The sequence below is a fragment of the Zootoca vivipara genome, chromosome 9 (assembly GCF_965207765.1).
Source record: "Zootoca vivipara chromosome 9, rZooViv2.hap1.1, whole genome shotgun sequence".
Taxonomy (NCBI): Eukaryota; Metazoa; Chordata; class Lepidosauria; order Squamata; family Lacertidae; genus Zootoca; species Zootoca vivipara.
Window position 1 is genome coordinate 14,258,188 of NC_142592.1, and position 144,179 is coordinate 14,402,366.

At 43.9% G+C, this 144,179-nt stretch overlaps 1 protein-coding gene across 1 annotated transcript; it reads left to right on the forward strand.

The window, feature by feature from the left end:
* Window positions 1-1,541: 1,541 nt before the first annotated feature.
* On the forward strand, window positions 1,542-112,167 carry LOC148684547 (metabotropic glutamate receptor 8-like). The gene is made up of 3 exons (XM_088651859.1): window positions 1,542-2,404; window positions 110,739-110,955; window positions 112,142-112,167. The coding sequence occupies exons 1-3, from the start codon at window positions 1,895-1,897 to the stop codon at window positions 112,165-112,167; spliced, it is 753 nt and encodes a 250-aa protein (XP_088507985.1). The 5' UTR covers window positions 1,542-1,894.
* Window positions 112,168-144,179: the final 32,012 nt, after the last annotated feature.

Sequence of the window (144,179 nt, forward strand, 5' to 3'; positions counted from 1 at the left end):
CTGATAATATATCACTTCTCATTAAAATAATACTAAGGGCGTGGGACACGGGTGGCGCTGTGGTCTAAACCACAGAGCCTAGGGCTTGCTGATCAGAAGGTCGGCGGTTCGAATCCCCGCGACGACGGGGTGAGCTCCCGTTGCTTGGTCCCAGCTCCTGCCCTCCTAGCAGTTCGAAAGCACATTAAAGTGCAAGTAGATAAATAGGGACCGCCCCGGCGGGAAGGTGAACAGCAGACAGAAGTACTGTTCGTGGGGGACAGGAAGCGGGCAGGTGTGGAGGATTCCCTGGTCCTGAATGGGGTAACTGTGCCCCTGAAGAACCAGGTGCGCAGCCTGGGAGTCATTTTGGATTCACAGCTGTCCATGGAGGCGCAGGTCAATTCTGTGTCCAGGGCAGCTTATCTATCAGCTCCATCTGGTATGCAGGCTGAGACCCTACCTGCCTGCAGACTGTCTAGCCAGAGTGGTGCATGCTCTAGTTATCTCCCGCTTGGACTACTGCAATGCGCTCTACATGGGGCTACCTTTGAAGGTGACTCGGAAACTACAACTTATCCAGAATGCGGCAGCTAGACTGGAGCGGCCGCCGAGACCACATAACACCGGTCTTGAAAGATCTACATTGGCTCCCAGTACGTTTCCGAGCAAAATTCAAAGTGTTCGTGCTGACCTTTAAAGCCCTAAATGGCCTTGGTCCAGTATACCTGAAGGAGTGTCTCCACCTCCATCATTCTGCCTGGACACTGAGGTCCAGCACCGAGGGCCTTCTGGCGGTTCCCTCATTGCGAGAAGCCAAGTTGCAGGGAACTAGGCAGAGGGCCTTCTCGGTAGTGGGGCCCACCCTTTGGAACGCCCTCCCAACAGATGTCAAAGAGAAAAACAGCTACCAGATTTTTAGAAGACATCTGAAGGCAGCCCTGTTTAGAGAGGCTTTTAATCTTTAATTGATTATTTTATTCTTCTGTTGTAAGCCGCCCAGAGTGGCTGGGGAAACCCAGCCAGATAGGCGGGCTATAAATAATAAATTATTATAATTATTATAATTATTATTACTGTCGCTTCAGACCCTGTTGGGTTGAGCTTCTGCTATTGCTTCAGCTCTGCTAATGTAATTGCTGCCTTGCTCTCTCAGGGTTAATCATGGAATCATAGAATTGTAGTGTCAGACATCGTAGGACAGTGCCAAAAAGAGACTTATGAATGAGTTGTGCATCTTTCCACAATAATGGGTAGCATCTGAAGTGGCAGATTTCCCTTCATTCCCCTCTGAGACACAAGAGCTAAAAGTGCATCTGCGATTGAAATTCTTCCCGCAGAGGAGATGTTTGTGTCACGCCTTCAGTTGTCTCCTGAAACTAATGTTTCCAAGTAATGGAATGTTTGTATATTGACAAAGAGCAGCGAGTGAATATCTCCGGAGGAAATGAAGGGTAAAACCTCAGCAATAAACTCTGCTCCAGAAAATGATAATAGTGTAATAGCAAAATTAAGATAGCTGAACTAAGCACTTTTCTATATTTCCCCCCCTGATATTTCAGGAGTGTCTCCATCTCAGGACGTCATCCAAGGATGTGAACTGCTGATCTGCTCCCAGCATCGGATGCATTTACCTTAATGACAGTCTGCCATCACTGAAAATACTCCACAAGCAAAAGTAACACATGGAAAAGTTAATCCCAATGGATTCTTTGTGTGAAAGGCTTCTTGAGGACTTCTGTTGAGAAGCAACCACCACCCTACTGTCCTCCTTTTCTACCTACTGCATGGTCCTATCTTCTGATTCATTGGGCACTGATGGTAGCCTTCAGAAGGGGCAGTTTCAAATCGTCCACCTTCACCTCTAGCCAGAGAAGAACCTGGGTCTTGGATTGCAACAACACCTTCCGGAAAAATGGTATACGAGGACAAGCATCTAGTCTCCGGCCACTGTTTCTTCCTACTCGCAGCCAAATTCTGTTGGATGCTCCCGATGATGCGAGGAACTCATGGCCAGGAATATGCCCACTCCATCCGACTCGATGGAGATGTCATTTTGGGGGGACTCTTCCCTGTCCACGCAAAGGGGGAAAGAGGAGTACCTTGTGGGGAGCTCAAGAAGGAAAAGGGAATCCACCGGCTCGAGGCAATGCTATATGCAATCGATCAGATCAACAAGGACCCTGACCTCCTTGCCAATGTCACTTTAGGTGTCCGGATACTCGACACTTGCTCCAGGGACACCTACGCTTTGGAGCAGTCTTTAACATTTGTGCAAGCCTTGATAGAGAAAGACGGGTCCGACGTGAAGTGTGCTAATGGGGACCCGCCTATTTTCACGAAGCCAGACAAGATAACTGGGGTTATAGGTGCTGCTGCAAGTTCAGTGTCCATTATGGTGGCTAACATTTTAAGACTTTTTAAGGTAGGTGTGCTTTTAACTCTTCATCTAACGTGCGGAATGTAATGTAATGAACACAATGAAATGTAATGAATGCAAGTAAGAAGCAATCCAGCTGTGGTTTGGGGTATCTCAGCAAGAACATTTCCCCAATATAATACAAACCATAGTTCAAATATTAGGGGAAATTAATTTGTACCCCCCTATTCATATATGTGGTATGTGTTGGAAAATATTTCATATCTTTTGTGTGTGTGTGTGTGTGTGTGTGTAAAAAGGAAAGGTCTAATGGGGAAAAATGAAGATTGTTGTAGACTGTATATTATTATCAAGAAGTGGCATATAGAAATGTACATAGTACTTCACAGGACATGCTAAGGTCCCTGCCTTGAGAATCTTACAGTCAAATATCTTCTCCCTTTGGGGAGATGATGGAGAAGAGTGATGGGAGTTGAATGACAGTGCAGGCTTGTAGACTTGGGTTGGGGATGAATAGACTTCACTACGTTTATTACTATTACCAAAGTTAAAATAAGGTAAAAAGGTAAAGGTAAAGGTAAAAAGGTAAAGGCGACTATGGGGTTGCAGCGCTCATCTTTTTCAGGCCAAGGGAGCCGGCGTTTGTCCACAGACAGCTTTCCGGGTCATGTGGCCAGCATGACTAAACCGCTTCTGGTGCAACGGGACACCATGACAGAAGCCAGAGCGCACGGAAACGGCTTTTACCTTCCCCTATTTATCTACTTGCACTGGTGTGCTTTCAAACTGCTAGGTTGGCAGGAGCTGGGACAGAGCAACGGGAGCTCACTCCATCGCAGGGAATCAAACTGCCGGCCTTCCGATCAACAAGCCCAAGAGGCTCTGTAGTTTAAGATCGCATTACAAGTCATATGTGGAGTTTTTGCTTAGACATGAGTGTGTGAATATGTTGTCATATTATTTCGAAACCTTTGAAGAAGACATCCATTCAAACAACTTTAAGAGTGGCCTAGATGAGATAATAACAAAATACAACAACATGGGGTAAGAAATAAAATCCTGTTACAGACTGATAAATCTAAATAGCTTTGGCATAAAAAAAATTGGCATTCCCTTGACTAAATAAATAAAACAGAGATGGTGCCAGGGAAAGCTTCCTGGGGAGGGAGTTCCAAACCAAAGATGGGATGTCAAAACTGAAACAGCTCTCTCTCTGGTCACCACCCACCTTGTTCCTGATGGCATGCAGATTTGCAGACAGGCCTAAGAGGATTACCTGATTATTCAGACCGATTTGTGTGGGAGGAAAAGCAATCATTTAGACCCCTAGCTATTTTTGCTTTAAAGCAGGGGTGGGGAACCTTAGGTTCGGGGGGCCAAATGTGGCCATTTGCACTTCTCTGTCTGGCCTTTAGGACTCTCCCCAGAGCACGGTGGTGCTGTGGGTTAAACCACAGAGCCTAGGGCTTGCCGATCAGAAGATCAGAAGGCGCTTCGAATCCTCGCGACAGGGTGAGCTCCCGTTGTTCGGTCCCAGCTCCTGGCACCCTAGCAGTTCAAAAGCATGTCAAAGTGCAAGTAGATAATTAGGTACCACTCTGGCGGGAAGGTAAACAGTGTTTCCGTGTGCTGTTCTGGTTCGCCAGAAGCGGCTTAGTCATGCTGGCCACATGACCTGGAAGCTGTACACTGACTCCCTCGGCCAATGAAGCAAGATGAGTGCTGCAACCCCAGAGTTGGTCACGACTGGACCTAATGGTCAGGGGTCCCTTTACCTTTACCTTTACCAGAGCACACACCTTCCTCAGCCTGGCTAGAGTGTGTCTTGAACTCTTGTTTGTCTGGATGGGGGATAGAGAGGTTCACATGAATGTGTGAATATAGAAACCAGTCTATATACAAAGATAAAAGTTACATTCATCTCTCTAGCCATTTTTACCTCTGTCTCTGCACTCCACTGTTATGTGGCCCCTGGAAGGTGGTCCAGAAGAGAATTTGGCCCTCGGTCTGGAAAAAAAGAGTTTCTTATTCCTCACTTAAAGGTTAAGGACAGTCCTCTGAATTGTGCTTGGATTGGAGGATCCAGAATGGGATCATTGCGCAGAACAGAAGCCATTGTGTGCTTAACAATTGCTAGCACAGACTTTTGTGTTGCAGAACTTTGGTTATGTACTTGTGAACTTAATGGATCATTTAATTGAGGTAGATGCAACTATCGATACTTAAGTGTATTCACTGTTGTGGCTCAGGCTATTTCTGTATTTAATTGTACATTCTTCTAGACTACCTCTGTCTGACAACACAATTACAGGACAATCAGATGCAAGTCTTACACACAAATCTGCTTGTAAGAGGACCAGGGAGGATCGTTTAAATGGGCAAATATGCCTCGAATGCTGGAAATATCGATCTGTATGTCTAACCAAATTAAATATAATGAAGTGTCATTACTTCTCTGAGAAATTTAGCCTCTTCCTTAATTTCCGCAAGGTTATAATTTTTCCCAGACGAGTCCCAGCAGATTGCTTCAGAACAACAATTGTGTTGACGTGTAATTGATTACCTTCATCATATACTTTATTATGTCCTAGAGCACAAACAGTGGAAAGGTAAACCTGCCACTTCTAGACTCATCAAGCACAGTGGACAGATGACAGAGTCCTAATCAATAAACTCAGTTGGAACTGATTAGGCAGCTAGCATTTAATTTTAAATCCTGCAGGATGGTAAATAGATAATGGTGCATTAGATGGTTTTAGTACATACCATGGATACTGTCTGTTATAGATACTTATCTGGAGTGACACTTATTATCCCGGTTCTCTTCTCATCTTCTGTTGGGAATGATCATGCTTATAACAAGTGCCACACACAAACACAGATGTGTGAACCGCTTCCATTTGCAAAGCACTGTATCTGAGCCGAGTGTTGTGAAAGTTCTATCCTTTTCATTCACACATGAAAATGTCGGACAACCAGAGTTAGCATTTGGCTAGCAGTGATCAGAGGTGCCAGCAGTTCAGCCACAAGATTCAAACAAGAGATGGGGGAGAGTGTTGGGTGCTTCCTTGAGTTGCCAAGGTTCCTTAAGCTCTCCTTTTGGAGGATGGTGCAGTTGTCTCATGGAGCCTCCACATTGGCGGTCAACATGGCTCTAAGCATTTAGGGATGGTCAAGCTATAGAGAGGGACCCAGGTGGCGCTGTGGTTAAACCACTGAGCCTAGGGCTTGCTGATCAGAAGGTCGGTGGTTCGAATCCCTGTGACGGGGTGAGCTCCCGTTGCTTGGTCCTAGCTCCTGCCAACCTAGCAGTTCGAAAGCACCTCAAAATGCAAGTAGATAAATAGGAACCGCTACAGCGGGAAGGTAAACGGCGTTTCCATGCGCTGCTCTGGTTTGCCAGAAGCGGCTTAGTCATGCTGGCCCCATGACCTGGAAGCTATACGCCGGCTTCCTCGGCCAATAATGCGAGATGAGCGCGCAACCCCAGAGTCGGTCACGACTGGACCTAATGGTCAGGGGTCCCTTTACCTTTAAGCTATAGAGGGCAAAGGAAGGACTTTGACTCTCCATTGGCAACTGTCTAGGTTGCCCAAAGGAATATTTACTACATGGAGACTAGAGATGGACAAATCTGTCAGTTTCATTTTCTCATTTTTCCACACATTTTCTCCGCATTTCCACATCATTTTTGCAATTTTTGTAAGTCATAAAAATTCACCAAATTTCTTCTAAAATACACGTCTTGTACTTTGGCCCAGTGCATGTTTTTGCAAAGCAGGTTCCCTTAATTTACTGCATTGTTCTGCGCTGTCTTCACTAACACGTGCATCTTTATGCATACATTACCCAGTACTCTATGCATATTTTGTACACATCACTTGACTGGAGAACTTCATTGAAAAATTTGAAGGTCTGCTGCGTTTTTGGTTCGCCTCCTGTTTCAGGACGTGAAAATTCGGTAAATGTGCCTTTAAATGCAGACTATATCTAACACCCCTAACTGAGACACATGGTTTTGAAAGAGATGCTTCCCACCCCCCAGCCATTCCTCATGGCATTCCTTGGAGATGCAGTAACACATCTGGTGTGAATTCACTTGCCTGCAATTTTCCAGCTGTTGCCAGACATGATGAGTGAAAAGGATCAGATCAGCGAAAGCTTATAAGAAATATTGTTCATATTTGTCTCTTGCCATTGCCCACAGAGTTCTGGAAAGTGGTTTTAGAATCATAGAATTGGGAGGGACCTGAATAACGCCACCTGCTTAATGCAGGGAATCCAGAATGAGAGCACACCTAACTCGCCTCTGCTTATAGACCTCTAGCAAGAGAGAACCCATCACACCTTTAGGGCATTGGTTGTCATTGCTGAGCTGCTCTTAAAATCAAGCCATTTTTCCAAATGCTCTCTAGCTAAATCTTATAACTTAAACCCTCTTGGGCAATAGAGAATACAGCAATCCTATGAAGTAGATTGAGATGAAGGAAGTGCGACTTTCCTGGCTCGACCAGCAAACAGCATAGCTTAGTAAGGATGTGAGACACATTTCTCTCCCCTCCCAAATCCTTATGTTATAGAGTTTTTAGAATCATGGAAATCATTTTAATATTTAAATGGCTGGGAGTGTAGCATAGAATAAAAGCATCTAAGCACGCTCAAAACACTACTTTCTTTATAGCATTGGTTGTGAGCATTGGCTCGGAGGTTTGCAGGGAATTACTATTTCATACCTTAAAAATGCTGCTATAGAAATGAATGTTTGAAAATTATCTCCCTAGGTGGTAGTTTAACACACACACCCCTTAAATCTGAGTCACTAGTCTTGATTACATTCCTGTCTTTGCAGGTAACTATCATACTGCCTTCTGTACGCATCTCTTTTTTAATTGCCTGCTCCTTTTTCCTCAAGTCTTTTCTACCCTGGTTAAATAATACATAAATCAGAAGTAGCGATAGACATCTTGATCACTTAATGCAGGATCACCTAGATTACAGCTCTCCCTCATTTTTACTATTGGAGACTGATTTTAGAGACTAATCCCTGTAGAACATGCATTAGCAGCACATTGAGAACAGCAAGAAGGAGAGAAGCCTATGAATTGTCTCCGATAGAAGCAATTTGTCTTCTGAAAGCATGACAGCTACTTCCTGATTTCCATTATGCAATGAGATTGCAAATAACATTCCACTGCAGTCTTAATCAATACAGAGTCACATGGTGCCCCCCTCTGGGGAAAGCTCCTACTTACCCATTTAATTGATGTAACACAGTTGCTGGCAAAAGGAGGCGACATCTCTTTCAGGTTTTAATTATAGATCATGCAAAATAACTTTAATGAGAGTGGGGTGGGGGAGAACCCAGAACATGATATTTGAAGGGACTTGTATTTTAGGGCTTTTATAGGTGTTTGAGAGCTAATCCCTGAGAAGTACACAGTTTTTTTTTTGAATGGAGGAAATCAACGTTCTGTTCTTCACAATATTGTCATTGGCAAATCTTATCACATGAGTTCCAGCTGAAGCCCAGACTCTCTGAAATACCTGGGAATACCTGGGACAGTTTACTATCTCAGCCTCCTCTTCCTCAAGAACCACCTCATCCCTCACACTCTCCCAAAGCCATTTCCCAACATACTGTCACACTCTGCTGTGGCCAAGAATAATTCTGGCTATTGGCATACCAATAGGAGCAAGATTGATAACCAGATTCAATTGTTGCAGAAGTGTGTGAAGAAATTAGTAAAAAGAGAGCTTAGCATCACATCCAAACCCAATATCGTGTTTATTTATCCCTTACAAGCCACAATCCCTAGCCAAACACAATGCATAGCTTGGTGTTAACTTACAGTCAGGGCCAGCCCAATGCATTTTGGCACCTGAGGCAAACCACAAAATGGCGAACCCCTACCAGGGAAGAAGGGATGAGTGATGAACTATAACAGGCTTCCTCAACCTCGGCCCTCCAGATGTTTTGAGACAACAATTCCCATCATCCTTGACCACTGGTCCTGCTAGCTAGGGATCATGGGAGTTGTAGGACAAAAACATCTGGAGGGCCGAGGTTGAGGAAGTCTCATATGAAGAACAAAAGGGGAATAAACAGACCCTCCAAGTGTCCTTATTTTCCAGGGACAGTCCTGGATTTACAGAAGCCATCGTGGTTTCCGATTTGATCCCAGAATGTCCTTATTTTCCCCAGAGAAATGTTGGAAGACACCTGAAGGCAGTCCTGTATAGGGAAGGTTTTTTTAAAAAAAATGTTTCATGCTTTATTATGTTTTTATATATGTTGGAAGCCACCCAGAGTGTGGATGCAAGCAATGGCTAGCCCAGTGTTTCCCAACCTTGTGCCTCCAGATGTTTTGGGACTACAACTCCCATCATCCCTAGCTAGCAAGATCAGTGGTCAGGAATGATGGGAATTGTAGTCCGAAAACAGCTGGAGGCACAAGGTTGGGAAACACTGGGCTAGGGTCATACAGGCCCGGCTCTAGGGATAGTCTCTGTGGCGCAGGGCGCCAGGGCGGCAGGTGGGTGCTGCGCGGCAAACTGCTAGGTTGGCAGGAGCAGGGCGGGGGCGCTGGAGCGATCTCCACGCCACGGCGCCAGGGCGCCCGACCTGCTTGAGACGGCCCTGGGGTCATAAGAAAGTAAGGAGAGCCCTGCTGGTTTAGGCTAATGGCCCATCTAGTCTAACATCTTGTTCCCCCAGTGCAACCGGTTCTTGTGAAAATCCTGTAAGCAGGACCTGAACGCAATAGCACTCTCCTCACTTGTGATTTCCAGCAACTGGGTCTGTGGGGAAATGGTGTCTTTAAGATGTTTAATGATTCTGCATGCCTGCCAATTTTCTGCTGAAAAACCACCTCTGACCACCTTTCCCAAGACTTCAGATACATATTCCCTCCTCTCTACCCAACCATGGGGAGGATGAGCAGCTGAAAGCAGGAAGGGTTTTTTTTTTGCGGGGGGTGGGGAGGAACAGAGACAAATTAAACCTGCCTACTGCTGCCGCCGTGCGCTACTCTGGTTTGCCAGAAGCAGTTTAGTCATGCTGGCCACATGACCCAGAAGCTGTACGCCGGCTCCCTTGGCCAATAAAGCAAGATGAGTGCCGCAACCCCAGAGTCGTCCGCAACTGGACCTAATGGTCAGACGCAGGGCTGGTGAATCCATTTACGCGGACTAGGCCATTGCCTAGGGCACGAAAATGGAGGGGGCGCTGCCGAGCCTGCCCCGCAAAACCCCCGCGCCAGTAGTGGTGGCAAGCGCCTGCAGCCAAAGCCTTCAGCTATGGGCGCTGCCGCCGCCGCCTGCCCGCCCGCCCGCTCGCCGAGGAGCCCCCAGTGTCCCCTCCACAGGCAGGAGGAGCGGGAGCCAAAAGGAGAGCTCAGCGCCCTCCCACCCACGGAGGGGACGCTGTGAGCTCCTCAGCGGCTACAGTGAGCAAGCAGCGGCAGCGCCCGCAACTGAAGCCTTCAGCTATGGGCGCTGCTGCCGCCGCCGCCGCTCACTCGCTGCAGCCGCCGCCGCTGAGGAGCTCAAAGCGTCCCCTCCACAGGCAGGAGGGCACCGAGCTCCCCCTTGGCCCACGCACCTCCCGCCAATGGAGGGGATGCAGGGGCATCAGCGGTGTGTGTGCGCGCGTCATGATGCATGCGTCATGATGCATGCGCCTGGGGGGCGCCAGAAGGTGTTTTTGTCTAGGGCGCAAAAAGCCCTAGCACCGCTCCTGGTCAGGCGTCCCTTTACCTTTACTACTGCTTTCCCACTCCAAATCACTCTTTTCTGAAGCTGCTTTTTCTCACTTCTGCAAGAAGTGGCTGTTTGCATAACACCTGTTCACATATAGTCATTCTGTAATCCTGCTCTTACGTCTACGTTTTTATTGCTTGCTGTGTATTGCGCAGACCTTATCCACAGCTACTCATGGAACAACCTTTTAGGGGTTGAGCCTAGGGCTTGCTGATTGGAAGGTCGGTGGTTTGAATCCCCGTGATGGGGTGAGCTCTTGTTGCTCGGTCCCAGCTCCTGCCAACCTAGCAGTTTGAAAGCACATCAAAGTGCAAGTAGATAAATAGGTACTTCTCCGGTAAATGGTGTTTCCGTGCACTGCTCTGGTTTTGCCAGAAGCATGGCTTAGTCATGCTGGCCACATGACCTGGAAAAACTGTCTGTGGACAAATGTCAGCTCCCTCGGCCGTTAAAGTGAGATGAGCGCCGCAACCTCAGAGTCATTTGCGACTGGACTTAACTGCCAGGGGTCCTTTACCTTTACCTAATAACAAGGTGAAAACCTGGCATCCCTCACTCTTGATTCCTAAGACTTTCCCTGCATCTCTTGATCACACAAGTAATGCATGCTTTGCCTCTCTTTGTGAGTGTTTTTGGGAGTGTTTGTGTTGATTTATTGCATCCTGATGTAAGCTGCCTTGAGGATCACTTGATTCAAAAGTAGGTATAAGTAAATTAATGCATTGCTCCAATTGCATCATTGAGATGGGCAAAAATGTATGGGCTTCTTTGATCTTTCTCAAGTTTTCCTGAAGGCTTAGAGATACACCAATCTCACAGCTAGGCAAGAACTGTACTGTACTATCTTTGTTAAACAAGAACATAACAGCAACAGGGAACTCCCTACTCCACCCAGTAATGATTAAATCCTGTGATTAATCTATATACACAATGGAGCTTCATGGGGAACGGAGCTGCACTCTGGTTTCTTCTGAAGACGCCTTTCTTATCAGTCAGTCCTCCTACTATCCACATGAAAGAGATTGTAATCATTCCAATTAGTGCCGGGAATTGTTCATTTTGCCTCTTTCTTGTACATCCACATTGCACCTAGTATAAATTTGTCTCCAAACAGTGTGTTTACAGGATCTTGGGGAGACGGATGCTGTTGCAAAGGCTGCTAATTTAGACTTGCTAACTTGATGGCAACTCTTTGGCATCAGTAAGGAACGTCATGGCTTTTGAATCCCATTCCGTCCAATCTAGCCTGCCATTATTTTAATCAGCTGATGTGTACATTTAATTCCTCATTCAAGCTAAATGAGAGAGATGTTGCAGATATTTATTTATTTTTGTTAGGAAATGAATGCTCCATCTTGCAAAAATAGGTTTTCACCTGATACCTAAAAGATAATAAAGAAGGCACCAGGTGAAAGGTAGTTCATTGTTGGGGTGACACCACAGAGAAGGTACTGTTCTCACAAGACACCCCATGTAACCACCCAAAATGGGGACACCGAGAGCTTGGTCTGAGATGATCTTAATGTATGGTGCATGTTGATAATTCAAAATCCTTTTTGTAATCATTGAGAAAGTGTCAAGTGGCATGTCAGAGCATCTGTACAAACTGAAGTCCAGGCTGAACTGCTCAGCAATAAAGCTTCCTCTTGGTCACAACAGAATCCTGTGTATTGAGCCAAAGATGTATATCGAGCTAAATATCTCCACCCACATTACGATGTTCATTGGCCCTATTTTGAACTGAAGGCATGCTTCTTTTGATGTGAAAATGGATATGCAAGTTTTACATTGCATGTACTGGAAGCGGTATTTGGGTATTCGCGTGCTGCTGATTTTGGTATATTGCAACTGACTTTTTCTTTTTAGCAAGTAGGAACATTTGTTTTTACTTGGTTTCTTTTGTTCTTAGTGTGAGAGAGAATACTGGCTGACACCAGTCACTTCAGTGCTCGTTATTTTGGCAATGCCACATTTAAATATCACAAACAATAATCCAATCAGTGGTCTATCAGAGGTGCAGTTGTCCAAAGCTAATGGAAAGTTATCATTCTAAAGTTCTTCTGAAACCAGTGCAATAAGTTGCTTGTGATTACTTTCAACCCATGAACTTCCATGGGCCTTGACAGTGCTATTTTTCTAGAAAAAGGGGTGCTGCCGGAACTCACCATGAATGCCTTCCTTGTTCTCTTATAATGGCAATGGTGCCCACTTGAGAGGAGCTGGAACTGAGTTCCAACGAGTTGTGGCTGAGAAAAAGCCCTGGGCCTTGGATGCAATAGCTAACTCATTCCTGTGCATGAATACTCAGAAATACGTCTAGTCAGTTCCCTGTGACTTACTGCAAACAAGATACGACTAGTTTTGCAGACTAATGTTCTTTCTTTGGAGATGTGAGCACACAGCGAAGGGTTCAGGAAGCTCAATCCAACTCCCAGTGCCAAAACACTGCGGTAAATATTTTACCGCACTTGGAAGAGATAATTGATTTTCAAATTCCATGTGCATTGCTTGGATTGATTAGCATCAACATTAATTTGTGTTCATTTTCTTGAGCTGAAGGAGTGTCAACTTAACAGTGCATTAATTTGGGGTTTTGTAGACTTTTACACCCGAGGTGTCATGAACATGATTCACCCTTTCTGGTGTCTGCTAGGTGTCGGAGGGTGTTTCTGTGCTATGAGTGGGAGTGAAAAAACACATACCGGATTCTCAGGTTCAGAATCTGATTACAGCCACAGGTGAGATATGCAGAGATAGGCTAATGCTTCCTATAGTCTTCTTTTTGAGTTTGGTTTGAGCCTCTACAACAGGTCTGGGGAAACTTTGGTCCTCCAGATCTGGTCGAACTACTACTCCCATCATCCCTGGCCATTGGCCATGCTTGTTGGGGCTAATGGGAATTATTAGTATCGCAACACCTGGAGGGCCAATGGTTCCCCACACTTGTTGTACAACCTTAGCACCATATATTAATTGCACATAACATGCACAACTGTAACACACAACCTGCTCTGTAGTCACAACGTGAGTGCTAGTTTGTCTTGCCCCAGTTGCTCCTTTTTTTGTAGAGGTCCGTGGTGATATGATTCTGCTCAGCTCATGGCAGTATTGATGGAGCTTGAACGAACAGGCGGATGCAACTGATGCTTGATAACTTACCATAATGATGTGAACAGATTTTATTGTGCACTTAAACATAGGGGAAAGTTAAACATCCAGATGCGTCCCAAACTGTTATAGTGTGAAATTGTGTGAAAAATTGAAAGGATGCATGAAATTGGAAACCACACAACTTATCTTCAACTCCAGAATTAACTCTCATGGGTATCTAGTGTCATAACTGATCCTGAAGTGTTATATATTATACAGTGGTGCCTCGCAAGATGAATTTAATTCGTTCTGCGAGTCAATTCATTTTGTGAAAAATCCGTCTTGCAAATCGCGGTTTCCCATAGGAATGCATTGACATTTCTTTTTCTTTTTGCCCATAGGAATGCATTAATTAAATTTCAATGCATTCCTATGGGAAACCGCGATTCGCAAGATGAATTTTTCGCAAAACGAATTCGTCTTGCGAGTCACCATCAGATTGCAAGATGCATTCATCTTGTGAAAAATTCATCTTGCAGGGCATTCGTCTTGCGAGGTACCACTGTAGTATACTTCTTTCCCGTGAACCAGTGTATCCCATTCTTCTTAGTGGTTTTATTTTGCTTTAATTTGAAGGTTTCACTAGGAAGAGATGGAGCCAGTTAAAATCCTGCTTGAAGTGAACGTTCAAAACAACGGGACACAATGACCTCAAACTCTCATTTCATATGTCTTGTATTTTTTAAATTTAAAAAGATCAAGTTTGTAGTCCTTAGCAGCTGCAGAGCTATTCTTCAAACTTTGTGGGCAAGGCCTGCAACAATTTCAGAAACTAGAAGGATGCCTGAATATAATTTCCTATGGTTAGGGGCAGGACTTGGGCTTATCATAGCTCCTTGCTCCTCTGCAATACTAGCAAAACCAGAATATGTTATGCAAAATAGCTTATGCAAAATACGAGGGACTCTGGAAATGCACTCAGTTTGTAATGCAGGTCACAGAACTCAGCTTCCTTCGGCACAGAATTGTTATTGATTTGGTGCTGATTTTTTTTTTTTAGTGCAGAATAAACTCTGCCCTGTATAAGGAGATGCACAAATGGAGAGGAGAAACTTGATTTCCTCTGGCTGAGGCCCAGTTTATGCATTAGCTATGTGGCATGCTTGCTGCAGCAAAACTTCTCCTTGGCATTTGGTTTTCTGTACATAGGAATTTGTCTTCTGTTGTGTGAGAAAGAGTGTGCAGTAACAGGAACTCAGACCCACAATTTGAAGTGCCATAGGCCAGCCATGGAGTTTCCCACCACATCTGCTCTTTGTGTGGATCAGACTGTGTGAACCAGGGAACACTTGTTAGGCACAATGGGGAATTTCATGTATGTACATGGATAGTTTATTTGAAGGCTATCAACTGCATTGGTTATTTTGCATGTGCCCCATTTTTCCAGGGACAGTCCTGGATTTACAGAAGCCGTCCTGATTTTTGATTTGGTCCTGGAATGTCCTGCTTTTCCTTAGTACATCCCTATTTTCATTGAAGAAATGTTGGAGGGTATGGAATTATGTGTCCCCCCCAAGCCAAGGAGATAAGTAACTACACAACCTTTAGAAGACATCTCAAGACAGGCCTGTATAGGGAAGCTTTTTAAATGAGTCGGAAGTTGCCCATCTTATTATAGAACAGGACGCCCCTATACACCCCTATTTTCATCGGCAAAATGTTGGCGGGTGTGCACACACCCGCCAATCAGCAGACATCACTGGATGAGTAAAAGTTACAGCATTTGGGGCTTTTTAGCTTAGTTTAGGGGAAAATTGAGTAAGGGTGTATTGATAGAGGTGTATGGAATTACGCACAGTGTGAAAAAAGTGAATAGGCATAATTTGTTCTCCCTCTCTCTTAAAGCTAGAACCCAGAGTCGTCCAATAAAGCAGAATGTTAGAAGATCTGGGCAGACAAAATATCAGCACAGAGCTATAGAATTATTTACCACAGAGTGTATCCATCTTTCTTTTAAAAGCCCATGAACCTATTCGTCTGCATTTTGGCGGGCTTAATCTACTCTAGAGGAGCTCCTGTGCCTGTAAATTTTACCAACTTTGGCCCAAAGTGGAAGAGGTTATTAGCAATTTTAGATCCCTCCATGATAGGAAATGGAGAATGCAGAATTTCATAGTATACGAAGCAGCTGGGAACCCTGTGGCAGATTAAAGCAGAGCGAGCACAGAGTGATTTGGGAACATATCATAATATTTCTTAAATGAAACCCCACCATGCAATACTGCTGTAGTCAGGACCTGTTTGCAAGTTGATCATAGGCATCTGGTTGGCTGCTAAGAGAATAGGATATAGGACCAGATGGACGTTTGGTTTAATTTGGCAGGGTTTTTCTTAATTTTTTATGACTTTAATGACGCTTCCCCTCCCCGCCCGGCCCTGCTGGGAAATGTATGTCTGGTTCCCCCTTCTAATTCTTGGAATAACCAGGGTAGCTTCCTGGCCTGGTTAATGGGCCAATATGGGAACAAAGCAAGTAATTCTCAATGGGCTGGCAGTTAGAAAGACAAAAAGCCAGAGACTCATAACCCTGGGCAGTTTCAGACTGGGAAGCAAGGCCCTCTTGGGGGTGTTAATGCGTTGAACCCCCCTCCATCGTAGGCTCAGGTTGCATATATGCACATATCATAGAAAACACAGCAGTCTATTGCACTGCACAGAGATTGGGTTGGCATGTAGCAGTATTGTGGACTTTGGGTGTTACTGGTGCTCACCTCCCAACCGTTAAATGTCCCATAGTCTCCAGTTCTGCACATTACACAGCCAACCACCAATAGCACCTCTGTTGGGTGTTACAGTTTAAGATGGAAATGCTCTGCATTACCATTTCATCTAAGTGTAATGTTCGTCTGAAGTAAACTTCTCTTTGCTGGTGCTGCAGAGAGCCACAGATGCCATACCAGGTCCCTGGCAAGCGCATTGTAACTGAAATAGCTTCTCCCCCCTCGTTGCCTTATGTGCATTCCCCACCCCCCTCCTCCTAGCCCAGCATGGCACAGTAGAAGCAAAGCAGATTTCTCTCTCTCCCCACCTCCACTGCAGAAGAGGAGCCATCAGTCAGCTGGACAAAGGTGGCAGGCAACAAAAAGTGTGGCTCTTGCTTTCAGGTCCCGGAGGGTGCCCAGTGTTATTTACCTCTTTAGCAAAGATTATGATAGCAACAGGACATGCAGCGCCTGGGGAAGTTGTCTCACGTACACGAGCATCATTTGAGCCACGAGCTTTACTCTCCTAATGACAACAAGTGCTGGTTTTGCAACACAGGCGACTCTTATTTATGCAGGGGTTCCGTTCCGGGGATAGCACATGGAAGCCAAAATTGCGTTTAGACAAAACACATTGAGGTCAATGGTGGGTGGGATCGCCAAAGTCTTCTCCCTCGGTGCCTGCCCCCTTCCCACCCACTTTTTCATTAAAAAACTCCCCCCCACCCCCCTGAGTGGGTAAAGCTGAATGCGCAAAAGTTAAATGTGCGCAAGTTGAAAGTTACCTGTAATGATAATTAACGTCAGGCCTGCACACTCCTCCTCCTCCTCCTCCTCCTCCTCCTCCTCCTCCTCGTCTTCTTGGTGCCTTCATGCACCAACTTATGGTTCTTTAGTCCTGGTCAGCCTAAGAATTTATTATTTGAAATGGGAAACTCTGGTTTAGAGAGGGTTGCCAGGACACCCCAAAAGTTATCAAGCTTTTTAGGGAACCCCTCCCCCTCCCAAAAAAACCCAACAATTTTTTGATTGCCTTGCCTAAGATCGTGGATGCCTTTGAAATCCTGTTTCAGCCCTAGTTTAGGAAAACTTTCTAACAGTTAGGGCTGTTTCAAAGTGTGTCGGGAGGTTGTGGACTCTCCTTCCTTGGAGGTTTTAAGACAGAGGTTGGATGGTATACCTTAAACCGCACTTTGTTCCTCAGAGTTTCTGATTTTGAATGTAAAATGGAACTCCAGAGTAATTCCAGAGTAATTCCCAAGTTACTGGACAAAAGAAGGGAGTGTGTTGTTCTGATGCTTGTTCTTGAAATCCAGGATCGTTGGTCTGTACCCTGAAATGAACTGTTTGGTTGACTTGAGCAGGGATAGCCAAAAGGGTGCTGCTCTCCAGATTTTGTAGGACTAGAACTCACACCATTTTGTCCATTGGCCATGCCGGCTTGGAGTGATGGGAACTGGAGCCCAGCCACATCTGAGAGGGACCACCTTGGTAACACTGCGCATACCCTGCTTTTGACACAGAAAGAGATGGATGCTCACTCCTGCTCTCCATCATTCATTCCAGAACGAACACTGCTAGGTTCATAAGCTGTCCTGACAGTGAAGCCCTGGTTTGTTTGTTTTGTTTTGTTTTTAACTTCTCCTCCAACCAGGAAATTCACATAGTCTGGCAGCACATCAATTATTTTGCTCCCCCCCCCAATCCAGGAAATAAGATCCTTGCCAGGTGTGCAATATGCATTAGGCTCCCAGGCCATACAAAAAGGAAATATCTGCCATGAAACCATGTGGCCATGGACTATAGGCCACTTCCTCTCCATGTACCTGCAGCCCTCATTCAGGAAATGTTTGAGAGTCCTTGGAGTGCCGCAGCATATCTGACCATCAGTTAATTTGATTGAGAAATGTAGGGATTGGGAGTCCTACCTCCTGACTCAAAGAAGACAGACTCTAGAATCCTGACTTGGAGCCAGGAAGCAATGGTTCCTCTCTCCATTTTGGAAAAGTCAGCTGAGTCTGGCAGCAGCAGCAGCATCTGAGATACTGGCTTACAAACGCATAGCAACAGATGAGTCGTTATCTGTGGGAGAAAGGCAAAGAGATAAGGGGCCCATAAAGCTCATGAATGCAGGTGCCTCTGGATTTAGTACAGTCTAATATTGTCCTAGGGCTATGCTGCGCTCCTTCCTACCATACAATAAGTGAAGCACAGAAGGGAGATCCCCCCAAGCTCCTGTCTCTGACAATATGTGTGTGTGTGTGTGTGTGTGTGTGTTCATTTCAGCCCGTCACAGTAAATTTGAAGTCTGATGCTTCTGAGGCTTTCTGCACTGTTAACTGGCACTTGCTCCACAAAATGCAATTGAATTACATTTGTGTATACTCAGTTTGCACCGAGCGGGGAATAAGTGGCCCACGGAGTCCAATTTGTGGGACTATGCAAGCTGGCATTTGACTCCTTGGGCAAAGAAAGATTGAGCTGGGGAGAGAGCAAGAGGACTGCAACGATTACCAGTGCTAGCCTCACCAGGTCTACTCAGAAGTAAGTCCTATGGAATTTAGTGGCACTTACTCTCAGGTCAGTGGCATTAGGATTGCAACCTAACACTATAATTTAATTTATATCTGCACGCTTAGACATTCAGTCCTTATTTGTGCTGAATATTGCATTTGCAGTACACTCTAAAGCATACCCTCCAACATTTCTCTGATAAAAAATAGGGATGTCCTATTCCATAATAATTCCACTTTGGGTTGTTGTTGTTGTTTAGTCGTTTAGTCGTGTCCGACTCTTCGTGACCCCATGGACCATAGCACGCCAGGCACTCCTGTCTTCCACTGCCTCCCGCAGTTTGGTCAAACTCATGTTCGTAGCTTCGAGAACACTGTCCAACCATCTCGTCCTCTGTCGTCCCCTTCTCCTAGTGCCCTCCATCTTTCCCAACATCAGGGTCTTTTCCAGGGAGTCTTCTCTTCTCATGATGTGGCCAAAGTATTGGAGCCTCAGCTTCAGAACCTATCCTTCCAGTGAGCACTCAGGGCTGATTTCCTTCAGAATGGATAGGTTTGATCTTCGTGCAGTCCATGGGACTCTCAAGAGTCTCCTCCAGCACCATAATTCAAAAGCATCAATTCTTCGGCGATCTTTGGGTAGCTTCCAACATATATAAAAACATAATAAAACATTATGTGAGCACCTAGAAAGGAATGCTGTGATCACTGAAAGTCAGCATGGGTTTCTGAAAAATAGGTCATGTCAGACTCATCTGATTTTTTGACAGAGTCACAAGCCTGGTAGATGAAGGGAACGCTGTGGATGTAGCATATCTTGATTTCAGCAAGGCCTTTGACAAGGTGCCCCATGATATTCTTGTAAAGAAGCTAGTAAAATGTGGGCTAGACAATGCTACCATTCAGTGGATTTGTAACTGGCTGACTGACCAAACCCAAAGGGTGCTCATCAATGGCTCCTCTTCATCCTGGAGAGAAGTGACTAGTGGGGTACCACAGGGTTCTGCCTTGGGCCCAGTCTTATTCAACACCTTTATAAACGACTTGGATGATGGGCTTGAGGGCATCCTGATCAAGTTTGCAGATGACACCAAATTGGGAGGGGTGGCTAATACCATAGAGGACAGGATCACACTTCAAAATGACCTTAACAGATTAGAGAACTGGGCCAAAGCAAACAAGATGAATTTTAACAGGGAGAAATGTAAAGTACTACACTTGGGCAAAAAATAATAATGAAAAAATGAAAGGCACAAATACAGGATGGGTGACACCTGGCTTGAGAGCAGTACATGTGAAAAGGATCTAGGAGTCTTGGTAGACCACAAACTTGACATGAGTCAACAGTGTGATGTAGCAGCTAAAAAAGCCAATGCAATTCTGGGCTGCATCAATAGGAGTATAGCATCTAGATCAAGGGAAGTAATAGTACCACTGTATTCTGCTCTGGTCAGACCTCACCTGGAGTACTGTGTCCAGTTCTGGGCAGCACAGTTCAAGAAGGATACTGACAAGCTGGAATGTGTCCAGAGAAGGGCAACCAAAATGGTCAAAGTCCTGGAAATGATGCCTTATGAGGAACGGCTTAGGGAGCTGGGCATGTTTAGCCTGGAGAAGGTTAAGGGGTGATATGATAGCCATGTTCAAATATATTAAAGGATGCCATATAGAGGAGGGAGAAAGGTTGTTTTCTGCTGCTCCAGAGAAGCGGACATGGAGCAATGGATTCAAACTACAAGAAAGAAGATTCCACCTAAACATTAGGAAGAACTTCCTGACAGTAAGAGCTGTTTGGCAGTGGAATTTGCTGCCACGGAGTGTGGTGGAGTCTCCTTCTTTGGAGTCTTTAAGTAGAGGCTTGACAGCCATCTGTCAGGAATGCTTTGATGGTGTTTCCTGCTTGGCAGGGGGTTGGACTGGATGGCCCTTGTGGTCTCTTCCAACTCTATGATTCTATGATTACACATAAAAAAACTTCCCTATACAGGGCTGCCTTCAGATACCTTCTAAAAGTTGTGTAGTGGTACCTCGGTTTACAAACTTAATCCGTTCCGGAAGTCCATTCTTAAACCAAAACCATTCTTAAACCGAGTCGTGTGTTCCCTAATGAGGCCTCTCACCACCAGTGCCCTTCCACCATTTGGATTCCGTTCTTAGACCGAGGTAAAGTTCTCAAACCGGGACACTACTTCCAGTTTTGTGGAGTTCATAAACCAAATCGTTCATAAACAGGACTGTTCTTAAACCGAGGTACCACTGTATAGTTACTTATCTCCTTGGCTCAGGAACATAGCCGCCAACATTTCTCTGAGGAAAATAGGGATGTGCTAAGGAAAAGCAGGACATTCTGGCATCAAATCAGAAACCTGGATGGCTTCTGTAAATCTGGGATTGTCTCTGGAAAATAGGGACACTTGGAGGGTCTGTCTAAAACTGATCTGGTTTAATTGCCACATGTGGCTTGCCCACCCCACCCCACCCCACCACCCAACCATGGTACAGGAATTCACGGGGAAGGTTCTCATCTTTGAAGAGTGGCATCATCACATAACTGCAGTTCACAGTGTTCCTTTGGTCTTGATAGCTAAAACAAGTTTAAAATAGGTCAGCTGCGCAGTGGGAGGGCAGCGCTATGTATAAATGTGGAGTGTGGCCCTGTCAATGAAATTGTGGTAATGTGAACTGCTTCATTTTGGGACTGTGTCTGTAGCACATGATGAGCAGTGATTCTGCACCCATGGCAACCGCCTGGGTTAAAATAGCTCAAGGCACCTGTACTGGACCGGCTGTTCAGAAAGACCTTATCTGTGGCATCACACATTTGATAATTGACAATCAGGATCTGTTTCAAATCATTCTAAAGGCACCTCCTTGGTGTTCAGGCCTGGGACAAGAACTCCAAAGAGGGAATTACGGTGTGCAACATTCCCCTCTGTGATTGGCAGGTAGTATGAAGGCTCTAAATCAATCAGTTTCATGAGAGTCGGTATTTGGATCTTGATTCCTCCTGGTATTCCCTGCTTGCTTTTCTCCTTCCACCTCCTTGAGTGGTGACTTCCAGGACTCAATGATTTTGAGGAATACACTCCCCTAGGTCTAGATTTGGGTATTGTTATGAATTTGTGGGTGTCAGACCACTATAAATTCCTGGATCCAGCAAGTGTTACAATTTAATCAAAGCTTGGGTGTTAAACTGGGTGCCAGACACCTATTCCCTGGACCCAGCAAGTGTTAGAAGCCAATTAGCCCAGGCTAGCTTCCTATGTTCAGGTAATTGCCTGGGTGAAGGGCCATTAGGAGAACAAAAGTAAGGTAATGAGCCATTAAGAAAGCAAAGGAGATGGGGCTCTGTGCCAAATGGTAAATGGATACTAGGGTTCGTGTCTCATTTTGAAAATGAGGCACAGTGGAGACTGTGGTGTGTTTATGATATATGGTATATATATCTGGCTCTTAGTTGGAAGGACACAGCCAGAGTTTATAGGTTAGTAAGCTGTGATGTGAACCAGAAGGAAAACAACAATCTGGAAATCCAAAGAGGCAGAGAGCATGGACTTTGCCTGTAAGAGAAACAAGACCCTTTGGGGGTTTGATGCTTGTGAACCCCTCCATTTTAGGCTCAGATATGTGTAAAGAAACATATAAAAACACCAGCGTTTCTGTTGTGCCGCATTTCTATGAACCCTGAGTAAGCGCCTGGAACCCTTGGAAACTTGCACCATTTTGAGATTGGGGTGGCATGCCAACAGTATTGTACCTTACAGTCCTTACCTGGCCATGACAGGAGGGAACTCAGGATCATAAACATCTAGCCTACTAGACAGCCCTGTAGCCAGCCTTCCTTGTTAGGTGGGCAGTCACATTTCTAGGTGGGGCATTTCAGGGGGTGGGTGTAGTGGTGCACAGTGCCAGCTAATTCTCCCATCCATTCAGTCAGGGAAAGTCTTATGTGAGCAGAGTTTGCTCATTGGGTGGGTGGGTAGAAGAGGCATTTACCCTGCCTTATTCACTGAGTGTTTCAGAGGGTCCTAGTCTTAAATTGCTCCCGTTCTTAAAACAAGCTATCATTTTAAGGAAGGTGATGATCATTGCCTGTCATGTCACACACACACACACGCACACACAACACACACACACTTAAAACTCTGGGGGTGATGGTGGAGCAAAGCACAGCTTTAGGGGGACACTCTACCCATTTGCCCCACTTTTGCTACAGAGCTGCTGCTAGAACATAGAATGAATTGGAAGCGAAACATTTTTCCATCTGTTGAACTGTGTCTGTGTTTTAGCCACGCATTACATTTTTAAAGAAATGTGATGGAGTTGCTTTCTCAAGCAGTACAGCACAGTTCTGCATTTATGGGGGGAGGGGGGGCGTGAGATGACATTTCAGCGCCTTTTCAATATGTATTTAAAGCACTCACGCTGCCTGCTTTTCTAAAAATGTCGCCTCATTTTGGAAGCGTTCCATCTGACCTGGGGAACTTGCCCTGCGACATTCTCTTATCCAACACCCATCCATCAGCAAAAGGCCTTTCAAGGTCAAGTATAATGCTAGGTCTCTATGAGGAGGGATCCCAGCACCAAACTGTGTTGCAAGTCACATTGCTCCTGTTTAAAGAGGATCTGTTTTGTCCAGCAGCTATTCCTCTGAGCTCATGCACAAGCCAGAGCAGGAGAGGGTTAATGCCCCCATGGTCTACAATTACATATCATTTGCTTCTGCTACACTAACTGGTAGTAGTAGTAGTAGTAGTAGTTGTTGTTATTACTATTACTACGCTGCCCATCTGGCTGGGTTTCCCCAGCCACTCTGGGTGGCTTCCAACAAAATATTAAAATACAATAGTCCGTCAAACATTAAAAGCTTTCTGTAAACAGGGCTGCTTTCAGATGTCTTCTAAAAGTCTGGTAGTTGTTTTTCTCTTTGACATCTGGTGGGAGGGCGTTCCACACGGCGGGAGCCACTACCGAGAAGGCCCTCTGCCCGGTTCCCTGGTTTGGATAGCTCAGTGAGCATGAGACTCTTCAGGGTCGAGGGTTCGAGCTCCATGTTGAGCAAAATATTCCTGCATTGCAGGGGCCTGGACTGTCATGGTCCCTTCCAACTCTATGATTCTATGAAATTTAACAATCAGTATCCCCACCCCAAGGGACGCGGGGGGCGCTGTGGGTTAAACCACAGAGCCTAGGGCTTGCCGATCAGAAGGTCAGCAGTTCAAATCTCCGCAACGGGGTAAGCTCCCGTTGCTCGGTCCCAGCTCCTGCCAACCTAGCAGTTCGAAAGCACGTCAAAGTGCAAGTAGATAAATATACCTACCGTATTTATCTACCGAGCAACGGGAGCTACAGCAGGAAGGTAAACGGCGTTTCCGTGTGCTGCTCTGGTTCGCCAGAAGCGGCTTTGTCATGCTGGCTACATGACCTGGAAGCTGTACGCCGGCTCCCTCGGCCAATAATGCGAGATGAGCACCGCAACCCCAGAGTTGGTCACGACTGGACCTAATGGTCCCTTTACCTTTACCTTTACCTATCCCCACCCCACCCCTGCAAAATCACTCATCAGTGTGATTGGGGGATGTGACCAGGAGGGGGCTATATAGAACAGGGGTGGGAAACATTTTTCATTCTGAGGGTTGCACTTCCTTCTGGTGAGGCCAGAGGCAAAACTGGGTAGATAGCCTAATTTAATTTTACCTTTGTAGAATAGGCTAGATTCTACACACACTCTCACACGTGATTCTGTTTTTTTTGGCAACCCAGAAGCATTGTCAGAGTTCACAGACACACTACGGCCAGACAAAAACAGGGTGAGGCCAGGACCAAGAGGGTGTTGGTTGGGAGTGCTCAATGGTTGAGCATTTGGCCCCAGGGGCTGAGGTTCCCCTTGACAGAGGTAGAGAAAGGGACTGAAATAGATTGGTTGCCAGCAGTTCCTAAGGAGTGCCAAAGGATAAAGCTGACAAGGATGAAGCTTGTAAGGGGCAAAAATATACTTCTCCAAGAAACTGGGAATATCATAAGCAGAGGGCAGGTTTAGGTGGCACTCTTATCAATTTCCTGCAATGCATGCACCGTTCTTTTCATCCCATCTCATTGAACGATTGCCATTCAGTTCTGCGATGTAAAACAGATTGCTGCTCTTGGGGTAACGTTGTGATGGGAGCGAAACCTGCTTCCTGCGCTTGAAGGGGGGTAACTACCTCCACTAAAAAGAGGTCCAAATGGAGATAGGTTCTGCAGTATGTTTCTGACAACAGAGCATGCAAAAACAACGTTAACTAAGCTTAAACTGTAAGCTAAAATGGCCATTGTGATCTTGTGGGGGAAAATGGGAGATCCTGGTTTTTCCGATGCAGATCACAGGTATGGCATTGTCCTAAGAGCAGATCATTCACAGTACAGTCATACCTCGGTTTAAGTCCACTTCGGTTTGAGTATTTTCAGTTTAAGTACTCCGTGGACCCGTCTGGAACGGATCAATCCACTTTCCATTACTTTCAATGGGAGATATAAAAGTCCCTTCAGTAGCACCTTAAAGACCAACTAAGTTTTTATTTTGGTATGAGCTTTCAATCGGAAAGTTTGCTTCAGGTTAAGTATACTTCAGGTTAAGTACGGACTTCCAGAACCAGTTACACTCATACTTCGGGTTTACACTTCAGGTTGAGTACTCCGTGTACCCGTCTGGAACAGATTAATCCACTTTCCATTACTTTCAATGGGAAATTTTGCTTCAGGTTAAGTACACTTCAATTTAAGTACTCCGCGGACTGTCTGGAACGGATTAATCCACTTTCCATTACTTTCAATGGGAAAGTTCGCTTCAGGTTAAGTACAGACTTCTGGAACCAATTGTGTACTTAAACCGAGGTACCACTGTACAATTTTTTGGGTGGGGTGGGTTGGGGTGGGTGTGTATTTAAGTGCAATTATTTACAAAGCCCGGTAAAATGCCTGTTTCATGTTCTTATTTACATGATGAAATTGAGGCACTGTATTCCCCCCTCCCCAGTTGGCAGTTCATCAATACAGTCCCCCCTACCCGCTTTCTGTCTTTTAATGCAAGAGGAATTTCACGCCTGTGAAAAATGCCACACTGACAGTCCTAGAGATTGAAAATTTCAATATATTCTAGAGGTTTATTGCAAGGGAGAGATTCTTAAGAGCCTGCCTAAGCAAAGAAAAGAAGGTAGCACACTGGTCAGTGCCATTCCTAAGTATTAGAGAAACAGCTACCGGTAGTTCCTCCAAGGTTTGGGACCTCCTCAGTTTTGTGCCCCCGCTAGCTAAGCTCCAGTTCTGCTGTAGTTCACCCTCTCCTCCTGCTGCTCTGGCCATTTTCTTCTGTTTTAGTGGTCCATTTTGCCATGTCAGTTAAGTGAGGAAATAATCACATTGTGGTTTCCCCATCCACTCCTTGCCACTACTCTGGCAACATGTTTTATTTTATTGGTGGCCCCAGGGTGAGTTCCTAGTTGATCTGCATCACAGGGCTCACCCAACGATGGATAACCCTTCACAGACTGCCAGCGCAACGGGCTGGAGTCGGATATAGTTGGTTAGATCCAATGCCTAAGCCAATACCCCTCTACATCCGTAACCAATAAAGTTGTGGCCTTTTACGCCCATTAACCTTATTCAACATGTCCTGTGTCTTTATTACTCCGGGAGGGATCTGGGTATTGCCATGCAAGGGGAAAATCACGTAACGCCGTTTGAACACTTTAGGTAGGATACAAGTATGACAGAAACAACCAATAAAACAATCCTTAAAAAAAAAGTCTCCATGATTGCTGCAATTCATTCTGACAAATTATTGGGGCGTGTGTGCATGTGATAGGGGATAATTGACTGACCTTCATCTGCAATACCTTTCAGTTCTCTTCAGGAGTTAATTTCTCAGGCACACAAGAGCAGCAGTAAACCTTTAATATGATTCAGTGTAAAAAAAGTTCCCCCTAAGCATTAAGGAAAACGAATAATTGTCCTCCTGCAAGTCATTTTCCAATCTCATTTGGCTGTCATTTTTCTCAAGCATTTAAAGGGGGAGGAAATAATTCCCTCACCTAGATAGAATTAATGTAATTTCTAGCACACCTCTCTTAATCTTCTTTTATCACCCACTATTTAATACCAGGCTTTTGTTGCAATAATGACAGCCGTTTGTTTCTTCAGTCATTTTCCCGTGGATTTGGGCTTCCACTTTTAACAGTCTTAATCTTGAAGGGATGATAATCTGGATATAGTTTTGACTCCCCCTCCTGCTGGATGGATAGATGGATGGATGTGGAGTTCTTTTGCTTTGACTGTCACGCTGTTCTCTTGAGGAAACACAATCTGTAATTACTGTTTAGGCAGGGCTTCAGAACTTGCTTTAGAGCATCTGATAACTTGCATGATAAAACTATACAATGACTCACATAATCACCTCCCATAGAATACAGCAGCTAGGTTTTTTTTTTTTTTAACCAGGACTCACTTTTCTGAACATACTTTTTCTAGTGTTTTAAAAAAACTCTGCACTGGCTTCCCGTTCCTGACAGGGAGGCTACAAGCCAGAAGCTCTCAAACACAGCCTCTCAGGGTGGGAATGTCTGAAGCAGATCTAGAACCATGGGGGTTTGTGTGCATTCTCCTTTTCCTACCCACCTCTGGCCCCCACATATATGGGAAAATGCCTGACTAGGACTGTCATGGGTGAGAGATAACATCAACCCCATCAAATTATTGAATAGCGAAATGTCTTTTGCTATCTTCTTCTTTGGCAATCACTCGTAGCCGAATAAGATTGTCTTCCATAAATACGGTCTTATCAATGAGTCCGTAAGTGACTGTGGAGGCCAATTCTGGGTCCACACATCCTTCCATAGTGGGGACATAGGTTTCTGGGTAGGAGTTGATCATGGTGAGGGTTTGCCAAGCGTGCCTTCCTCTTAGCGCGTTTCTCCCTTTTGTCCTGAGTTTGAGCATCTTCAAAACCCATGACACCTTTGGTAAAGGCTGTTCTCCAATTGGAGCGCTTGCAGGCCAGTGTTTCCCAGTTGTCGGTGTTTATACTGCATGTTTTTATATTTGCCTTGAGAGAGTTTTTAAATCTCTTTTATTGACCACCAGCATTGCCCTTTCCCTTTTTAGTTTGGAATAGAGTAGTTGCTTTGGAAGATGATAATCGGGAATCCACACAACATGACCAATCCAATGAAGTTGATGTTGAAGAATCATTGCTTCAACACTGGTGATCTTTGCTTCTTCCAGTACACTGTAGAAATTGGAGTTCTTGGTGAAGTCCAGAAATAAACAGTAAATTGCAAGAACTCGGGCCAGGAGGAAACATACTTGGTACACTCTGACCATTAAAACATTGCTGATGAAGAATTGTCGAAAAAGGGCCTTGCCCTGAGATTTTTTCACTGGAATTTATTTTTATTTGCCTCACTATCATACTGGAATTGATTCCTATTTGAATTCATCATTACATAAATAAAACCTTTTGAAGACTTGCTTGAAATTCATCCTCTTCCAGTACACTGACATTAGTTCGGCTGTCTTCCCAAGGGATGTGTAAATTTTTGTCAGAGAAATCGTTGATGGAATCTTTTGAGGAGTTGGAGATGGCGTTTATAAGTGGTCCACGTTTCACAAGCATACAGTAAGGTTGGTAATTCAATAGCTTTGTAAACAAGCATTTTGGTTTCCCTGTGAATGTCCCTGTCCTCAAACACTCTGCACTTCAATCGGGAGAAAGCCGCACTCGCAGAGCTCAAGCGATGCTGGATTTTGGCATCAATATTGGTCCTTGTCTTTTGCAATCAAGGGTATTTCAGTGATCAATGATTTGATCACCTGTACATAAAAAAGCCCCAGATTTTGGCTCCAGGATGGCACAGCCATTCCTTTCAGCGTCCAGTTGCGGGACATAGCCTCTCTCCCTGACACTTCCATGTAGGGTTGCCACCTGTCCTGTATAATACAAGATTTTCCCGAATTTCAATGCAAAATGCTGCATCCTGTATTGCTACAGTTTTGTCCTGTGTTTCAGGTCTTCTCTAGCTTTATCTCTCTGCCATGTTAAGGATCCTCTCCAAATGCATGTGTTTAAAAGGGTCTATGAAATGTCATGTATTTAAGGCATAGCTGCCAAGCTCTCCCTTTTTTTAAGGGAAATTCCCTTATGCTGAATAGGCTTCCTTGCAAGAAAAGGGAAAACTTGGCAGCTATGATTTAAGCTCTGGGTAGCCAAGCACAAACAAGATTTACAAATTCATTTGTATGTGTGTGCGTGCATGACAAATTCTAGAGGGGCCATCCTTTTAGGCTGCAACAGATATTGCTTTGAAGTCATTTCAGCACCAGATGAAAATAACCTGCCCCCAGCTGCCCCACCCCACTCCATCCTGTATTTTACCAGAACAAAGGTAGCAACCCTATGTTCCATACATTGAAGTTTCTTTTAATAGTCCTGAACTTGTTCACAGCATTGGCCATTGGGGTCAATGTGGGTGTATATTAAAAAAAGCCCTCCACTTTGTTACAAGATGTTTGTGAAGACCGTAATGAAATTCATGCTTAAGCATTGTGGGGGATAAATTAAAGGAACGTCTAATCAGTTCACGTAAAGAAACGTAGACGTTTGTAATGATTTCTGCGTCTTGGAATGAGTCATAAGTTTTTGTCTGGAGGGAGAGAAGGTACATATGCTGTGTTTTTGTTTAACCATAAGTAGTTCTCTAGTACGTGATAACTTATAATGTTTTATATCCCGGGGATTAAGAATGACATTTATTGTTGGCTTTCTTGGTAGTCATTATGAATGGTATTCATTACTTGAGTTTGGTGCCCATATTATAATAGAAAATAACTTTCCATTTTATGACACTTATTGGCTGCAGCCCTGTAGGCACCTTACTGGAACAAAGTTAAAACCACTAAGATATTGAAACATGGACCAAGTGAGCCATAGTATTTACTGTCACATGGACAGATAAAACAAAGTAAATGTGCAGTTTCATAAGCCTTCTCTGTAGCAGAAGTGACTAAAGGGGCCCCTGACCATGAGGTCCAGTTGTGTCCGACTCTCGCTCTATAGGCCAAGGGAGCTGGCGTTTGCCCGCAGACAGCTTCCAGGTCATGTGGCCAGCATGACAAAGCTGCTTCTGGCAAACCAGAGCAGCACACGGAAATGCTGTTTACCTTCCCGCCGGAGTGGTCCCTATTTATCTACTTGCACTTTGATGTGCTTTTGAACTGCTAGGTTGGCAGGAGCTGGGACCGAGCAACGGGAGCTCACCCCGTCGCAGGGATTCGAACCGCTGACCTTCTGATCAGCAAGCCCTAGGCTCTGTGGTTTAACCCACAGCGCCACCTGCGTCCAGAAGTGATTAGGCCTTTGTAACTGAAGTCCAGGGCAACCCTCTGCTTCCAAAAGGCTGGAGGGAGAAACCAAAACTCACACATTCTTGAAAGTCTTAATGAAAGTATATAACAGTTATAACATTAACCAGGGATGTCTTTCAGACCCAGGGACTGAAAAAGAAGACGTTGTTTAAGTGTACTGTATGTTACAGTATGTCAAAATCACATAGAGTGTGGATTGGCAAAAAGAAAGATAAATTTAATAGATGGAATCCAGTAAAGGTTAGCTGCAACTTTAATTCCCACTGAAATTTATGATACTTCAGTGAAATTGAGCTGCAAATCCCAGTCCTATGCATGCTTACTCAGAATCATGTTCCATGGAGGAAAGAGAAAACTCGGGTGGTCAGAGGCGCAAAAGAGGACAGGTGTTGATCCCCTGTGCTTTTAGTAAGAGTGAATTTCTGCAAATGTAGTTTGCTGAATTGTGGAGGCACTCAGAAACAGTAAGATGGCAGGCTCTACTTCATTGGAGGCTTTTAAGCACAGGTTGGCTGGCCATCTGTCATGTATGATTTAGTTGAGATTCCTGCATTGTGGTGGGTTGGGCTAGATGATTCCTTGGAGTATCTTCCACCTCTGCCAATTCTATGGTTCTGTTATTCTAAGATGTTGATTTTTCTCTCTGCAAAGCCCAGCACAGATAAGAGATGAAGCTGTATGCTTCACCTGGCTTTAGGTTCTTGCCTTGTTTTTAAATTGCACTGAGTTTGGGAAGAAGCAAGACATCTGGCTTCTGAGTACCCCCAAAGCCCAGCACTCGGGTCAGAGATGAGCCAGTGCTTCCAACACAGTCTCTGCCATTGCTTGTGGCAGCTGTAAGACTCCCAGCTGCTCTTCAAGAGCTTCGGAAGCCAAGTATGAGACTTTATCTCTCTTTCAGTTCCTGTTGGGGCAGGCAGACGGCAGACTTAAAATGCAGAGCCCTGACCACTTTTGTAGATATGCTCCAGGGGGCCCAAGCCACTGGTGTTTTGCGTCAAACTCTGGACCTCCTATTCATTTCTCTCCTTTGATTAGCATGCCTAGGCACACTGCAAAGGGGAGTTTTGTTTGTTTATTTTTAAACTGTTTCTATGCCGCTTAATTACCCAGGCTTCTAAGTGGTGTTCATAAAGATTAGAAAGTGCATACAGTGGCTAAAATCAATACAGATTAATCATGGAATGCAGAAAACTTCCTTGAAATGCCCAATGAAAGAGAAAGGTTGTGAACATGCAGTCGCCTCTGTCCTGCACAGTTTGCATACAATACAGCACACATCAAGTGTCTGATGGCCAATTCCTGGATGATAAAACCATCAAGAATATAATTAACAGCTATTAGCCAGGATGGTTATACTCTGCCTCCATGGTTGCATCTCCTTCTTTGGAGGCTTCTGAACAGAAGTTGGATGGCCATCTGCCATGGATGCTTTAGCTGAGATTCCTGCGTTGCAGGGGGTTGGACTAGATGACCCTTGGGTCCCTTCCAACTTCTATTATTCTATGGTTGACCACTGTGAGAACAGGATGCTAGAGTAGGTGGACCATTGGTCTGACCCAGCAGGACTCTGGGTAGAGAGGGGTCCTGTCTGATCTTATCTGGGAGGGAGTTCTACAGAATTGGGCTCATGATACTGAATGCCCACCTACTGGGGGATGCAAGAGGCGGGAGACCACTAACAGAGACTCCCTCAAAGATCTTAGTGGTTGGAAAGGGCTATAAGTTATCTTTGACCCAAGTTGTTAAAGTCTTGCAAATTAATACAAGAACCTTGACCTGGTAACGTATGGGCAGTCAGTGCAAGCTTTTAAGCCCCATTGCCATGTGCTGGCAGTAGTTTTGGGAGGTAATAATAATAATAATAATAATAATAAATTTATTACTTATACCACGCCCATCTGGCCGGGCCTCCCCAGCCACTCTGGGCGGCTTCCAACAGGATATTAAAAACACAACAAAACATCAAACATTAAAATCTTCCCTAAACAGGGCTGCCTTCAGAGGTCTTGTTTATTTCCTTGACATCTGGTGGGAGGGCATTCCACAAGGTGGGTGCCACTACCGAGAAGGTCCTCTGCCTGCTTCCCTGTAACCTCACTTCTCGCAGTGAGGGAACTGCCGGGAGGCCCCCATTGCTGAACCTCAGTGGGCTGAATGATGGGGGTGGAGATTCTCCCTACTGTCTACCATCTTACTTTACCCAGAGGCACCTATACACATAAATAAGTGCATGCAAATTTCTGGCCTTGACCCATGCCCTGATCTTAGCTGAAGAATGCTCTTTTGTTTTGTTTTTTAATGAGCACAATCTCCAACTTTGGCTATGAATTCAGAGCAGCAGCAGTGGTTTCCTATACCTCGGGATTGTTTCTTAAAGCTACAGACGTTTGTTTTGTACCCGAGAGCAATTTAGATTTCGCCAAGTGAACATCTGTCATGCAGGTGCTGTAGCTGTGAGTTTCGAACCAAGAGCAAGGGTATAATGATTTGCTTCTCAACCCTACACTGTAAACTTAGAAATATTAAGCAATGCAACCCAGAGCTCCAGTCATAGCATGAACCGACACACCAGCAATCATTTTGACGTTTATAATATTAGCAATGTTCTTCTCCATGCATAGTAGGGGCATTCTTAGGTGCAGCTGTATAAATGAGTGCAACATAAAGCATATGTAGCTAGCGGTCAATGATTGCACATTTGCATGGGGAAGGAGTAGGTTTTCAATCACAGAGTACAACCCCCACCAACTAGCTGCAAGATCGCAATTGTGATTTGTGCACTTAGATTTCAATTGTGCTTTGTAGATGTAATCATACAAGCATTACTCTTGCTTTTTTATTGCCCAGCAGTGATGAGTGATGTGGAACATAAATATTGTTGATACTCTCCTTTGGGTGTGCTCACGGCACACATTTTAACACTTAGCATCGTTTAAACAATATCTGGGAATATCTTTCTTTCTTATAACAAATGTCACTGAATTTATCTATATTCTTGCTAAGGACACAATCCTATGCATGCTTGTTCCTTACCAAACATGGTGGGGTTTACTTCTGAGTAAACATGTGTAGGATAGCACTGCATGACTCCCCCTGGAGCTGGCTTTTATTCACACACACACACACACACACACACACACACACAATTTCATTGTGGGACTCCCAATAGATACTTTGAGCATAATATTGACATGATACTCAGTAGGCTAAAGGTAAAGGTAAAGGGACCCCTGACAGTTAAGTCCAGTCATGAATGACTCTGGGGTTGCGGCGCTCATCTCGCTTTACAGGCCAAGGGAGCCGGCGTTTGTCCGCTCCGCAGACAGTTTTTCCAGGTCATGTGGCCAGCATGACTAAGCCGCTTCTGGCACAACGGAACACCAAAACCAGAGCAGCGCACGGAAATGCCGTTTACCTTCCCACCAGAGCGGTACCTACTGTATTTATCTACTTGCCCTTTTGGCATTCTTTCAAACTGCTAGGTTGGCAGGAGCTGGGACCGAGCAATGGGAGCTCACCCCATCGCAGGGATTCGAACCACCGACCTTTCGATCGGGAAGCGCTAGGCTCAGTGGTTTAGACCACAGCGCTACCCAACCCCTACTCAGTAGGCTAACTGGTCTGAAATTCTTTGGGTCAGCCTTGGAACCCTTTTTGTAAGTGGGGACAACTATACTTAACTCCCCATCTTTGAGGAATTTTCCCATGATGATTTATACGGGTAAACAATGAAGCAAGGACTGGGGACCACCAACTGGGATTTGATTTGAATAATTCTCAGGGAGCATATCTTCTCCAGGAGCCTTTTTGGTAGGGAGGGAATTAATCAAGACATTTATTTCACCATCAGTTACTGGGTCCCATTCAGGGCAGCAAGATAGCACTTGTGTATCTATGTTATAATGGGAATTCAAGGAGCTTCTTGGGTTCGACTGATTGAGGAGAGAAGAAAAATGGGCATCCCATTGCACAGAGATAATTTGATTATCAATGGGGCCATATGCCTTTCTTGTATTGTGGGACTCCTGTCAAGCCACAAGTTGTTTACAGATTAGTATTAATCAGATTCCAAAGAATGGAAAGTCCTTAAGAAAAATCAAGTTTCTAGACCGTAGAACTGTAGTTTTAATACAATGGAACCTCTACTTACAACCATAATCCATTCCGGAGGTCCAGTCATAACTAGAAACGTACATAAGTAGAGGCACACTTTCCCATAGAAATAATGGAAAAGTGAATTGATCCATTCTAGACGATGAAAAACACCCCCTAAAACAGCAATTTAACACAGATTTTACTGCCTAACGAGACCATAGATCCATAAAATGGAGGCAATAATCAATGTACTGTACTATAAAATAAATAAGACAATATTGTAGATGAAAAAAATCAACATTTTTTTCTTATGTGCACTGAGGGTGGGTGGGCTTACCTGGCTACAAGCTGGGGGTAGGGCAAGGGTCAGTAAAGAGCTGATTCACTTCGGCCAGGGTCACTTTTTTTCTTGCCAGCCCAGGTTCATCTATGGACTTCCTCAGGTTAGTTCCTCGGTGGGGTTTGTGCCCTGCTGTGCCTCTTGTAGGCGGCACCTCTTCCACAGCTTCGCTGCCAGCAGGGCCTCTGTTCGTATCTGGAGGAAAGTTCATAAGTTGAAGCACCTACTGAAGGTCGTAACTGGAATCGTATGCAAGTTGAGCCGTACGCAAGTCGAGGTTCCGCTGTACAGTATTAAACACTTGCAGACGATACTTACTAAATGAAAAGGCTCTCGGGACTGTCAGGTGTTGCTGCCCCCCCCCCAGTTTCTTTTTCAGTCCACAAAGATCCCCTCATCCCATCTTCAGAGTAGCCTGCAATCTTATTTGCTTTGCCTAGGAATGCTCCATTAGAGGACTCTGGGGACTGGAGTGGCTTGTCTGCACGATTCAGAACATGGGAGTAAATAGGCATTCCAATTCTGCTGAAGATAGTAGGACCAAAAGAACCTTTGAAATATAGAAAGGAGGAAGATATATCTCTCCCTTTTTTCTGTGAATGGTACATGTAGCAGGGATACATTTTCTGCTTATCTGCAGTGGTTCAGTTTGCACAGCACAAAGTTAACTTTGAAAAAGCTCCAAACTCCTGGAATTTAGCTCAGCATAACAATTCATTTTAAAACATGCTCATTTCCTATCTCCTATAATGCAATGCAATCAACTCCCACCAGTGCACAAGAGCTAAGGGCATCATCTATCAATGTCACTATCTGCCCAGTCCTTAATGAAGAAATTACACACACCACAAGTTTGAATGGGATGGAATATTCCTTGTTGAAATTATATTGTCATGGTGATTATTATTATTTAAATAAAAAAAATCCTATGAACTTCAACACAGATTTTGTTTTGCTTTTGGGCAATCAGTTTATGAAATTTTGATGAATTGGCCTTGTTTTCCTTTCCTTCATGTCAAAATAATGATAGCAGATTTATAGTTATTTTGGAATTACCCATTGCATTTCTATTCCTTTAAAAAACCCAAAAAACTTGGGTTTTTGAGAGAGAGTATTTTTACCACCAGGAGCACCTGCACATTTCTCAGTATATTGGGGTCCTTTCAGTGGTGTAGCAGGGTTTGCTGGTGCCCAGGCCTGGCACGGAGGGTGAACAGAGCCCACAGTGCAAGCCCTGCCCAGCCCTCACTGCCATCGCCAAGATGATCCCAGCCTCACAAAGTGACTTGGAGCTGGCAGAGCAACGTGAGAAGGATGCAACAGCCATGCACCCTTCAATCCCAGCCTCACCCTTGCTGGAATCAAAGAGCACATGGCTGTTGCATTCTTCTCATGCTGCCCTACCAGCCCTGAGCCACTTTGTGAGGCTGGGATCTGATCTGAATGATTCGCCTGCTACTTGCAAAGTAGCACAGGGTTAGCAGAGTGGCATGAGCATCACCCTCCCAGAAAAATGTTCCAGGGCCATTGCCCTGGCAGCCCCCATGTTACGCCCCTGGGTAACTTTTGTTCATAGTCTGTTAATTAGCTACAGGTATACTGCCTGAATTGGGTCACTCTTTATGAGAGTCACAGATTCATATTCATAATATGTCTAAAGCAGGGGCAGACTTTTTTTGTCCTGTTGGGGGCCACATTCCCTCGGGGTAATCTGTTGCGAGTCAGATATCTGGCATGGCCAAAGCTTGAACTAATGACAGGCAAAGCAAGAGATAAAAGTATTATGGATTAAGTTATCCAGAATTAAAGACTGCCCTGCTTCAGTTTTCACCAGGGCAGAATTCCTAACCCTAGGAAGATATGCTCAGAAGTAAATCCCACTAGGTTTGATGGGGTTACTCATATACAGAGGATCTTTTTAAAAAGTAGATTAAACCAATGCAATACTATTCTGGAAAGCAAGATAAAGCAATCACTTTCCGATGTCAGTGTGCAAATATCTATCAATTTGTTCACTGACATCTTTGTGTGAAAACTTCCTTTCCCTAAGTCATAAAACTAGGGTTTCTTTCTTTTTCTTTTTCTTTAAAAAACCCACTATCATAGATTTATTTCCATCAAATAATACTGCCACTTCCAGTTGTTCTGAAATTACATAAAAAGAAGGAATGTTTTAAAATGATAGGAAAAATAACAAAGAGAGGAACAGGAAAAAGGAGCACTGATGGAATAATGTAGAAGCTTCGGGAGGTATCAGAGGCCACACAAAATGTTGTCAGTGGCTGTATATAACTCCTGGACTGCAGGTAGTCCACCTCTGATCTAGAGAACAGTGGTTTATAGTTGAGAGTACTTAGGTTTCCATGAGACCTATATGAATTAGGATTTGCAACGTAGTATAATGGAACAAGCACTGGCTAAGATCCAGAGAGCTACTTCAGGTACTGTAAAGAGGTGGGGCACTGCTAGCGGGATTTATGGTTTATAAACAAAGCAAGAGACTCCTTTTGCCATGACACAGTCTGCTTTTGAGAGTCTCCCAGGTTTCCCCCCAGTGCCCAGATCTCATGGGGTGAATCCCATGGATGGATCAGGAAGTTACAGGTCCTGTCATACCAGCCTGGGGCAGAGGGAGAGGAAGTCTGGTACACAGGGTGAAATCTCTGATCAGAACACCAGTAAACAAGACCTGTCAGAGCAAGGCCTTTCAGGACCCTGGACAGAGCCCATGGAGCGGATGAATGGTTCCTATGAGCACTCAGAGGATCAAACAATACACTCTGTTTATTGCAATTAATCGCACAACTACTGTACTGTAGTTTTAAAGCCACAGGTTTTCCTAGTTGCCTCAATCTTCATTGGGGGAACCACAGGTTAACCCTTCTGTCACCTGCAACGATCTCCCAGTGGAAGTTGCCTCAGTTAATTCTATCTGGAAGGATGTTTTTTGTTCAGGTGTCAGCTGTATGCCTGGTGACAACTAAGGGCCTCCATGCTGGTTCACATAGTATGTAGTTCAGTCCTCAGGCTTGAGCACCTTCACACTTCTGGGGCTATTTTGGCTACTTCTCTCCACATACCTTTTGAAGTATTCAGGGCTTTAGAGGAGCAGCCTCCTGGCCTGGAGTCTAACACCATCTCTCCCTGATTTCTCACTGGGAGTGCTGGGATTTACTTTATTTTGGCTTTGGCACAGTATACTTGAAGGAGTGTCTCCACCCCCATCGTTCAGCCCAGGCACCGAGGTCCAGCTCTGAGGGGGGCCTTCTAGTTCTTCCCTCACTGCGAGAAGCCAAGTTACAGCGAGCCAGGCAGAGGGCCTTCTTGGTAGTCGTACCCTCCCTGTGGACATCCCATCAGATGTCAAGGAAATAAACAATAAACAACTATCTGACATTTAGAAGACATCTGAAGGCAGCCTTATATAGGGTAGTTTTTAATGTTTTAGGTTTTCCTGTCTTCGACGTTTTAATTTGCTGGAAGTCACCCAGAGTGGTTGGGGAAAACGCAGACAGATGGGAAGCATATTATTATTATTATTATTATTATTATTATTATTATTATTTTCCAATAAAAATAAAATATACTACTACAACAGGCTGATTGGGAGTGCATATGAACAAAAGCAAGGCTGTCACATTGAAATGACTTGTTTTTGAGTGGATAATGTGAAAGCATGTACCAGCACTTTAGATGGGAGTTTCCTGGACATGTATCTCCAGTGTCGCAATTGTGGCTCACCCATTCTCCCTCACGGAACAATGAATTGGCAGTGCTGTTGTTTTTCAAGCACAAGTCCTATGTCTGGCCTTGATCACTGAATGAGTAAACATTCTGTGTGACACTTGAAACATTTCAAAATGATACGTTTCAGGTGATAAACACTTCAGCATCAAAAATTGTATAAGGTTGTATTTAAAGTGCTGATGCTTTCAAAGCTCATATTGTCAATGAGCTGCCTAAACCTGAACCAGCACAATGAGCGTGTCTAGAATCACCATTCAATATGCAGTCTTGGAGCGGTGTACTTTATTTTAGAGTATCCGAGCACCATTTGCCTTGAACGCAAAAAGCACTTGAATGGTATTGTGCAATTCTAGGCAAATCTCTGATGGAATCAAAGCTTTCTGAATCTTTGGCACTGTTCCCGTTTACCAAATACAGTTCCTAGTTTCTTCTGCCTGTCCCTGGTAAAATGTTGTGCTCCCTGCTTGGGGGGAGGGATATTGAAAATGTGCCCACGCATGTATATGTGTGTACTAGACTTGTGTCATGTGGATAAATGGAGGAAAGAATGAGATGGAAGATGTAGTGAGGTCAACATGGCCACAACTTTTCTTGTTTACAGCTCACCAAGTTTGGTCAGGGATCCAGTCATCAGGTAGCCCAAATGCTGGCCAATACTGAAACACCATTTATGGAAGTTGCATGAACCTTTGATGTGAGTTGCATAAACCATGGTGCAAACTGATATGGTGGGCCCATCGTGCAACCTGGAAGTGTTGCATCTCAGTTGGACCCCAAAGCTGGGACTGAATCTCTTATGGTGAGCAAAGTGCCCACCCCTCACTTACCCTTGGTTTGGATCTGACCCATTGTTTCCAGCACCCACAATGAGAAGTTGTGATAAAATGTAGCATAATATAGGAGTGGTTAACCTATACCCTAGGGGCCTGATCTGGCAGAAAAAAAATAAATCGAAGTACAGTTGTAACTTGGATCCCGAATGCCTTGCGAGTCAAACATTTTGGCCCCCAAACACTGCAAAGCCAGAAGTTTGTAAATGTTCTTTGAACCCGAACATCTGATGCAACTTCCGCGACTTCCGATTGGCTGCAGGAGCTTCCTGCAGCCAATTGGAAGGCATGCCTTGGTTTCTGAACGTTTTAGAAGTCAAACCAACTTCCGTAATGGATTCCGTTCGACTTCTGAGGTACCACTGTATTCACAACTCTAGGATGGGAAGAAAGGTTTAAACATCTCTGCCCAGCACTCAGATAGGGATGCACAGGATAACTTTTGCTTATAATAATTTCTTCTACTCTTATGTTCTTAATGCTTTTAAACCTCTTACAATAGTCACAGCTATTTTATTTCCATGTGGGTTTGGAACTCTGCATTCCCCCCTCCTGTTTACAACTGTTTAATTTCTTGTTTATTCGTATCTTAAACAAACAAAAAAAACTCAAGTAAAATAAGCACAATTTTGATTAACGCTCTTTAGAATTTTGAACAAGTTGGAATTTTAGTAGTGGGGGGAATTAATAAATTATCAGTTTCTGTTCTATAAAAGAGTTGAAAATTGCAGTCCTAAATCAATGTAATGTGGCAACAAAGCAAAATAACAGATTGTTCCGGCTGCTGGAGGTAACAAAATCCCACCTCCTCCCAGAAATATGTGCTCATACGTATTGCTGAACAACATATTCTTCATCATGTTTATAGTGGAAATATTCAAGAGAGGCAGGTGAGGAGTTGAATTAAGCATAATGCCTTTCTGGTGGCTTACTCTGGGAATTATATAATGTATATTAACTGGCAAAATAGCCCAGCAGTTTGGAAGCAATTACCACAGTTTTATGTTTCGTGCTCTGCTCATAAATCTTGGTAATGATGGCACCTCTCTTAGGAGCTTACATTAACAGGTTACAGTAATTGTATTCAAACGTAGCAAATGTCCAGTCGCATAGGTAGCAAATGTCCAGTTGCGTAATATGACTTGAGTGAGAACCTTTCAAAGCTTCCTGAATGAAAGGCATGAGCAGAGCAATCCATCCCCCTGATCCTCTGAGCCCGAGTGGGTTTTCCATGAGTGGCAGTGGCGGCAAGCCCACAGATTCTGCCCCCTGAGTTGGCTGCCTCAATCTGCCTCATGGATGGGCCGGCCCTACGGTATACTCATATTGACTCCCCATTGCAGAAGTTCACCTTCCCAACACATGGAATGTGATGAGGCCAGTAACAGTGATGTGGATGGAAGGGCTTGTTCCCATTTGCCCTGATCACATGATGTTTGAATGCCTGAATGCCCTTCTCCTAATGTCTCCATAGCTGGTGTCACTATATCACTTATGGGTTTTGTGAAAATGAGCATGCTCCTCTTGAAGGTGAATCGGTTGTAGTGATTTGGTCCCACTGCTGAAATTTACATGAATTTAGGTAGCAGATCCAATTTGTTTAAAAGGAAGCTGAGAGTAGGAACATAGCAGTAATTTTAACAACTGAGAGACACAAGCAATGCGATCCCCCAAAGGATCGGTATCCAGGATGGTGAAAACTCAAGCTGAATGTGCAGTATTCTAAAACAACATTTCTAAACTGGGTGAATGGACAACAAAATGGCAAAAGAGATTTTGTGAATGCACACAGCTACAAGCTCATCTTCATATGTATGCTAATGGGATCTGAGGCTATCTAGGATGGATGGACAGGGAGCTCAAATTAAAAATGTCAATATGCCATGGCAATGAAAGAAAGGTAGCTCCCATGTTGAGGATTATTGGGAAATGGGCTGAAAACAAAATGGCCAAGCATCCTAATGTCTTTATATAAATCTCTGATGCAGCCACATTTGGAATACTTGGTGCAGTTCTGATTGTCCATCTCACAGAGGATCTCACCGAATACAAAATGATCAGGGAATTGAAGCACGCTCCCTACGAGGGAAGGCTAAAGCATTTAAGCTGGGCTTGTTTAGTGTAGGAGGTGAATGACTAAGTGGGGGAAAACATTAGAAATGGAGAGAATAGATGCATTATCTCTTTCATAATACTTAAACTCAAGGTCACCCAATGAAATTGATTGACACAAGATTCCGGGCTGATAAAAGGAAGCGTTTCTTCTCACAACACACAACAATTTACCCATGGAATTATCTGTCACAGGATAGCTCAGTTGGTTAGAGCGTGGTGCTGGTAACGCCAAGGTTGCAGGTTCAAGCCCCATATGGAACAGCTGCATGTTCCTGCATTGCAGGCAGTTGGATAAGACCCCTTCCAATTCTATGACTCTATGATTTCTGTGAAGATGTGGTGATGCTCAATTACTTAGATGGTTTCAGGGAATGGTGGTCTAGAACAGTTTCTGAGTATAGGCCACCCAACAGCTGTTAGCTATGGCTTTCAATGTAGTTTTAATGTTCATGGGAAATTGCTGGAGTACAAACAATGGGAGAGGACTCATACAGATTTTTCTTGCTTGTAGGCTTCTTATGAGCATCTGGCTATCCACTGTTGGAAACAGAAGGCTGGTCTTGAAGAACTGTTACTGTGAGCCAGCAAAGCTCTCCGTATGTTGTCTCTTAAGGCCTCTGGACAGGCCTTAATTTGTGATTCATCAATCCCGCCTGTAGTGGCATGAAAGGCTGTATTCCTCAGTTATTCATGGGAACGAATATTTTTGTTTAAGTTTTAAGAGCACCAGACAAGTGTGTGTGAGAGAAACCAGATCTAACAGACTCTTTCCTTTTGTTTAGCCACAGGCTGTTCCTTTCCATCCTAGCTTGGTTTGTCCGCCCTACTGTATCCTTGCGTTGATCTTTACAAAGGTTTGGTTTTAGACTAGCCACATCAACCTGAGACTGGAGGGCAATGCCTGAACCCCTGCCGCAGGTACAAAAATGCAAAGTGCTTTATCCATTAATATAGCGGGCGCCTTTGGAAAAAATGATTAAAACATGAGCCGCACACTGTTCACTCACTTCGGCTTCATATGAAAATCTTACCATATTTCAACTACTGCTGTTTTCATCTGATCTGAAAGATGGATTACAGCTCGCCTTGCATGAATTAAGAAAAGAGAAGGAAGTAGCTATATTCCTCCCCCAGTCCCTTTAGCAAGCATCAGATTTTGATTTCAGTCTGTGCAAGGTTTGCTTTAAAAAAAAAAAAGATGCAGGGAGTCAAAGAGAGCTTCTGATTCTGCTGCATGTTGAAGAAACCTAAACTAACCACCTTGACAGGTGTCTTGACCTGCTAAGTAGCTGAAAAAAAGCCTATTCATATTGATGGCTGTATCTGGACCATTTCATTGGCTAACAGCAAGCACCTAGTCAGGGCTGTCAGCAGAAGTTAAGGCCAAATGTAACCTCCGCCTTTCCCCCATAACCTGTTTAAGGGTGCTTGCCTACAGGTTACATACGGATGTGAATTAAACAGCAGCAACAACAAATCAGGCACATCACAGAAAGATCTCAAAGTCTTTCTTTAAGCTCCCATTAACTTGAATATAATGATACCCCTTTCTCCTTTGGCTAAATATCAATCAAGTGATTTCTGGATTTGGGCAATGAATCACTGGCTACATAAACAAGGTGTCTGACAATTGGCAGCATTTGAGACTGGCAGTAGCTTATGAGAAACAGCACTGATAAGAAGATTTAAGAGGCTGCTCTCAGACAGTAAGTAAATAAAGGTCTAAAGCAACATTCTCCAACCTCGTGGCACCAGATTGCAACTCCCATCAGTCCCAGCCTGAGTTGTAGTTTAAACCACCTGGCTGGTCTAAAAGGAAACCACTCTCATTGCCACAATTGGTGACTGTATTCTACATCTTTAGCCAGCCTTTCTTCTCATAGGAACTCAGATAAAGGTTACATGGAATTAACCTGTTGCATCCTCCCATGAACCCCAGGCAGTTCTTGCCTTGCTTAGTGGGAATTTGAAATCTGGTCTTCCTAGCCTGTCCAATGTGCTTTTTATACTTCCACATTGGCTCCCCAGACAGATGCTGATAATGGAGACAATAAGAGCAATAGGGACTTCAGTTGTTGTATGTCCTTTCCCTTGGCAAGCGGGTGGCGTTGTGGTCTAAACCACTGAGCCTCTTGGGCTTGCCGATCAGGAGGTCGACGGTTCAAATCCACACAATGGGGTGAGCTCCCGTTGCTCTGTCCCAGCTCCTGCCAACCTAGCAGTTCGAAAGCACGCCAGTGCAAGTAGACAAATAGGTACGCTGCGGCGGGAAGGTAAACAGCATTTCCATGCACTCTGGCACTTGTCACGGTGTCCCGTTGCACCAGAAGCAGTATAGTCCTGCTGGCCACATGACCTGGAAAGCTGTCTGTGGACAAACACCAACACCAATTGGGCTGAAAGCGAGATGAGCACCACATCTCATAGTCATCTTTGACTGGATTTAACTAGCCAGGGGTCCTTTCCAATTATTAAGCCTTTAGAACAGATCATTGTGGGAGTAACATGATCAATCTGGCCATATGTAGTCAGTGAAAATGCTTACCAGACCTCAGGTTCTACTGCACCATTGTTTAATTCTAAAATAAGAGACATTAGATTTTGAGCTTGACTTGGAAATCAGGCCCTTCTCCCTACCTAGTTTGAGATGTTGGTTTCTTCAGTCATCCAACTGGAGGCAAACATGCAGGGAAGTGGGACCCAGGAACACAGATGATCAATGAAAACATTGATTACCGGTTTGAGTGTGGAAGGAGGTTAGATTTGTTCCCCCTCCCCTTCAGCTAATTGGTGTTATTTGAATTTATTCATACTGAGCTAATTGCACGTAGGTATAGCTGATCTGGAGTATATTCAAAAGTTGCTTGTCTTTGACAGCTTCTACCTAATATTGAAGTTTACTGGCTAAAACTGCAATCCTGTCCCCACCTGCTTGGGACAAACCCCACTGATTCCAATAGGAGCAACCATGGTTAGGATTGTGCTGTAAGTATACTTGCTTTGCAGCACACCACTTCCAGGCTAGATCTTATAAATCTGCTTGTGTGTAGTAAGTTTTGAACTTTTTGTGGTGAAATGATTGGGAAGTGGGATATTTTGTGGAGCTAACTGTACCTATCGTGAAGCTAAGGCTCCAATACTTTGGCCACCTCATGAGAAGAGAAGACTCCCTGGAAAAGACCCTGATGTTGAGAAAGATTGAGGGCACAAGGAGAAGGGGACGACAGAGGACGAGATGGTTGGACAGTGTTCTCGAAGCTACGAACATGAGTTTGACCAAACTGCGGGAGGCAGTGGAAGACAGGAGTGCCTGGTGTGCTATGGTCCATGGGGTCAGGAAGAGTTGGACACGACTAAATGACTAAACAACAACAACAACACACTGTACCTAAATGTACATACTTCATATTAAGTCCCAGATTATTATTATTATTTAAATAAAGAAGTAGGTTTCTTTATTTGAGACAGACCAAACTAGTAAACGGTACTCTAAAGCTCGACTCTAGAAGTTCTTTTGCATGCTTTACATTCCACCATTGTGGGAATTTTTCAAATACAAAATAACCTTTTTCATTTGTAGATGTATGTTTTTGGCAGTCTAATCTTTTGATTCACACATCGAGTTCCATCAGATGCTGAAATTTATGTGCTATTTACAAGCCTTCCTAAAAGAAGCATAGGGTTATTAACGGCTTCTTTTATGGGCCCAGTTAACTGCAGTAGCCGTGGTAGTATTTTTCCACTCTCAATGCCCTTTGATTTAAACATTAGATTGAACCATAAGTTTAATCATGTATGAAAATCACTGTAGAGCATAATCATTTTAGAAAATTACATAATTTAAGACTATGAGCTGAAGGAGAAAGAAGTCTGGAGGCATATTGGATATACCTGTATTCCATCTTTCCTACAACAATAAGTTCCTTTTTATGCTCACACCAACCCTATGGGGTAGGGTAGACTGAGCAATAGCGACCGGTCCATGGTAGGGTTGCCAGACTCAATAGAGGACAGGACTTCTGTGCCTTTAAGTGCCCTGCTCTCTTTTGAGTCTGGAAACCTTAAAGAGAAAATAGGCAGACCCTTTGTTTAATTTCCAAGCAAAGGGTCTGCTGGTTTCTCTTTAAGGTTTCCAGACTCAAAAGAGAGCAGGGCAATTAAAGGCACAGAAGTCCTGTCCTCTATTGAGTCTGGCAAACCTAGTCCATGGTCACCCTATAAGCTTCATGAATAAAGGGATACAATACATGAATCCAGGTCTCCATTTTAGACTTACTTCCCTAAATATAAAATAAAAAGGTGAGGTTGCTAATGATTTGTGATTTCTGTGAGGGCACATCAAACAATGACCTTTGAGTCTATTGGGATAAAGCTCATTCGCTTTTATATCAGCTGCAAATGGGACAATTATTGTGATAAATGTCATCTACAAGTTTGAAACTCTTCAGAGACGTTCCCCACAACTCTGTGTAAATGAGGGGTTTGTATAGAAATCTATTATCTTTTAGTTAGTGATGGGGGATCTAATTTTGTTTATCAAATACCAGAGGGTATCGAGTGTACTGAGTCGTTTGCATTGTTGGAGATGGATTACTGTTGCCTGTGCTGGCATGAAAACCAGGTTCATGGAGTAAGCTCTGATGAGCCTCAGCTCTTAAGTGAACCATGCTTAGGATAATGTTCAAGAGGGCACATAAGTCAAAGACAGCTTTGCCTATTTAGTGGCACAAGACTCCCCAGCGCTTTTAGATGCGAAAGGGGGCAATGTTTGAAATCCTATCTGTTTCATATTACATGTGACTGATGAATGTTGCAATGAAAGACCTAAGTAAGATAATTAGAAAGAAATCCAGGGCATATGCGAACAATGAGACCAATATGAGGGCATAGAAGAAGCCAGCAAATGTAATTTGAAATTTAGAACTCCAGTAGAATGATAGAGAATTTATTTCTGCCTGATCATCATATCATAATGCATACATTTCTTGTCAGTTTTTGAGATGCCTCTAAGATTCTTTAGCAGGTTAAAGAACCGCTTAGAAATTGGTCTGATAGAAATAGGTAATTTCCTCCCCAAAGTGCTTTTCAAACTACACTTGTCTTTAAAAAAGTAAAATTATAGATGAAACGTAACACATGTGGAAATATATTGTAGTGGTGGTGGTGGGGGGATGTCACTTGAATTTCAGAGTTAATCACTGAAATATTTAGCCTTCAGTGTTGTTGTTTCAAAAAAAGGGGGGTTACTTTTCTCATTTATATTACTATTCCACATATAACTGCAAGCTCAGTCATCTGGTATGTGTATCTCTAAATAAGCCAATTATTTTTAACTCTCTAATTTTTTAAAAAAAACATCAAAGCTCTTTCTCACCCTTTCTGATAGATGCCTTTCTATTAATACCCTAGCAAATCCAAGAAGCTTTGTATCATAAAGTTGTTGTCCACCTGCAACTTAAACATTAAGAGTGGTATTTTGTTATTTAGTCTACAAGTTGCTTCTCTGTGTTCAGGGAATAAGGTATTCTGAAACACTAATTTTTGGTGGAATTAATTTTGCTAACTGCTTTCCACTATGACTCCTAACAATCTTCCACCCTGGACAGGCTGCTGTCAGTCTGGTAGAGCTGACCAAAACCAGCACTCTAAACAAAATGCTAGAAGCTCCAGTATACCTGAAGGAGCGTCTCCACCTCCATCGCTCTGCCCGGACACTGAGGTCCAGTGCCGAGGGCCTTCTGGCGGTTCCCTCGCTGCGAGAGGCCAAGTTACAGGGAACCAGGCAGAGGGCCTTCTCGGTAGTGGCACCTGCCCTGTGGAACACCCTCCCACCAGATGTCAAAAAGAAAAATAACTACCAGACTTTTAGAGGACATCTGAAGGCAGCCCTGTTTAGGGAAGCTTTTAATCTTTAAGAAATTAGTGTATTCTAGTATTTCTGTTGGAAGCCGCCCAGAGTGGCTGGGGAAACCCAGCCAGATGGGCAGGGTATAAATAATAAATTATTATTATTATATTATAAGTCAAGCATGGGCAGTGTCCAGATGGTTAAGTCTGGGTAGTAGAGTCTTGAAAGATCCATGAAGATGGAACATTTTGGAAAAAGAAGTTTTATTGAAAAAGATATAGCAAGGTTGGAGGTAAATGGCTAACTATGACATGGCTTCCCAGAAAGAGAAACAGACAGACAGAGAAAGAGAGAGAGGGAGAGAGGGAGGGAGAGAGGTAGCAGAAGGAAATGTCATGGCATGGCTGCATGGTGAAGAGGTGGAGCGAGAGAGAAATTGCAGTGGGGTTTAGAGAAAGCAGGGAATAGATTTAGGGGAAAGAGGAAAAGGGCACTGTTACCCATTGGGGGGCACAGGGATGGTTGCCCTGGGTGCATAATTGTTAGGGAGCTGGAAAATTCAACACCTAGTGCTGCCTCAGTACAGCTGCACACTTCTGTCACTGAGCTGCATTGAAAATGGCTCCAATCAAACCAGGAAGTGACCTCTCCAGACAACACAATGATTCTCCTTTTCTTATCTCTGTGGCTGCAGTCTCCTGAGCGAAGTGGACACTGTCATGCAGTTGAATGAGCATGTGTCCTCTGACTGTTTCCCTCCCTCCCACCCTCCACTCCATGCAGTCTTGGGCACTGGCAACCCACCCTACACCACCGCTGTTACCACCCCTTACTAATTGTTCTGCCTGGGAAGCAGATAAGGCATAATTCAAGGGCGCAAAGAAGACACAGAATTTTGAGGGGATTTAGGAAAAGAGAAGTTGAAAAACTTGGGGGAAGGGAATGGAGGCATCTGGAGAATCTGGAGATTCTGGGGATGAAGTCAGAGGAATCCTGGCATGCCAGGGGAATTCTAGACCTGGGTGGAAAGAGGCAGGGCTGGCTGTTCAAAAGGGTAGTCTTGAAAGACCAATTTCAGGTGCACATAAAGACAGACCATTTCCCTATGCTTGATTAATAAACGGGGACATTAGACACCAACTTTTTTTTTTAAGAGAGGGATTTACAGTACTTTGTGTCCACCATGTTTTTTTAGCATTCTCACAGCTAGTCAATAGGATGGTGGCTTAACAGCAGAGCATCTGCCTTGCGTGCAGGAGGTCCCAGGTTCATTCCCTGGCATCTCCAGGTAGAGATGTCCTCTGCCTGAAATGCTGGAAAGTCACTATTGAGCTACAGTAGATGGACCAATGATCTGACTCAGTATAAGGTAGCTTCCTATGATGCTTGACGAGAGTGGAGCTGGAGACACGTAGAGTGTTTACAGTCAGAAGAGGTCCCATGCTAGTTGCATGGTGGGTCAGGATCAATGTCTTATCCAGGGGGAGGCAACCTCAGGCCCGTGGGCCGAATGTGGCCCAATCGCCTTCTCAATCCGGCCCGCGGATGGTCCAGGAATCAGCATGTTTTTACATGAGTAGAATGTGTGCTTTAAAATGCACCTCTGGGTTATTTGTGGGGCCTGCCTGGTGTTTTTACATGAGTAGAATGTGTGCTTTTATTCAAAATGCATCTCTGGGTTATTTGTGGGGCATAGGAATTCGTTCATTATTTTCCTTCAAAATATAGTCTGGCCCACCGCATGGTCTGAGGGACGGTGGACTGGCCCATGACTGAAAAAGTTTGCTGACCCTTGGTCCTATCTATTCATTTGGCAGAGAGAGACCATGAGCTTTGTCCTATACAGCCCAGGCTCTGCTTAAGCTATCCTAAGAGACAAAATGGGTCCCTTTGGAACCAGAAGGAAGATATTTGCTCTTCTGCCAGGAGCAAAAGGAATCCAGGACCCTTTAGCAGATTTTTATATTTTGTGTTGGGAAGCTCAGACCCTTCAGATGATTATCTTCTTTACATGGCCCTTGGGACTCTCCCAAGCCACACTCTTCACCAGCCCTGTTGGTCCTTGGACTCTGATAGTGTTGTTTGCTTGGATGGATGGATGGATGGAGAATGGAGAGGGGTAGAAACTAGTTTACTGTACACTTTTGCTTCTGCCTCTGGACCCATCTGTCACTGGTATGTGGTCCCGGGAAGGTTGAGCATAATCCAGCCTTCTCAACCTTGGGTTCTCAGATGTTGCTGGACTACAACTCCCATCTTTCTTAGCTAGCAGGGCCAGTGGTCAGGGGTGATGGGAGTTGTAGTCCAACAACACCTGGGGACCTGATGTTTTGAGAGAGGCTGTCATATAAGGGATTGCAACCTTTGGGCTGAGAAAGGATGCCACAACCCTGGTGTAGATCATTGTCCATTGACTGAAGAGTAAGGTTGTGGGGTTGCTGGCACTGTGCTTTCCAGTGGTTACAGTCTCTCACTGGGGAGTTTTGAAAGATGATGCTGGAGAACGGTTGTATTTAGTTTGTTGAACATTTATACCTTTCTATTATGAAATCAAACTCAAGGCAGCTTGCAAATAAAAAGAATATAAATCACAGCACAATTAAATGCTCCTAGCAATAAAATAAAACAAAACAAACAACAGCAGGAAAACAGCAACATAAAAACCATATCAGCAACAACAGTTGTTCCCAGAAGTTCTCTTCTGTGGCCCCTAGGGGCTATTCTGTTTCTAATGCATTTCAGCATCACATGAACTGCTGGAGGAAATTGTCCAGAGCTTTGGAATGAGACACCTAGAGCTTTCCTCCCCATGGTGATTTTGTGTTTGAAGTCTCTAGTGGACTAGCAGAGGATGTATAAGTTGGAACTCAATGGCGATCAGAGGGAGTTATGCATGGTGGGCAATGTCAATTCTGGTGATGTGGTGGACATCTATCTGCATGTGGTCACCAAGTATGTCAGAAGAAACACAGTTATCATTGGGAAGTGCTTCTGGGTTCAGGATTCCTCCCAAATCCTAGGATGAGCCGGTGACCAGAAACACGGCCTGCCAACTTCAATTAGTACATGAAATATGCCCCTTCTTGAACACCGAAATTTGACTGCTTTAATGCATGCTCTGGTAACCCTCCCTGCTTTTTAAAATTTTCAAGACTTTATTATGAAGTCAAAATAACAACCCAGGGAGAAATACAAAGTAAAATAGGGAAGTTTTTAATGACTGATGTTTTAATGTATTTTTAACCTTCTGTTGGAAGCCGCACAGAGTGGCTGGGGAAACCCAGCCAGATGCACAGGGTAGGAATAATAAATTATTATTATTATTATGCTTATTATTATTAAAATACATAAAGAAGAAGATGAAAACTGTGTGTAAGATGACAACAACAACAGGTTCATAGCTGTTACCTGATAAAATAAACTGCATTTTCATGAGACAATAAAACTGGCCTGACATGTGTTCTGTATACCAAATAAAGCCATATTTCTTTAGGACTTGCCGTCCCTGTGATTGGCTTATCATTCAAGCCATTAAATGACCATCAAATGGAGGCAAAATCCATGTTTAGCTGCACCCCAAGATACCTTTAATTTCTAACTCTAAGTTAGAAGTCACCCTCTGATAACTGTTCATTGGTTCACCTATCCCAGTTTTGCCTTCTGACTGGTAGAGACTCTCCAAACCCATTGCTGCCTGGGCTCTTTTTTCCTTTGCTAGCACTGCCAGGAATTGAACAAGATGTCAGGGCCGGCTCTTCATAGACCCCCGGTGGCGCAGTGCACCATGGCGCGGGGCTGGTAAGCTGGGCGCCGGCCTGGCAAGGAGGGCGCCGCGCGGTGAAGTCGCGTGGAAACCAATTGCACCCTGCGAGGGCGGGGCGGGCGGCGGAGCGTTCTCCGCCCCTCAGCACCAGGGCGCGCGATCTGCTCAAGACGGCCCTGCAAGATGTTTGCACTTCCATTGAGCTGATGGCAGCTCCCCAAGAAAGCTTAGCAGAATTTTTTTTTCTTATGTAGGAGATGTATCCACAGGGCAATAAAAACCAAATTTCAAATCAGACTCTAAAAGAAATTAAAGCACTTCTTTAAAAAATATATAATTTGCTGGATGCATTTGCAACTGAAAAGAACTCAGCATGGGATAATTTATCTATCATTTGGGAGCATCCGAGCCTCTGCTGGGCTTGCATTTTTTTTTATAGTCTAGTAAGAAATCTAAAGGAGTTCCATGCCAAAGGTATATGCATGCTAGCGGCAGATTAAAAGAGAATTTGTGACTTCTGATGTAGTGAAAGGGTCTGTTGACTCTGCACTTCTCATTATTTAATGACCCAGTGTCTAGAGCTTGGCTGAAACAAGGATGGGATAGTCTTAGAACTCATTGGTTTGTCTCTCTGTTATTTTTTGATAATAAGAAAGAGATTCCGAATGAAATATCTCAAGTGAGATTTGGGAAAGAATTACATGCCTGGCCTTTTTATTATTATTCCTAACAACAAATATATAGCGATGGCGATGAGTGCACCTTTGTGTACTGTAATGATGAAATGGTTTGTGTTTCAGGGAGTTATCGGGGGAATGTCAAAGCAGAGAGACTCTAAATTTGTGTGGTCTTAAGGAAGTTAAATCTTAAGAAGTTAATTCTTAAGAAGTTAATTCCTAAACCATTTAAGTTGCCTAATCGGCTCCTGCTGCCTCTCAATGCAAAATAAAAAGCTAAAGAAAAGGAGAAGATGCAAATAGAAACTTTTGCAATTGATCAGAAGAAGAGATGCCAAGGCTGGGAGATGAAAAACTCCTCTAAGTGCCAATTGCTTAACTCCAGCCTCCCCCCCCCCCCCAGTCAATGAAAGCACCTGCTGTCTCAAAATCAAGGATCTTTTCTTTGCTGGGAAATATGTCTCCTTTCTCCCTGAGTCTATATTTATATTCTTTCTTCTTATTGTGCCTCTCAAACTTTTCCAAATCAAATACTGACTTGACTTTCCCTCTGGGACTGAAACGGAAGGGAAATTGTATGCAAGCCATTGAATTATATTCTCCTTCAAGTGGTTTAGTTCAGATAAGATATATTTGCCTTCCCGGCAGACTCTTAACTGAAAGCAGAGCGAGCTGGAGAGAGAGAGAGGGAAGGAGGGAGGGAGGTGTGGAAAAAAATAATCAGGCTGTTTTCAAGCCTGTTCGTCATGTAAGATTTTCTGTGCTAAGTGATGAAAGAAGCATCTCTTGAGAACTCTGTTTTTCACTATAGGGGCATCCACTGGACACACCCACCAGATGCCCTCGCCCAACATTGCCTTGTACTGAGTCCAGTGATTGCTCCATCTACTGGAAATGGTTAGGAAGTGTTTTTTTCCAGCTCTGCAAAGCACCTTTCGCAGGGGAAATGTCTGCTCCGTCACCAAGCAATGGCCCCTTCACAGCCCTTTCATGACAGCATCTCAACAGAGAATCTTGTGAAGTGGTCAGACTGTTTTAAGTGCAGATATTCTCCGTAAAGTAATTCCAAAATGAATTGAGCCGGAATGTTTAGATTTCACATTGCTGAATTCCATCCAACTTTTAAGCAGGGTAATTTGACTGGAGCCCAAATACTTCAGTTTAGGAGGGAACACAAACAAACTCTGGCAGTCCTGATCTCTGGATTAGGCTACCTGGGATCCCAGGGGGGAAAAAAACCTAAGGAAATCACTTTGTGATGTTTGAAAAGAAAGCCCCATGCCAAAAGCATGCACACAAGTCTCTGGCTGTCATACATTTAGGAGGAATGAAAATGACGCTGCTAATCTAATTTAATTCCATTCATTGCATGCAATTTTAAAATTGCTCAGTCACTATCACAAATCTTGATGTGCCATATGTAAAATTGCCCAGGAAAGAACACTGATGTTGACCTTTCAGAAAGCAACATCACTCTGATCAGAGATGCAAACTACCCATTTTGCTCATTTACAACCAGCCAAATGGAGCTGGTGGCCTTCAGTCTAGCCATTTCTTTGGCCAAAACTAACCATGCAACAGGAAAGGCCTGTTTACTCTTACATGAAGGCAGCAATGGAGTGCACACATTTCTTTCTGAAAGCAGCTCTTCCTTGCCTATTGTAATGCACCATGGGTGTTGAAAAGGTACACATAGGAAGCTGTTTATATAGAGCCAGACCATTGGTCTATCTAATCCAGTAATTGTCTACACTGGGGACTGGGAACCCGTGACCCTCCAGATGTTGCTGGACTACAATTCCCATCATTGGCCATGATGACTTACGTTTGCAGGTCAATTCTGTGTCTAGGGCAGCTGTCTACCAGCTCCATCTGGTACGCAGGCTGAGACCCTACCTGTCCACAGACTGTCTTGCCAGAGTGGTGCAGGCTCTGGTTATCTCCCGCTTGGACTACTGCAACACACACTATGTGGGGCTACCTTTGAAGGTGACCCAGAAACTACAACTAATCCAGAATGCGGCAGCCAGACTGGTGACTGTGAGTTGGCACCGAGACCATATAACACTGGTCCTGAAAGACCTACATTGGTTCCCAGTACATTTCTGAGCACAATTCAAAGTGTTGGTCTGACCTTTAAAGCCCTAAACGGCCTCAGCCCAGTATACCTGAAGGAGTGTCTCCACCCGCATCGTTCAGCCTGGACACTGAGGTCCAGCTCCGAGGGCCTTCTGGGGGTTCCCTCCCTAAGAGAAATGAAGTTTACAGGGAACCAGGCAGAGGGCCTTCTTGGTAGTGCACCCACCCTGTGGAACGCCTTCCCATGAGATGTTAGGGAAATAAACAACTGTATGACTTTTAGAAGACATCTGAAGGCAGCCCTGTTTAGGGAAGTTTCTAATGTTTGATGTCTTATCATGTTTTTACCATTCTGTTGTGAGCCGCCCCGAGTGGCTGTGGAAACCCAGCCAGATGAGTGGGGTATAAATAATAATAATAATAATAATAATAATAATAATAATAATAATAATAATAATATATTATTATTATTATTATTATTATTATTATTATTATTATTATTATCTTTGCTAAAGAGCTTAGAAAGACCATAGGAAGCTGCCAGACCATGGGTCCATCTTGCTCCGTATTGTCATCACAAACTGGCAGCAGCTCTTCGGTGTTTCAGGCAAGGGACACTGCCATTCCTACCGTACCTGGAGAATCAGGGACCTTCTGCCTGCCAGGCAAGCGATCTACCACTGAACTACAGCCCTTCCTTATGTTTTATATGCACGTTAAGGAGCACATCTAGAGCTTTCTAATAGGGGCAGTGTGATTAGGAAGGGAGCCTAATTTCCCTAAAATTCAAAAATTCTTTTGTTAGCCCTAGCGGAGAAGAAAACTCTAAAGCATATTATCCCGAGTGAACTGTATTTGTGCTCTCCTCACTGTGTAAGCTCAGCCACCACTATGAAATATGTGATGAGTAAATACTAGGGTAGATAAATTTAGTACATCATTAACCCACACAAAGAGAGTCCTGCATTCTGGCTCACATGCAGGTGTTTCCTTTTGTGGTTCATAAATATACCAGCCACTGCTTTAGCTTCTGTAGTGCACTGACCCTGCATCCTGAACCTATCACCACTTCTTATGCGCATGATGCCTTTGCTTTGCTAAGTCTTCTACTGTACAACATCGTAACTTTTGACGAAGGAAGCACAGTTTTCTACGTTAAAATTTCATTACGCCGAGAAATTTGAAATAAAGGAGCTAAACCTCTTTGTGAGGAAAAATTCCTTCAGTAGCACCTTAAAGACCTTAAAGTTTTTATTTTGGTATGAGCTTTCGTGTGCATGCACACTTCGTCAGATACATTGAAACAGAATCCACCAAACCCTTATGTATATTCAGAGGGTGGGGGGTGGGGGTGATGGGAATGGCTGATGGGAGTGGTAAACCTGTAGATGGCTGTTAACGACTGCTGATGACTGCAATTGGTCCGGGGGGGGGGGAAGCAAGGGCTGAGGCGCTAAAGAAAGCTTGATCGTGCATAATGAGATAAGAATCCAATGTCTTTATTCATCCCAGGTGGCTCCATGGTTTTAAGCTTGGTAATGAGTTCCAATTCAGCAACTTCTCTTTCCAAAGACTGCATTCCCCTTCTGAGGGCTGTGTACTAGGAGTGGGCGGAGCCAGAAGCAGAAGTGGGTGGAGCAACAGAGGTGACCAGGGATGGGTGATATCTGGTTTTCAACACCACGATTTATCACCAGTTTACACACACACACACACACACACACACACACACACACACACTGTATTATGATATTTGAAATAAGGATGGAGTTATGTAGAGGCATTGGCTGGCTTAACGGTTTTTCTCACATTGTGATTTTTGCATGGCACCCACCATGATTCATAATATATTGCCAGGTCAAAAATTATGAAACCGATATCACGATATGGACTTCAAACAAGTTTTGGATGATATATCAATATATTGCCCAGCCCTAGAAGTGACAGGCTAGGCACCATTCCAGCCAGGCACCATTTATTTATTATTATTTATTGAATTTGTACTGTGTCTTTCCTCCACAAGGAGCCCAGAGTGGCAAACAAACTGACAACTTAAAAGCAAAGCAGAAAGAATCTGAAACAGCCAAAACATTCTGAGAACAATTACAATCAAATACATCTGAGAGCCAGTACAGTTTAAAACATTCTTCTTTTTTTAAAAAAATATTTTTTATTTATTCTTAATAAATGATGCAAAAAATGAAAATAAAATCAACTAACATATACTGATACAAAAAGAACTACAAACATAGACCTTACATACCCCCATGGCTTCCCTCCACCTCTACTCGACTTCCTTTGGTTCAAATTTGAATATTGTCATTGCATTCTTTGGATGATGCATCTCTTATAACTCTTTCTAATTATTATTCTCATTTATACTTTACATACTTAATCCATGCATATCAACATTCTAATGATCTTGAGGTTGCCAGGAACAGTATTCTTCCTTGATAAACAGAAACTTTTTCAAATTCCTCACAAAAGTTACTGATGATGGAGACAAGTGCACTTCAGTAGGGAGATTTTCCCACAACCAAGTGGACAGTCCCCAGTGGTGGCATCAAAAACAAGGCCAGGGACAGGCAGCCTGCCATTTAGAGAGAATGGGGAAGCCTTAAAATCTGAATTCTGCAGCACATTAGAAAATGTACTCAATTAAACAGAATACGCATTGTACCACGGATTACAATATGTTGGTCCAAATTGGTTGAGCCGTCTTAGAACATTTTGCTGCAAACGGGCAACTCTTGCCGCTTGTGTACGTGGAATTATTTGTGGTAAGGTTGTAGGCACTTCTAAGCAAATCTTAATACTCTAATCTGTCCATTCCACTTCCCTCACTTTCGGAAAACAAAACCTAATTAGGAAAGAACACAAATTGGAAGTCAGAATTAATATTCATTAAAAAAAATAGGCCTAACCGACCTCTAGGCTGTTTGAGATTTACTTTAACGACGGATGTTGCAATCAGTTTAATTTACTAGGACAAATGTGGACCATCAAATTTGTTTCTTCCACTGGAATTAATCCATAGACAGGAACCCACTGGAACACTACCCTACCCCACAAAGTTTTTTATTCTTTGTTTGATGTGGGGAGGCACTTAATTTTAATTGAGTTTTAAGGTCTGTAGCTCAGTAGAAGAGCATTTGCCTTGCCTGATGAGCTTCAGAGCTTCTGTCAGTCAGTGAAGGCAATACTGAGCTACATGGACCAATGGTTTGACTCAGTTCAAGGCAGTTTCCTATGTTCCTCTCACAAGGGATTGATGCCAAACAAGCCCCAATGAATTCAACTGCTTAGAGATGCATTGTTTGTTTGTTTTGTGAATAATTTTTTTATTAATTTTCCACAATTAAATTTTCACAATTAAAAACAAAAGTTAACTCACATTTCTACCAGATCTAGATTGATACGAATACATTTTAACAAATCATATCTTTGAATCTCTAGACTTCTCTCCAAACGCCCTTCTGGTTCCTTTTATAAACCAAGTTCTGCTGCATTTCCATACTTAAACTTTTCCAATTATTATTTCCCTAAATTTTATCTAATTTTCTGCTAGTTGCAAGAGTTTATTTAAAATCCTGCCAATGTATCAACTTGTTTAGAGTATTTTTGCACAAAATGATGATGATAATAATAATAATAATAATAATAATAATAATAATAATAATAACAACAACAATATATTATTTATACCCTATCTGGCTGGGTTTCCAACAAAATATTAAAATACAATAGTGCGTCAAACATTAAAAGCTTCCCTAAATAGGGATGCCTTCAGATGTCTTCTAAAACAATTCCCACTCTTTTTTTTAAACTTCTGGTTGTCATAGTCTCTGAGCTAGAGATGTATTGTTTGAACTTGGACAGCTCATAGCCTTTGGCTGGAATCTCGTCAAGTGAACTACACGGGGCTAGAACTTCACTTTAGAAGCATCATATACCTTTTTGGTATGCAAAGGGGGAAAGCTGTACTTGAAGTGATCTTGCTCCGGTACTAAACCAATGTGTCATAATGTAACAACGATTTCAGTAACATAAATGATTTGTTTGCCTTGCTTCATTTTCTGTCTGGCTGATCTGTGTACTTATTTTTGCTCTATCAGTTCTGGCATCCTGCTTTTCTGATTAACAGGCCAGTAGCCACAGGATGGCAGGGCTGAATTTCTGCGTTAGACGGAGTTACGTACATGGATGTTCATTTCTGACTGACTGTCACAGCTCACTCTTGTAAGCTGTTGCACAGTGGCCAATGTTTTTGATGGCATGTTCAGCTGAGCACATATGGATTCTACCCCCCCCTCTGTTTCCTTTTTTGCCCCCTTTCCTGGAACGACCAACTCAAGTAATGTAGCTTCCCCAGCTGTAATATACTACATAGCCTTTGAAAAAAAGGAGATTGGGTTGTCATCTTTCTGGTGCGCGGTGATAATTTTTGCAAATTTTCCAGTGCCTGTTTCAGTAATGGCATGCTTGTTTAGTTTATTATAGACAACAGGATGTTGGAATGATCTACCTGCTCTCACTTCGTTCGGCAGCACCTGTTAGAAACGGTGATCGCATTCGCACATTTAGGCTGTCATTGGAGCCCACTGCCACATATCAGTGCCAAATCTTAACCAAAGTGGAGATCGTCATGGTGGGAATCCGGCAAGGGGATGATGATGATGGTTGTGGTGGTGATTTATTTCTGTACCATCCTTCATTCTAGAATCTCTGGGCTGTTTACAACACAAAAGCACAAAAATACATACCATAATTATAAACAGTATCCCCTCTGCACAGTTTGAAAGGCCATAGAGTTTCCAGTTAGCCAAAGGAGAAGAGGAATGCTTTTGCCTGGTGCTTAAAGACCTGCAACTAAGGCACCAGGAGAGAATTGCAACAACATGGTGCAGAGTATTTCTAGGCTCTCAGGGCCTTGGCCAGCATGGAACAAGAGTCTTGGTATCCCTCTATGGATCATCCAGGTCCTTTTTTTAACACAAGAGCCAAGTTAGATGGATCAATTTTATATCATTTTGGGTATCTAGAAAATCCCCTGAATATGTAGAAATCGCTACATAAACAAGCCATTGTGTGGTGACCAGGGCCGGATCTAGGTTTGATGAGGCCCTCAGCTATTGAAGGTAATGGGCCTGTTTTTTGTGTTGAGTATATGCCATATGGCAGGCACCCCCAAACTCAGCCCTCCAGACCACTGGTCCTGTTATCTAGGGATGATGGGAGTTGGAGTTCCAAAACATCTGGAGGGCTGAGTTTGGGGCATAGCTGCCAAGTCTCCCGCTGAAAAATGCGGGATCAGCAGCGGCGCGGCATCGGAAGTCGCTTCTACGCATGTCTGGACATGCGTAGAAGCGACGTCCGGTGCCGCTCTGCCTGATTTCTGGTGCCCAGACATGGGCAGAGCAGCACCCAAAATGGAGCATCCCTGGCTGGTAGGAAATCCAGGGGATTTCCGTGATTTTTTTTCTATTCGGGATAACAGTGGGAAACAGATTAAAATCTGGGGGTTTCCCGCCAAAAAACGGGAGACTTGGCAGCTATGGTTTGGGGATGCCTGCTATATGGTAATTTATGGACCTAATAGGTATCTCAGGCCATTTGCACGTGTTGCCATGCAACCAGTCCATGCAGAATGTAGGCACCCTATATATCAGGCATCCCCAAACTGCAGCCCTCCAGATGTTTTGGCCTACAACTCCCATGATCCCTAGCTAACACGACCAGTGGTCGGGGAAGGTGACAATTGTAGTCCAAAACATCTGGAGGGCCGAAGTTTGGGGATATCTGCTATATATAGAAATGAGCAAACTAGTGATAATTTAGGGAGCAGGCTAGCAGGCAGGGCCCATTACTTGCATCATAGGAGCCTACACAACACAAAACACTGTTGCTGTATGTAGGTTTTATTTTATTTGTTTTTTTACCTTATATTTTGGAAATGTACATCCAGGTTTTTATCCTTTAAATTTTTTGGGGGGCCCCAAGAGAGTGGGGCCCTAAACTATAGCTTGTTTAGCTTATATGTAAATCTGGCCCTGGGTGACCCCCCCTTTTCTCCAAACTGAATGGCATTTGATCATTAAAGCTTGCTGCTACAGGGGATTGTGATGTGATATCTTATGAGTAGCAAAGTGCCTTTTAGTAGGACTGGTATGAATTACTTTTGTTCATAGAGATGAGTGGTGTCCATTGTGTAAGGCATACTGCACTAGAACCCAAGATGTTAAGGGGCAGGCTAGTATTTGGATCGGTATTTGGAAACATTCCCTTATTTCCCCACCCTACCATCAAGAGTGCAACAATCCGGGCATCGTTCTATATGCGAGACTGATGGAATGTGGGCACCATTGGGAAATGGCTTTTATGGTTAGATGCAATTACCAAATGTCCTATGAAGGCATTCTAAGTCATAATACCTTATGGTGAGCCGATGGATTTGTTTGTGCTGAGAACCCTCTGTGGCAATCCTTAGAATTTTATTTTTGGGTTTGTGCGTTAATGGGTGCCTTTATGAAACTCTCTTCAATCCCTGAAGTCCCACCTCTTGGGGGAAGTCTGTTGTTTTGTAACCTGAGCTTAGTAAGAAAAACAGCTCCAGAAAAAGCGAGAATACAGGTCTGTGTTCCTCCAGACACCAGTAACCAAAATGGAAAGCCGTGGGAATGTCTCTGTGGGATTGCTGATCAGACTGGGGAGCGGGAAGCAGGGAAATGAGAAAACGGATGTATCATTTTGAAACAGGGTGATGGATTGTTGGCATGCATAAACCAAATTTTATGCCTTAAAAGGAGAGAGAAAAATATAGTTCTGAAATTGAACAAAACTAGGAGGATGACAATTAGAATGATGGGTATTGAGAAATGTACATTTAGTAAGATAAATACATATCTATGAGATATAAACTTCCATGCTAAGAAATTCAAAAGTAGAGCACTCTGTCAGAAAAGAGCAGGGTTCACTCTAGACACCACGAGCTGCTTGGAGTGTATCCTAGTGACTACAGTGGTCCTCTACTTACGAATAACTCTACTTACGAATGTTTCTACTTACAAATGGAGCTCCGTCCGCCATCTTGGATGTGGTTTAGATAGGATTTTTTTTCTACTTACGAATTTTTAGATAGGGTTGCTTCTACTTATGAATTTTTTCTCCCAATGCATTCCTATGGGATTCGACTTACAATTTTTTCCCGACTTACAAATGTGTGTTCGGAACACATTAAATTCGTAAGTAGAGGTACCACTTGTATATGGAAATCAAAATGTGCAGATCTTAGGAGGCTATGCACAAGTGACTGAGGAAGCTGTTGCACCACTGAATTTCTAGCAGGACATTCAGTGTCCTTGTTGCTCTCTCATGTTTTGGGGCGCACTGTGGCTTTTGCAGATGTCTCAGGCAGAAATTCTCTATACTGTATATGCTTTAACAAGTGTGAGGGAAAGCTGCACTTGTTGAATTTCTGCCAAGACACAGTCCCTCCCAATGTCCAAGGTGAAAGGCCAGGACAAAGTGTGGCAGTATGGAGGCTGTTTTGTCAGTGTGTGCAACATGTATGATTAAAAGTGTTCTCAGGGTGAAGGAAGTAAGGTATATGCCTTAATTTAATGTACTTTTTGACAGGGGCAGGTGAAGCAAGCTTCCTGCAAGTAGAATAATAGAGTCAGACAATTGTAGAGTTGGAAGGTTATCCTCTACATTTTCCTCTTACAGATTCCTTTACAACAGGGATGCCTAGTTCTATATGCGCTGCCTAACTGACTATATCAGGGACCCAGGTGGCGCTGTGGGTTAAACCACAGAGTCTAGGGCTTGCTGATCAGAAGGCTGGCAATTTGAATCCCTGCAACGGGGTGAGCTCCCGTTGCTCGGTCCCAGCTCCTGCCCACCTAGCAGTTCGAAAGCACATCAAAGTGCAAGTAGATAAATAGGGACCGCTCCGGCGGGAAGGTAAACGGCGTTTCCGTGCGCTGCTCTGGTTCGCCAGAAGCGGCTTTGTCATGCTGGCCACATGACCCAGAAGCTGTCTGCGGACAAACGCCGGCTCCCTCGGCCTATAGAGCGAGATGAGCGCTGCAACCCCAGAGTCGGACACGACTGGACCTGATGGTCAGGGGCCCCTTTACCCTTTACCTTTAACTGACTATATCAAAACCCGTATCATTCGGACGTACTGAGCAAATGTTTCGGTCTCCATTTTATTTTTCAAGTGGCAAGATGTGGAGCATCTTGATTTTCAGAAGAAATAACGCAAGGCTGTTAATGCGTGTTCTGATTAAAGCATCTTACATTCTAGAATCAAGATTTAGCCAACAAGCTACCACAACTGAGCTCTTAGAGATAGCAGTGGAAAACGATGGTCAGCAAATTTACTTACAGTCTTTTCAGATGCACTTCAAAGTGTTTGAAGTCAGACACTTCAAATCTTTCCCCCCATGTCCTTAGGATCAGGATGCTCTTGTCAGTCTAGAGGACTGATTAATTTTGTTATGTGGAGCAAATGAATTTTCACAGTTCATATGAATGTTGTTTGATCCATAGCAAGTGTGCCTTATTCCTCATGCTATCAAATTACTGCAGCCTATATACGTAACCGAATTGGAGAAATGAGAAGGGGATAGTTTGGTGATTCTGGAAAATTACTGAGGGCACTATTCTCACAAAGTGATGATATGTCACTATTAAGTCATCCCGATCTTATACACAGGGCGAAAAAAATAGGTTAATCTCCCACATTTATATTACACTTTTCCTCCAAGGAGATGAGCATACTTCTTTGCTTCCTCATTTTATCTTTACAACAACACTTTGAGGTAAGTCAGGCTTAGAGATAGAGTCTGGCCCAAGGTCATCCACTGAGCTTCATGGCTGAGGCACAAATTGAACCCTCGTTCAAATTAATCTAATATCTAGTTTGGTCTTTAGTTTGTCATCACACCTGTGAATTGAAATTGGTACGATTTCAATGTATGAACATGGCTGGGTATATACTATTAAGTACTGGTTTGGGGCAACCTTCTTTCATCTTTCATGTAATTCACTACCTTTGGTTATGTTGGACTCATGTACAAATAAATGGATGAAAACAGTACATGATCAGATTTTCACCCTTGACTTTTCTATGCAATAAATTGGGATGGAGGGTCTTATTATGGCCTAGTTAGGCCTTGTCCAAAGAATTGAAGATGTTGATTGACAAAATTCAGTTGCTCGTCTCAATCTGGATTTTATGTTGCGTAATCAGGGAGCTGAATATTTGTGTAATTTATTTGTGCAATTAATTTATGAAACTCTGGACTCTGCCCATGTGGTGGTTTGTTGGTGAATCAGTGGCACATGAATTATTAGGCTACTACTACTAATGTATTATTTATAACCCGCCCACCTGGCTGGGTTTCCCCAGCCACTCTGGGCAGCTCCCAACCGAATGTTAAAAACACAATACAGCATTGAACATTACAAACTTCCCTAAACAGGGCTGCCTTCAGATGTAAATCTATAAGGATTTACGATGGTGATCCAAATTCTCTTGGCTAACTCCTTATAGGGGTCTTCAGCAATCTGTATATCATTGTTATTGGCTGATGCAGATAACCAGGTTACTGAAAAAAATGTAATTTTTTAGCAGTTGCCATGCACGTCAGGAAAAAGTATATAAAAGACCAGAAAGTTACTCTTAAACAGTGCAGCAGGGACAAGGGTGAATTTTGTATTTTACCTGTATTACGTATCTTAGAATTTTGAAGGTTTATAAACTAGATTTTTTTCAATTAAAAAAAAACCTGGAATATGGTTCTTTGAGTGTTTGTACATTTGTGCATATATCTGCATGTTCTAAAGTGAATTCCCCTCCCTTCCACATCTACAGTTGGTGTTGTCTCTCAAAGCATGTAGACCCTCTATTGCGGCTTCCCTTCATCCCATGTCTCTTGGCTTGCCACATTGCTATTGTCTACATAAACCTGGGTGTGTGCTTGTGTTCTGTGCTGTTTGGGATGGTGCATTATTGTGCTTCAGTACGCATCTCTATGCCACTGTGCTTTTATTAAGTCTCCGCAGTGGGACACAGGTGCACACACAGTGGGACCAGGTGCTGTTAAGCTTCCCTTGCCAGGATTAGTCTTTTGTGTAAAGATATTGGCAAGTAAAAGTATAACCACTGACTGTTTCATGAACACGGGAAGGTGTTAATGTATGTCCTCAGCCGGAAAGAGGCAAGGTACAGTAATGATTATGGTACTAAAGATGAGCTTGGAATAGTAATGTTGAGTTGTCTTCTGATGGCCTCTGTGATCTCTGAGGGGTTTGTTTTTTTGGGTGGGGCTGGGGTGGGGGAAAGAACCTACTCCAAATAATGTGCTCGGTGGAATAAGGTATGGTGCAGGGATCCCCAAACTTCGGCCCTCCAGATGTTTTGGACTACAATTCCCATCTTCCCTGACCACTAGTCCTGTTAGCTAGGGATCATGGGAGTTGTAGGCCAAAACATCAGGAGCCGCAGTTTGGGGATGCCTGGTATGGTGTCTTGCCTTAAAAGGTAAAGGGACCCCTGACCATTAGGTCCAGTTGTGACCGACTCTGGGGTTGCGTGCTCATCTCGCATTATGGGCCGAGGGAGCTGGCGTATACCGTAGCTTCCAGGTCATGTGGCCAGCATGACAAAGCCGCTTCTGGCAAACCAGAGCAGCACATGGAAACGCCGTTTACCTTCCCGCTGTAGCGGTTCCTATTTATCTACTTGCATTTTGACATGCTAGGTTGGCAGCAGCTGGGACTGAGCAACGGGAGCTCACCCTTTCACAGGGATTCAAACCACCGGCCTTCTGATCAGCAAGCCCTAGGCTCAGTGGTTTAACCCACAGCGCCACCTGGGTTGTTGCCTTAGAGACTAACAAAACAGAAACCAGCATCACTTAGCTTCAGAGAATGAAGGCTTTCTGACCATTCGATCCTCAAAGCTCTGTAACCGCTGCCTTGGAAACAGCATCATTTTTATCTGAGCAACTGATGAAGGCAGAAGCCAAGACATTTTGCTATAAGAGTTTAAGACGTTTGTTTTCTTAGTCACTGCAATAAATATCTGATTTCAGTGATTAACTGCATCCTACCAATATCCAGAAAAATGTGTTTAATGGTTTCATTACTTCTTCTTCTTCTTCTTCTTCTTCTTCTTCTTCTTCTTCTTCTTCTTCTTCTTCTTCTTCTTCTTCTTCTTCTTCTTCTTCTTCTTCTGTGATCACTTGTAGCCAAGTAAGATTGTCTTCCATAAACACGGTTTTAACAATGAGTCTGTAAGTGACTGTGGAGGCCAATTCTGGATCCACACATCCTTACACAGTGGGGACATAGGTTTCCGGGTGGGAGTTGATCATGGTGTGGATTTGCCAAGCGTGCCTTCCTCTTAGCACGTTTCTCCCTTTCGCCCCGAGTTAGATTGTCTTCAAAGCCCAGGGCACCTTTGGTAAAGGCTGTTCTCCAATTGGAGCGCTCGCAGGCCAGTGTTTCCCAATTGTTGGTTCAGGTAGGTAGCCGTGTTGGTCTGACACAGTCAAAATGAATTAAAAAATTGTCCAGTAGCACCTTAGAGACCAACTAAGTTTCTTCTGGGTATAAGCTTTCATGTGGTGAAGAAGGTATCTGAAGAAGTGTGCATGCACTCGAAAGCTTATACAGTACCCAGAACAAACTTAGTTGGTCTCTAAGGTGCTACTGGACAATTTTTTAATTTATTCCAATTGTTGGTGTTCATACTATTTTTTTTTAGATTTGCCTCGAGACTGTCTTTAAACCTCTTTTGTTGACCACCAGCATTACGCTTTCCATTTTAAAGTTCGGAATAGAGTAGTTGCTATGGAAGACAATAATCAGGCATCCACACAACATGTCCAGTCCAACGAAGTTGATGTTGAAGAATCATTGCTTCAACACATCTTCATTACATCTATGCCCACATGGGTATATTTGCTCTCTGTTCTCTGGAAACACTACAGTGGAACTTCGGTTTATGAACACCTCGGTTTATGAATTTTCGGTTTATGAACGCTGCGGACCCATCTGGAACGGATTAATTCACTTTCCATTACTTTCAATGGGAAAGTTTGCTTCAGTTTATGAAGGCTTCAGTTTATGAACAGACTTCTGGAACCAATTACACCCATGCTTCGGGTTAAGTACGCTTCAGGTTGAGTACTCCGTGGATCGTCTGGAACAGATTAATCCTCTTTCCATTACTTTCAATGGGAAAGTTCGCTTCAGTTTATGAACGCTTCAGTTTATGAAAAGACTTCCGGAACCAATTGTGTTCATAAACCGAGGTACCACTGTACTTTGGGAGAGCTGTTGTGTTGCTATGCCACATTGCGCTAATCTGATGTAGCTCTCTCCAGGCTAGTCACAAGCCAAGGACAAACCTTGGTTATGGCTCATGGTTAGTCTGGAATGAGCTAAACCAGGAGCAAAGGTTTGGATGCCATTGCAGTCAAAGTATGTCTTAACACAATATAGCGCTGCAGTGGAGCAACCGTGAAGTGAAGTGACCATGATCTCCACATTCTTGCTTTTTTATGCTAAGCCATGGGTTTGAATGAGCATGACAAGTGAGCCTGGTTATTGCGACAATTTATTAGAGTGTTTTCTGAAGAGTTTTATGCTAGGTTGCAGCATGAGTCATTACGGCCCATACTGCCGCTGTAAGTGTGAAGATACACAGAGGCTTTGCATTTCCCTCTCGACTTCTCTTGCCGACTGCAATAGCTGTTTGCTCTGTTCTTTCTTGTAAATGCCACAATAAAGTGCTGGGATTTATAGAAAGCTGCTTGAGCTTTTTGACAGTTTCCACATACCAAGGGTATCCATGTAGTTGGCACACGCTGCAAATGGATTACAGCGCTTCCTTTCCCCATATCTGGCACGGAAGAGATCTGATTCCAGTATGAGCAGACCACATGCGGTCCAAATTATGAAGCTTTGCATTTATTATATAGTTAATAATTTAATGAAACAGCGAAACATAAAGTGGTTTTAGAAATGTTTGCCTAATGGTAGCTTAAGTATGCAGTGTTTTCCACTAAGGTATATATTAGTCTTTGACTTTTAACGGCATACGCTTTTAATAAGTTGGTATTTGCTTTGTGATTATTGTGGTCTGATGTTTGTATTGAGATAATGGCTATGGGCTCTCAAATAAATTAATCCCCACTTTTATTTTTGTTAAGGTTAGAGAAACTATTAAGAGAAATGCCATCAATGTGAGTCACTAAAGTTGACTGTTTCTAATTTAGTTTGATGCGTACTAGGAATACAGGTTAAAATTGCTGGCAAGATAGATGGATGAATAATTCCTGCAAATTAAGAAATATAAAATGCATTGAGTCAACAGAAGGATGGTGTAATCAGAACATGTGTACTTATATTACAAACATATGCTTGAAAATATTTAATTCATTACTTCAAGTGGATTTCCCCCCACCTTTAGGGATCATTTAATTATTGCCTTTAAGTGTCATCTGCTGGGTTTGTAATTGCAAAGCTTTTCCGTACTTTATTTCAGCCTCTGTATCCTCGCAGCTACAAAAGAAATGAACTGAACCAATGCAAATGGCAACGACTTGGTACTAAATAATGGGTTTGATGCTAAATAAAGGGAAGTAGTATCTCTGATGGCTGAAAACAGGACTCATGCCACTGCCTGTTGCAGTGCATCTCTCTCCATACCTGTTGGGTATCTGTGAACAGAAGTGGCTTGCTGGGTGATGTGTAGTTGCTATTTTAATAGATGGGGTATTTTTGCTTACCAGGAGAGACAAGCACAATGCAAACACATTGGTGGAGTCAATCTGATGGTCCTGTCAGTGTGTTTGCACCGCACTGACCTTCCTGCTGCCTGGCTCCTCTGCCTCTCCCTCCTAGTAAGCTACAGCAGCCCACATCTTGAGAAGCTAATGTAGCTGCTCTGCCCCATGCAGTCCATTGCTTCTGTCTCTGAGTGTTGCTTGTGCCCACCAATCCAGGGCTTTGAGGTGGATTTGATTATCAGCATAGTGCGGTTCCCAAGTACAGCACTTGACTTATCTCCTATATCCCCTATATCTTCTGAGACTGTGATCTACTCCCACTATAAAATAAACTGGCAGTGATCTACCCATTGGATTGACCACTACACCACACTGGCTCTGACAGTTAAGTCAGGGATTCAAACCACCAACCTTCTGATCGGCAAGCCCAAGCGGCACAGTGGTTTAGACCACAGCGCCACCTGCATCCCATAATTTTTTGGAGGGGGGGGTAGGATCAACCAAAGCGATTGAGCTTTCTTGGGGGGAGAATCAGCCAATGTTGTTGAGCTTGGGGGGGAATCAGGTACACCCCACTATTGACAGGTAGATCGCAATCGTTGGACATCCCTGCCCTATATGAATAAATGTCATGTCACTCTGCTTCCTGCAGATCCCTTTGCAAGGTGTTCAAGGGCTGCAGTGCTGCTTCTGTCTAGTCATCCAGCCACCCACAGCCTGGGGCAGCCTGTTGCTGTTTGTTTGGAATACAGGCATGGGGGACATTCTATAGCTCTCGGGGGATATTGTATGGGGTGGGGGTGGGAGACAAGGCTGCCCCCGTGTGAAAACTGGTTGTATGGTATATGTTATGAATTGTTCCCTTTACACATCAGCCAAACATATGATTGGTTCCTGCCATCGCTTATATTTGAATGACTCAGGTATCTAAAAGATCACTCTGTTGCACATGGATAATAAGCATTCAGAGCGTCTCTCCCTATTGAAGAGAGTACGTGGGGGCTTCGCAAGGCAGCGCAGTCACTTGGAGGGAATTAAACAACCCTCATCAGAACACTAGGGTCATCTAGTTCAGCTCTCTGTTTTCACAGAGGGACTCAGCTACATTAGTCTATTTATAGCGTTATAAATGCATTATAACAATGTGACGCCAGATGGCGATGTAGAGCTGAAATCCAAAGTCAATGATAATTTCCATTGTGAGCTTTAAAACGGTTTTTCCCCACAGTGCTTTTTTATAGCTGTGCAGATCCAGCCCTGATGTTAATAGGAAGTCCGCACAATGGCAATCTCCTCACTCACATCACAGAACATCAGTAATGAAAAACATAATGACAGACAGACAAATAATAAAATAACAGTCCTCTCCCCCACACTTTCACAGGCCATAGATTATTTAGTAGCCATAGGCCTGGGTAAAGAGAAATGTTTTTGCCTGGTGCTTAAAGACATGTAGTGATGGCACCAGACGAGCCTCTCTGAGGAGAGCATTCCAAAGTTGGGGAGCCACCACAGAAAAGGCCCGTTCTCATGTTGCCACAGTCCAAACCTCTCTGGGATGGAGAACATAGAGAATGGCCTCAGATGACATGTGCAGGGTCATGGTTGGTTCATATGGGGAGAGGCGATCCTTAAGGTATTGAAGTCCTGAGCCATGTAAATGCAGCCACCATGGCCGCTTATTTCCTCTTTCAGGATAATAAATGACAAATTATCCAGGGTAATAATTTGAGTTGAAGGGCATTCTCAAAAGTGAATAAAATGGTCCAGTAGCATTCACTATTGGGACAAGCCAAAGTCCAGTTCCATGGGCTGGCAAAAAAAAAAATCTATATACTATGCACCAGTAAAACCACGTTAATAAATTACTCTTTTAATTAGGCATAACCAACAATAATTAACACTTGACATTTTAATGGAATTTCCTCAAGGAATGGAAATAGCTTAAATCTTTGTTGATTTTTCAGACTGGCAATCTGACTGCTCCTTGAAAAAGCTTGACCTTACTCTACAAAAAGTTGGATGGAGTGCCTCCCCTTCGAGGGGGGCACGACTGGATTTACTGGAACTCCAGAATGACCACAGGGAAGAAGGAAAAATTAAGCAGAGAAGAGAAGAAGCTCAGGGGTCTGATATGGAGGCCTGGATGGCAAAAGACTGCAAACAGGGGGTGGGGTGAAGGGAAAGTGAAGTGGTGATTGTAAGGATGGGTTAATAGGACTATAACTGGACTGCTGACTATGGAACTTGCTGGATTGGAGGGGTGGAGCAGGTACTCGGGGGGAGTAAGGTTAGTTTGGGAATAGTTATAGGTTTAAAAAGTGAATTGATTCTGGAAAAAGGTGAAAATATGGAGGCCTATAGAGGGGTAAAAATTAGGCACGGGAAGAAAAAATGGGAGTTTGATTTCTCAGTGATTGGACAATAGGCGAAAATGATAATAGTTTAAAAGTGGTATAAGATATAAAGGTGTATGTTATAAAATATGAACTATGAAACTGTTGAAGATGATAAATAAGGGAGGAAAACCGGGGAAGGGTGGGAGGGTGGGGAAGCCCATAAAATATGGTTTAACAATTATGAATTTAACAATTATGATGAATTTTTTTTTTGTCTTTTTTCCTTTTTGTCTTTTTTTTTCCTCTTCTCTTTTTTCTCTTTTTCTCTTTTTGTATTTCCTTTTTTTTTTTTTGGTATGACAATAGATGGTTGGATGGATGAACTCCTGCGTACTGCCCTGGTTCACTGGAGCTCCCTGGTGGCAGGGGGGGGCTTGGGGGGCAGGGGAGGGGGAGGAGGACAGAAACCCAATCATAAAATGGACCACTTCTGACTGATCACCTGCGTGGGATACTTCTGTGGCAGGGGAGGACCCATGGAGGGGGGTGGGAAGAAGGTGGAAAAGGTGTTTATGTATGTACCATCTTTTGTAATTTGTAAAAACCAATAAAAATTATGTTAAAAAAAAAAAAAAAGAAAAAGCTTGACCTTCTGTGCTAGCACATTAGTGGATAATATTTCAATTTTCCTTCATTCCCACCCCCCAGCAATCAATTTTATGGCAGGATTTGCAACTTACTAAGTTTCTCTCAACATCCCCACCCCTCCCCCCTCCCCTTTTGGCCTCGATGCCACTAGCAAATGGCATTGATAATACTCTGGGTCCTCAAAAGATTACTAGAACTTCAAAGAGGTCTGGGAATTCAAGAACCCTCCCTGTTCCCTTCTCACTTACAATGCATGTGGTAGAAACAAACCATGTTTGCATCCTGCAGATCTTTGTTTGGGACCATGTTTGTATCCTGCAGATCTTTGCATATATATTCCTGGTTGTTGGTTTTAGGCCCCTTTCAAACCATGCATTTAAAGCACTATGATACCACTTAAAACAGTCATAGCTTCCCCCAAAGAATTCTGGGATCTGTAGTTTGTTAAGGGTGCTGAAAGTTGCTCGGAGACTCCCTATTGCCCTCACAGAGTTACAATTTTCACAGTGGTTTAACCCATCGATCCCTCTTCACAGGGGATTCTGGGAATTGTAGTTCTGGGAGGGCAACAGAGGTCTCCTGGCAACTCTCAGCACCTTTAACAAACTACAGCTCCCAGAATTCCCCTTGGCGAAGCTGTGACTGTTTAAAGTAGCATAATACAGTGCTTTAAAAGTACATTGTGAATGTGGCCTTATAATAATCTTGAATAGGAACATCATCAAAAGACAGTTAAAATGCAGAGGAACGCTTACTTGTAAGCCACAACACTGAAACACATGAACACCTGTCATGCTTTATCTGGGCCTCTTTAGTTTAGTTTATCTGGGCTGTAGATAATTTGGCAGAGCACCACAATTCCATGGAACATAATGAATGTCTGCTATTTCATATCACAAGCAGTGAAGGGTCTATTCATTCTGAGAATTAGATGTGAAAAATCTGAGACCATACACCTATCTCTGCTATACCAGAGAATTTCAACAGGAGAACTGTGTATTCTCCCTCTGAATTACTTTATAATCAAGATAAGAACTTTCTGTATGGTTTTCTATTCTGGTCTGCAGGGCCTCTGCAAGGCTAACCAAAATCGATCAAGTTTAGTATCAACATGAAAGTTGGTTTGCTAATGCTCCTTTAGCTCATTGTGACCAGACTGCAGATTCTTATATATCTTATAGCATATTGGTGATATAATTGTGTAAGGTGTTTGTGTGATGGAGGCTGTATTTGTAAATGTGTATGGCGGTATCATACTTCAAACAATATTCTCTAGAGAGGTTTGGAGCAAACAGCTACTGCACTAGTTTTTATACTGTGTGTTTAATAGGTACCGGTAAGCAAACAAAAACTTATTTATCACTTCCATGCCATCTTTAACACAGGACTTTACAACTAGGTTGGGAAAGTTTGTGATTGTTTTTCTAGCAACTGGACTTTTTCATTCACCCGCTTTATCCTAGTGAATCTCCAAACATCCTTGAGACTAGTTCATCCTCCGTACAGCTTTGTGGGCTAAGCTATTCCACCCCTGGCAACACCACATCTCTCAGTATGTGTGGATGGGACATTGCATTTAAACTAGGACTTGCATGACTAGTCCATAAAGGCTAAAATGCAATAGAAATCATTCATACAGAGAAGTCCTGAGAGACAGTGACTTGAATGGAGAGGGGAAACTTGAAGCCAGGTCTCTCATGCCTACAAACTATTCTGTCCACTAGATCATGGTGTTTTAGGATTTTAATATTGCTAAGACTGGGGGGGGGGCATAGGCAGTATCCCCGAGCCCCCTTCTAATTCCTAGATCCAGCATAGATTCAATTTCTGGAATAGCCAGGCTAGCTTCCTGGTGGAGTAATGGCCCTGTAAGTATGAGCCATTAAGGTAACAAAGGAAGTGGCTCTGTGCCAGAACACAAGGGTGCGGTCTTTTCCTTCAACTAGCTGGAAGGTAGAAAGACAAAGGCCAGAGCTGATAATAGAAGTAGATGCTAGATGTAAGGCTGGGAAGGCAGAGGGTCAGAGGCGTGCCTGATTTCTGCTTGTGGCTATGGAAGAAGCAAGGCACACTCATAGGCTCAGGTTGTATATATGTATAAATAAATCACAGACTCCTCTGTTCCCTTCCAAGGAACCTGAGCTTTGGGTAAGTGCCTGGAATCTTGCACTGCTCAGAGATTGGGGGTGGTGTGCAACAGTATATAGAGAAACACTGAGTGCTCTGTGTTGCCATTTAAAGGTTGCAAGACTAGTGATGCAAACTGTACCAACACAGTGTCATCCCAAAGTCCATATTTTTCCGTGTATAAGACGCCCCCATGTATAAGACGACCCCTATTTTTTCAACCTGAAATTAAGAAATTAAGTTGTTTAGCTTTTTGGGGTGGGGTGGGGGAGGTCACTTCCGCCAATCGCTCACTCGCAGGCCCGGTTCTAGGTGTAGTCCCGGTGGCGGCAAAGCCGCGTGGAAACCACACTGCACACTGCGAGGGCAGGGGCGCCGGAGTGATCTCTGCTTGAAACTGCCCTGCTCACCCGCCTGCCCGCCACTGCCAATCGCTTGCCACAGCCACTGCCAATCACACACCTTGCCGCAGCTGCCAATTGTCTGCCCGCTTGCCGCCACCAACAGCCTGTTGGGAGATTCCATTCCACCTTTAGTACAGACATGGAACTGTTGCGTGTCACATGTCTGTTTACATACCAGCACAGATTGGGAATTTCCATTGTGTTTAGCTTTTTGCATTGTGTTTAGCTTTTGCTTTCGTGACTCTGTCTGAGGAGATGAAGGAGAGACAACATGTTTTCTTTGTCCTGATTTATGCTTAATAAATCTGCTTGTTGTTATGCTTTCACAAGCCTCACGTCGCTTCTGTTCGCACCCAATTTTTGTCTCTTTTTTATAGCAAAAAAACATCGTCTTATACACAGAAAATCATGGTACTTAATTAAATATAGGAGTTCGTGTTGGTCATTCAAGGGCCCCATAATTCAGATTTCACCATCTCAAAACCACCTAAGTACTATTACCCAAGGCTGATAGTAGCGCAGGTAGACCAAAAGCAGCCCAAAGGGCAGTGAAAAACCTTCATGGCTATGGCTGCTGTGTCCTTTGAGCAGACCAGCTGCAACAGAAAAGAAGAAGAGGGGGAAAGATCAGAGGTAGAGATTGCCAGGTCCAACACTGCTTTGATAACACCCTCGGTTCACAGTAAAACATGTAAATATATGCATAAGCCCATCCCTTCTTTTTACAGTGATTTCTGCTCTGCCTCCTCATGCTCTTTACCTTTTCGTTCAAACGTTTATAGCCTGCCTTTCTAACATAAAAGCAATTTGCTCAAGATAGAGAACAAACAAAAAACTACCAACACAATCAAATCAGATAAATAAAAAAAAACCTTAACAAACAAGCAGCAGATAAAAGTTAAACAAAGCCACAGAATTACTCAGCAAAATGAACTAACAGGCAGGCCAAGCACCACAGTGTTGTTTCTGCAGAGTTGTTTTCCAAGCAGGGTCTCATCTTCCCCTTAGAAAGCAGTTGTAGCAACTGATTCAAGCAATATTAATAAGCCAGAGCTCATGTGCTTGAGATGTGCCCCTTCGAAATCCAGCTTGCACTTCTGGGAGTTCTCGGTCCACATACTGCCTAAGCCTGCCTTGTAGAATTTTGAGCATAACCTTGCTAGCGTGTGAAATGAGCACAATTGTGCGGTAGTTGGAGCATTCTTTGGCACTGCCCTTCTTTGGAATTGGGATGTAGACTGATCTTCTCCAATCCTCTGGCCATTGCTGAGTTTTCCAAACTTGCTGGCATATTGGGTGTAGCACCTTAACAGCATCATCTTTTAAAATTTTAAATAGTTCAGCTGGAATATCATCACTTCCACTGGCCTTGTTATTAGCAGTGCTTTCTAAGGCCCATTTGACTTCACTCTCCAAGATGTCTGGCTCAAGGTCATCAACCACATTACCTGGGGTGTACGAGACCTTCATATCTTTCTGGTATAATTCCTCTGTGTATTCTTGCCACCTCTTATTGATGTCTTCTGCTTCTGTTAGGTCCTTACCACTTTTGTCCTTTATTATGGTAATCTTTGTACGAAATGTTCCTTTCATATCTCCAATTTTCTTGAACAGAACTCTGGTTTCCCCCAATCTATTGTTTTCCTCTATTTCTTTAAGAAGGCCCTCTTCTCTCTCCTTGCTATTTTTTGAAAATCTGCATTCAGATTTTCAAAACCTCCAATGGTTGCTGTAGGGAAAATGGTTGGCTGTGCCTGACCCTACAATGTTGCTGCTGTGGGGAATTACGTTAAAGGAATCCAGGGGCTTGCCATGCTTTCGTCCGTACCCCCTCAAGGGGCTAGGGCCATGGAAGACCCCCTGGGAGCAGTTGAGGAGAGTAGAGTCTCAGACCCCCGTCTCCATTCTCTCTTCAATTTGTTTTCATCCCCTTGACTTCCGCAGGCGGGCGGATGTCAGATAGTCGTAACCAATGCCTAAGCAACCACTCGCATTTTGTATTTTAAATAAAGTTGTGGCCAAAATTATGCCAAAAACCTTAAACCCAAATTTCTGTGTGAAGTTTGATTTATTGGGGGGTGTTTTGGGGACCTCTGCACGCAAATCCTAGAAATCCTAAAGAAAAGATATTGCACGCTGTGTGTGGGAATCAGGCTGCAAGTTCGGGTCTTTGGAGGCTTTCATTTGCTCTTATGGAATTGGAGGGGAGGAGGAAGAAGAAGAAACTCCACCTAGGGACACCATTGTGGTGGCTACAATCCCCCCCCCGGGCAACCAGAAGGCCCTTGGTCCAGTATACCTGAAGGAGTGTCTCCACCTCCATCATTCTGCCCGGACACTGAGGTCCAGCACCGAGGGCCTTCTGGCGGTTCCCTCATTGCGAGAAGCCAAGCTGCAGGGAACCAGGCAGAGGGCCTTCTCGGTGGTGGCGCCTGCCCTGTGGAACACCCTCCCAACAGATGTCAAAAAGGAAAACAACTACCAGACTTTTAGAAGACTTTTAGAAGGCAGCCCTGTTCAGGGAGGCTTTTAATGTTTAATAGATTATTGTGGGTTTTTTTTTTTTCTGTTGGAAGCCGCCCAGAGTGGCTGGGGAGAGCCGGCCAGATGGGCGGGGTATAAATATATTATTATTATTATTATTATTATTATTATTATTATTATTATTATTATTATAAAATGCAATGCATTTGGCCTCCTCTGCCTCCTGTCGCAATGATGGCACTTTGACTAGTACAGTACTAGCAGGTCTCCTTTCCCTACCCCCTCCGGATCCCTCTGTGTGTGGATTCCCTTTGACAAGCGCATTTTGTTCAGGGTGGCTAAGTGCTGCATGCAAACGGCTGCAGAGCTCAGATTTCTGTCTCATCTAGAGACCTATTCATGTTTTAATGCACCTGCTACGCTTCCTCCCCCCTCCCTTTCCAGAACTATTACGTCTTGTTGAATCGTATTTGACTTACTCCTGCTTCGCTGGAAGAACTTGGGAGAAAATGCCCTTTCGGATTAAAGTCCTGAGTGTGCAATCGTAAAGGATGACACACCTGCAGCTTGCAGAGGGTCAGCAGTTTTGCAGGCAGATGGAAGATCCAGTCATATGCACTTACCATTGCGAAAGACTTGCAGAAGGGCAAATACAAAAGCCAGGTGCTTCTGTGCAGATTTAATTGCTCATGTCGGGCATAGCTTCTTCTCTTCCTTGGCTAGGAAAAGTATAGCTGTAAGTATGGGGTTGATTTAACAGTGTTTAATTTCATTTATATTTTCGATTGAAGAATAACCTTCAGAGGCTTGGAGGAACTGAGTGGGTTATAAAAGCCAAGAATGAAACTCAATAAATTCAGTCACTATGGTCCAGCTCTAGCCATGGCTAGCGACCTTGGGTCAGGATCTGAATCTTTGTCCCCACTGAAAGATGCATTGCTTTTTGCCAGCTCAGTGGGACCTAGATGATAATAATAATAATAATAATAATAATAATAATAATAATAATAATAATAATAATATCTGACTTTTAGAAGACATCTGAAGGCAACCCTGTTTAGGGAAGCTTTTGACATTTGATGAATCATTGTATTTTCATAGTCTGCTGGAAGCCGCCCAGAGTGGCTGGGGAAACCCAGCCAGATGGGTGGGGTATGAATGAATGAATGAAAGAATATATATGTATACCCTGCCTACCTGGCTGGGTTTCCCCCAGCTACTCTGGGAGGCTTCCAACAAAATATACAGTGGTACCTCGACTTACGAATTTAATCCGTTCCGAACAGACCTTCGTAAGTCGAAAAAATTGTAAGTCGAAGCCAATGGGGGAATTTTTTAAAAAAATTCGAAAAAATCCTATCTAAAAATTCGTAAGTCAAAAACATCCTATCTGAACCGCATCCAAAACGGCGGATGGAACTCTGTTTGTAACTCGAAACATTCGTACGTCGAGTCATTCGTAAGTCGAGGTACCACTGTAACATCAAACATTAAAAATTTCCCTAAAGCAGGGCTGCCTTGACATCTGATGAGAGGGCGTCCCACGGGGCGGGCGCCACTACCAAGGAGGCCCTCTGCCTGGTTCCCTGTAACCTCACTTCTCGCAGGGAGGGAACCACCAGAAGGCCCTCGAAGCTGGACCTCAGTGTCCGGGCTGAACGATGGGGGTAGAGACGCTCCTTCAGTTATATTGGAACGAGGCCGTTTAGGCGGGCATTAAAGGTCAGCACCAGCCCTTTGAATTGTGCTCAGAAACGTACTGAGTAGTGGAATATGAACAGAAGTGGCTTGTTATGCTAGCTTCCTGGCAGATGACGAGTCACAGTTGTTTACAGAGAGAGAGCGGGGGAGGAATGGAGGAGGCAGGAAGTCAGCACAGTGAAAACAGTGGTGGAAGCAATTCTGCTCTCCTGCTAGTGCATTTGCACCATGTATGCATCCTTGCTGCTTCACCCGTCTCTCTCCCAGCAAGCAACAGTGACTAACCTGCCAGGAAGCTAGCCCAGCAGCACGGCCCCATCCAACAAGTTGCATCTGAATGTGTATTATCCTGATAACAAATCGGCGTTCACAACTACATCTCCATGTCTAAGTCTGCTTCTGAATATGTATCTACTGTACTTTGTTGAATCAGGGTAATGAACGTGACACAGTTGTTGGTTTGTGAGGCTGCAAGGAAGTTATGACAAGCTGTAGGGGTTTTTTTTTGCACCTACAGAAGGTCTTCTATGAAACACTAATTCTAGTTTGTCAAGCCATGCTGAACTTCAGGTGAACTTGCTCCAGTTTGGTGCTGCTGCGGAAATTGCAAAGGATTAATCATCTGGTGCTATCATTTGCCTTGTGCACTAATGGTCAAACATGGGAGAGAATTACATGAAATGAATCACCCACCACCTGTCTTCTGGAACCACTGAGTTTTATTTATCTATGGTTTCTGTTTCTTATTCCACTTTCACCCTTAATTCTCGGAGGAAATTGTGCAATCCACCTAGCCACACAAACCTTACAGTTATTTAGGCTTTCTAATGTTTTTATTCGGTGCATTTGCACAAAAGGAAGGAACTATTTAGTAGTTGGTTTTAGCTGAAATGGGAAAATGGATCAAGGGCATTTCTTCTTCAATAAAATACCATAGGGAGCCCAACTGTATATATGTCATATACAGTGGTACCTTGCTTCTCAAACGCTTTGGTACTCAAACAACTTGGAACCCAAATGCTGCAAACCCGGAAGTAAGTTTTCCCGTTTGCACACTTTTATCGGAAGCTGAACATGCTCCGTTTTGTGTGTCACACTTCTGTTTTGAGTGTTACACTGAGGTCTGTCTGTTTTTTCTTTTTATTTTGCGCTTTTGTGGCTCTCTTTGTTTTGTTTTTGTGACTGTGTGGAACCCAGTTCAGCTACTGATTGATTGATTGATTGTGTGACTGCAGAACATGGTTTATTTCTTTCATTTTATGGATAGATGGTTTCATTAGATAGTAAAATTCATGTTAAATTGCTGTTTTAGGGGTTGTTTTTAAAAGCCTGGAATGAATTAATCCGTTTTGCATTACTTTCTATGGGAAAGTGTGCCTTGGTTTTGGAATGCTTTGGTTTTGGAACGGAACAGATTAAGTTTGAGAACCAAAGTACCACTGTACAGTAATACCTCGGGTTACGAACGCGATCCGTTCCGGATCGCAGTTCGTAACCCGAATAGTTCGCAAACCGAGCGCGATGGGCGCCGCCATTTTGCGCATGCGCAAATCGCACGGTTGCGCACGCGCGGCTTATGCGCGCGCGCAGCGAAAACACTTCCGGGGTTGCGCAGTTCATAACCCGAACTGTTCGCAAACCGAGGTGGTCGTAACCCGAGGTACGACTGTATGTGTTCACTATGGTTCAATCCTAGGTCAATGGATTTAGGGCTGCAGCTAAGCATAGCTGAACTGACCCCAGTTCCCTGAGCAGATCTGCCTTGCACTGGAATGCCAGCAAAGTCAGTGAGAACTGAAATCAGCTTTGGACAACAATAAGTGGCCTTAAATAACAACTGGCAGCATTAATGAATATTTGTGTGAGTGGCCACTATTGCATAGTAAAGTTCCACTTTAAATAGATATATAGATCAGAAACTATGCCTGCATACACTCTATCCATTTAAAGCACCCCCAAAGAATGCTGGGAATTGTAATTTGTTAAGGGTGATGGGAATTGTATCTCTGTGAGAGGTAAGCTACTGTTCCCAGGCTTGTTTGTGGTTGAATGTGCTTTAAATGGATGGTTGTGGATGCAGCTAATATCTTTGCTGCCATGAGAAGTAGAGGTCCTCTCTTTTTCATTGTGTTTCTCACATCCTCATGATTTTCGCTATTAGTTGTGGCTGTTTGATCTTGATAGTGCTTTGTAGCAGAATTTAGAAGCTGACTTTTAGAGGTTAATTTGCCCAAAGTATTCAATATATATATTCTCCTATTTACAGACCAGGATTAAGGCTGCAATTCTACACACACCTACTTGGAAGATCCATTCAGTAGGCCTCCCCTTCTAAGCATACTTGTGCTGTCAATCTTTATATTCTGTAGATCAGGGATGGGGAACCTATAGCTCACCAGCTATTGTGGGACTCCAACATCCATCAACCTCAACAACCAGGGATGATGAGAGTTGAAGTCCAACAGCACCAGGAGGGGCTCATAGAATCATAGAGTTGGAAGAGACCACAAGGGCCATCCAGTCCAACCCCCTGCCGAGCAGGAAACACCATCAAAGCATTCTTGACATATGCCTGTCAAGCCTCCGCTTAAAGACCTCCAAAGAAGGAGACTCCACCACACTCCTTGGTAGCAAATTCCACTGCCAAACAGCTATTACTGTCAGGAAGTTCTTCCTAATGTTTAGGTGGAATCTTTCTTGTAGTTTGAATCCATTGCTCCGCGTCCGCTTCTCTGGAGCAGCAGAAAACAACCTTTCTCCCTCCTCTATATGACATCCTTTTATATATTTGAACATGGCTATCATATCACCCCTTAACATTCTCTTCTCCAGGCTAAACATACCCAGCTCCCTAAGCCATTCCTCATAAGGCATCATTTCCAGGCCTTTGACCATTTTGGTTGCCCTCCTCTAGACACGTTCCAGTTTGTCAGTATCCTCCTTGAACTGTGGTGCCCAGTACTCCAGGTGAGGTCTGACCAGAGCAGAATACAGTGGTACTATTACTTCCCTTGATCTAGATGCTATACTCCTATTGATGCAGCCCAGAATTGCATTGGCTTTTTAAGCTGCTGCATCACACTGTTGACTCATGTCAAGTTTGTGGCCCCCCATCCCTGGTGTAGAAGCAAAGGACCAAGAGGAATGGTACAAGGAAACATCAAAACAATAACTACAGTTATCTCTCATGTTGCTTGGCAGGAAATAAGCTAATGCACCAAAGGACCCTGGCAAATTCAGAAGAGGCATACAAAGCCTCTCCTGTCTCCAGAAAGTTCTCCAGGCAGTTGGTTCACCCACTTTACAGGGATAACTTGACTCGCGAAAAGGAAAGCAATGGCAGAAAGGGCAAAGGAGGACCACCCTATGTTGGTTTTCCTTGGAAAGTCTTGAACATTTACCAAGAATTATCCCAGGGATCTCATCAAATCTGAATCTGTTGTGATGTGAGTGTGCAGGTGAGGTGGAGAGCGGTGTGACCACACCTTACCTTTGATCTCACTAAAGCACTATATAAATTCTAAGTGCTGTTGTTACTATTACTCCTTCTATATTCCAGAGCTACGTTGAGAAATATGTTTCTTACTGCTCCGTTGAGGATGTGTATTAACACAATCATTCAATATAAATATGTCTCCTAAGGACACATTATTGATTGAGGCATATGTTCCTGTTGTAAGAGAGCAAGTTTGAGATGTTGTGTTAGGAAAACAAGAGATCTATTGATTCAGCTTCATTACAGGTCCCGAGGTACCTGTGTTAAAAAATCCAGGGTAATAATTGGAAATGAACAGAACCAGGCATCTTAAATTGCTTTAGTGCCAACTGTGTGACGTAAGAGCCTTTGAAGTCTTCCTTGGGAGGTGGAAGACAAAGAAGTGCATTTGCTCACATTGGCATTGGAAGCCAGAAATGACTAGGCCCCAAATATTGGAAAGCCCACCTTCATCCCAAGGGGGCTCTCCTGGTAGTTCAGTTGCACTCATAAACTTTGTTGGGGGTGGCAGCACAGGAGAGGACGCTCTCTATAGCAGCCCCTAAACTGTGGAACTCCGTCCCCATAGAGGGGAGATAAATTTCCAATGAAAGGGGAGTGCCAGGTTAAACTGTTTGGATACACGGAATTGGCAGATATGACGGAGAAGATCACGGACCGACCAACCCAAGAGTTTAAAAAGGAATGGGAGATTTATAGACAATATTTAAAAGAACATCGTCCCCATATTAAAACTTTAGAATGCTTTGAATAACTCTTGGAATGACATAAGGTAAAAAGAACACAAATAAGATTTAATACAGGTCATGTTTATTGAAAAATAGAGGCAAGTAATAAGAAAACAAAGAAAATCACACTAAGCAGGCCAGAATTCGGTGGCTGAAAATTTTCTGTGTTTTTGAGTTGTGTTGTTGTTTGTTTGTTTGTTACCCCCTTCTTTTTATTTGTGAATTATGTTGTGTGCTTTTTATGTGTATGCCATTTATAAACAAATTATTATTATTATTATTATTATTATTATTATTATTATTATTATTTATTGTTTATACCCCGCCCATCTGGCTGGGTTTCCCCAGCCACTCTGGGCGGCTTCCAACTGATTATTAAAAACAGTACAGCATCAAACATTAAAAACTTCCCTAAAGGTTGAATATTAAATATATATACAGTGGTACCTCGGTTTACGAACAGTCCTGTTTACGAACTATTCAGTTTACGAACTCCGCAAAATCAGAAGTAGTGTTCTGGTTTGCGAACTTTACCTCGGTCTACGAATGGAAGCCAAACGGTGGAAGGGAGTGGGAGGCCTCATTAGGGAAAGTGCACCTCGGTTTAAGAACAGATTTGGTTCAAGAATGGACTTCAGGAATGGATTAAGTTCATAAACCAAAGTACCACTGTCACAGACAGAGGGAGGGGAGGAGATAGATGGCATTGAGGGGGTTGCTATGCAACCAGGAAAAAGGCAGCATTTAGAGGCTCCTTCTTTTCATAGTGCGCGGGGGGGGGGGAGAGTTAACCCACCTTCTCCCTGAACTAGAAGAGCTGAAAGGGTTAAAATGCAATGGCAGTACAAGAGAGGAAGGACTGGACTCTGGCGCCCTTTGTGCTGTGAAAGGGGCAGAGACTCAGAGTGACCAAGTTGTAGCAATGGCGGCAGGCTCGGAGCCGCTCTCTGGATGTAAATTGTAAATAAATGTCCATAAAACTGCCAGAGACTCATTAATTCTTATTGGAGCTTGCTTGCCTGCCTGAGATCATTACAGCCCCCACTGATCAGGATGAGCCCCCATTGATCAGGATTGATCAGGATGGTCTCTAAATGTCACAGGGTTGACTCATAGCACATTGAAGTAACTGAAGTGAAACATCTAAAGAACATCTTCCTCCACCCTGCATAGGAACATTAAGTCCAGAGTCTGAAATTAACTAAATGAACAACTGACTTTACTACAATTCTGATAGTTAGCGCATAGCTCCTTAATCTCCTTTCAGGTAGTGTTTGTCACTCTCCACTTACATACTTAATGCCTACTAATGTCCTGTGGATCTCATCCAGCTCCCCCCCCCGCCCCGCTATGTACACCCTTGTGTAAGCATTCTACATCTTTCAAAGTGCCCACGTTTACAGAATGCATGCAAATTAACACACATTAGGGAAATTGCCACATGCTGTTTAATTTATTTCAATTATTGGGTGGAGGAGAATGCAGATTCTTCCCAGAGAAAGTTATAAACGCACTCAATTTTCTACTAAAATCAATTTTGGGTTTGTTTGTTTTTTAACTATGGTGTCTGGGATTGGTGAGATATGTGGGCCGCAATGATGAACTGTTCCTTGGAATGACCCCTAGATGTAAAAGGCTTTGATCTACAGAGGGAGTGGTTTCAGAATTACTGACATGAGCTATGTCTATTTTATTCCAGTTACTGGCACCAGCTATCAAAAATAAGGAGAAAAACACATTTGGCTCTTCCATGGTTCATGTCAGGGTGAATATTGCAATTTCACAATTCCCCCGGAGACGATTTTAATAGTTGGTAAAGGGGAAAATATATATAATTGCAATATTCTGACTTTTTCAAAAGAATGTATTTGACATCATTTTGCTTGATGCCATCTCAGCCTGAAATATCCTGCATAAAATGAATAAATGCAGTCAGGACTGGTTATTACATGGACAGTTTTGACACATTTTATTTATTCTTTGGTTTGTTCCTATCACAGATATGAACAAGTGGTGGTGGTGGTGGGATGAAGTGTGGAAATCGATGCAATTAAGTGTTTGATGCAGTTTGAGGAGGCTCTCAAGTGACTTTCATTTCCTGAGAATATTGTGCGAGTGTGTTTTAGAAGTGAAAAAGAAATGGATGGTACTGGGTACTTAGTACTCTTTGTGCTAATCTGGAAAATAGCAAAAAGACAGCCTTTTTGTGTGTGTGTGTGTGTCTGATGCATGGACACTAACCCAGATTGTTCTCTGCTGGTCAAACATTGATATTCAAGTGGGGAATACTGAGCCAGTTGAAGGAAACAACATTCTCTTCAAAGGACACAGATTTCAACATAGACCTACAACTCAAAGGGGTGGGATGATTTCCCACTATAACTAACTTAACTCCTCCTCTTCTCTATGAGTGCAACCAGGGCCGTCTCTAGGCCTGGGCTGGGTGGCGCAATGCGCCAGGGCACCTGGCCACCAGGGGGCGCTGCCGCTGGGGTTGGGATGGAGGAGAAGGAGGCGGTGGCGGCCGCCGATGCTGCTGGTTCCGCCTCCGGAGGAGGAGCATCGGAGGAGGAGGAGTGATGGTGGGGGAAGGAGCCCGTGCCTGCTGCCTCTTCGGCCGAGGGGCGTGCGCCTCTTCAGGGGGTGCAGAGTGGAGGCGCGTACTGCGCGGGCGGTGAGAAATTGCTGCAATTATAGTAGTGGGTGGGAGGAAAGGGGCCAGAGGAGCCACTCCGCTGCGAGGAAAGGTTTGGGGCTCTTTTGGTTTCGGGAAAAGGCGCAGGAAAAGTGATACGATCATGGCAATCATGGGGAAAGTGGGTAGAGGAAAGTGTTTTCCTCCCTCTCTCACCTAACACTCGAACTCGCGGACATCCCGTGAAGCTGAATATTGGGAGATTCAATACAGAGATAAGTGGAAAAGGCCCTTATTCACGCAGCACAAAGGTCAGCAACTCTGGGAAATGGGGGGGGGGGATATTTGAACCACGGCGCTGGATAGGCTTAAGACGGCCCTGAGTGCAACTCCCTTTCTTCAGTGGAATCTTCCGCTGACAATATGCGATGAGCTTTGATGAGATTGGCCTTACTGATGGGAAAGGTTGAGATCTGGTGGTAATGCCGCAATCATTGCCCCATAACCACTTTTGCCCCATAACACCATTGATTTCCGGTTTCATTGAATTGCTGAATGGTTCAGTTTTGCCTGTGTTTATTTTTATTAGATGGCTCAAATGTATCTATAAAACAAAATGTCAAGGATACAACAGACAGCAAATCTAAACGTCAGAGCAAGAGAAATGAGCTTTAATGTATTGCAGGTTGAGTTATTTTAGAGATTGATACCCCATAGGCTATTAATAAAAGCAACCAGCTAGCTTTCATCCTAAATGCTGCAAATTATTCATGGGGGTTGGGGGTGCTTCATAATAAGGACATATGTACCAATTGGTTGAATGATGCAAGTGGGGTTTGGGCAAGATTTGGACCTTCTAACACCATGATGCAATGATGGGAGCTTGAGGCTCTCAGGCAAAGTGGGCATTGTCTAGTCTGCATCAAGTCAAAGTGGAGCTCAGGCAAGAAAAGGCTCTTGTGTGGCTCTAACGGGACCCTGCTGGCTGAAGCATTGTCTTGTCCTTCTGCTGCAACCAGAGAAGATGCTCTGCAGGGAGCTGGAACAAACTGAAGCTTCATGTAAGCTTCCAAGAACTGGAGTGTGCTGGGTTCCACCTGCTTTATTTTGTAGTCTTTGGCTTTTGTGAGGCTGGCGGGACCGAATCAGTCACCCACTGATTCAGGGTATGATAGCAGGGCTGTATCCTCTGGCCAGGAGGACCCCAAATAATGTTCTGGTGGTTCTCTTCCCCCCTACTCCTCAATGACCTATCCTGAGCACTGTCCTCATCACAGCTCTCACTACACACTACAGGTTTTAGGTAATGAGTCATGACATATGATATTGTAGTTTACTATAGTAAACCGCAGGTGACCTTTTGGTCTTTTTTCATGGGTTATACAAATAAATGGCATTTTTAGGTGGATCAATTCAGTCCAGCCATCTGAGATTATCCATTTCTTTTTTTAGATATGGTTTTAATGGTGCACAGTCTAAATGGAAAACTAACAGTTGACATGTATCCAAAACCAATTAACAAGAATGTTATTTTGCTCTATGGTAGTTTTAATTTCTTTTATCTGAAAGATGATATGCTGTTTAGTCAGTTCTCCCCCTTAATAGAAATGGTAGCTTTGATGAAAGTGTTGGTATTCTACATCCCTTTGAATTAGGCTGTATCCTTGGTGAGATGAAATGACATTTATCGCCAGCGTTCATACGCAATGCCAAACCATGGTTTATTTTAACCATGGCTTGTTCCTCCAAAGTTTGGTTTGTTTCCTATCTGTTTTTGTTTTGTGCTTTGCAGTTTGGCAGGTGTCTGGGGTGGCTGAAAAAATCATGGTTAAGCAAGGATTTTGAACTTTGTCATAATGCCAGCAGTACAAACAATGGTTTGAAAACCTGCAGCAAAACCGGGCTTCACATCATGGTTTGTTAGTGGAAAATAAACCATGATTAGTCTGCTGGGCTGGGTTCACAAGCTGAAACAAATGATAGTTAAACAAAGCACATCATGGCTTAGCATTGTGGTTGAAAAGGCCATAGTAAATCTAGGTAATAATTGTTGCTTAACCCCAAGGAATCACAGAAGTAAAAAAAAAATGTTATTTGTTTTTACTATACCACCTTGATGAATGGTCTTAGGAAAGTAATATATCATTACCAACATATTCTAGATACAATGCCAGGCTGTTCTAGGCTTCCAATTCTTTGGTTTATATAAAATAGGAAACATGAAAGTTGAATTGGTTCATTTGGATTTTGTTAGAATTACAGATGGCCCAGTTTTACATGGACACTTCAAATGCCACAATTGTTGTTTCTAAAAAGCATTTGAAACCAAAATGTTTACAAATCCTCATGACGGTAGAAAGCATATTTTACAATTGCTCTAGTGGGAATGTGGCTTGTTTGATAATATGCAAATGCAATATGTTTTATCTGAACAAAACACAGCATGCACTTAAAATTCACATTTTGGAACACAAAAGTAAAATGAGAAGTTTAGTTTCAGAAGCCCATGCACTTTAATATGTTGTGAAGTATAAACTAAAGTTTGGATAGATTTCGAGCACTGGAACCAGGGCTTTTTTTAAGCTGGAACTCGACGAAACTCAATTCCGGCACCGCTCAGGTGGGTGCCATTATCATTATAAGAAACAAGGGAGGCATTCATGGTGAGTGGACTAGTGGACTAGGCTAGTCTCCTAAATGTTCCCTTGGCACCTCTTTCCCAAAGCCTGGTTAAGGGAGGGAGGCATGACAGAGTCCAAGAGCCCTCCTGACACCTTCCCAAAGCCAACCCGGCTCCAGAATGCTGTTAGAGCCCTGGCACCTACTTCCCAAAGGCCAGGAAGCTTCTGCCTAGCTTAGGGAGGGAGGTGTCATGCCCACATGCGCAACAGCAGGACGTTACACATGTAACATCAGCTCCCCCAATTGCCCTCACAAGCTGGCACTTCTGGGCTTAACTGTTCCCCTACGAAAAATTTTACCGCACACCACTGGTTCTGGGCACCTCTTTTTCTAGAAAAGTAACGCTGATGTATGGAAGTGAGAGCTGGACCATAAAGAACGCTGATCGCCGAAGAATTGATGCTTTTGAATTATGGTGCTGGAGGAGACTCTTGAGAGTCCCATGGACTGCAAGAAGATCAAACGTATCCATCCTTAAGGAAATCAGCCCTGAGTGCTCACTGGATGGACAGATCATGAAGCTGAGGCTCCAATACTTTGGCCACCTCATGAGAAGAGAAGAATCCTTGGAAAAGACCCTGATGCTGGGAAAGATTGAGGGCACTAGGAGAAGGGGACGACAGAGGACGAGATGGTTGGACAGTGTTCTCGAAGCTACGAACATGAGTTTGACCAAACTGCGGGAGGCAGTGCAAGACAGGAGTGCCTGGTGTGCTATGGTCCATGGGGTCACGAAGAGTCGGACACGACTAAACGACTAAACAACAACAACAACGCTGATTGGAACCAATATGAGCACACTCATTTAAGAGTCTAGACATGGATAACTCGTTACTGCCGTGCGAAGTCTTAGAGAAGTTTCAAGGATAGGCTTGATTGTAATGCTTTCTTGTAAGGAGCTATTATGGGTAAAAGTTTTTTTGCTATACGTCTGGGTCACCTATGGCCCTAGAGATGCTGTTGGACTACAACTCTGGCCAATCCTGCTGACAGTGGATGATGGGAGTGGGAGTCCAACAGCATTCCGGGGGTGGGGGTGGGGTGGGGGCAGAGAGCACAGATTCCCCATTCGTCCACTCTTCACTCATTTATGCATTTTTTCTATACAGTTGGAGAACTGTGCCGCAAGATTTGGAAATAGTGTGAATTTCAGAGGAGAGCTGTGTTTTTCAGTTTGCACAGTGGGATGTGCAAATTTGGCAGGTTTCCATTAAAATGTGAACTGGATGAATTCATTCTTCACCCCTAGCTGGGAAAACTCTTCCCTCCTTCCTTTATCTGGCAGCTTAAAGAGGCAACATGGGAGCTGCTACTGGGTAGACTGATACAATGCATTCTAATAGATACTTGAATTCTGACTATTATAAGACACAGGCAAGTGATTAATAAAAGGTTACCATGGATCTGAATAAAAAGAATATGCAGACCTTCCTGTCTGGATAAGATGTCTCAAGGAACTTGGTGCAAAAAAACATTGCTCCAGGAGGAGGCAAATCTCATAATGACCTCAATAAAGGTAAAGATACCCCTGACCATCAGGTCCAGTTGTGGATGACTCTGGGGTTGCGGCGCTCAACTCGCATTATTGGCCGAGGGAGCCAGTGTTTGTCCACAGACAGCTTCCGGGTCATGTGGCCGGCATGACTAAGCCGCTTCTGGTGAAGCAGAGCAGCGCATGGAAACACCGTTTACCTTCCCGCAGTAGCGGTACCTATTTATCTCTTTGCACTTTGGTGTGCTTTCGAACTGCTAGGTGGGCAGGAGCTGGAAACGAACAATGGGAGCTCACCCCGTTGCGGGGATTCGAACCGCTGACCTTCTGATCAGCAAGCCCTAGGCTCTGTGGTTTAGACCACAGGACCACCCACGTCCCTAATGACCTCTATATGTAGGTTTAATTATACACAGGGAAATATAGTTTAAATGTCCGCAGTGCATAATAGTGACTTATTCATCTCTTGCAGGTAATCCTGGGTAGGCAGTTCAGTGAATGGAATGAGATTAGTGCCACATCGCCCTGTTTTTATGCTCCCACGCTGCACACTGTGTTCATCTGTTAGCTTGAATGCTAAGAAGTATGTTTAAAGCCAGCCAGCCCTTTTTGTTAGCTTCCGACTGTTGTGACATCTGTGCATATAAAGCCAGCATTTCAATCTTCTCTTAGCAATTTCGTGTTAATCGTTGCTTCACTGTAGTGCAGGCAAATTAAGTCCCTTTAAAGGATAGGTATTATTATAATTGTGTGGGGTTTTTTTTATAAAAAAAAAGTGAAAAGCTTTGAATCGGCAGTCATGTGGATTTGTAAAGAATTGGAGCAATACATGTATTTGTAACAATGTCAGTTACAAATTAATCCATTTCCCCCTGCGACTGGCTCTCATTTGGGAACTTACCATAAAATAGGGCAGCCTTCTCATGGACTACAACTCCCATCAACCAAAACCACCATGACCAATAGTCAGAGATGATGGGAGCTGTTGTCTAAAAAGGGCAGCAAGTTGAAGAAGGCTGATTACTGCATTTGTGTCTGAACCATTTTATTTTATATAGTTGTGGCAGCACTGTGTCATTTTATTTGTAGAAGTCAATATGTCCAGCTTATTATGATTCTTATCAATTGCACTTTTATTTAGAATGTTGAGGAATTCAAGCAAGACACTGATTTTTGCACATTTAATTCAACTCAATGGGATAATGGTAGCAAAATCCTGCAAAAACCACCGGGAGGTTCTGCCTCCACCCACAGCTAAAAACTTCAGTGGGAAATAGAAGTGTGTAGTCATCTCTGAAGTGCAATGAGATGGATCTGCTCTGCTTCTTATCATTTCTAGGTGGACGAATAGAACCATAGAATCATAGTATTGCAGAGTTGGCAGGGACTATGAGGGCCATCTAGTCCAACCCCCTGCAATGCAGGAATCTTTTGCCTAACATGGGGATTGAACCCATAACCCTGAGATTAAGAGTCTCATCCTCTACCAACTGAGCCATGTTAGAGCAATAGTAGAGAGCTTACTGCAGGAGATGATATCAAATTAACAAAGCCTTAACGTTTTCCTCCCCCTTGAAAGGACTCTGTGGCCTGATCATTCTGAGCCAGATTCCTGCAATCTCTTGATACTCCTGATCCTGGCAACCAGGAAAAAGTAGATGTATGCAAGAGGATACACAGAATAACACAGTCTTTTGCAGTGGGCAGTACCATTTCATATCACCCAGCTGAGAAAATAAGGAGTTTAGCTCCAGTAATTGTTGCAGATACACAGTCAGGGGTCTTGCTTGGCTCACTTGCTAGAAAGGCTTACTTTGGTATTCCACACCAGGAAGACAATGCCTGACACTGAATTTTCAAGGTAGCAAAATGCTTTATCGCAGGAGCGGATTCACGACTGGCAGGCAAAGGCTGCTAAAAATGGCAAGAAAAAGGGATCAGGAAGTGAAAGGATTAATTTAGGTCCATTGATATTGAGCTGGTTTTAGCCTAGAGTAGAGAAGGGGTGTATGGGGTGTTATAGCAGGGGTAGTACCTCTGGTTGAAATCACATTGTGCTCCACCTTTGGTCCTCACCCTGCACTCAGCTCTCACCTGTGGCTCCTAGAAGCTGTCAGCGTGTGACAGCTGCCACACCCCAGGAAACAGCTTTGACTGGCCAGCTAAACCAGGTGAGGGTAGCTGATGGGTCTCGAACCCTCGGTGAGTTAGGGGCTTCCCCTGCAGATTAAGCGAATGAGACCAGTAGTGGGTCCAATGGTCAAGAAGGTGGTTTCTGTTCATACTGTAGAAGGAGGTGAGAGGCAGATGAGGCTCGTCAACCTGGGAAGGTAGACCATCTAGGAGAAGGAAAACTCTGGTCCTAAACCTCCACTCATTCATGTGAAAGGCTTTGGTGGTAAACTCCAAGGAAAAATCCATACCCGCTGCCTATGTGAGACATCTTTGGGAGAAATAAAGTCTACATAGATCTGGAGTGGAGTCCCTAAGACAATTGGATGACACCTTGTATGTCTCCTTCCAGCAATTCCTGCATCTAAGCTGGTGTCAAACATACTGCTCTGCTTTCCTTTGGACCACATCAGTGAGGCTGAGAGGCAGGTTTTGTTGTCTGGGCAGTCCAGGACCTCCATACACACAGCCTAGGCTTCCACCCCAGAGAGGTCACTTCAGTGCTGCTCATGTTGCAAAAACAATGTAGGAGGCAGCAGTTACAAGTTACCACTCTCTGCAGCCACAGCAGGTGCTGTGATTCTCCCTGGAGTCACTCTCCGTTGTCTGTTGAGACAGGGTGATGCCAACAAGAAAGAGCAGAGAAGACCACGGGGATATCATGATAACATTATTCAAAAACCTGAAAGCTGTTACATGGAACAAAACAAAGGCTTGTCTGCTGTCCCAGAGGGCAGGACCAGATTTGATGTGCTTCAAGCATTAGAAAGGTAGATTTCAGTTGAACATTAGGAGAAACATCTAAATTGTAAGAGCCAGTGGTAGCTGGTGCCCATTGGGACTGGTTGACCAATAGTCAGGGAGCTCAACAGTAGCTGGTGCCAGAGCCAATAAAAGACTAGTTTAGTTTCCATCCTCTTCCCTGCTGAGTCTTTCGAGGGCAACACTGAGACTGAAGAAGAGGAAGCTGATGGCCAGGGCCATTCCCTTGGCTGGTGTTAAGCAAGAAGGCAGGCATATAGGGGGTGACTGAGGGCAAATAGAGGTTGGTGGAACAGAGCTCTGTTTACTCCTATGGACCAGCTGCCACTGGTAAGAGCAGATCAATCAAAGTATCTACAAGGGTGATGGGCTCTCTCACTGAAGGTCTTCAAGCAAAGGCTGAACAGCCATCTTTTGTATATCTGCTGGGGTAGCTCAGTTGGTAGAGCATAAGACCATAGCTGCCAAGTTTTCCCTTTTCTCGCGAGGAAGCCTATTCAGCATAAGGGAAAATCCCTTAAAAAAAGGGATAACTTGGCAGCTATGCATAAGACCCTTAATCACAGGGTTGTGAGTTCAAGCCCCAAGTGTTGGGCAAAAGATCCCTCACGGTATCTTCCAGTTCTATGATTCCTCTAGCTCTCATATTCCTTTATCAAGCAGGGTGGTTGGACTACCTGAACCTTTCCGACTTTATGATTCTAAGATTTTAGAATGATAACAACAACAAAGAGGGCTGCAAAGAATGTGCAAAGACTAATAGGGAATGGGCATGCAGAATAGGAAGCGGAAAACAGCTATTCCCTCTTCTTGGAGAAACTTGCTTTGAAAAATATGCATCCAAAAATGGCAAAAAGACAATTCTGTACTCCCTGTGCGACTCTCCTAATGCTACAGTGAGGGAAGATTATTGGAAGTCATTGCTGCCAGCTCTGCCCCTTTTCTTAGCCCTGTGCCAAAAAAAAGCAGAGAAATTCTCATGTGTTGTATGCGGGGTTTTGTTGTTGTTGTACTTAGCTCATTTTCCTCTGGCCAGGGAGTGTTTGTGAGGATCCGTTCTTCAGTTTTACAGATCACCTCTCCAGTACTCTGCAGGCTTCCTGGGTGCTTGCCTTTCCTGAAATCTCCTTGCCAGGGCTGTCTCAAGCAGGTCGGGCGCCCTGGCGCTGAGGCGTGGAGATCGCTCCAGCGCCCCCGCTCCCACAGCGTGCAGCACGCCTTCCGCGCGGCTTCGTCACGCAGCGCCCCCCTGCCAGCCCGCCGCCCCGCGCCACCGGGACTACACCTAAAGCCGGGCCTGCTCCTTGGCATCCTCAGCCAGGCTTTCGTGTAAGCACAGGAAGGATGGGAAATTACGTACTGTGCACCTGACAGCTGTTCATTGCCGTTGTTTCAAGTGAAGTTTTTCTTTACTTCTAATGAAACCAGTGTTTTTTTTAAAAAAAAAAGGCGGAAGAAAGAACACGAAATCAGTGAGTGAAATTGGCATTCAGTAATGAGTGGCCCTGGTTTCATGTACTTTGGTTAAAGCTCTATGTGAGACTCTTGACTGCATGCATACCATATTTTCATAGCACATAGAATCTTGGGAAGCATAGTTTGTTAATGGTGCTCTGTGACGGGTAAACTACAGTGCTCAGGATTCTAAAGCACTGAGCCTCTTGGGCTTGCCGATCAGAAGGTCGCCGGTTCGAATCCCCATGACGGGGTGAGCTCCCATTGCTCGGTCCCAGCTCCTGCCAACCTAGCAGTTCGAAAGCACACAAAAAAGTTCAAGCAGATAAATAGGTATCGCTCCGGCGGGAAGGTAAACAGCGTTTCCATGCACTGCTCTGGTTTCGGTGTCCAGTTGCACCAGAAGCGGCTTAGTCATGCTGGCCACATGACCTGGGAAAACTGTCTGCAGACAAACACCGTCTCCCTCAGCCTGTAAAGCGAGATGAGTGCTGCACCCCCAGAGTCGTCTGCGAATGGACTTAACTGCCAGAGGTCCTTTACCTTTACCTTTTTATGTGCTTTAAATGTGCCTAGTATGGGGGGGGGTCAAATTTAAAGAAACAGCTAAAAGTCAAATGGCGAGTTATGAAACAGGTGCTGGTGTTCAAACTGAAAATTTAGAATGTATGCACCTGATTTCATTCCAATATGTGCTCGTGCACTGGTAGAGGCAATCCAGGGCTCCTGCCATTGCTGTTGCACCATGCTGCCCTTTCCAATACCCCTCCCCTCTCTCTGCCAGTGACAATGACCCATTAACTGGTGGGCTGCTTCAGCTGTCAACTTTCAACCAATTAATGAAGAAGCTTACAAACTGATCCTGAAAGGTTAAATGGAAAGCCTATTTTATTCAAGCGGTGAAGTTAGGTGCGTTTTAGAACCTTTGAAAACACATGCACAGACTGAGTAAGATTCCAAGTCCAGGCAAAGCAAGTGATGTAATGAAATCAGAGTCTCCCCACAATAAGTAGAAACAGAATTTTAATGGTTCAAGAAATCCCTTAGGCTGTCTGATCATCTTTGCTCTCCTTTTGATCTGCTGATTGGGAGAGCTCTAAAACTATAAAGGAAGAGTCCAAAAGCTCTTCACAAACTCAACTTTCCACTCTCTTTTTCTCCACTCTTCCCCTGAATATCATTCATTTGATCTTCAGCTCCTTCATCTTCCACTGCAGAATGTGGACCTTGCCTGGATTTAAAATATTTAGATAAAAGTTGCTTACAGATGGTGGCAAATTTAATGTGCAGCTGTTTTAATGTAGTTAGTTTGGTTTGGTTTATTTAAAGAGAGAAGCAAGAAGCTGGATTTAAAAGTGATGGAAGTATTATAGCACAGCTCCCTTGTTGGGAAAAGGCAACTGTTAAACATTTATCAGTTGGCTGCCTTGTGGAGAAAAACCATGCCGACAGCCCAAGCTGTCCTTAGGTGCAGCCTCATCTTCCCAGGCTTCCAAAGCAGTGCACAGTGTGACAAGATGAGTGTTAAATGCAAAATATTGCATAATGCATACAGTGCCTTTTAATGCCTTTTTGCCATAAAGTGTAGCATTGCAGGGCAGGGAGCGGAATGTTTCTTCCGTTTTGTTCCATTCATCCCACATCTTAAGATGAGATTCCAAATTCCGCAATCAAAGATTACATTCCTTTCCAACAGCTCTCATTAAAAAGGACTCTTTAACGAGACTTTCACATGCCCTTACCCTATTAAAAAAAGAAGCAACACTGAATTTCTAGTACCCCATAGTGCGCAATATCTTTTTTTTTAAAAAAATGTAGTATATTTACACTGGTATATTGACACAAGAGAGGATGCAAACTAACATACTGTGATAGAGAACGATCACTTATTGGATTAGAGAAGTGTCTGTTCATTAGCACTTAAGAGCTGATTGGAGTAAAACACAGCTGCTGACAAGCATCTTCAAGAGATGTGGGTTACTGCAGTAGAACTATCTTCTGTATGTTCGAAAGCTTCCACATTTTAACACCCAATTATGCTCAAAATTGTTTATCCATCTAGCCAAACATCCATCCATCCACCCATCCATTCATTCATGACGTTCATATCCCACCTTTCCTCCAAGGATCTCCCTGTTTTGTCCTAATAACAATCCTGTGCTAGGTTCATGGAATCATAGATTTGTAGAGTTTGAAGGTACCCTGAGGGTCATTTAGTGCAACTCCCTGAAATGCAGGAATTTCAACAAGTGGTTTTCCCCATCCAATTTGAAACCATACCAGACCCTGCTTAGTTTTGCTAAGGCCACAGATTGTTGGGTTTGGATGACATGGCTGTGGTTAAAATGGAAGAGGAGGAGGAGGAGGAAGAAAGAGAAATGCGGAAGCCGGGGAAAGGCTAGGCTTCATATTGTAATGCTAAACCATGGCTTAGCATTATTGCTAAAGTAGCCTAATATGCCTCTGTGCTTTCTCTTCTTCGTGCAGTATGATAATAAAAATGTTCCGAGCAGGTGAGTACTGAAGAACAAGTGATATCTTATTCTGTGATGCACATGCCTTGCAAAATCATTTTGTGGTGGGTTCCTGCACAAAGCTTGGTTCAGGCTTTGGTGGAAATGAACCACTAAACCAGGCATCCCCAAACTTCGGCCCTCCAGATGTTTTGGACTACAATTCCCATCTTCCCCAACCACTGGTCCTGTTAGCTAGGGATCATGGGAGTTGTAGGCCAAAACATCTGGAGGGCCACAGTTTGGGGATGCCTGCACTAAACTGTTTCTTGATAAGCAAGAAGTTACATTGATAAGCAAGGAGTTACAGCAGTCTCCACAGTCATCACCTAGTTCTTTGAGAAGAGCTGTGCCCATTACACCTAGACTGGAGAACTTGAAAACAGAGGCATTACTTGCACTTTTCTATCTTCCAAATATGGTATTAGTGGAGCAGAAGCAATGTCACATAAGGAAAACAGGGATAGCACATTTCCTGAATGCTTGGGCCTTGCATGCCTGTAGAAATTTGTAAGCCATTTGAGATGAGAAGTTGTATCAATTGGTCCTACATCACTACCTGATGACAGCTTTGCAAGAACTCTGGTTTGCCTCAACTCCCATTGCAGCTACTGTATTTTGACTTGATAGTTAAGATTGAACATGGATGCCTTTGTCTGTTTTCCTTTTCCATTGCAAAAAAAAAGGAAACAGAAGGCAACATTTCTTTGAACAAGAGTGGACTGATTTTGTACTTTTAGCAATGGTTGCTGAATGTGTCGGAATGCCTAACTGTTCCCTACGTTACACATGATGTTGATAAAAATGAATGTGGTGATAAATGTTGTCTCTTTTCTTGGGCCAGAATCAATTTTGCTGCAATCTACTTCAAAGCACCAACTCTGTGGAACTCTACCTACACTCATTGAACAAGATATGCAAAACGAAGGTGTGGAAGCTAGACTCAGCCACCTGGGGGTCATCATAACAGTGAACTGGGGGGCAGGCATGAATGGGGTGCCCAGAGAAAGCATCATTAGTGGGTCCTGGCAGGAAGTGTTGGGCAAAGGATATGTTGTGTTGGGGTCCAATGCTGGATCCCACAAAGAAGGTGGTGAGCAGGACCACAGAGTGACACGTGGCTTGCTTGTTGGGCAATGTACAAAACATTAACAGGAACAGTGGTTAGATTTATTTTTTTATGGTTACAAAGATTTGGCAAATTGATTTTGTCAGTTTAAGTGCTTTTTCTTTTGGTCCTATTCTTTATTTTATATATGCACCAAGTGAACCAATAAACCAGGCTTCCTCAACCTCGGCCCTCCAGATGTTTAGGGACTACAATTATCCCTGACCACTGGTCCTGCTAGCTAGGGATCATGGGAGTTGTAGGCCAAAAACATCTGGAGGGCCGAGGTGGAGGAAGCCTGCAATAAACTGAAACTGGCATGGGGACAAATAGAAGAGGATGCCTTCACTCCCCAGTATGGATCCCCTTTATCACATGCACAGCCCAATAAGACAACAAGAACCCGCCACCAGCATAGAGATGAATCTGGCTTACTTGACCCAACAAGCCCACCCCCCCTCACAAAGGCAAACAAACCCCATTGCAGCCACCCACAGAGAAACCAACCATACCCTGCGCCCCCAACCTCTCTCACTACCAAGCAAGCCTAACAAGCGAATGGAAAGAGAACCTTTCTAGTTGACGCTGACACAAAATCCCGCACGTACACTGCAATAAATATAAATTTCACTGCCACCCCTCCTCTCCCCCCTCGTCTTCCTGACCTTATACTGTACTCAACACTAATGTCTCATAACAAATGGAACTGATCTGTAGAGAAGACTGTACAATTTGAAAAGAGAGACAGGGCATGTACTTTTGCAAATCAAGAAAATAATAATAATAATAATAATAATAATAATAATAATAATAATATATGCACCAAGTACTTTCTACTTAAAATAGACCCATTTAATTTAATGGGCAAGACTAATTTAACCCCATTAATTGCAATGGGTCTACTCTGAGAAAAACTTCTGAAACCTTTTACAATTCTTTTCCCCCACCCCAATTACCTTAGGATCCATTTAATTCCAGTGAAGCTCTCATCTTCACAAAGAACTTGCTGTTGTACAAGAGGAGGTGATAAATATCTCAGAACACTAAGGCTCTAAATAATTGGTGATAAATATGTAATAAGGCAGCATTTCAGCAACACGAGAAAGAGCCTGTACTTCTAACCCAAGGCCTGCTAGTGGAAATTCATGACCTGAAACATTAAAACCAAAGTGGCTGGTTTCCTGCTTCTTTTGACAAAAAAGCAATTTTCATTTTTGGCCCACCAGATGACAAAAGGTACCGTGGGATTACTTGCATGAATGGGGAGATAGCACTGGTCTCCAAAGATAGCCAAGGATGGCGAGCATAAATACGGAATTACTTATTAGAAATTTGCATCTGGTCTGTTATAGCTTTGGGCAGAGAAAACATTGCTGTGAAGCATGCAGGATATTTTGACAGTCTCTTTATGCCTAGATTGAATGTGGAGACCTGGATTGAAAATGAAATAGTGGTGGAACAACTTCCTGCTCAAAGCTACATCCTCAGGGCTATCCTGTAGGACCTATTTCTGAGCTTTGGAGTTGGGCCTTATAAGACTGCTTCACACTCATTCTCAGAAAGAAGGATGCTGGTAAAAAACAGATCTGGCATCCCAGGATTTGCATACTCCTGTTAGTTTCTTGTGGGGAGCCCCATGCAGCAGAGGAACTAAAGAAAAAGAGTTCAGAGTGAATGTGCAAAGCTGCCAGCAGGTACAGTCATACCTTGGTTTTCGAACGCCTTGTGACTCGTACGTTTTGGCTCCCGAACACAGCAAACCTGGAAGTGAGTGTTCTGGTTTGCAAACTTTTATTGGAAGCTGAATGTCCGACGGGGCTTCCGATTGAGTGCAGGAAACTCCTGCAGTGAATCGGAAGCCATGCCTTGGTTTATTAACGTTTTTGGAAGTTGAACAGACTCCGTTCGAGAACCAAGGTACGACTGTATATGTATCACTGAACAGCCTTCAATAAGTCAGCAGGAGGACCACATGAATTAAATTCTGCAGCCTTAATGGACCTCTGCTGGAACTTTCAGCCATATGCAGGACAAGCAGGAATCAGTGGAGGAACTCAGCCTCAAAGAGACACTCCTAGATTGTGGCATAAAGGTTACTTATGTTTTTCCCTAGCAGGGGTTCATACTGTTTCTCTGGGAAGGACTTGTGTTCTTTCAAATGTTTCGTGACAAGCATAAAGTCAACATATGGACATGCAGTGATGAGAGAGGCTTCACCTGTTGAATACATTTTAAAGGCATAGAGGCATATCTACAAGCTCCCTTTTCATTGTAGCGCTTTGTCAACACCATGTCATGTAGTCCCTCTCCTCAAACGAATAAATCAAGTGATGAAGTGTGTCAAATATTTGGGGTGGGAAGACATTGCAGCACGATTTCTGTGCCTTCAAAGGCTGTAGGGCGAGCCACTCCCCACTCAGAGCATAGAAATACAGCAGAGGAAAGCTTTCCTCTTGCAGGGCAACAAGAACAGCAGCTGAAGAAGGAGGAGCTTGTCCACTCATCCTTGTACTCCTTTATGCACTTCTAATTGTGTAGGGGCTTCAAATGCCCCCAATAAAGCTTTACCAGGGCCGGCTCTAGGGGTAGGCTGGGTGGTGCGGGGTGCCAGGGCGCCGGGCCAGCAGGGGGGCGCCGGAGCGATCTCCGCACCACAGCGCCAGGGCGCCCGACATGCTTGAGACGGCCCTGAGCTTTACATTGCACCCAGTGTGTGGAAGGCAGGGATGGTGGTAGCAGAGAGGTCAAAGAGTGCGGCCAGTTTTTACAATCGCAGGCCCATCCTTGCCGTGATGCAATGTATGGTGGGCAATGCTCTTTTCCCCTAGAAAAATAGGTGTTGGTGCTCACCATGAAGTTGTTACACTTTTAGCAACAACAAAAAGAGTTGCTAAAACTGCGGACCCTTGAATAACCCCTGAAAGAAAGAAACAAACCTGAGACAGTGGGGAATATGTGAGAAGTTGGCTTGTGCCGCAATTCTGAAGTGACACAAAGCTCTTTCCCCATTCTAGAAAACTCCCCATTCTTGTTTTCTTCGGTTTTTTCCAGATATTTATACCACCAGAACGTCTCCCCAGTGCTCTGTTTTGTGAATGCTAATGCCTGCCTAAACTTCTGCTCACCCTTTGAAACACTGGTAACTGCAAGCTCAGTGTTTTGTTTTGTTTTATGTTATTATTTTAAAAAGCCTTTTCTGGTGTCAGGGAGTTATTGCTTTGACTTTCCTTTAATATGGTGCCAAGATTGCCCTGCTCCCCCCCCCCCCGGGAGTTATTAAACATGTTTCAAATCATGCAAGCCCAATTCTTTAAGGGCTTTTAAAGTGTTACCCCACACCACGGGAGCGGAAAAATACCAAGGAGCTTTCCCCACAAAACCTGCTGTAAATTACTACAAGACTCTGACAAGAAAGAAAATTGAGTATAAAAATTCTATCATAGGCCTATTGTACTGTAAATCTTTAGGCAGGGTTACCCCCCCCCTCCATTGCCTTTACCTGTGTCAGCTTGCGCTTGACTAAAATAAGGGCGATTGTATTTCACAGCTATTAATTGGGCCAAAGAAGATGGAAGAGTGAGAGGAGTAAGAAAGACAAAAAGAGAAACAATGGTAGAATAGCTAAACACTGGGAACGTTTTAAAGGTGTCTTTCCAGGTTAGCCCTTTGTCAATACTTCTGTCGCTAGGGTTTGTTTACTGTTTACTCTCTGTATTGCTCACACGCAGTACTGTTTCTTTTCTGCTACAGTTCATATCCCTCCAAAAACTTTGTTATTCATCTCACGGTGTGTTGCAGCAAAATTGTATCATTTACATAAGTACATAATGACTGCTTCACACATCAATTTGGGGGGGTGACTTTGGGGGGGTGACCAGTGGACTCTCTGGTAGTTCGGGGCTGGCATCGCCTTCCCAGGTAGGATGCCAGGGGTCTCCACCTACCCAAGCCCAGCGTCTAATCCTGCCTGGGGAGGTGTTGCCAGGGGATGGCCAGGTAAGGGGAGGGACTTTCCGGCTCACACAAGAGAATTTGAATCTTACCTCCAAGCACCAGTCGGTTCCAGAGCTTCTCCCACCCACCACACCCTCATTCACGTTCTTTTGCAGGTTAACCTTTTCTCTACAGGTTCACAGGCGCTGCTACATCAAGGCCGCTGTTGAAGGGTTGGAAAGGAATTTTCCTGCATTGGCAGGTTTCGCCTTTCCCGTAGCAATACGTCACAACTTTGGCGGTGTCAGGCCTTGGGCGGAATTCTTTGGCGATTTTCCTAGAGGGAGGGGCGTGAGGCGTAGACCTCACCCCCTTTGCGGCAACAAGAGCGGGGTATTGGGGAAAGCCTTGACCATGCCAATAGGCGTCATCACTTCCCCCTTCCAGCGGTGGCGAACAGGGGGCGGTCTCTCTCTGCTTGAACATATGTTCTCCAGAGCCAGCCCCAACCCCCATACATGTGGATAACCCCGAAGCCTCCCAGAACCCCGGCTGGGGGCTGGGGAGGATAACGCCCAATGCCTGAGCCAAGGTCTCCCTACATCTGAATCTTAATAAAGTTGTGGCCAATTTGAATCCCCATAGCACGTTGTTATGCGTCTTTATTCCGCTCAGCGGGTCGCCGGGGTGGTTGGGGGACTCCGCCTGCCCACGCAAATTAAATTGTCATTGCATTATCGCAACCCATTCCTTTCAGTGCGAAGGAAACACAATGAAACTTGAGTGGAGGTTGGGAGGGGATCAATTGAGTATCAACACAGAGGTCTTCAGAGAGTTTCTAGGCATGTTAAGTTGAAAATGCTTGGAAACCTCCCTGAAATCAGGAACACTGAGCAAGGCTTTAATAAGAGAAACATACTGTATAAAAGCACTGTCATGGTGAAACTTGGTTGTCACAACTTTAAAATGACAGGAAAACCCCCCCCAAAACTTTAAAATGACAGTAAAAAATAATAATCCTGTGCCAATTTATACCTCAGTAGCTGAAGATCTATATTGGGTATGTAGCCAGAATTTAGTGACTTTTTAAAAAGTAAAATAAAATACACATTACTTAATTTACTAGATTGTTGCAGTTACTCTGCTTAGGAAGCATTATATTCCATAAACATAAAAATGCACTTAGTTGTGGGTTTTTTTTTGTAATATAAAAGCCATATAAATCGAATGCCTAAATTCCTTATCCTTATGTAACAGAGCTTGTAAACCGTAACAGGTGTTTCCCCCCCCTTCCTTTTACAAACCAAATATTTCCAGGAATTCTGATAAAAGTCATAATTTCTTTCATGGTTTCTTACTCAGTGTGTACTCAGCTGAGGTCCTTTGATTGTCCATTCCAAAACCTCCTCATTCCCCTCTCATTTTCATATTAAACACCAAAGGAACCATGGGCGACATGTTCATGCAATCCCTTTGTCTATCGGAATAACATCAAACAAGGGGGAATGGACAAAACGTGGTGCAAATGTTTAATTGTCTGTCACTGGGAAAAGACTGCATCATCTGTTTAATCCAGCTGATTACTTTTGAGCCTGTAATAAATAAGAACATTTATTATGTATAGGACAGCCGGTCGTGAAATGTGCTTGCAGCTTTGTCCCATCTAGGAAGATGTGCTCTCTGATTCCTTAGGGTGGCAATGTTCTTTGCTAATACTATTGGCTTAATTTGTTGGGGGGGGGGGGAACTGCAGAATAGACTACTGCAGAACAAGGCTAGATTCTGACTGACTCCTCCATGAGGGTGTTTTGTTTTTGTTTTTGTTTTAAATATGCATGTATTTTAGGGGGTGGTTTGGTGGCTAGCTCCTTCTCTAGCAGCCTGTGACTGCTGTGCTTCCTTCTGCTTTTTGTCCATTCATTTTGTTCTTTTCACCATCTGAATTTTTATCTTGAAATAAAGTTTAAAATCCCAGCAAGGAAAAGGACAAACACTGTATAACAGTACAGCAAGATCACCAATTAAGAGGAAAAGGAGAAAGCAAACTACCGTAACTACTGATAGGCTTTGAATATGCAAGTTTTGTAGCTGAATCATAGGTAGAAAAGCGAAAAATGCATCTATGTGTTTGTTTACAATGTGATCAGAATGGCTTGCACAGAGGAGATAAACAGAAAATGTGCACTAAAACTACTTACTACAAACAAACAGGAAATTCTGTTTTCAGGTTTTTAAATAGAGCTTGGATGCCCTTCTGTCGATATTATTTAGCTGTGATTCCTAGATGGCCCTTCCATCTCTAAAATTCTACTATTCTTTGCTTGCTGGATTTGCTAAATAGGTTTGTACTTAATCATGGAGGGCTTCCATACTTTCACTACTTTCAGGTGGGATATACACCTGCCAGCAAATTCAGGTTGTGCAATTGAAGTTGATTTTGAACTCTTCTGCAATAAACCCGCTTCCCTAAAATATCATGCTGATTGTGATAAGGAATGTGACAATAGAAATGCATTGGCACCTGTTTGATGCAACTAACCTTTCTGCAAACAAATCAGAGTGAATTCTCAATAAATAGCCAATGCCGTCTTAACCTCCCTGCATCTTTGTGCAAAATAAAAAAAATAAAAAATCAGGATGAATAGGTCATCTGAAAGTTACCAGTCTCCCTAATTTTTATCAGCCAACTACTGCTACTTTGGAGTAACTCCCAGTCCTATGCTACACATGACTTTGCAGCTGCACACAATTGCTTAGGGAGGTCTTTATACAGGAATCCAGGGTCGGTAGGTATAATATGACAAGGAAGCATAGCCTTTATAGTTAGCCACAGACAGTCTAATGCGGGGCAATTCTTGGCCGCAATTGGCAACTGTGTACCAGGACACCAACACTGATGGGACATTCCCACCCAAAGTGAAAGTATAAACCTGTCAGTCCAACTTCTCTGTTGGCAATGTTACGTGAAGGTTTTCAGGGTCAATGATATACCATTGACTGGTAATAATCTATCTTCTGCTGTTGCAATCAGGTCTTCAGAGTTCCCATAAGAATCTGGTTGAGCACTGTGAGAAAAGGATGCTCAACTAGATGGGTCTTTGCCCTGATCCAAAAAGGTTCTTCTTATAATCTTATGAAAGCTTTGTTTTAGGATTCCTCTGTATTTGTGCCAACCGATAAGGATGCAAAGAGATTGGGATAGAGCAGGCATCCCCAAACTTCGGCCCTCCAGATGTTTCGGACTACAATTCCCATCTTCCCCGACCACTGGTCCTATTAGCTAGGGATCATGGGAGTTGTAGGCCAAAACATCTGGAGGGCTGCAGTTTGGGGATGCCTGGGATAGAGCATTAATTGTCTCCCTTTAAAAAACCTCTCCTAATTTATTGTCCCATGTTACAGGAGGGGATGTCATCCAAAGATAGCATTTGGAGACTGTGATACATAGATGATTACAGACTGTAGCTGAGGAAACAGTAGTACAGGCGTCCTCAACCACGGTCCTTCAGATGTTTTGAGACTACAATTCCCATCATCCCTGACCACTGGTCCTGCTAGCTAGGGATCATGGGAGTTGTAGGCCAAAAACATTTTGAGGGCCGAGGTTGAGGAAGCCTGCAGTTGCATCTATGAAAGATTCCCAATAAATTGGTGGGTGTTTTGCTCCCTCCTTGGTGGGAAACAGGTGCAGGTGTTGCTGATAGTGCCAAGAGATCAGTTTCACTTCTTCTAGAGGTAGCTGCATGCAAGAGAGGTCCCCCTTTAGCCAGTCAGTGAAACAAGCAAAATGCTTTTCCTGCTCTCTGAGTGTGAAAGCCTTGAGGATTGTGGCGTGCCTCTCATTTTGGATGATGTGGCACTGGATGAGGCAGCTCTCTGAGTGTGAAAGCCTTGAGGATTCTATTGTTCCCCTCATTCTGGGAGCGAGGAGGCACTGATATTGATAGAGAAAGACCAGCAGTTGGGGTTTCTTTCTTTATTTTTTACCAACATTGCCAAGTAAGTGCATTATCTCTAATCACTATGTGCTCAAGGGTGATTTTAGGCTTGCTCCTGCAACCGGTGGCATAGCATGGGTTGCCAACATCCGGGGCCATGCAGAGAGGGTGGGAGGAAAACAGATGGAGTAAACAGGCACATTCAATTGCCTAACGGTGTCCATGTCACCCAGGAGATCGTAGCTGCAGAGATAAGAAAAGTCATTCTATGACCCTCAACACTTGCCCACTGCTGCTTGTTCTGGGTGCATACCCATCCTACAAGCAGTGCTATTTTTCTAGAAAAATAGGTGCTGGACCTCACCATAAATGCCTCCCTCGTTATCTTATAATGCTACCTGAGAGGTGCCGGAAGTGAGTTCCGGTGAGTTCCATCTGGAAAAAATGCTGCCTACAAGAGATCTGGGGACGCGGGTGGCACTGTGGTCTAAACCACAGAGCCTAGGGCTTGCCGATCAGAAGGTCGGCGGTTCGAATCCCCGCAACGGGGTGAGCTGCTGTTGTTCGATCCCTGCTCCTGCCCACCTAGCAGTTCAAAAGCACGTCAAGTGCAAGCAGATACTGTAAATAGGTACCGCTCCGACGGGAAGTTAAATGGCATTTCTGTGTGCTGCTCTGGTTCGCCAAAAGCGGCTTAGTCATGCTGGCCACATGACCCGGAAGCTGCTTGCGGACAAACGCTGGCTCCCTCGGCCTATAGAGCGAGAGGAGTGTTGCAACCCCAGCGTTGTTCGTGACTTGACCTAATGGGCAGGGGTACCTTTACCTTTACCTTTACCTTTACAAGAGATCTGAGTTGAGCAGCATCATTATGGCGTAATTTCAGATGCAAGATCTCCTTTTGTACTTATTTTCCATTTCTCTAGAAGTCTCCCTCCCTCCCTCCCTTTTTTTTGAAAACTGGAGAAATTGCTATTTTGTCATTCCCTCAGGCCCTTCACTCCAAGCGTTTCCTTGAGAGACTCCAATCCAATTAATTGCTAAAATAATGAAGAAAACTGTAACAAAATAGGGAGAGTAACTCTTTTGATCTTACATGCGCATGATGTTGTATTGTTTTCCTTTGGCTATTTCCCCCTCCCTTCCCCTGATAGCTCATTGCTTTCAGATTCCACATTGGATAGGTTTATATTTTATAAGGAGATGGACACTATTCAGATGTTCTTCTGAACAAATAGGTTGTGCTTGCAGCTGATGTTATGTTTGGTGTGAAGTCGGGAAAGATCTGTGCACGTACTGGTAGCTTGCGCATGTAGGTTCTGTCCATGACTGTTCAGAGAACTTTTGAACAGGCAGGGTCCCAATTGCATGGGAAGAGCTCGTGAATGCACAATTTGTGCAAGCCTAGGCTTTTATCGACATTATGCCAAATGCACATAGGGGAAGGTCTATCAGGCCATCTATCAGGCATTTAATCCTTGTGCTATAGTATACAGTACTTGCAGGGCAGTCTCGAGCAGGTCACACGCCCTGGCGCTGAGGGGCAGAGATCGCTCCGGCGCCCCTGCCCTCGCAGGGCGCAGCATGGCTTCCGCGCAGCTTTGCCGCGCAGCGCCCTCCCTACTGGCCCGGCACCCTGCGCCACCGGGACTCTACCTAGACCAGCCCTGAGTACTCGGGGTGTAAACAGCCCCAAGATTCACGTTGAATTTGTATCCGTGCAATCCATTGTGTTTCTGAGCCACTCTTATTTTCTGTCCTTGTTTTGGGTTTGGTTTCACTATCATAAGGAATATAAGGCCACATTCATGCTATACATTAAAAGCACTCATGTATCGGCCTAGATAGCTCGGTTGGTTAGAGCATGGTGCTGATAAAACCAAGGTTGAAGGTTCAATCCCCGTTTGGGACAGCTGCATATTCCTGCATTGCAGGGGCTTGGACTAGAATCAGGGGTCAACAAACTTTTCCAGCAGGGGGCCGGTCCACTGTCCTTCAGACCTCATGGGGGGCCAGACTATTTTTTTGGGGGGGGGAAATGAACGAATTCCTATGCCCCACAAATAACCCAGAGATGCATTTTAAATAAAAGGACACATTCTACTCATGTAAAAACACGCTGATTCCTGGACCATCTGTGGGCTAGATTTAGAAGGTGATTGGACCGGCCCCGGCCCCGGGGCCTTAGTTTGCCTACCCACATAGCTGCCAAGTCTCCCGCTGAAAAATGTGGGATCAGCAGCGGCGCAGCACCAGAAGTCGCTTCTACGCATGTCCGGACAATTTCCGGTGCCCAGACATGGGCAGAGCCGCACCCGAAATGGAGCCTCCCTCAATAGCCATTTCTGAGCATGTTTTGCCTTCTGCTCTCCTCTGTAGTCTCTTTCTGGCTCCCACAAATACACTTGCATTTTGGCAGTTCAGTGCTAATAAGCTTCCCGCAATGTGGGTTCCCCAGGAAGGCTCCCACCAACCACCACACGACCCCTTAGCAGAGGCCCCAATAACCCCCTCCCCCCACCTAATTCCCCATTGGTATCCCACCTTCACCTGGCGTTACCAGAGCAACACTTCCCTCCCCCTCAAAATCCAAAGAGAGGCCCTTCATTGGTTAAAGGCACCCAAGCCGCTGATGTGGCGACCGTATGAACGTGAAGAAGCACGCTCGGGCGAGGGCTGCTCCCCGCCGGGGCGAACAGCTCCCGCATGGTTCCCTCTCGCTGACTCTGCCTGTCTTGATCTCTCCACTCTCCTCTCTATGGTTCCCTCTTGATATCTCCACCTCTCTCTCCGCTCTCTCAACAACTGGAAAATGCTTTCTAGAGCTGAAGCACGAAGGTGCTTCCCTTTAGCGCAGTGAGTACGGAGTGCTTGTAGCTGGTTGAAATGCCCGCCCTTGTCCTTTAAAACAACAGCCCCCCTGCTCCCCATTCTTCCTCATCTTCATATTCCCTGGCAGGTAGGAAATCCGGGGGATTTCCGGGATTTTTTTCTATTCAGGATAACAGCGGGAAATGGATTAAAATCTGGGGGTTTCCCACGAAAAATGGGAGACTTGGCAGCTATGTACCCATGGACTAGGTCAGGCATCCCCAAACTGCGGCCCTCCAGATGTTTTGGCCTACAACTCCCATGATCCCTAGCTAACAGGACCAATAGGCGGGGAAGATGGGAATTGTAGTCCAAAACATCTGAAGGGCCGCAGTTTGGGGATGCCTGGACTAGGTGATCCTCAGACCCTAACTCTACAATTCTATCATCTCTATGACCACTTTAACAAATATGGCTTCCCTCCAAAGTACCTTGGGATTTGTAGTTTGCTAGGAATACTTAAACAGCCTGCAGCATCCAGGGGCAAAAATAACAAGGGGACTTCACAGTTTCACCTTAGTCCTAGAAACACCCCACCAATGGTGTTGCTCACAGTCCCTCACCTGCAATAGTGTCTTACATGGGCAAGGACATTTGATGGCAGTTTTGAAACATTTGGCATATGGGTTAATGAATATGCATAGGACATTATCGGCCCCATGAGGCACCTGATTCAGGCCTGTTTGTAGGGATCTGTGTGGACCTGTTGTTCCTAGTCAAGTCTGAGTCTGAATGAAAAGGGAACCATTCATCCGAGCCTTATCCTCTGTAACAAGGAAACCATTATGAAAACTACAGGGATAAGCTTCTATGGATGTCGTGACCATTGTCGCCAGGCTAGCATTCTAGATAGCAGCATCCCCCGAGGAACTGCAGGATGACATGCTGAGAAACCAGTGTGACAGAAATTAGCGTTTAGGAGACAATTTTGCTTCCTTTGGGAAAATGTCACATTCGGAAGACTAAAAATGTCAACGTTTCAGTGCTGCTATCTCTAAAGTAATAATCCAATGTTTGAACTGGAGGAATATTTATTTGTGGCTTAAGGAATTAGCCTAAAATGACTTCTCCTTAATGATGGATTCCCATCCCATGCTTTTAATGTGGGTAGTACGGGTCTTTGAGGGCATCTTATATTTTTTGAAAATGTAGACTCCTGATGCCCTTCACAATCATCTCCCAACAACAGCTGACACAGTAAACTAGACCTTAGAAGGACTTTGAAAACCAACGAGTCACTGAAGGAAAGGTTTGATTAAGGTCATGCAATGTCAATGGCAGGTGTGGGACTACCAGACTTACTAAAGTATATTTCTACACCTATTATTTCCCCTTGTTGTGACACAGTTAAGTAGGCCTTATGGAGATGTTAGGGCAATTGCGCACCTGGCCTGGTTAGAAGGGGTGTTTCCTTTCTAGCCAGTGGGATAAACTTTATTGCCTTCCCTTCATAGTGAACAAATGTGAATGTGTGAAAAATATTACAAACTCTTTGGGTTTAGTAGCATGTTAGCCTCTGGTTTCTTGCGGTTGGCTTTTCAGGTTCTATACCACGCATCCCCAAACTGCGACCCTCCAGATGTTTTGGCCTACAACTCCCATGATCCCTAGCTAACAAGACCAGTGGTTGGGGAAGATGGGAATTGTAGTCCAAAACATCTGGAGGGCCGAAGTTTGGGGATGCCTGTTCTATACAGTCATACCTCGGTTTAAGTACGCTTCGGTTTGAGTACTTTCAGTTTAAGTACTCTGCGGACCTGTCTGGAACGGATTAATCCACTTTCCATTACTTTCAATGGGAAAGTTCACTTCAGGTTAAGTACACTTCAGGTTAAGTACAGACTTCCGGAACCAATTGCATACTTAAACCGAGGTACCACTGTACTAGGGTGGGGCCAGATCTCAAACTCCCCCCTCATGAATTTCATGAGGCTTCCCACCTGCCAATCACCTGACGTCATTATCGCATCAGGTGACCAGGCTTTGCCTTTTGAAAGTAAACTACTTTCAATACAATACAATACAAACGAACCTCAAAGTGATGGTAGACACAACTTTTACCTGCATCACACCAGACTTCCCATGTGATCATGTGATATTGGGGTCGGGCAGGTGGACATGGTTGGGGGGGGGAGGGCTTTGTAATTCGACCGCCAGGTCAGATGTGTCCCAGCCCTGTTCTGCACTATGGGGTCCAGAAATCAAGAACCAGATATAGGTTTGATATATTTCATTTATGGGCGCGACTCAGTTTGGACAGTGCTATGTTAAACTTTCATGGGTCCCTTGATTGACTTAGGCTCCTGATTAATGCACTGGGATATTTTACAGGGGTTTATAGGACTGTTACTGTCAAGATAAACTCATAAAATTTACAGCTCCGAGCGAAAGTAATAATTTTAAGTTGTAATTTTTATTTAGTAACATTACCGACAGCACACATTATTATTGACAAAAAAACCACACCACTCTTCTTGAAATGTACTTAGTCATTCCCTTTGGAAACAATATAGGAATCATATTAAGGTTTGAGGAATGCAGGGTTTTACAGCTGTTTTGCTTTTTTTAAAAGAAAAAGAACACGGAGGAGTGAAATAATGTCCATGTTTTTGAGGACCCTGCATACAAATTAATAATCTGGTTCCTCTTTGGAATAATCAAGCTTTGGAACACTTTGTTTGTCTTTAGAAACATGCACTTTGGGTTGTATTCATCTGTTTTACATGCACAACACCCCAGGTTCAGTCTTCTGGCATCTGCAGGTAGAACTGGGAGAGAACTGAGTCTGAAATCCTGGCAAGGCAGTCAGTGTGGACAGAATTGAGCTAAATGGGCCAACAGATCTTACTTGGTATAAAGCAGCCTTCCTAACTAAGTCCTACTCAGAGTTGGCCCCACTGAAATGAATAAACCTCAGTTATTGAATATCGGAAACACTTCCTATGGACTTATTGAGTGTAAAAGAAAATTAACTTGTAATATCTAGATTTGAAGATTGAAAAAAACATTGGCTTTTAGAAAATAGTTGGTTGTCAATTTGAGTGAACACTTTGAACAAGTCACTATATTTAGCTGACTGACAGGGAATCAGAAACCTTTTCATCTCCCCCCCCCCTTTTAAATTTTCTTTTTCTTTCTTCTGTTTCTTTTTCCCTTCTCCCTTCTCTTTGCTCCCGTTTCTTTTTAGATTAGATTTTTTTAAAAAAATATTTATTTTATTCTAGTATATTATAAAAAGATAATTTGTATCAGGTATAAACTTTTGCATATCTTTTGATGAGCATGCATAAAATCACAGGTTTATTATTGGTATTTGTGCCTCAAAAGGTTTACTGATAATTTGCAGCTTAGTTTTGATTGCTAACTTTAGTTAAAGCAGATTTTCAATGTTAGTTATACCCTGAGTCCACAGACAGCTTTCTAGGTCATGTGGCCAGCATGACTAAACTGCTTCTGGCGCAACGGGACAACGTGATGAGTGCCAGAATGTACAGAAACTCTGTTTACTTTCCTGTCGCAGTGGTACCTGTTTATCTATTTACGATGGTATGCTTTCAAACTGCTAGGTTGGCAGGAGCTGGGTGCCACACCCCATAATGAAGTCTGACTGGACTTAACCGTCCAGGGATCTTTTACCTTTACCTTATACCCTGAGTTGTTTATTGTTTAGTCGTCTTAGTCGTGTTCAACTCTCCGTGACCCCATGAACCAGAGCATGCCTTGGAAACTCTCACTTTCTTCACAAAGCTTCTCCTATTTTATGTCCATGGAGTTTTCATGGCAAAATACTGGAGTGGGTTACCAGTTCCTTCCCCAGGTGGATCACATTTGGTCTAAACTCTCGGCTATGACCTGTCCGTCCTGGGTGGCCCTGCACGGCATAGCTCATAGCTTCTTGAAGTTATTCAAGCCCCTTGAAGGCAATGATCCATGAAGGGGATACCCTGAGTAGACCTGTTGAAATCAAGGCGCTTCCTTTGTGTGTGACTTAGGTCGGAGATCACACTTGGTTTGCAATTTACGCTTCAGAGGTGTAAAAACGACCTTTGTTCTGTTCCTCCCCCTGCAGATACCTCAAATCAGCTATGCATCTACAGCACCAGAGTTAAGTGATAACACCAGGTATGATTTTTTCTCTCGGGTGGTCCCACCCGACTCTTACCAAGCCCAAGCCATGGTTGATATTGTGACAGCACTTGGATGGAACTATGTGTCGACACTTGCTTCAGAGGGGAACTATGGAGAGAGCGGCGTTGAAGCATTCACACAGATCTCGAGGGAAACTGGTAAGTGGACATCAGTTAGTTAGTTAGTTGTTTGCTTTTTAACAAAACGTGTTTAGAGCTGACAAGTTGGTAAACTGTTGAGCTTGGTTTTGCCTGCTTAGACCTGCATGGAATTATTAGCCCCTGCAGTTACCTTTTGAGGGATTAGTTTTGTTTCTCATTTGTCTCTCAGTGTGACATTTTTGTGCCTAGTTAGGAAGGAAATGTTTTGACCAGGAACCCAGTTCAATTAAAAGTGGCTATCAAAAAAGGCAAGCTAATTCCTAGGCCTGCTTTGGAAGGTAGCAGTGGTACCGTAGTTAAATCTTTGGTGGCTAACAAGCGATATACAGCAGAGATGAGGACGCTGTGGCATCTCCGATTTCTCTGTTGGACTCCAATTCTCATCAACCCAGGCAGTGGTCAAGGATGATGGGACCTGTAGTCCAACGAAACCCAAAGGACCACAGGTTCCCCAGCCCTGACGTAGACTGTGTATGTACCTCCTATTGCTTCAGTGTGCAATAAGACAGGGTCATTAAGTACTTTTATACTAGAGAGTGGGTGTAAGAATGTAGTGTTCTCAAGGATATATGGCTCCCTCATGATGTGGTGACTATACTTTGTTGTCTTCTGGATTCCACAGGTCAATTCTGAACTTGCAAGCCTCAAATTCTGCACACACACTGTGAGCCTGCCTTTCAGTGCTTTTACATTGGCAAATGGTACCTCAAACACTATTTGGGCAATGCAACACATCGAGGAGAGGAAGAAAAAATATGCATTGTGTGATAATCAAGGGTTTTAGATGTTTAAGCTCTACAGTTGGTAAATCTGTTCCATTGCATTTTATGAAGTTGTTAATCTTGTCCATCAATTTCCCCCTTACATACTCCTAACATACCCTAGTTCTTAAGTCATTAGCATGAGGTGCCCCCCCCTCCGCCATCTCTTTGATCTTTATCTTTATCTCATTAGAGTTGTTTCTTTTTGACTGGGACATTGGGTCGTCTTGAAGAACAATGGATTTTTATGCCTCCATTAAATGATGAAAGAGAACAGGGAATGGTGGGTGTGGTGGTTGCGGCATCCTGAAATATGCAGCCATGAAGTTCAATTTGCTCAGTGTCCACTCTTGCAACCTAGTCTCAGTGAAACTCTCGCTACAGAGAATGACTCAACATACTTGCTACTTTTCCACCCACAGTACCTAGGGCCTATGAGGTGGATTGAAGCATCCTCCCTTGGGTGGTGGAATCCTATAGGGCGCACCCCTGCTACCATCACTGCTTCTGGCATGGTTTTGCAAGATTTCACTGGAAGCTGCCACTATGCAACCCGAGTGTGTGGAGAGGGGTGGCACCTTCCTGTTTTGCCTCCTGTTAGGCCACCCCTGATTGGGTGGGGGAAGTCTTGGGCAAGCTGCCCTTTTTCCACTGGTGGAGGAAGAGGAGTGCGGGGGGAGCGCACCGCCCCCAGCAGCACGTTCCTGGTGGGGTGCCATAGCGGCTGTCCCCCTGCCCATGCTGGGCACCACGCCCCTGCAGACGGCATGCCACGCCACTCGGACGCATGCGCACCACACACCCGGGACACGCACCAGCCCTGCCCCCGCTTGCTCTCTGCCCCCCGGTGCCAGAGCATGAAGCTCAGCCACTGCCTTTTCCCAATTACTTCAGGGTGACATGTGTTGGAGATCCCTTGTGAGGTAGACCAGTTTGAGAGAGCCCAGAGGCCAAGGTTACTTAGTGACCTTTATGGGTGAGTGGGCATTTGAACCCCAACCTCCTAGCCCAACTCCACCATCCATTAACTATACCGTCATAGTTCTTATTGTGGCAGTATGTCTTAAAGTTGTATGGAAACAATTTCATTCGGATGAAGTACTAGACAAAATTAAGTGTGTTTCTCCATGAGTAATCCTGACTATGCAGTTTTCATCTAGGAATCTATGAATGCTCAAACAGAGACTCACCGTCCTTTTCCACGTACAGTATAAAACTAGGTGTTTTGTTTTGTTTTTACTTTAAAATAAGGTTAAGAATCTGGGGGCGTCTTATACACGGATAGTGCATCTGCCCATTTTCAAAATTTGGGGTCCCCAAAAGTAGGGAGCATCTTATACACGGGGGCGTCTTATACACGGAAAAATATGGTATACTACATTTTGCATTAGAGTTCTACATGAAAGCTAACCCTAGGTTATGCTAAATGCATACAAGCACAAATAGGTAGAAAGTGGAACATGGTTGAAATGGTCGATATCAGACTCACCAGGAACCGATCATCTCTATGCCGCATATGCTTGAAAATGATATGTCCGCAAATGTTGGATAACTGTGCCCAGCAAAGGTGACTAAGAGTAGCTGGTTGTTTTGTAGAAGGAGTGCAGAGCTGCTCTCTAGACAGTGGCATTTCTGGTGTGTGTGTGGGGGGGGGCAATAAACTTGGGGCCATGCGAGTGCACTGGTGGAGCCAATCCACTGATCCCATGGTTGAAACCCACACAGCTCAGACATTGTCACCACCCTGCAATGTCGGTGTTGGGTGGGTGGTGCCTCTACATCACTGAAGTTGCCATGACCAAAGAAAACAGGAGTCGAGGTCAGCCGAAGTGTGGTTCGGTAGCTGAAAAGGTGGTGTCTCCGAGATCTTGGTTGCCCAGTCACTTGTATTCCTCTTCATAGGCAGATTTAAGAACACAGTTCCCTCATCACAATTCTTAGCGCATTCTTAACTAATGCAGACGCTCCTTGGGATATTGATTGGAAAAGTGTGCTTTTTTAAATGCAGGGGTAGGAAACTTTGGGTCACTCTGGACTCCTTGTCAGGCTCTCAGGCTTTTGCCCAGGCAGCACCTTCTCTGTCAGGCTACACACATCCCAGGCTTTACTCTACCTTCGCCTTTCTCACTTGCATATTTATTTATTTAAAATTTATTTGTTTGTTTTTTCCAAATCAAACTTTTGTCACATTATCCAACTTACAACATAAAAACAAGATTCCGAAGAATCTCCTGGACTTCCCTTCCTCCCCTTTGTGGGTCCTATTGTCAATCATTTCCTCCTGCATCTTTTATGACAATCCAAATCTTTTACATCCCTTTGTGTCCAAAATTCACCATTAAACTACAAGTGCTATTCCAATCCTACTAACGATTTTGACTGTTTACAATAGTCTTTAAGGTAAGTTATAAATTTCCCCCATTACTTATTAAAATCTTGGTCTTCCTGATTTCTGATTCTTCCGGTCATTTTGGCCATTTCAGCATAGTCCATCAACTTGATCTGCCATTCCTCTCTGGCTGGGACTTTATCCTTTATCTTCTTTCCATCTCTGGGCCAATAACATCCATGCATGCTTTTGCCAGGTTGCAATGTGTCCTCTGATGATCCCTGGGTGGAGGATGGAAAGGCATTTACTTGCATGTAGAAAGAAACATCTTTTGCAAGGCTGGATTGCAGCTTACAGTGCAAGGGCAAAAGTCACCTTTTTTTGCTCCTTCCCCTCTTCCCAACACTGGCAAACAGCCTCCAGATAGTTGCCTACTAAGGAAGACAGAGCTAAGGCTAAACCAGGTTCCTCACCCCTCCTTTAACAGTATGCAATTTTTGGAAAGATTTTTGGATCTTGCAGGTATTTAATAGCTTGCTGATGAACAGAATGGGAACGGTTTGAAGGACTGGTCTGGTGGCTTAAAGAAAACCCCCAGCTCTTAGTAAAAGATGAATAAATTCCGTATTGCTTTAGGTTATGATAATCTGAGCCTTTAAACATTTTGCAAATGCATTTGACTGTCCTTTCTCCTTGTCACTTCCTTAACTATGCGGAAGAGAAAAAGGAACGGACTGTCGGCTGAAACGCAGCATAATGAAAAGGTCAACGCAGTACCACAATAACATGTCACAGGTTTATATTAGGCACCTGCAAAGATCACATGTAGTACACATCTGAGCTGAATATTAATATTTCCTGGGACAGAAGTGGCAAATGGAAGTGAGAAAGTACTGATTCTAAAAATGCCCAAATGTGAAGATGTAATAAAACAGGGGTGTGGACTGTTAGGCCTCTCCCCAGGCCGCATTTCCACTCCTCAGGAGACATTCCTCACTTGACCTTAACAACAACAACAACAACAACCCTTTCTGATTGGGTTGCCCCAGCCACTCTGGACAGCTCCCAAGAAAATATTAAAAACACAGTACAACATCAACCACTAAAAACTTCCCTGAACAAGGCTGACATCAGGTGTCCTCTAAAAGACAAATAGTTGTTTATCTGCTTGACATCTGCTGGGAAGGCGTTCCACAGGGTGGGTGCCAGTACCGAGAAGGCCCTCTGCCTGGTTGCCTGGAACCTCACTTCTCGCAGTGAGGGAGCTGCCAGAAGGCCCTCGGAGCTGGACCTCAAATGGGGGTGGAGATGCTCCTTCAGGTATACTGGGCTGAGGCTATTTAGGGCTTTAAAGGTCAGCACCAACACTTGGAAATGTACTGGGAGCCAATGTAAGTCTTTCAGGGCTGGTGTTATATCAGGCATCCCCAAACTGTGGCCCTCCAGATGTTTTGGCCTACAAGTTCCATGATCCCTAGCTAACAGGACCAGTGGTCGGGGAAGATGGGAATTGTAGTCCAAAACATCTGGAGGGCTGAAGTTTGGGGATGCCTGTGTTATATGGTCTCGGCGGCCACTCCCAGTCACCAGTCTAGCTGCCACATTCTGGATTAGTTGTAGTTTCCGAGTCACCTTCAAAGGTAGCCCCACGTAGAGTGCATTGCTTCTCATCCCAGGCATTTTTGCCTGTCTGGTATGTCTCCTGGAACTCTGATAATGGTTCCTGCTTCTCTGGATAGACGGTTGGGAGGATTGTGTATAGAAACTACGCACTACTGTACAAAGAATTTTTTTAATGAATTGGTTGCTCCACCCACTTTTGCCTCTGGCCCCGCCCATCTCTGGCATGTGGCCCTCAGAAGATTGTTCAGATGGGAATGTGGTCCTCGGTGTGAGAAAGTCTCCTCACCCCTGAACTAGACTGAACTTTCTGGTGATGCTTGGAGGGCCAGACCAGTGGGTGGGAGATAAGAATGGGAAGCAGGGCATACATCAGCAATGGCCCTTGTCATTAATTAAATTAAGGGGGGGAAAGTAAGTGACTTTTCCCAAGAGGCCAGAAGACTTCTTCCTGGGAAATCCCAAAGAAAGCCTCAACGGTATTTATATATGTGACTACAACGGCAAGGATTCTCTATGCTCAGAAATGGAAGGAGGCGAGAACACCTTGAAAGGAAGAATGGTTGGTGAAAATCTTGGAATATGCAGAGATGGCGAAATGGATGGCACTGACAAAAGATACAAATTTAGAAACCCTTTCTAGCCTATATAAAATGTTATTTCCCATAAGCGACGACCACAGTGAGGTTTGAAGTGTAAGAAAACAGCAGCGTATATCAAGAGACTTGTTAGAGAGGATGAAATTAGATAAGACGGAACCATAAAACACAATTGTATGTAATTTGAGTTATAAACATCGATTTTGGGTGAGCTGGGAAGTCAATACAGTAGTTTTGTTGAATTGGAATGTAATGGTTGAGTAACAAAAGTAACTTACATTATGGGGGGGGGGGGAATTGTACACATACACACACAGAAACACACACAATGGCTCTTGCCAAAGGAGGAAGATCCAGTGATCTGCACCATCAGGACCATCTCTCTTCCACTGACATGATGGGAACAAGAAAGAGTTGCCTTGATCAAGACACTCCTGAAGACGAATGGCATTTTTACCAAGCTCTCACTTGGATTGCCGCCGCTGCTCCTTTTCCAGCATTTCCTCCTTTTCCTCGGTTTATCAAAATGTTTGTTGGTAAATTGAGGCTTCCTTCTCCCTAATCTTTCTCATATGTATTTTTGTGCCTCGCTTGAGCATCATGTGTCCCAAAGAAGTGACAGCCAGAGAGCCTGAGCCGCAAGCAGGGAAAAGAGCAGCGGCTGGCCTTTCATTTCTCAAAGTCTGGCAGCGGAGAATGATTAAACAAAGTCTCTCTAGGGCGCCGGCTTTTTTTTTGCTTGGTTCGGTTATTGCAACATTCTTATTATGAAATCCAATCCGTCCCCTTAATGGGATGTGTGGAATGCTGGAGGACAGGTTTTATCCCTGCTAGTGGCCAGTGAAGCATCAACATGAGTCTTGATGGGAAGTAGCTGCCTCTTTTGACAGGCAGTTAAGGGAGAGAATAAAAAACGACAAGGCAGAACGCTCTGGCTTATTATTAAGGGGAAACATTTAGCACCTTCTGAACTCTCTCTTACTCTCTGCTCATAATACGGAGAAACCCAGTCATCTGTCAGTGGGAAGGGGTTGAGTGGGGTGTGGGTGTCTAATTGTCCTGTGGTTTGGAAAGGTTGGAGTTGTTTGGGAAAGGGGTTTTTCTGCAGTTATGATGAGCCAGTCCAGATCTCACGCTCAACACGTTGTCCTTCAGGCATTCCCCCGCTCTCCCCTACCTGCATTTATAACCAGAGTGAGGAAATTCAAGCCTGCAGGATGAAAGTCTCTCCATCTGATTCTTGGGACTGTCCCCAAGCCACGCTCCTCTCCCCAGCCACAACACCTTATCTAGGCCACACCTCTCACCATTTCTGCTTTACACCCTCCTTGACTGTTTTTGCCTGCCTGGAAAGTGCCCTTGAACTCTCGTAGTGCCTCCTGTTTACCTAGCTGAAGGACACAGAAGGACAGAGACCTACCTATACACCACACAAAGGTGAAATTTGGATTGGTTGGCCCACTTTTGTTGTCGACCACACTTGCTTTCTCGCTTTTGCTCTGCCCAGCACAGGCATGGGCACTTGACCTCCAACGGGATGTTTATCCAGAAGTGGTTGATGGTGATGATGACGATGATAAGAATATCAAGAACAACAACAATTTGTTACTATATAAACGGCGTTTCCATGTGCTGCTCTGGTTTGCCAGAAGCGGCTTTGCCATGCTGGCCACATGACCTGGAAGCTGTATGCCGGCTCCCTCGGCCAATAACGCGAGATGAGCGCCGCAACCCCAGAGTCGGTCACAACTGGACCTAATGGTCAGGGGTCCCTTTACCTTTATGCCACCCATCTGACTGGGTTACCCCAGCCACTCTGGGCGGCTTCCAACAAATTAAAACACACTAAGACATCTTGAAGCTACGAACATGAGTTTGACCAAACTGTGGGAGGCAGTAGAAGACAGGAGTGCCTGGCGTGCTCTGGTCCATGGGGTCACGAAGAGTCGGACACGACTAAACGACTAAACAACAACAACAACAACAACAACAAAGACATCAAAAATTAAAAACTTCCCTCAGGCCAAAAAGGGTTCTCCCACCCCTGATTACATACCCCCCAAGTGGTCTGATTTTCCAAGGACAGTCCTGGAATTACAAAGCCATCTCAGCTTCTGATTTGATCCTGGAAAGTCCCTTCACTGCTGAGCTCAGGAAGGAGGATGAGCTGGTGCTTATACCAAGCAGTGGCAGTGGCAAGGGAGCATTCTGTTGGCTCTCCATGGTCACTGCTACTGGGCTCCTCCCTTGGGTGGCTTGTAGTGGTTGCTGGAGAGTGCGTGTAGAGGAGGAGAGGCTGAGACCCAGCCCCACATGGTACACTGGCTCTGAGGGGAGGCAAGAAGGCAGGGCTGCCCTCTGTGGGGGGAAAAGGGGGACTCTATCAGAGCTCAGGTAGTCTTGATTTTTTTATTCAAAAAAAAATGCTTTGTACGTCAATGTCTAATCTTGCCCCTCTCTAAAAATTTATTTATTGGTGTGGTGTTTTTATTTGTGTGTGTGTGTGTGTGTGTGTGTGTGTGTGTGTGTGTGTGTGTGTGAATCTACCAAAGAATGAAATAAAATAAAATTGAGATTAAAATCTGAGGATGGTGGAGGGCATGTGTGTTGTCTCCCATTGGTGTCATGATAGTGGCATTTGCCTTTTTTCTGATAGGAAATGCTCTGTGTTGGGAGTGAAGGGAGACTGAAAATGTTGGGGGTTGAAGAGGGTCATTTGGGGTGGGGGAGTGAGAAATGACCTTTTTTTTTTCATCTGAGGAATGTTGAAACATATGGACTTAATAGACTCCCGCCATGCTGATTGAAACAGTAGGTCAAGAGCTTTCTCTGCTTGGCTGGCAAACTAGCCACTGCTGTGGTTGGTGGGCAGGGAAATTCTTAGCTGATGGGAACATGACATACATAATGAGTTTACTAACTGCTACAGCTAGGAGGCAATAAAAGCTCAGCTGATCCTCATGCTGAGGGCAATATCTACACGGTTCTAAAGCTTTCCATGTGAGATGAAAGAAGTTGGTGGGAGCTCTCAGAAGTGAGAAGCAAGAGATAACAGCAGGAAGGGTTTTATGCCAGATTGGGAAATGGTTTGTTTTGGGATTACTATATATGGATGGGAGTCTTGAACGTGAATGTTGGCTTGGGTTGGCAGTGGGAATAGAAAAGGAGGTGTGTAAAGAAAAGGGCAGGAGGCCCTGCAAAAACGAAAGGTTTATATGTCAGGAGAGAAGTGCTATAGCTCAGTGTTAAGAGCATCTGTTATGGATGCAGGAGATGCAACCACGGTCCTATCTGAAACCCTGGAGAGCTGATACCAGTCAGTGCAGACCATACTAAACAACGTAGATAGATCAGTAGTTTGACTTCCTATAAGGCAGTATTGTATGTTTCTATTGTGATCTGAGAGAGTTGCTGCTGCTGCTGCATGTGTAGTGCAGGAAGCCATTTATAGCAACACAGTGGCTCTCTGGACATTGTTGTGTCACTTCTGTGCCTTGTATAAGACTTTGTATACCCTTGGTGATGTACAGATTGGTAATGCAACCAAATTGCAGCTGGTAGTGTGATTATATAGATATATATACAGCGGTACCTCGGTTTATGAACACAATTGGTTCCGGGAGTCTGTTCATAAACTGAAGCGAACTTTCCCATTGAAAGTAATTGAAAGTGAATTAATCCTTTCCAGATGGGTCCTCGGCGTTCATAAACCGAAAATTCATAAACCGAGGTGTTCATAAACCGAGGTTTCACTGTACGCATCAGCTTAAGTCTTGAGTGTATGTGTGCATGGGAGACCCAAAGTATGCAAGAAGACATCAAACATCTCTACTGCTGGTTGACATCTGAAACGTTTGAAATTAATATATGGCTGAGGGAAAAGTCCATACACGTTCAAAAATTTGTATAAGTCATACTAGTTGCCTCTATGATATGTACCTGAAAATAAGATTATAATTTTGCACTTAGCAAGAAATAATTCTTTTTAGTTTGACAGGTGGGTGATCGGCTTAAATGTTTTAAAAGACTAATATTGCCTTTTTCTTTAAATAAACAAATCCCTGGTGATAACAGGGATCTTTGTAATCTTTCTTTTCTGAGGCGTTTGTGTTGGAAAAATTGTAAATGAATTTGTTGTGCTGGAATTCGAAGTTAAACGATTACTTACACTGTCACAGAGCAAAAGCATTTTAACAGAGTGTCAGTATAACTTTCGTTCTTTCCCTGCTGAATGTGTATGAGATCTGGACCAGAGAGGTCTGTCAGTAGCAGTGGGGACTTGAAAAGCCATCTCCACCCCCACAAGTCACTGTGTCGGCCAGAATCTAAGTCTGGCTGTGACTCATATAGGCTAGTCTTTTGGGAAAGCAAATCAATGAATGCTGTTGTGCCAGCAGAATTTGTTGATGTAGCTAGGACAGTCCAATTTTTCATTATTTTAAGCAGGTAATTTTATTTTTAAACTCAATATTCAACACACTTGTTCTTTCAGTGCAGAGACTTTGGGCTACTCAACACAACTTTCCCTCCTTCTCCTCTGCTAGTGTGTCCCCTTGACACCCCCTAAATCTGTTCCAAAGTCTCCCCTAATCCTCTGGATCAGATATGGGGAGGGCCCAGGGCAAACAGAGGTAGAAGAGAGGGAACACGTTCTATTGCACCATCAGAAATTCCTTCACTGACAGAACATATAACGCATTGCCTGCTGCCTAACATATAAAGCTCCGAGATCCCAGTTTAAGGCTCTGCACACACAATACATTTCCCTTATTCCATATATCCCCACCCAACAGCTTCAAACTGTGGAACTGGTACTGTTAGATGTGCCACATAATACAGTCGTACCTTGAATCCCGAACACCTTGCGAGTCGATTGTTTTGGCCCCCGAACACCAAACCGAACCAGAAGTGACTGTTCCGGTTTGCAAATGTTCTTTGGAACCTGAACATCTGATGCAGCTTCCGATTGGCTGCAGGAACTTCCTGCAGCCAATCGGAAGCCACATGTTGGTTTCTGAATGTTTTGGAAGTTGAACGGACTTCCGGAATGGATTCCGTTCGACTTCCAAGGTACGATGGTACTTGTTCCACATTTGTAAGAAATTGATACTCTGGTGCTGCAGCATCACATTTTGGAACTCACTGCCTATTGACAGCAGGCCAGCACATTTACTGTACTCTTCTTCATGCCTGCTAAAAACATTTCAGTTTAGGTGAGCTCATTCAGATATATAGAATGCTGACATATTCTATAATCTGGTTGGGGGCTTCTCTTTGCTTCTGTTTATTTTCATTGCTGAATTCTTTTTGTAAACAGTTTTGAGGTGTGTAATTAATAATAATAATAATAATAATAATAATAATAATAATAATAATAATAATTTAAAGTAAGCACCATATATTTCTGTAGTTTGTTGAGCTACAGTTGCAGCTCTGGGACAGGTAAACTGCAGTTCTCAGGATTCTTGTGGTGTGTGTTTGTGCTTTAAATGTATGGTGTGGATGCAGCCTGTGCCAGTAATTCCCAATATGATAAAGGGTCTGGAAACCAAGCCTTATGAGGAATGGTTGAATGAGTTGGGTATGCTTAGCCTGGAAAAGAGGAGACTGAGAGGAGATGTGATATCCATCTTTAAATATATCAAGGGGCTCTCACATGGAGGAGGGAACAAGCTTGTTTTCTCCGCTTCTGGAGGGTAGGACTCGAACCAATGGCTTCAAGTTTCAAGGAGGAAGATGCTGACTAAACAGCAGGGAAAACTTTCTGACAGCATGAGCTGTTCGACAGAGGAATGATCTCCTTCGGGAGGTGGTGGACTCTCCTTCCTTGGAGGTTTTTAAGCAGAGGTTGGATGGCCATCTGTTATGGATGCTTTAGCTGAGATTCCTGCATTGCAGGGGTTGGACTAGATGACCCTTGGGGTCCCTTCCAACTCTACAGTTTTTTGATTCTGTGAATTCTCCTGATTGTGCTGCTGCTGCTGCTGCTGAATAGCCTTGCTTTCCATAAAACATAAAAGTATGCAGGGTCTGCTCCAGGACGGACCTTCAGCCTGGAGCTGAACTCCATCGATGAGTGCATTTAAACTTGCAAATTGTAATTAATATGAAATACCCAAATTCAGCAACAAAGGCTTAGATACATGTGAATCATTGCCACACAAAACTCACCAATGGATTAATATTGCAGGAGCATTAAAAAGAATTCCGGGGGGGGGGGGGGAATTAAGCAATTTTACCAGTTATTGCAGAACGTGTTAAAAGTGCAACATATTTTTCAGTATCTTATTGCAAAAAGAGAGAGGCTATTTTACTTCTTACTCTTGCTGGTGTTAATAGACATAATGTTCTGCTACTTCAGCAAGGGGTTCAGCCCTCCCCTCCAAACTGTTTACTTGAGCGTAAGACATCTGCATTAAAAACTATGCACAAAACTATACTTTGCAGTTCAGTTTAATTGCATTTCCCTCTGCATCCTTGTGGCAATGCTGAAGGCTGAGATTTTTCAAATTCACTTAAGGGAATGACGATACCCACTTCCCATTAATTTAAGGAATAAAGTTTTGACAAGCTCGGCTTATGTGATCAAGATCTAAAAATTAATTAATGGAATTAATTAGAATATATGTTTCCTCACCCTCTGAGACAGGGCAAAATTGGGATATTCTCTCTCTCTCTCTCTCTCTCTCTCTCTCTCTCTCTCTCTCTCTCTCTCTCTCTGTAATGCCTTATAGCCCTAATTTAGTGATTGCAATATGTTTGCTGGTTCTTTAATGCACATGCGTAACTTTCCACCTGCTAGGATTCACCAATTTTCAATGCATGATGAACATGTTTCATTAAAAGTTCGTGAAAAGTCCCTATATATATATACAGTGGACCATCTGGAGATGAACTTAATTCGTTCCAGGGGTCCTTATGTACCCTGAAAAGTCAGCAACATGAGGTGCTGCTTCTGCGGGCGGGCGGGCGGTGCAATAGAGCTCTTCTGCAAACACGGAAAGCGCACAGAGCACTTCTGCACATGCGTGTGCGGCAAAACCTTTGCCGCGTTTGTAACCTGAAAGTTACGTTACCTGAAGGTAACGTAACCCGAGGGTCCACTGCATGTATTTATACACACACACACACACACACGTATGTATGTATATGTTTTTGTATACAGTGGAACCTCGGTTTATGAACACCTCGGTTTATGAATTTTCGGTTTATGAACACCGTGGACCCATCTGGAACGGATTAATTCATTTTCCATTACTTTCAATGGGAAAGTTCGCTTCAGTTTATGAACGCTTCAGTTTATGAACAGACTTCCGGAACCAATTACACCCATGCTTCAGTTTATGAACGCTTCAGTTTAAGTACTCCGCAGACCCGTCTGGAACGAATTAAACCACTTTCCATTACTTTCAATGGGAAAGTTCGCTTCAGTTTATGAACGCTTCAGTTTAAGTACTCTGCGGACCGTCTGGAACGGATTAATCCACTTTCCATTACTTTCAATGGAAAAGTTCGCTTCAGTTTATGAACGCTTCAGTTTATGAACAGACTTCTGGAACCAATTGTGTTCATAAACCGAGGTACCACTGTATATATCTAGAGAGAGAAACTTGTTCATTATACAGTGGTACCTCAACTTCCGATTGCCTCGACTTCCGAAGGTTTCGACTTACGAAGAGCGCCGCAGAACGGATCACCTTCGTAAGTCAAGGTACCACTGTATGTCTTTGGCCTCCTCCAGCTGTTACTTTATTCCACATTTATGTTCCTTTGTGCTCATGATATTTTCAAGACAGTCATTTGTGGTCCCACTTTCAATTCTGGTCATGCCTACAAGTGTTTTTGGGTGGTCACCCAGTTTCATTTCCTGTCAGTATATAACCTATTCTGTCCTACTGAGATCCTGAAACCAGTCCGGAGGAACACTCTGGGTCAAAAGCTGCCACATTTGCAAGTTAGGTAGATGTGCATTTAGGATACACCTGCTGGAGTGACACTATAAGCATGAAGTTCCAGGTTTAATCCTTGGTATCTTCAGACAGGAGATGGACCAAATGACCTGACAGCTCAGGACCACAATAGTTCAAGGACTGTGTCTCTCCATATGAACCTACCCGAACCCTGAGATCACATTGTGTGGCCCTTCTTCATGTGCCTCCTCCACAAGAGGTCCGGAGGGTCCATGAGAACAAGCCTTTTCTACTTCCCATTTATGGAATGCTCTCCTCAGGGAGCTTCGCCTGGTGCCTTCAAATCACTTGGGAAGACAGGCGAGCTAATGCCAGGGTACTGGAAGAAGCAAAGATCACCAGTGTTGAAGCAATGATTCTTCAACATCAACTTTGTTGGACTGGTCATGTTGTGTGGATGCCTGATTATTGTCTTCCAAAGCAACTACCCTATTCTGAACTTAAAAATGGAAAACGTAATGCTGGTGGGCAGCAAAAGAGGTTCAAAGACTCTCTCAAGGCAAATCTAAAAAAAATGTAGTATGAACACCAACAACTGGGAAACACTGGCCTGCGAGTGCTCCAATTGGAGAACAGCCTTTACCAAAGGTGTCATGGGCTTTGAAGATGCTTGAACTCGGGATGAAAGGGAGAAACATGCTAAGAGGAAGGCACGCTTGGCAAATCCACACCATGATCAACTCCCACCTGGAAACCCATGTCCCCACTGTGGAAAGACGTGTGAATCCAGAACTGGCCTCCACAGTCACTTACGGACCCACTGTTAAAACCATGTTCATGGAAGACAATCTTACTATGAGTGAGAAGAAGAAGAAGAAGAAGAAGAAGAAGAAGAAGAAGAAGAAGAAGAAGAAGAAGAAGAAGAAGAAGAAGAAGAAGAAGAAGAAGAAGACACCTTCAGGCACCAGACAAAATGGATCGTTGGGTTGTTCTTGTCTTTCTTTTTATTATATATTTTATGCTTTTATATTGTGAACTGCCCTAAGACATGTGGGTATAGGGCGGTATACAAATTTTAATAATAATGATAATACAGTGGTACTTGGGTTACGAACTTAATTCGTTCCTGAGGTCCGTTCTTAACCCGAAACCGTTCTTAACCTGAGGCATGCTTTCACTAATGGAGCCTCCCACTGCCGCCGTGCTGCCAGCGCGAGATTTCTGTTCTCATCCTGGGGCAAAGTTCTCAACCTGAGGTACTACTTCTGGGTTAGTGGAGTTTGTAACACGAAGTGCTTGTAACCCAAAGTTTTTGTAACCCGTGGTACCACTGTAGTAGTAGTAGTAATAATAATAATAATAATAATAATAATAGCAGAAGGCAGATTCTTATGCTCCTCAATTGTGGTTCATTGAGTGTCCTATATGTGTCTATGAATTCTCACCTCACCTCTCTCCTTTCAGGAACAATCGTATTATTCATTGGGATATAATATGCATATCATCTCCCGAGAGAACAAGCAGCAAACTTATTTTCTGTGTCAACAAGTATAATAACCACCCAATGAAATGATCTTCCCTTTCCTCCCCTGCACTATATTCTGGGGTAATCTCCCAAGCCTCCAAAGTGAATTTTGGAGAAGCCTGGGGGAAGAGGAGGAGGAGGAAAACCCCATTATGCTAGTAGGAGTTTTTGAGCTGGCTTCCGCTAGCGGAATGGGGTAGTTGAAGCCGGTCCAATATGTTTAAAATAAAGTGTGTATTCACTCTAAATTGCTTTCAGATGATGGCATTCTGGAAGCCTGAATCTGTACAGTCCTGGCTCCCCTTCAAGGAATAAGGATTTTGGCACTGAATTCCTTCCGTCAAGATTTTGCTGATAATCTTTTGTTTGTTTTACTGTAACTGCTTCTGTGTGCAGTTTTTGCCTGGATGAAGTGCATGTTTACAGAAAATTATAAAAGGGGCTTGCAATAAAATGTTGCCGTGTAGAATGCTCTCGTTCAGTGTTCCAGCGTGCTATCAATGCCCTCTTGATTGGTTCTTTATTCCATCCCTGTTCCCAGTTTCCCATTTTCCCCCACTGGCAGCAATAGACACCTAGCATTCTGTGGCCATTAAGCTTGCCTAAATGGGCTTTTTTTTTTGTTTTTTTGCCCTTCATATTTCCCCCCTTAGATGTTCTTTTTCTAATCCTGAAAACCTTTCGGTTTCCCTAAGTATACCCCTTATTTTTTCAGGGGTTTCCTATTAGCTAAATAGTCTTTGGCAGTGACATTAATGAAAGTTGTCCATAGGTGCTGTGGATAGACAAATCAGCTTATGTCTGTACAATTTAATTTTTCCAGTCATAGGTCTGTTCTGTCCTATTCTGTGAAGATTTCCCCCCCAAAATTTACCACCCCCATTATAGATAGGGCGGGCGATACAGTGGTACCTTGAATTACAAACGCCTCAGGTTACAAACGCTTCAGGTTACAAACTCCACTCACCTGGAAGAGTTACCTTGAGTTGAGGACTTTGCCCCAGGATGAGAACGGAAATTGTGTCCCAGTGGCGCAGCGGAAGCAAGAGGCCCCATTAGCAAAAGCACACCTCTAGTTAAGAACAGTTTCAGGTTAAGAACAGACCTCCGGAACAAATTAAGTTCGTAACTAGAGGAACCCTGTATATCAATATATCGTCCGAAAGCAGTTTGGAGTCCATATCATGATATCTGTTTGACCTGGCAATATATCACAAATCATGATGTTTGTGTGTGTGTGTGTGTGTGCATGCACAATGCAAAAATCACAATGTGGAGGAAAACATGAAGCCAGCCTATGGCCTCTGCATTGCTCCATCCATATTTCAGACATGGTATATTATGATGTTTAGCTGGTGACATACCACGATGTTCAAAACCAGATATTGCCCGGCCCTACTGTTCACATCTACACAGTTCCATTCTTATTTCAGACATCATGATATACAGTATCACAATATTTAGCTGGTGATATATCGTGATGTTGAAAACCAGATATTGCCCAGCCTTAATTGTAGGCCTCGTTCTGCACACTTTTGGATACATTTTCCCCAAAATACTTATCTTTCATTCTTTTTCAATGCATTTTCTTGTCACATACACATTTTATATGTATTTCCACCGTAAAATACATATTTCTGTGTGCATGAGTCAAGGGAAATCTGATCTTGGGGGCAGTCAAGAAGCAGATAAACAAACAAAAAACCAGTTATTACCAAGTAATTTATTCACTACGCACAGAGAGAGACAAAAAAACCCCCGCAGTTTATCTAGGATAATGGCGTTGCTCCGAGTAAAGTCACCCCCCCCAGTACGTCACCCTATTCTACTTCACCCCTGTATTGGCTAATCTGAGCTTTCTGCCTCTGAGCTCTCTGTCCAACTATCCTCAATGCCCACCTGGTCCTGGGAGGAGGTGGTGGTCAGGAATGCTTTCCAAAGACACTGAATCTGTCAGCTGTCTCTCCCCTGGTGCTGCTTCATCTTCCTGCTGTTCCTCTTCCAATATTTCCCAGCTTCTCCACTCTGAACCTCTGAACTATGCCCTTCTGCAAACCGCTGTTCTAAATCTATACTGTCCTCCTATTCTCAGGAAGGTTCAGGAGAACAGGCATGTCTTGTTCACCAAAACTGCATTGCAAAATCCAGGAGTGCATCATCTGAACAAATTATTCCTCCATCCCTAATAGATGCACATTGCTGTTGACTTTAACTGAAGCTTTTTCTGCACTAAACCATTTCCTTCTATAAATAAAAGGGTGAACCATACTTTATTTTTTATGGCCAACTCACATAATTAACTGGAACATTGTTTGAAAGGAACCTGAAACAAAATGTATTAAAATGGGAGACATTCATATGTGCAAAGATTTGCCAGAATTATATTCTGCTATTTTTTCCCAAGCAAATTTAATACATTTTTAATTATGCAATGTGATCTGTTTCCTGGGGAGTTTAAGAGAAGATAAATCACTCCCTAGTAATAAAATTGTGAGGCTTATGATTTAGGAGGATACTGCATACTGAGAATAGCACTTCTCGTGACTTTTCTTCCTCAGGAGAGGAGGAAAAAGCTATTCTTAAGAGGGGAATGATGACTTCTACTGAAAACCCTTTTTTTTTTTTTGCATGTGTGTGTGCATGCACAAACAGTGAAGTGAAATTAGACGACTTTGCAAGGTTGGTTAAATTTACAAAAATCTACTTCAGAAAATGGTTGATAGATTCGTTAGGGATGGAAGGATCTGTCAATCTTCCTTCTCCCTGTTTCTCATTTTTCCAACCTTAAATTCAGTTCTCTACACTGTGTAGCATTTTGCAGATAAAAAAAGATCCCCCTGAAAATGCACCACCATTTCAGTGCTCATTTCTCCTAGTGAATATACTTTTATATGCAATTTTGACTCTTGTACATATTTTTGCAAGCAACTTTCCATAGCATTTCTTTATGTCATTTTCATTAACATTTTCATTTATATGCACACATTTCCCTACGCATGCTGACTGCTTACCATAGACCAGATTCTATCTATGTAGAAAAAGGAAATGTTATGTTTTGCATTCTATTCTACTGTTTTTCTATTGATCATCTATACAATGAAATCACACTTCAGATTTGCTAAAGACTTCTTCTGGACTTCTGCAGAGAACCGGAACATTTTAAAATTTGTGATAACAACTTACTCTCTTACCTATCCAAATGTTCTGTACATTTCCAAAACCTTGAGAACTACTTATAGAGTTGCTGGAAATCAGTGCTAATTCTAGGCTGAAAGCACCACTCTTCATTACTCATTTGAGAAAAATGTGCATTGGTTTGTGTCTCTATAATACTTAGAAAGACTGCTATGTCTCTCTTTCTCTTTCTGCAAAAAAAGATGCCTGATTTAAATGCAAATTACAAGCTGTGATACAATCACTATAAATTGAGTTTGCAGCAATGTGCATATTTTGTAGATTTTTTATTTTAAAAAGCTTTTTATCCCTGGCTGGAAGACAAATTGTTTCTCCAGTTATGGAGATCTTTCTCTTTTACTTAGAAGTTCTGCTGTGTCTTCTCTGTCAATTTTTGCTTTTGGAGCTGTGCTACAATGATCTGGATTTGAAGATTTCTGCTTCACTGAAATTCATTTAGAACTCATTGTTTCAGATGCTGAAATTCTAACTAAGACATTGGTGTTTCCCTAGCAATTCATATGGGCCTTTTTGAAAATAAGGACTACATCAGAGAGCGCACAGAAATAGGGGGCAGGAAGTGTGTCCTGTCTATGCTTCCTCTTTTCATGCTTTCTACATATTGTGCATTTCTACCGTAAGAAGATGCACAAGTCTCTTGAGTGTCATGTGGAAAGGAGAAAAATGAGGGTTCTTTCAGTTTGGAAAAGGATGGCTTAAATATAGGAACGTAAGAAAGCAGTGGTCTCTGTTCTCAAAGCCCAGAATACCAGGTTTTGAGAAGGAGCCCCTAGACCCAGGCATGGCCAAACTTGGCCCACCAGAAGTTTTGGGATTACAACTCCCATCATCCCTAGCTAACAGGACCAGTGGTCAGGGATGATGGGAATTTTGGTCCCAAAACAGCTGGAGGGCCAAGTTTGGCCATGCCCTACACCCTTCCTCAGATCCCAGCCAAGTCCGGGAGGTGGAGGTGACTGGCTAGCTGGCTACCACAGATGGGCGCTGGGCCCATCAGTGACTGAGTGAATGAGTGGATGGCAGGTTGGGCCAGTCTTCTTCTTTGGCAATCACTCGTAGCCGAGTAACATTGTCTTCCATAAACACGGTTTTAAAAGTGGGTCCGTAAGTGACTGTGGAGGCCAATTCTGGATCCACACGTCCTTCCACAGTGGGGACATAGGTTTCTGGGCGAGAATTGATCGTGCTGAGGGTTTGCTAAGCATGCCTTCCTCTTAGCACGTTTCTCCCTTTCATCCTGAGTTCAAGCATCTTCAAAGCACACGGCACCTTTGGTAAAGGCTGTTCTCCAATTGGAGCGTTCACAGGCCAGTGTTTCCCCATTGTCACTGTTTATACTACAGTGGTACCTTGGTTTAAAAAGACAATTGGTTCTGGAAGTCTGTACTTAACCTGAAGCATACTTAACCTGAAGCAAACTTTCCCATTGAAAGTAATGGAAAGTGGATTAATCTGTTCCAGACGGGTCCACGGAGTACTCAACCTGAAGCGTACTTAACCTGAAGCGAACTTTCCCATTGAAAGTAATGGAAAGTGGATTAATCCATTCCAGTCGAGTCCGCGGAGTATTTAAATTGAAAATACTCAAACCGAGGCATACTTAAACTGAGGTATGACTGTACTTTTTTAAAGGTTTGCCTTGAGAGAGTCTTTGGACCTCTTTTGTTGACCACCAGCATTACGCTTTCCATTTTTAAGCTCAGAATAGAGTAGTTGCTTTGGAAGACGATCATCAGGCATCTGACCAGTCCAACGAAGTTGATGCTGAAGAATCATTGCTTCGACACTGGTGATCTTTGCTTCTTCCAGTACACTGGCATTAGTTTGCCTGTCTTCCCAAGTGATGGGTAAAAATTTTCAGAGACACCATTGATGGAATATTTTGAGGAGTTGGTGTTTATAAGTGGTCCATGTTTCACAAGCATACAGTAAGGTTGGTAGTGCAATAGCTTTGTAAACAAGCATTAAACAAGCATCTTGTTTTTTTCTGTAAAAGTCCTGGTCCTCAAACACTCTGCACTTCAATCGGGAGAAAGCTGCCCTCGTGGATCTCAGGCGATGTTGGATTCCGGCATCAATGTCTACCCTTGTGGAAAGATAATGGCCCAGGTAGGAGAAGTGACCAATGTTTTCCAACTTTACACCACTGAGTTGGAGTGCCTAATGGGCTACTGCTGGTGATGGGCCTGGTCACTGCAATCCCCTGGAGGCTCTATTCAAGACTAAACTCGGTCAATGTCAAATTTAGTCCTGTAATGCAACTTCGGATGACGGGTGGTATATAAATATAACAGACAAACAATTGTAGCAGAAACCAGTCAGGTTCTCACTCACCCTCTTCCTGTTACGTGTGGTGAGTGCTGGTTTGTACAGAAAGCCTCTCAGGATTCCATGCATATGGGCCGTAAAGCAGCTTGACTCTACAGCCAAATTAGCACTGTCCCATTAGTATTGTTTGGCTATTTCTTGTTTGGCTCTTCAGGGTCTTCTTGGTGCAAAAAAAAATATTTCAGAGAAGTATACTTGCCCTCCCAGGCACAGCAGAGTTGTGGAGCAGTGCCATTCTCCTAATGCAACCCAACAATGGGGTGCCATTTGGTAGTGGCCACCAGCCATTGGAGACTTTACAGCCTACCTTGATGACCTTGGCTGCGGATGCAAGCTTGCCTGCAAAATTGGCCTGTTGCAGGCAGGCTAGGTGGCTGGCCAAGCCTAGGGGGAAGGCTCAACCCAGTCTGTGGGCTTTGCTTGGGTCTGCTCCTGGGGCGTATTAGAAGCAGTGGCGGAGAGCAGGCAGGGGCGGGGCTGGCACGCGATCTGGGGGCATGGTGTGCCGCCTGTAGGGGTGTGGCATGCATTCTGGGGGTGGGGACCGCCGCCTGCAGGGGCAGAGCACCCAGCACAGGCAGGGGGGCAGCCATGATGGCACCCTCGAGATCGTGCTGCCCGGGGCGGAGCGCCCCTATCGCCCCCCTTCCTACGCCCCAGATTAGAAGGCTCACATTTGGGGAGGGGCAGTTCTCGTAACATTGATGCGCCTACAGATCAAGACACCGGCTTCCTAGTCCTTGCTGTGAAGGAAGTGGCCTTTGCTAATTGGCCTTACAAATCACACTCTTTCATAACAACTCAGTAGCGGTAAGAAGAGAGTGCAGTTTTGCCTACACCAATACATCTGCTCTTGCCACTTTGTCATCATAAATTCTATGTAGATTATAACTACCTGTGCTGAGGATAGTTGAGTGTCGGGAAATAGAGCAGTTCTCTTACAGCCCCAAAGTTAAATGCTGTTATCATTACTGCTAGCACAGTGGATGAGCTGAATGATAATCACATGATTAGTCCATACTCAACAGCTTAGGTATGGGGTGTGCATGTAGGCATGTGATCATGGATGATTCATTATTTATTTATTTATTTACTTATTGTATGTCTTCTGCTCCTTTTCATTAAAATCATTAAGTGGTGTATCACGCAGAAACAAAATCACAAGGGAAGCCAGTGCACACACTGCAATAATAAGAGAAACAAGGAGCCACCGCAACACATTAAGAACAAACCAAAATTAAGTGCCCGGAAAGGCTTGGGAAAGAAAAGAAATGGGTGGAATACATGGGAAAATAAATGGGTGAAAAACGAGTGCCGAAAAAACAGTGTTGGAACTCAAGAGGGGAGTTGGTTCCATAGGGAAAATATATGCAATATATTTAAATAAAATATACGATCTAGAAGTTTTGTTGTATTCAACAATTCAAAAATCTTGGCAGTGCTCTAAGTCCTATTTGGGAGTTATTTTCCCTTATGTCATGCTAGGGGGCATGCTGAAAGGGGGCTCCATCTGAAATGGGGACCCCCCTCCTTTGATTCTGCATGATTCATAAACATGCAAGAATCGTTCACAAGCATAGGAAGCTCTCTGCTTCAGAATAATGCTTTTCAATGCGCAGAGAACTGAAAAGATGGAAACCACAATGTACTGGAGGGGGCAGAGCTTGCCAGTATGCCCCTGCTGTTAGCAAACTCACTTAAATCATGCAGGAAGAGTCCACAGAGAAGAGCCTTGATAACAGTTCACCGAGCAAACTGAACAAAAGCAGCGTATAATTTGAGATGGACAGAGATGTTTTGCCTTTCTTACCTCAGCCCTTGTACATAGCAGGGAGTCTACGTAGCCAATGAGAGCACATGCCACCTCACTGACGTAATTAATTCTTAAATTACAAGGTGAATAATTGCTGTTGCACTTCAATTGCCATTGCACTAGGGGGAATGAATGCACAATTGGCTGTAGTTCCATTGCATCCTCCATCTGCTACCCTGCAGCACTTTTACAAGGGAGTAAGCCCCACTGAACTAAGGCCCACTGAGCAAAGGCCCCTCCAGGTTGCTGGGTGGTGGTTGTTTTCTGCAGGTGTATTTTTGCATCGCTGATAGTACATTAGTGGTGTATTTATACTGGACCATCTGTTCACCCTTTCACTTTATTAGTTGTTCTACAATACTTCCCCAATTATGCATCCTGCATTATTGCTGTCCAGAGGGACAATCTTGTGTTGTAATGCAATAAAAGCAGAATAACCCCACCCCCTCCCTCTCGGAACGTTTGTGGTATGCAAAGTTACAGGCTCTCATCAGGAAGCTATGGGACATTACGGACCGGAAATAAAGCAATACGACCACCCCAAAACATGCAGGTGCAAATGGCTTTCAGAGCATGATTGCATACAATTGGCCTTGATATCGCCATGAGCAAAAATAATCATGGATGCACAATTAAAAAAGGACATCTGGGGGGCCTCCTTCTGGAAAAAAAATGCTTAAGATTGTGAAGTCACTGTTCAATTGGCCAAATGTCTAATTCTTCTTCTGAGTTTGTTTGGAAAGCTAAGTGTTAGCTAAATTCCAGGATTGCCCCTTGCCTTTGTAAAAGAAAATGTTTTTTCTTAAATTCTGAAAGGGGAAATATGGTCCTTGTTATAAAACTGGTTGATGGTGGAGGACAGAAATGGGATTTCTGAACGTTTGTGCGCCGCAGGCTCAGCTACCTGTTGGGAAACCCCGTTTGTTTTTTAAAAAATGTATTTATTAAAGATTTTCAAACAACCAAAACATACAAAAATACAAAACACAAAAAGAAAATACAAAACACAAAAAATACAAAATACAAAAAATATCAAAACAAAAATTCTAACTGATAACCCTTATTTCTAATCTATTGGCTTCCTCATTCCTCCTCCTTCTGCGATTCTTTACATATCATCTGTACTAAACTCTAAATCTTATATAATTTCTAATTATTAACTTAATATTACCTTATTTCTCTATCTTTTACATGTTATCCTTTTATATTCTATCTATATCTTACTTCTTAATTAAATTATCATTAACTTCTAACAATACCTATTTCACACCATTGTATTAACTACAACCTCTATTTTATCTCCCTCACTGCAACTAATTCTAATGGGAAGCCCCGTTTTCTCTAGGGTGTGGGGAGGTCAAAATCAACCCAAAGGTTTTCTTCAAAGAAAGAAAATAAACCCGTTTTCTCTTGGATATGGTTTTTAATTGGTTAGGTATACATGCATTTACTTTTTATGGAATGCTTTAAAAATACATAGGAAGCTGCTGTGTCTGAAGTTCAGTATTGATGAAACCACCAGCCTTCTTCAACCAGGACTACAACTTTGCCATGGACTGCTTGGACACAGAGGAATGGTGGGAGCAACTAGTTTGGGAACCACCAAGGGAAGAAAGCTCAGAGCCCGGGGAGTGGTGGTGGGATGACAGTGCGTGGTCAGAGAGAGAAGACTGGGAAGAGAAGGTGTTGGAAGCTGAAGGGATAACAGGGCTTAGTGAGCTGGGAGAGTCTGTGGCAGAGAGAAGTCAAGAATCAGAAGCTGAAGCTGGTGAGTGGGGCGATGGAGTTCAAGAGGCAGAGATGAGTCAGTCTGGTGAAGAGTCATGGCTGTCTCCCCTTCCTGCTGTGACAAGCTCCTTGGTGTTTCTATCTTGGAAGCACCTAGGCCTTCTTTCAAAGCGTATGCTGCTCCTGAAAGAAAAGAAAGCCTATGCTTTTTTTTTTTTAAGAAAAAGACCAAGAGGAGAAGCAGACATAACATATAAAAGATTTAGGGGAAAGGGAAAGAAATACGCACGTTTTACCAGGCTTATTTCAATAAGGGGGGGGATGAGGAGAATAAAAAATGAGTGGAATAGTCAAGGCAATTTTCACAAAAAGCCATAATGGCTGGTTCGAATTCCCATCAGGCATTTTAGATTCAAGTCCAGAAATGGAGTCTCTGTTTCCTCAGTACATGATGTTCAGGGAAAAATGAATTTACCCCCCCTCCCTTCCCCCTGTATTGGTCAGAGAATTCCCTGCTTCCTTTTTTCACCCTGGCGCTAATCGGAAAATAGGCTTCCTAATTCATTGACCTTCTTTGATTATGGATCCAATAGAAACGACAATGTCCAACTAAGCAGAATTGCTGCGTGTTAAATAACTTGGGCTACTTAAATCTACTGATTTCAGTAGGTTTACTCTGAGTATGATGAATGCTGGATCTCAACCAAAGTTTAGAAGCAAATGAGATGTTGACCAGAGACTTGTAAATTAAGCTTGTTTATTGATTTTAGGCACATCAGGTAATGAGGGATATGGCTAGCAATTATTGTATGAACAACCTTCATTCTTTCCCATCTATCATCAAAAGCTTTTGTGCAACTCATGCATATCAGCATTTATTTACTTATTTTAAAAAAACACAACCATGTTTATATCTAGTTTTTTGTCTAAGGATCTCAAGGCAGTGAAATGATTCTTCTCCCTGCCGTTTTATGCTAACAGCTACCCTTTGAGTAGGCTAGTCTCACTGGCGGAGGAAGAGGGGGGCGAGGGAAGTGCATCGCCCCCGGCACCACGATCCCGGTGGGGTGCCATCGCTGCTGGGCCCCCCCACGCCGGGCACTATGCCCCCGCAGGCAGCGTGCCAGGCCCCCAGGATGCCCCTGCCTGTTCTCCACCCCCAGTGCCAGAGCATGAGGCTCCGCCACTGGCTAGCCTCAGAGATAATGATGGCTATGTTCTACCTCCACTGTCAAACGAAGTTTGTATCTGGATACCAATGGCTGGGGAATGCGGTTGGAGGAGACTGCTGCTGCATTTACATCCTTTCTTATGAGCTTCCCACAGGCATCTAGTTGGCTACCTGGAGAACAGGATTACATGGACCTTTGGCCTGATCTAGCAGTCCTCTTCCTATGTTCTTATGGCTGGCCTAGCGGGACGTGGATGGTGCTGTGGTCTAAACTGCCGAGCCTCTTGGGCCTGCCAATAAGAAGGTTGGCGGTTCGAATCCCCGTGACGGACTGTGCTCCCATTGCTCTGTCCCAGCTCCTGCCAACCTAGCAGTTCGAAAGCACGCCAGTGCAAGTAGATAAATAGGTACAGCTGCGCCGGGAAGGTAAACAGCATTCCCATGCGCTCTGGTTTCCATCACGGTGTTCCGTTGCACGGTTTAGTCATGCTGGCCACATGACCTGGAAAAGCTGTCTGTGGACAAACACTGGCTCCCTTGGCCTGAAAGTGAGATGAGCGCTGCAACCCCATAGTCGCCTTTGACTGGACTAACTGTTCAGGGGACCTTTACCTTTTTACCTATGGCTGGCCTACTGTTCATAGCTAAGCCTGAGACTCTCTAGCCCTAGGCCGACATTCTGATCTGTACACAACTCTGGCTCTCATTTCGCTTCAGAAGTATGTGTTTCCACAAGTTGTTCTTTTCTAATCAAAGAGATGCTTTTTATGGACGGTATTTTTCTGTACATAAGGGCTACTGGACTATAAAATTGTCACCCTGCCCTCCAATTTCACCACATAGGGAAGATAAAAGAGCTGAAATTCAGAGCCACTATAACATGGGATATAAGAAGTAGCTATAAATGGAGTTGAATGCAAGTTATCAGATGCATGTCCCAGATAGTGCCACCTTCAGGATATAGAGCAGGGGTCGGCAATGTGCTGCCCATGGGCCAGATGCGGCCCACGAAGACAATTTTACCGGCCCATGACCTGCCCCTGAACCAAGCTTCCTGCTTGGTGAGCCGCCCACATGCTGCACTAAACCATTGCGGCGCGGCACGGGGACTCACTGAGCAGCGCCGGAAATCACGTATGTGCACGTGCAGATACCAGAAATCGTGTCTGCGCTTGTCCAGACGCCAAAAACCACGCCTGCACAGGCACGATTTTGGGTGTCTGCGCATGCACAGAAGCGATTTCCGGTGCCGCGGACATGCGCAGATGCGATTTTCGGCATCACGCTGCGCCAGTCTGGCCCACGGATGATCTCCGTGGGAGTGATCCAGCCCATGGCCGGTAAACCTTGTAGACCCCTGATAGAGAGAGTCCTTGGGCAACGTATTATCCGTGGTCTCTCTTAACGCTGCCCATTAATTCTCTTTTAATTCTCCTTCACTGTTCCTGGTCTGATATGTGAGTGACCACACTCTCGTGCATCTTGCCGAAAGCGGAAGTGACCTGAAAATGTCACTGAAACGTCACAAAAAGGAGTGGGGTGGGGGCAGGGTGTGAGAAGCAGGGTGTTTGCAGACTTTTTCAATGGGTGCCTCAGAACTTAACCCCGGTGCAGATCGGTCGCTGCCTGCAGTGTGTGATTTTTGCTGATCACCTAGCCCTTTGAGTTAATATTTCACTCTGTCCTGTTTAGTACCAGCGAGATAATTACCATTATTTTGGACACTGTCAATACTAGTCCTAAATATCCTTAACGGAGTTTGTTGTATTTTCGTGCAAAAATAAATGAATCCGGATTTACTTTAGACATGATGCTTTTCACTTGAAAATGCATTTATCTTACCAGTGAAACTAGCGCTGGCAACTGCAGAACCCAAGCGCAGAACAGGTTTGCTGAATGAGAAGGCCCCACATGTTTATATAGCAGAAAATCTTTCAATATAACATGTTGTTGTTGTTTAGTCGTTTAGTCGTGTCCAACTCTTCGTGACCCCATGGACCAGAGCACGCCAGGCACTCCTGTCTTCCACTGCCTCCCGCAGTTTGGTCAAACTCATGTTCGTAGCTTCGAGAACACTGTCCAACCATCTGGTCCTATGTCGTCCCCTTCTCCTTGTGCCCTCCATCTTTCCCAACATCAGGGTCTTTTCCAGGGAGTCTTCTCTTCTCATGAGGTGGCCAAAGTATTGGAGCCTCAGCTTCACGATATGTCAATATAACATAGAAAACACTTATTAAGATCAATGCAATTTCAAAGGAAATAGGTCAGATAGGAATTTGGCCCTGGTTGCATGCCCTGCTGGATTTCTTGTTAATCTCTATTCAGATGTTTTTAAACCTAAAAATCCCTCAATCACAAATCTCATAATGAATTTCTTAATACACTAATCTTTCACCTTTGAAAATGAATTCAAGTCTTGGTAAGATTACACATGCTAATTTACATTTAGGGACATTTGATAGTTTTCCTGCGAAAGTCAGATTGGTGTTCAGGCCCCCCAAACAATATCTAATTCAGTACAGTGGTACCTCGGTTTACAAACACAATTGGTTCCAGAAGTCTGTACTTAACCTGAAGCGTACTTAACCTGAAGCAAACTTTCCCATTGAAAGTAATGGAAAGTGGATTAATCCATTCCAGACGGTCCGTGGAGTACTTAAACTGAAGTGTACTTAACCTGAAGTGAACTTTGCCTTTGAAAGTAATAGAAAGTGGATTAATCTGTTCCAGATGGGTCCGCGGAGTACTCAACATGAAGCGTACTTAACCTGAGGTATGAGTGTAATTGGTTCTGGAAGTTCATACTTAACCTGAAGTGAACTTTCCCATTGAAAGTAATGGAAAGTGGATTAATCCGTTCCAGACAGGTCTGCGGATTACTTAAACTGAAAATACTCAAACCGAGGTGTACTTAAACCGAGGTATGACTGTATGGCTAACAACATCAGATAACTTGGTAGTAGAGATTATCTCCCAAATACAAATTCAGGGGCCAAGAATAATGAGAGTTGTGTTCCAGCAACACTTGGAGGGCCCTGCTCATGGTTCAGACCCTGCTCAAGGTGGCTTACAACACGAACAAAATATATAACTGCAAAGTAACAAAAGTAGTCATAAACAATAAATAGTAAAGGTAAAGGGACCCCTGACCATTAGGTCCAGTCGTGACCGACTCTGGGGTTGCGCGCTCATCTCGCATTATTGGCCGAGGGAGCCGGCATATAGCTTCCAGGTCATGTGGCCAGCATGACAAAGCCACTTCTGGCGAACCAGAGCAGCACATGGAAACACTGTTTACCTTCCCGCTGTAGCGGTTCCTATTTATCTACTTGCATTTTGACGTGCTTTCGAACTGCTAGGTTGGCAGGAGCTGGGACCAAGCAACGGGAGCTCACCCAGTCACAGGGATTCGAACCGCCGACCTTCTGATCAGCAAGCCCTAGGCTCAGTGGTTTATTTAACAATAAATAAAGCATCCCAAAATACACAACCGAACTAAACAACTTCCACCTAAATTGCAATTAAAAATAAAGATACAAAACAAACAGCAACAAACCCCCACCCACAAAAACACCCAAGTACAAGAGTCTGTTCAGCAGCCTCAGTTTTTGTAGCTGGAGTCAGTCATGGCCCTTCCCCCCAGGCCAGGTGGAAAAGGCCAGCAAGACAAGGGAGCAGGTCTTCCAGGACTCACCTCCAAGATGATCATAGCCAACAAGGAACTACTGTCTACAGCAGCTACAGCTGTCCTCTGCCCTTCAGCCCTGGTTCTGCAAAGCTCTTACGGTGAAAACTCATTGTTCATTCTCTCTCTGTTAAGAGAAACATCACAGGACAGCACTGAAATCTTTCTTCAGAACCTGCAGGTATCTTTGCTTCTCCAGCCTCTTTCTTCTCTTGATCTATAGCAGCTGCACCAGAAGCTCAGAGAGACTCCCAGATTAGCAGCATTAATCTGCTCTCCTATATATACTTGAGAGCGAGGTCTACTGAACTCACTGGGGTTTACTTCTGAGTAGCTAGATAGCATTGCACTGTCAGAGGTGGAACTTAATAGAGATATTTAACTCTCCTGCAATTAGAAATGTAAAAATGAAAAACAACAACACATTTGTGGAACTTCTACTGACCATATGGTTGGAGTAACACATAACTTCTTCATTGACTGTTGTTTCAAACACATTCATACAATTTTATCTCAGGGGCTAGAAAGTGCTATTTTTCAAGGCAGTGAACTTCTCCCTTGTTCTCTTAGAATGCCAATGGCACCCACCTGAGGTGATGGAGCTGAGGGATAATGATTTGGTTACCCCTGATTTAAGGCATAATCCACTAGAAAGTTATCTTAGGTTAAGCATTAGGAGGGTGGTTTGAGCCCACCCAGGGTAGGAAGATTGCATTCCAGGGGGTTGGACTAGATCAGGCATCCCCAAACTTCGGCCCTCCAGATGTTTTGGACTACAATTCCCATCATCCCTGACCATGGTCCTCTTAGCTAGGGATCATGGGAGTTGTAGGCCAAAACATCTGGAGGGCCGCAGTTTGAGGATGCCTGGACTAGATGACCTTCCAACTCTACAATTCTGTGATTCTAAGTTCCATTGGAATGAATGGGTCCTATACAGGAATATTAATGTGCTTATCAATCATTGCAGTGGGTCTTGCACAGGGGAACATCTGCGGGGTGGGGTTGCATTGTGTTCTCAGCTAGTGCGTTGCTCATTCCCCCCCAGACAAACCCACAGTTGGAATTTTCAGAGGTTTTTCCAGCGATGTAGGCCATTTGTTAAACCCTTCCCCTTGTTGTATAAGTAAAGGGAACTTGTGATAGGTTAAGTACAAAGCTGAAGTATGGGGATCATTCATCAAACGCAGTCGTAAGAGGGGAAAAGATTGAATAACAAATTATTATTTTTTTTCTAGACCTGCTGTTTTTGTCCATTAACCTTGTTAATTGCTGAATACGCCTTTTCAGCATCCGCAGCTAATGAAATTAGAGTTTATAACAGAATCTTTTTGTGTGTGGTATTTTTAGGTGCTATACATCTCTTGATTTAATAGAGTTCCTGCTTTATTCCACGTTCACCGTTGATGTAGCAAATGTTGCTCGGATAGGGCAGAGGGAAGGAGGGAGGCGACGGCACTTGTTAATATTCACATCTCCTTGTTTGAAAGCTATCGGAAGAAGATGGAGGGGAAATGCAGTGTCACATTTGCTCTGCCATTAGGCTCCTGGCAAACTAAAAGCTTTACTTTGAGACAGCAGCTTATTGCTCTCATCCAGACAAAACAAAGAAGAGAAATGTCTTTGTCAGGAGAGAGGGAAAGGAATAAGAAGGAAATGGAGAACCTGGGTGATTTACTATAAGAGTTCCATTCCAGGGGAGGAAATGCTTCCCTTAAGGATCAAGACAGATACTCCACGAAAGAAAGATGGCTTCATCTCAGAAATATAAATGTATAACATCATAAAGTATATCATTTGTCGAGTAAAGGGGGAGACCAAAATGCTTCACACCATTGCAATTTGTGAGGACAGTCAGGGATGTGTTCATTCAAATAGCATTTGGATCCGTTATGATTACCATGGCGTCAAGAACAGTCTTGGACATTTTGGAGCCCGAGGCAGGGCAGGAGATGGCCTCCTGCCCTCCCCTCCAAATTGAGGTACCTGGTATACAAGGTGGTTACTGCTTCTCCCCCACCCTGGCAATATAGGTACTATAAAGATAGACAACAATTTGCTGCCATTTCATGACACTCAAAATCAGCTGTCTGGGGCAGCACATTCATGCTACCTAACAGTAGGGCCAGGCCTTCAGGTGCTGTCCCAGGTTCATGAAAAATGATAGTGGATAGTGCAGTCTGAATTATATTAAATTCAGTGTTCACGGTCTTCCACAAAGCCACTCATTGAACTGTGGCGCAACTCCCATTCATCACAATTGAGCTTGGGCGATTGTGATGTGCCGGCTCTGAAGGGCAGGCAGAGGGCAAGGCCACCCTGGGCAGGAAGAAAGGGGGAGCAGAATGGTGTGAAAGGAGTCTTGTTTTTATATATGTTTTTGCTCCATGTTTTGCTCCTGTCTACTCTGTTTAGCAGCTGGGATTGTGCATATATTTATAATATTTTGTATTTTTGCCCCCCTTTTTTTAATTGGTATGTGTTTTTCTTTTGTAAATCTACCATAAAGGTAAAGGGACCTCTGGCCCTTAAGTCCAGTCAAGGACAACTCTGGGGTTGTGGCGCTCATCTCGTTTTACTGGCTGAGGGAGCCGGCGTTTGCCCGCAGACAGCTTCCAGGTCATCTGGCCAGCATGACCAAGCCACTTCTGGTGAACCAGAGCAACACACGGAAAGGCCGTTTACTTTCCCACCGGAGCAGTACCTATTTATCTACTTGCATTTGATGTGCTTTTGAACTGCTAGGTTGGCAGGAGCAGGGACCGAGCAACGGGAGCTCACCCCGTCGCAGGGATTCGAACCGCCAACCTTCTGATCGGCAAGCCCTAGGCTCTGTGGTTTATACCAGTGTTTCCCAACCAGTGTGCCTCCAGATGTTTTGGGACTACAACTCCCATCATCCCTACCTAGCAAGACCAGTGGTCAGGAATGATGGGAGTTGTAGTCCCAAAACATCTGGAGGCACACTGGTTGGGAAACACTGGTTTATACCACAGCGCCACCCGCATCCCATAGAATAAAATAAAATTGGGATTAAGGGGTTTTCACAGTGTTATGGACCACTGCTGAGACCACTGTTCTGGCCTCCAGCTCAGTTAAGAATGAGGGTTGGAACGAATAAGAAATGTGCAACGTTTAATTTTCAGTGAGTTATTTAGCATCTATGTACTGTGAGACTCCCTGAAATGCTCCTGCATTTATTCTACTGCTCCGTTTACCTTGCCAGCCATGTTTTGCTCCTGTCTTCTCTGTTTAGCGGCTGGGATTGTGCAAATGCCACAGTAAAATCAACTGCTGTGGATTGTAAATGCCAGCATTTTAATTGCCCCTAGTATACAATGGGGTTTCCCATAGTGTGTGTAAAGAAAGGTATGAAAGGAAGCTCCCCTGGGAAGTAACAAGATGAAGGGTTTCATCAGCATGGCTTACCCGCTGCTGCTCAACAGGAATAGCAGTTGGTATATTGTTCTGAAATATGCAACTATGAAAAAAAGGGGGAAAAAGAACAAGTAAAAGGAGGTGGAGGACGAGGTTTAGCTGGCTCCGTCTCTTTTGCACAAACATAACTTTAATGCCACTAAGTAAATTGTCGGCACAGCGGTGTGATTTGAAAGGCAGCAATGGGTTACTCTTGATTCAATGCAGAATTCTGTCAGAAGTGTAAATTATCATTTTATGCAGGTCATTGTTGATGAGTGAAAATGAAAACAAATGCGAAAATTGCAGGTGGAAGGCTTCACTTGGCTGGGTTAATGTTGTGGCATGACCACGTCATTGTGCAACTTTCGTTCCATTAGTGATTTTATTTGAACACATGTGCTGCGGTGATTTCAGCATTTTCAAGCTGGAGCAGAGCTGGTCTGTTATTACTGTATGATGCAATTCCCGAAGGCAAACTATTCCAGTTATGCTTGCTAGCTGTGGTTTAACCATTGAGTAGATCCTTTCTGCAAGAATGAAAAGAATCAGTAGTACAGGGAGCTACTCAAACATTAAAATGCCAACACACACATGGCTGCCTCTCTACTTCCCCATTGACATCCAGTCTAAATATGGTGTCCATCATTTTGCATGGGGTGAGCAGTTCGTGTCTCTTCTGCAAAGATAGCTAATTTATTATTGGGTGGTTTATTAGGTTATGCCCTAACTTCCTAGGATATTGACCATAAAAAAGCGGGTGCACTTCATGGTTTTTCTTTAAAGAACTGTTTGATTGATTTGCCTACTGGAGTGAAGAAAAGCTCCATACAAATACTAATAAATGAAGACATGAGCTGTGATGGTTAGAGCATGGTGCTCAACTTTCTCAGGTTAATCGTAAGGTTGGTAGGTTCAGCCTACTCAGAGATGGCTGGGATTGTAGAACTCGATGATCCTCAGGGTTCTTTCCAACACTACGATTCTATGATCTCATGACAAATCATAGCATGTCCGTGGAATGCAGAAGAAGTCTTCTGTTTCCCACCCATATGAACAACTGGGATTCCCATCTCTATTTTGTTAAAAAAAAAAATTAAAAAAATCTGTTGCTTTGTCCGTGAGAGAGAGAAAGTGCTC

Excerpts from the sequence above, each read along its gene's own strand:
- LOC148684547 (XM_088651859.1), top strand. The coding sequence starts at position 1,895 with ATGGTATACGAGGACAAGCATCTAGTCTCCGGCCACTGTTTCTTCCTA. Across the intron at positions 2,405-110,738 it reads ACATTTTAAGACTTTTTAAG|ATACCTCAAATCAGCTATGC; the intron begins GTAGGTGTGCTT and ends CTCCCCCTGCAG. Across the intron at positions 110,956-112,141 it reads ACAGATCTCGAGGGAAACTG|TACCTAGGGCCTATGAGGTG; the intron begins GTAAGTGGACAT and ends TTCCACCCACAG.